This window comes from Pelophylax lessonae, assembly GCF_965119305.1.
Source record: "Pelophylax lessonae genome assembly, chromosome: 2".
NCBI lineage: Eukaryota > Metazoa > Chordata > Amphibia > Anura > Ranidae > Pelophylax > Pelophylax lessonae.
Window position 1 is genome coordinate 463596705 of NC_138769.1, and position 144179 is coordinate 463740883.

At 39.4% G+C, this 144179-nt stretch overlaps 1 protein-coding gene across 2 annotated transcripts; it reads left to right on the forward strand.

Moving 5' to 3' along the window:
• Window positions 1-8983: 8983 nt before the first annotated feature.
• Window positions 8984-68747, forward strand: LOC309546113 (short stature homeobox protein). 2 transcript variants are annotated; one of them, XM_082245638.1, is made up of 5 exons: window positions 8984-9452; window positions 13794-14002; window positions 38441-38507; window positions 40418-40506; window positions 66404-68747. In XM_082245638.1, exons 1-5 carry the CDS (start codon window positions 9185-9187, stop codon window positions 66647-66649), a joined length of 879 nt encoding a protein of 292 aa, XP_082101764.1. In that variant the 5' UTR covers window positions 8984-9184; the 3' UTR covers window positions 66650-68747. The 2 variants fall into 2 exon arrangements, with proteins under 2 accessions (XP_082101764.1, XP_082101765.1); XM_082245639.1 differs by having other exon boundaries at window positions 8985-9452; window positions 38441-38498.
• The last annotated feature ends 75432 nt before the right edge of the window (window positions 68748-144179 follow it).

The following is a 144179-nucleotide window of genomic DNA, read 5'->3' on the forward strand; positions in this document are numbered from 1 at the left end:
GGGCCAGGAAAATGAAGGTGCTTGAAGTGCAGTTTATTTATGAGGGAGATACACTATGGCTTGTGTATGTGAAGGGGGTTGTGTTTTTGTCTGCTGGTAGCAGGGCCTTGCTGCTTTGTGGCTACTCTGCAGCTTGTTGCTTCAATATGCTTTGCTATGATTTCAGGAACAATTAAGCCTTTTTTTAAATTAAATTATTATTTCCTCGTGGAGTCTCTTCCCCTTTCCACCGAAAAAAAAAGCTTCAGCCTATTTATCAACATGTAGGGTCTAAGCCCTAGATGACTTTGATGGTTAGATATGACAGCATCCATTAAGTTGAACTCCAGACAAGCAGCTATGTATAAATAACAATTGTCTTAAGGAATTTGTTCTTTTATCCATATAGACCTGAGATTTACACTACACTGATAGCCATCATAACCACTTTCCTTTCCTGCCCATGCTCTGTGATTGGACAGTAAAGGAGCAGCAGCAGGCTGATGAAGCCATCTCTTTGTTAAGCTTATCTGTTCTTTTCAGATGTCAATATATGACACCTGATTGGCTTAAACTGTTAAACTGTTGACCCTACCTATCCTAATGTAAATGCTGCTGTGCAGGATGGTAGAAATAGCATCAAGATCAGGTATATAATATAAATATATATTATTTTATTTATATATATATATATATATATATATATATATATATATATAATTTTATATTATATATCATTTATTTGCGTTTTTTAATAACTAACTGGAGTTCAGCTTTATCTGTTGGGATCTTAAGGAAACCACTGATTTTCTCCAGTTTTTTGGCTAGGAAGGGCTATTATAGAGAAACTGTGATGTTTTCTTGGATGGTCTATGCCTAATTAGAAAAAGCAAATCCAATGATATACAGACTGCTCCAGTCAGAACCATCCATTTGACAAAGGCTTTAGTTTGCTTACAAGGCCATTTAAAGCAATAATAAATCCAAAAATAAAAATTGAATACATTGCAACCTAACAATACTTTGATGTGATGGCTACATTATTAGTATTATTATTATTACTATTTTTTTTTTTTGGGGGGGGGTTCCTTTTATTTTCACCTGGTGATCCTGACAGTAAGGGCTGATTTACTAAAATTGGAGAGTGCAGAATCTGATGCAGCTGTGCATGTTAGCCAATGAGTTTCTAACTTCACCTTGTTCAATTAAGCTTTGGCAAAAAAAAAACAAAAAAACAAACAAACTGGAGGCTGATTGGTTTCTATGCAGAACTGCACCAGATTTTGCACTCTCCAGTTTTAGTAAATAAACCCCTTTATATCAGGGAGTTTCCAGCCTTGATGGAAAAGCAATGAAGTCATCTTTGGACAGCAGCATTGCCAATCAGGGTAGAGGGCAGTGTTAGATACATTAGCAGAGATGGACTTGACTTAAAAATTAAAGTTTAACTCCAGATAACACATTTTAAGCAGTTACATCAAAGGTTTTTTTTTTTTCCCTTTTGGCATAAAGCTTTCAAATAAATGAATAAAAGCTGATCCTTGTAAGCACCTCTGTCAGTGGTAATTGGTTTATCTCATCCCTCTAACTGCCACTTTTGCTGGTCAGCCTAATCTGTTGAAAAAAAGTTGAAAAATAACAGACTTACTGGCAGGATCACCAAGTTAAAAAAAAAGGGAAAAATCATAAAAAAAGTAATCTAATGCAGCCAATACATCTAGCTATTGCTAAGCTGCAATATACTAATTTTTTTTTAATAATAAGGAATAAGTACAGCTGTTTTATCAGTGGTTCTTCTTGATGCTTATTAAGACAAGGTAAATTAAGCAGAGTCCTAGGACAGAGCCCAGACATGCAATGTAGGCACAGGAGACCAGAGATTCTAGGAGTTCTGTTACTATGGAAACGCTGGAAGTGAAATAAATCTCCATACCAAGCATGATACAACCTCCATCGAACGTAACTGGGATGTAACAGTCTTGCTATGTGAACCTGATCACTGCCACCCTCACTTTTTGAAGGGCTGCAGTGCAATGTCAACCCCAGCACGTGGCTTGGCTTCATTACTGCTTTGATGTTGCAAACCTCCCTGTCCTAAACCCAGCATTTAATTAGCCTAATCAAGTGTTTATTTTATCCCTGTTCATTTATTTTGAATGCTAGAAAATGTTTGTGATATGGTGTTAAGCTTCCGAGAAAAAAAAGTAGCAAAAAAAAAAGTGGTATTATATATATATATATATATATATATATATATATATATATATATATATATATGGATCTAGATAGATCTATAGGTCTATCCATGTATCTATGTGTATATATATATATATATATATATATATATATATATATATATATATATATATATATATATATATAATCTTTAGCTCTGATACATGTAACAAGCTCTTTTACATAAAGACTAATAGGATTTAAGTGGTAGTGCATAGGGAGCCTTCCTCTGAGCCAGGGTGGAGTTTAATAGGCGATGGATGAGAGATGAAGCTTCTACTTTAGTAGAGACACACACTTGCCTGATGCTTATCAATGTCAATTGCAAGCTGCCATATTGCTCAGTCTCCTGGGAAAGTGGAGCGCTACTTGTGGCTTTTGACAAGGCTCTGGGTATTTTTAGAACCTTTGCCCTCGTTCTGTCTTCAGCACCATTGGTAATACAGAATGGTACCAGATTTTATATTCTCGGTAGATATGATAGGAGTTTCTGTCTATTTTTTCTGATTATTTAGGAGGTCGGTGATCACACTGACCTTCCAATACCCGGTATAGCTTCACTCTCAGCTTTTCATTCTTAGCAGAGGTTAATACATCCCTGCAGCAGGGTCATGTCAAACCCAACACTCTAATGTATACATGTGATGTTCTAGGCATTGCTCAGACGTGGGCGCTTTCCAATAAAAAATGTATAGAAATAATCATTACAGCTATTCCTCTGATCACTGGAAATAATTAAAGCTAGGCGTGCACTTGGCATTCACATCTTCCAATCCCACTGATTAAAAGTCAACTTCTATTTAATATTTGTTTCTGTGCATGTTCTCTGGAGCTGATGGCTGAAATATGGAGATTAGACTTTAAAGGGTATCAAAAATCTAGAGTATTAATAGCAGCTTACCTATGCTTACATGTGGTGGCTGCATTCTGCACTTTTGTCCTTTATTGTAACCTGGCATTAACTCACTTTCTATCCTAGGTGTACGTTTAGTAAACTGAGAAGTTTTCTCTCAGTTCAATTCTCGGCAGTTCTCAGAGAAAAAATATCTCCTCTGGCACCCAGTTTAGAAGGGTGAGAACTTCACTTCTCACAGGGTGATCAGAGGAGAAGTTTTTTCTCTGAGAACTGCCGTGATCTCTGTATAACTGGGTGGACTGCCTGTAATCTCGCGAGATTTTGTGAGATTACAGGCACTGCTAAATTTAAAAAGTGAAACTAAAGTTTAAAAGAACTCGTAATGACATGTTCTGATACATGAAAACATATATATACACACACACACATGCACGGTATATATACATACAGTATATAAATATATATATATACACATACACACACACACACATATATATATATATATATATATATATATACACACACATACATACAGTACATACATACATACATGCCAATCTGTATGCAATTGCACTGTATGTTGGCAGATTGCATGCAGATTGTACACCAGACCACAGGCTATCGTTTGTGGTGTGTGGGTGTGGGGACAGTGGGAAGAGTGATCAACACAGGGGTTCTGGCTTGTAGGATAGCTGGAGGAATCCTAGTAGTGTGTGGTAATTGCTAGACTGCTCCCCAACCCTTAGAGTGCATCAGATTGTATGTAAGATTTGTATCTGCCTGTGTGTGGTCAGCCAGCTGGATTGGACTGGAGTCTCCCTCTAGTGGTGACCGAAGGCAGTGCAGGCTGTGAAAGTATTGCAACCAATCTAATTACTTAAGCCCCGTACACACGTACCGATCGTCGGCCGAACGATCGGCTGTCTTTTGTCCCCGGGCTGTCATGTCCGCTGAAAAGTGCAAAAGACTGCACACGAATTTTGTCCGCCGACTGCAGAAGTGATGTCATGTGATGGTTAACTTTCCCTGTGTTTTTTCTTTTATGATCATGCCCAGTCTTGCAAATCTGCTGTCTGTCGGCCGAATTCTGTACTGACTGGCGAACAATCGGCCGTTCTGGTGTCGGCATACAAACATTTTAATGCTTGCACGACAGATTCTGTTCGGCCGAAAGTGCGCTGTCGGCTGTTGGAAGCATCATACTAACAAGCCTACATTTGGCCGATCGGTCGTCTGCCGAATCTTTTCTGCGACAATCGGTACGTGTGTACGAGCCTTTAGTAGGAATTTTCTTTATTTCCGTTATCCCGTTATACTGCCCAGTCACGATTCATCACGTCTCGTTTAGCTAGTCGCCGTGGGCGTGGTTGAATCGTGACAGATTGGTTTCCTCCCACACTCCAAAGACATGCTGGTAGGTTAATTGGATCCTGTATAAAAAATTGGCCCTGCTGTGTATGTATGTGAGTGATGCCTCGTACACACGTACCGATCGTCGGCCGTAAATATTCGGCCGACGACCGATCGGCCGATTGTATGCTTGTTAGTATGATGCTTTCGACAGCCGACAGCGCATTTTCGGCCGAACAGAATCTGTCCTGCAGGCATTAAAATTTTTGTTGGCCAACACCAGAACGGCTGATTGTTCGCCAGTCAGTACAGAATTCGGCCGACAAACAGCAGATTAGCAAGACTGGGCATGCTCAGAAAAGAAAAAACACACGGAAAGTTATTCATCACATGACATCACTTCTGCAGTCGGCTGTTGTTGGCCGACAAAATTCATGTGCAGTCTTTTGCAGTTTTCAGCGGACAGGACAGCCCTGGACAAAAGACGGCCGATCGGTACATGTGTACGAGGCATTAGGGACCTTAGATTGTAAGCTCCTTGAGGGCAGGGACTGATGTGAATGTGCAATGTATATGTAAAGCGCTGCGTAAATTGACTGTGCTATATAAGTACCTGAAATAAAAAAAAAAAATATATATATATATATATACATACATACACACCAGTACATACAGTATATATATATATATATATATATATATATATATATATATACACACACAGATATATATGTGATTGTATAGTTAATGTGTTTCTAACCTGCTGTTGATGTATATTTCACTGCAGTAGGGAGAGTTTTTACTTTCACTTTTGGGCACTGGGACATTCACAGCAGAGATCTCCTATTTCTTCCTGCTATCTCCACCTCTGAGCTGGAGAAGTAGGAAGAGGAGATCTTCAAAGAGAAGCACAGTGATCAGGTGACATCATGTGTTTCTAAACTGGCCGTTTCTATTGGAGTGAATGCAAGCTGTTTGTGTACTGAGATGAGAAGAGAAGACTATGTTCTCCACTACTCTTCTCAGTATTTTAAACCTGCAATGCTCTGAGACAAGCCGTGATCATCCAGATCTCGGCTTATCTCAGTTTACTAAACGTACACCCTAGGGTGACAACCAGTTAGGACAGGGAGTGAGTTAGGACTACATACCACTCCAGGGCCATATAACACCTCTCACTTCTCCAAAGGGAGTGTTTTGTAGTCCACAGATAGCAAGGAATAATATTCAGAGGGGGCAGAGGGGCAGAGTTACCAAAGGCACTTTGCAAGGAAAGTTGCACTTTGCAAGGAAATTTGCCCCAGAGCCTAGTGAATGAGCTGACTTTCATCATACTATTATATGAAAACATAAATGCTGTTTTTTTTCTCTCTCTCTTGCGAGTGATTGGATACTTTATGCAAAGTGAAGAGTCACCATATTCACTAAGCTCTGGGGCAAATACCCTTGCAAAGTGAACAGCCTGTTTGCCTTTTGTAAAAATCAAACCAAGGGAGAACAGGAAAATATCAGCTCACAAGACCACTTGATGAACAAACAGCTATTTTTTTTTTTTTTTGTATTTCAATGGCAAATTTAGCAAACCAAAAGGGAGCAAAGAAGAGAAATTTATTGTTAAGGCTTCCATTCACTTTAAATATATAGTAATATTTATTTTAGAAATAACCTGTGGGCACATATAACATTACATTAGTCACGCACACGCTATAAAGAAAGCAGCTAATAGAGGGACCTAAAGCTGAATATTTTAGCAGCGACTATAATATTATATAGCCATATGCTATGAGATCACTATGGTAATAAATACAGCTAAATAATGCATTTTCGGGGATTTAAAGAAAGCATGTAGAGACTTTTCTAAAAAAAAAAAAAAAAATTATATTATATATATATATATATATATATATATATATAGTTTATAGGTAAATCAGGTAGCAATAAGAAGGAGAGAAACGTCTGCCTGTATGCTGCAATCATTAGGGCTATCTAGTGTCACCTTAGTGGGTGACCTTGTCCCATGGACTTGAGACCAGACCCTGGACAGACACGACCAGCACTCAATCCTAGCACAAATTGACTGAACAGAAGAGATCAATGGCCACAATGACACTTGAGTCGGTCTATTCCCAGTCCTCCTTGTACCTTACCTTGTTCAGCCGAGCAAAGCAACACTACAAGGGGAAATATTGTTTGCAAGTGCAGATGTTGCGGTCACATAGCATTCATTGAATCCATCATGTCCTTTGAAATATGGATAAAGCAGGATGTGAAGCTATTCCCCCAGCCAGGCCCCTGATCACATTAGACACCATTCTAGCAATCCATCAGTACACAGTAAACTTAATGCTATTTAGAGTTAATGCTCGCTGTAATTATTTTTGCCTTGTAAATATGTTAATTCGCTTTAATATTGACGATAAACTGACATTTACAGTAGACATTCATTTATAATCTATATTACCACCGCATAATTTAATAGAGCAGGTTTAGCTGATACGTCTCTTGATATTTGGCGGAGAGAGGTTTCGCAGATCAGGAATTTTAAAAACAAAAAATGGTCACTGATCACGTTAAATGGACTTAAATCAGGACTAATATAGATTTACATTGTGGCGTGTTGAGTAGGCATGTGGCTACATCCAGGAGCTGTGTAGTTGTCCAGCAACCCATCCTCTAGTAAAATCAATAAGTGAGGCCCTGGCATTCCTATAAACTTGGTGTGAGCCTCTTTTTTCCAGGATCTGCCTAATTGAACACGTTCTCCAAGTATATTGTTAGGAGCACTGCAATTAGACACTTCCCCTGGAAAGGAAACAATTGCATCTAGTGCATGGGCAAGCATCTCATTGACAGCGATCTCACGCAGGCTTTGGGTGGAATTAATTATGTAATGTGATTAAATAATGAAGGCGAAGATGAAATCATGGAAATATTACCCGCTATGAAATTACATGCAACGCTGCAGACACTTGTAGGGGATCATTTACAGTTTTTATTTTTTTTTATTTTAACTTTTATTTTAGATTCATCAATATGTCTGCAAACTCAATGTCAGGAAATTAGCGTATTTTGATGAATTTAGTAGAGAGAGAGATCGTCTGATTTACTAAAGGAGCTGGGCACATTCATATTTACATAAATTAATGTACTAAGGGACGGGGACATTGATATTTGCACAAATTGTTTCCCTCAAAGAGCTGGGGACATTCATATTCCTACAAATTGTTTCCCTAAAGGAGCTGGGGGGCATTCATATTCGCACAAATTGTTTCCATAAAGGAACTGGGGACATTAATATTCGCACAAATTGTTTCCATAAAGGAGCTAGGGACATTCATATTCGCACAGATTGTTTCCATAGAGGAGATGGGTACATTCATATTCGCACAAATTGTTCCCCCTTAAAGGAGTTGGGAACATTCATATTCGCTAAAATTGTTTCGCTCTAAAGGAGCTGGGGACATTCATGTTTGCACAAATTGTTTCCCTAAAGGAGTTGGGAACATTCATATTCGCTTAAATTGTTTCCCCTGAAGGACCTGGGGACATTCATGTTCGCACAAATTGTTTCCCTAAAATGAGCTGGGGACATTCATATTCGCAGAAATTGTTTCCCTAAAGGAGCTGAGAACATTCATATTCACATAAATTGATTTACTAAAGGAGCTGGGAACATTAATATTCACACAAAAAGGAGCTGGGAACAAAAGGAGCTGGAAACATTCATATTCACACAAGTAGTGCGAATATTCACTTTATTACCCAATGGTGTGTAGATGAAATAGAGATTTGTTTTTCACGTGGGTGAATAATGTTAGTGAATCTTCACATACTTGTGTGAGCATTTAGTAAATCAGCCTCCACACTTTCCCAAAAGGAAGGTTGTCTGGTAGCCTAAAATGGGAGAATCCTTGCCCCTAACAGCCTCTTTACTACACATGTCCAAAAACTGAAACGAAACTGGTATTGGCTCTGGCTGGAATGTCCAATCAAAGAATTTATTAATTCATTGAAGAGCAGTGGTCATAATACTGCCCAAGTTCATGATGAGTATCCTAAAATATGAGTAAAACATTGCTTTTCTGATGAGTCAAGAATCTGTTACCTAGACACCAGCCAAGTCTAAAAAATCTGACAATAATGAAGCCTTTCAGTGGTTATTTACTAACAAACAAATGACACAAGGCGATCACGAAGATCTCCAGTATCCTGTAGCTCAGTGTTCCCTGACAATGACAAAATAGTCTTTTCTTGCACTTTGTTTTGCCTATTGTACGTTCAGCTAGCTTGCCTTAGCCCTGTTTCCATATTTGTCTTCTTTTTTTTTTTATAGGAATAATTTTGATTCTTTTTGGTTGTGTGTTGCTGGTTTCCATACAAAAGTCAAGGTGCACTGATGCCAAGCAGTGATGAAATAAGAAGAAAGCCAATTGCTGGACTGAGGTGGGGGGGATAGCTGCTAGGAATCCGCCTGCAACTGTGGAGAAGTCAGTAATTGCTGGAGACAGGGAGAGCTGGGAGAAGGGGGGGTTGGGCTGAACTATCCATGTATAAATAGTGTGATCTCAAATTGAAAGGCATAAATAACAGCAGGAGTGATCTAACCCTATGCAGTTCATCCTCGTCGTGAAAAAAAAAAGAAAAAAAAAAAAAGGGAAGGAGAAACAATAAAAAGCTTCCAGGGGACGTGTAGATCTCCTACTGAAAAAAAAAAACCCCGAGTGGATCTCTGTGGGTAGGTGCTACAAGATCACAGGGCCAGCCATGGAAGAACTTACAGCTTTTGTATCGAAATCGTTTGACCAAAAAAGCAAGGAGAGCAGCGGCAGTGGCAGCGGTAAGAAGGAGACCATCACCTACAGGGAAGTTTTGGAGACGGGCTTGGCTCGGGCCAGGGAGCTGGGGAACTCTGACAGCAACCTCCAGGACATTACAGAGAACAGCAATCACTGCCCGATCCATCTCTACAAAGAGCATACAGACATTGACAAGGACAAGCTCAAAGACTACAGCACCAGCAGGATCTCTGAAGGTAAGTATGTGCATGGGGGACAAGGCTTGCTTGCCTGCCTGCCTACCTGCCTGCTTGCTTGGGCTGGATCAGTGCTATGGTTGAGGTCAGCAAAACTTGCAGCCATATCCACATTGATCTGTATTGCTCAGCTTCTAACAGCTGTATTGTTGCATGCCTGTTCTTCTCACTTCTATCCCTCCTATACATGGGTTAATTCTTCCTGGCTGCTCATGAATTCCATCCGATCATTGAGTTTTAAAGAACATCTGGTTTTTGTGTAATGCATGTTGTCTGTTAGCCTATTGCTTTTTTTTTTTTTTTTTACTATTTGAAATATTTTGGATTTTTTTTAAAAAGAATCCTGCCCTATGCTGGTGTTCTTTTGTTATGTAGAAAAGGGATATGGTTGTATTCTAGGCTGAGCTGTGTAATAAAGTTTGTAGAAGTTACATGATTGTGATTGTTAGGGAGTGGGGTTTTTTTGGGCTTTTTTTGTTTTCTCAAATGGGGCCCAGCGACAACCCATTCTGCACTCACTCACATCAAACAACCACGTTGTCCCTCTATCTCAATCAAAGCCATCAAGTGGCCGGACACAGGGGCCACGTTGGTTAAATCGTTTCTGACCCGGGCAAACAGGTGTCCTTTCTTTCAAACAGGACTATTCCATTGGAAAGAAAAAAAAAAAGACATATTGCAACCAGCCTGCAAAACATGTGGCTCAACTAGGGGGTGGGGGGAAGCCCAAAACGTTTTCATCTGGTGTGACTCAAGGTGAAACTAAATTAAAAACAAGACAAGTGAGAGAGCAGGATAAGAGGACATGAGTGATTTTCTATTTTACTCTGAGCTGGGTGACACAAACAGGAATATCCCTATAGATTGCATTGAGCCTGATTTACTAAAGGAATTGAGAATCTTTACACAATAAATTCATTTAAAAAAAATAAAATAATAACATACAATGATCCAATCATGTTAAAATCAAATTATGTTGACTTATGCCATCTGCACATGATTGGATAATGAAAGTGAATATTCCGCTAATTTATTAGGCGCTCATTTTCAACTCCTTTAGTAAAAACAGCCTTAATGCTGTCTGCATGATCCCCTTCTTTGCCTGCTGCTATTATAAACCACTATTTTCCTCCATCACATGCAGGCTTAACATTGATCGAACAAGTGTTTATTGTCTTGCCAGCAACAAGCACACGACACAAATAAATATCCTGTTACCATTTGCAACATGCAAAAAAAACTGCAGATCCCCTAAATATTTAATATTTAATACCCTGTCATATGTCAACACGTGGGCCTTTCAGAAATCCGTGGGATCCTCTAACAATAATTAAAAGTCACTATTGTGCCTAAAAAAAAAAAAAAAAAAAAAGAAAGAAAAAAAAAAAAGAAAGAAAAAAAGGCAGCTGTGGCCTTCTAACACTGGCAGCCCCAACAGCAAATGTAATAAAAGTTTAAGTGGACCGCAAGAACAAAAAAGGATTATAAGATGATTAAAACTGCGTACAAGGACTCTATAAACACGTGGAAACAATTACACGCCCATTTTCTTTACAACCTTTGCAAAGTTAATTTTATATAATGGATTACACCAAACTGAGAGAAGTTTTGGCAGGAGGTTCCAATAAAGAGCAATTTTGCAATTTAGAAATTAGCTGCCCATCTAACATTCTGTAATATCTATCTATCTATCTATCTATCTATCTATCTATCTATCTATCTATCTATCTATCTATCTATCTATCTATCTATCTATCTATCTATCTATCTATCTATAAAACATTATATTTTTTAAAATATCTAACTTCATGTTAAAAGCTGCCTAAATGCTGTTTTGTACTGCAACAGCATGAGTGTTTATAGATAAATTATAAGGGAAAGCCTTGACACTTGACTATCATATTTCTAATTGAGGCTCCATTAACCACCTCCAGAGCCACTTTCTTGCCTTGTTGATTGAAGAATCATTGATAAAAGCTACTCTGACTGTTCCCTGCATTCTGTACAGAACAGTTCTGTGTTAATGACAGACGAGCCTACTGAGAGGCATTTTATCCTCAAACTACCGTATACATGATTGCTACATGTTCTATCAAATATACTATAACTATATATACACTTCATGTCAGCTAAAGTGGTTGCTGCATGTGCTGTGAAATACACTAGAACTAAATGTCAGCTAATTTACCTCTGACTGCTATATGTGCAAAGGAATACACTATAATCTATAACTACATTTTAATGTCAGTTAATTTATATGTGGCCTCTTTATATGCTGTGGACACCACTATAACTTTTTATACATTTGAATGTCAACCCATTTATCTATGGCTGCTATATGTGCTGTAGAATACACTATAACCTTTTATACATTTAAATGTCAACTAATTTATCTATGGCTGCTATATGTGCTGTAGAATACACTTTAGCTTTTTATACATTTATATGTCAACTAATTTATCTATGGCTGCTATGTGCTGTAGAATACATTTTAGCTTTTTATACATTTATATGTCAACTATTTTATCTATGGCTGCTGTAGAATACACTTTAGCTTTTTATACATTTAAATGTCAACTAATTTATCTATGGCTGCTATATGTGCTGTAGAATACACTTTAGCTTTTTTATACATTTTTATGTCAACTAATTTATCTATGGCTGCTAGCTGTGCTGTAGAATACACTTTAGCTTTTTATACATTTATACGTCAACTAATTTATCTATGGATGCTATATGTGTTGTAGAATACACATTTAGCTTTTAAAACATTTATATGTCAACTAATTTATCTATGGCTGCTATATGTGCTGTAGAATACACTATAACTTTTTATACATTCAAATTTCAACTCATTTATCAATGGCTGCTATATGTGCTGTAGAATACACTTTAGCTTTTTATACAGTTATATGTCAACTAATTTATCTATGGCTGCTATATATGCTGTAGAATACACTATTACTTTTTATACATTTAAATGTCAACTAATTTATCTATGGCTGCTATATGTGCTGTAGAATACACTTATGCCATTTATATGTCAACTCATTTATATATGGTTGCTATAAGTGCTGTAGAATACACTATAACTCGTTATACATTTAAATATCAACTAAATGATCTGTGGCTGCTATATGTGCAAAGGACATTTACTTATGTAAAATGTCAACAACATTGCTACTATATGTGTAATGGGATGCTCTAAAACCATAATATGTCATCCAAATGACCTTTTGCTGCCATATGTGCAAAGGAATTCACTATAACCATATATAAATATCAGCTAATTTTTCTCTGGCTGCCATATGTACAAATATTTAACTATATATGCATTTCTTGTGAACTAATTTATTATGGGTGCTAAATGTGCACTATATACATGTTAATGTCAGCTAATTTATCTATGGCTGCTACATAGGATATGGAGACCACTAATGTTTTTTGTTTTTGTTTTTATAACTTTTTTTTTATATTCTTCTCTGTTCTGTTTTTTATTATTATTCTATTCTATTCTGTTTTATTTTCTGTTCCATTCTATTCTTCTTGTTTTTTTTTTTTGTTTATTCTTTTCCATTCTCTGTACATCTGTGTCTACCTATTGATTTTCTGCATGCACGTCTGTCATTAATATACTTTGTAAAGGAATGCATGTTGTAGGTGTCTAGGAATTGTAGGTGTGTTAGGTGTAAGCCCTGGCTGTACAGTGACTCCAGTGTTCTTCTATAAACCCAAGAGAGTGGGTAGTGTAACATTTGCTGATAATCTATTTATTGTGTGTAATGAAGCAACAGAGCCGAGTGTGCAGGGCCACTGACTGGATTCATTATCATTATTAAATGATATTAAATAGATACAAATCCTTGGTCCCATTGTATTTGCATTCGATGTGTCTCCAATTGATTTCTGTGCCTGTGTTCTCTACACCGCTTTTGGACTAATATAAATCGATTGAGAATACATTAGAAGGTATCTGCTAGAGCGGGTTAGTTCATGAAATACATGGCGGATAAAGAGTAATTATTAAGATTACTGGCTTCTTCCTACTGAAGGGAAATCAAATTGCATCGATTTTTTTTTTTTTTTTTTTTTTTAGCTAGGGCAAAAGAATAAAAAATGAGAATACACACAATTGTTAATTGACGATCATGTATGAGGTCATTTATCAAAAGAGGGTTCGCTAGTTATTGTGAACACAAATGGGGGGAGGGGTGCAGAGATATCAAAGAACAGGCCGTTTGAAGTATTAGGGGGATTTAAGTCCATCTAACTGTTGCTGAAGCTCAGAGGCCCCAGCCAGGCTTTGATAACTGCTGACACCTTCTACTTACTTTCTGGCAGGCATCTATGAGTGCAAAGACAAGAGGGACGATGTGAAATCCGAGGATGAGGATGGGCAAACCAAGCTGAAACAGAGGAGAAGCAGGACGAATTTTACATTGGAGCAGTTAAATGAACTTGAAAGACTGTTTGATGAGACTCACTACCCTGATGCTTTTATGAGGGAAGAGCTGAGCCAAAGGCTGGGACTCTCTGAGGCCAGGGTGCAGGTAGGTGCTAACGCTTCTATAGGTGCTGGAAAAAAAAAATGGTAGATCCAAAGATAAATGCAGTGGAACTGTTACTGTAAATCTCAGCTAGTATTATGTAAAAAAAAAAAAACAGCAGAAAATAATAATACAAAGCATTTTTACTAATATTATTATTACTATTATTATTTCTATTGATGATGATAATAATAATATTAATGAAGCAATTATTAATAATAATTATAATAATAGGAATAATAATATTAATATTGAAGATGATGATTACAGTGATGATGATTATAATAATAATAATAATAATAATAATAATAATAATAGTAAGAAGAAGAAGAAGAATAGTAATATTAATATTGAAGATGATAATTACAATGGTGATGATTATAATAATAATAATAATAATAATAATAATAATAATAATAATAATAATAATAATAAAATAAAACAATGATAAGTATGATGATAAAAGACAAATATATTAATATTATCATTAAAATCATCAAAATATTATTGTTCCTATTATTAATGTTATTATAATCATCACCATTATTGTCATCATTATTATTATTATCATCCTAATTGTTATATTGTTATTAAAAAAAGATGATAATAATGCAATTTTTATTATCATCATCATTAAGATTATTATTAATATTATCAACATAAATAATATTATTATTATAATCATCATTAATATTATAATATTATTTATCGTCATTTATAATATTATTGTTATTATTATTCAGAACTGACATATATATAGAATAGTGGAGCTAAACGCTTATTTTACATCCAATCAGCATGGCCACGTTGGCTACATACATGTAGCTGTATCCAGGCACAATTTGGTACCACATGCACATCTAACCCTATTAGTTTTCAGCCCAATTTTCCACCTTATGTCGTTGCCACCACCGAATAAAATAGGCCTCTTTAAAGGTTATTTGGCTGCTTTGGGGCTGGATTATCATGAGCCGGGGGGTAAGGGTGCCCCAGCTGACCTACTTGACAGGCATATGGATTTATGACATCCAAGTCTACCCCATCTGCTCACTCGATGCTTTGAAAGCGCTGGAAACACAATCCTGAAAATGATTATTTAGTCAGTAAAACGTATTTACGAGCTTTTAGCCGAGCGTTCAACGTTTATGACAGGACGCATTGAATTAAATCTCTATTTAGACATAAGTTTTCCTGTCCCAGCAGCAATCGATAAATAGAAAATAAGTCAAAGCTTAGAAATAATTGCGATTAAAACCGAAGTGCAAATTCAAGCATGTGTGGTTGTATGCAGAAATGCCAGAGCCACAATTAGAGATGTACAATGGAGATGGGGATACATCTTCTACAGTCCTTTGCTTCAACTCATTTATTCATTCGGACTGGAGAAGTAAATAGGATTGCTTAAAAGTGGCGACGGTATATGTTTTGAGCAGTAAAAAAAAAAAAAAAAAAAAAAGGCTGAATATCTATGTTTTGTGAATTTTTTTTTTAATTATTATTATTTATTTTATTTTATTTTTTATTGCTTGTTTGCATTGGTTATTGTATTGCTTATTGTATAGTAGTGATAGACTATAACCCTCTTATTGTAAGATTTTAGTGTCACATATATAGTGCTAACTTATCCTCAATGTTGCTTATATCTCTCCTTGACAATGTGACCACACAATCCCTCAGTGTTGATTATATTATTTCCCTACAAAGTAACCATACAGTCTACTTTGCTACCTAACTTATATACCTGACTTGCCCAGTGACCGCACAGTCCTCGGTGCTGCTTATATTGCTGCCTTATAAAGATACCACCTCACAGTCCCCATTGATTCTCATACTGTTATAAAGGGACCGCACCGTCCTCACTACTGGATGCTTATATTGCTCCCTTACACGGTGACCACACAGTCCCCCAGTAATTGCTGCTTATGTTCTGCCTTACAAAATGAGCGAGCGGTCCCTATTGCTGATTAGATTACTGTCTTGTACAGTGACCAGTGTTATTTTTTTGTTGTTGCATATACTGTTGTCTTACTCAGTGACCACACAGTCCCTACTTGCTATATACATTGTCTTACACAGTGACCCCAGTAATTGCTGTTTATGTTCTGCCTTACAAAATGAGCGAGCGGTCCCTATTGCTGATTAGATTACTGTCTTGTACAGTGACCAGTGTTATTTTTTTGTTGTTGCATAAACTGTTGTCTTACTCAGTGACCACACAGTCCCTACTTGCTATATACATTGTCTTACACAGTGACCACACAGTCCCAATTGCCTATTTTACTGCTTACAGTGACCGCACAGTTCTCAGTACTTGATGCTTATATTGTCGTCTTACATAGTAACCACACAGTCCCCAGTACTTGCTACTTGTATTGTTGTCGTACACACTGACCACACAATACCCAGTACCCTCTGCATATATTGTCATACAGTGACCACACAGTCCTAATTGCCCATATTACTGGTTTGCATAGTGACTACACAGTCCCAATGGCCCATATTACACAGTGACTGCACAGTTCTCAGTACTAGATGCTTATATTGTCCTACATGGTGACCAGACAGTCCACAGTACTTGTTGCTTATATTGTTGTCATGCAAAGTGACCACACAATCCCCAGTGCTTGATGATTAAATTATTGTCCTATAGTGACCACACAGTCCCCATTACTAGCTGCATATACTGTATTGTTGTCCTACACAGTGACCACACAATCCCCAATCCTTGATGCTTAAAATATTGTCCTACATAGTGGCAACACAGTCCCCAGTACTTTATGCTTATATTATTGTCCTAAACAGTGAACACACAGTCCTCAGTACTTAATGGGAATATTGTTGTCCTACACAGTGACCACACAGTCCCCAGTACTTGATCTTTATATTGTCATCCTAGTCCTACACAGTGACCACACAGTCCTCAGTACTTAATGGTTATATTGTTGTCCTACACAGTGACCATACAGTCCCCAGTACTTAATGATTTTATTCCTGTCCTACACAATGGTCACAAAGTCTTTAGCGCTTAATAGTTATATTGTTGTCCTACACACTGACCACACAGTCCCCAGCACTTGATGTTATATTGTCGTTCTAGTCCTACACAATGGTCACAAAGTCTTTAGTACTTAATGGTTATATTGTTATCCTTTACAGTGACCACACAGTCCCCAGTACTTAATGCTTTTATTGCTGTCCTACACAATGGTCACAAAGACTTTAGTACTTAATGGTTATATTGTTGTCCTACACAGTGACCACACAGTCCATAGTACTTGATTAGTGCTGTCCTACAAAATGGTCACACAGTCCTCAGTACTTGAGTATTGTTGTCCTACACACTGACCACACAGTTCTCAGCGCTTGCTTTATCGTTGTCCTATACACAGTGACCACACAGTCCTCATCACTTGTTTTATAGTTGTCCTGCACAGTGACCACACAGTCCTCAGCACTTGCTTTATCGTTGTCCTACACAGTGACCACACAGTCCTCAGTTCTTTCTTTATAGTTGCCCTACACAGTGACCACACAGTCCATAGTACTTGATTAGTGCTGTCCTACAAAATGGTCACACAGTCCTCAGTACTTGAGTATTGTTGTCCTACACACTGACCACACAGTTCTCAGCGCTTGCTTTATCGTTGTCCTATACACAGTGACCACACAGTCCTCATCACTTGTTTTATAGTTGTCCTGCACAGTGACCACACAGTCCTCAGCACTTGCTTTATTGTTGTCCTACACAGTGACCACACAGTCCTCAGTTCTTGCTGCTTATACTGTTACTGAGCATGCATCTTATTCCCGGCAGTTTGTTTCTTCTTTCCCCATTCCTGAGAACAAAGTAATTATAATAAGTGTTTTCTACTTAAAGTATTCCCATACTAAACACTTCCTTTCTCCCTGTCCTAACTAAAGTGGGATTACAGGGTCCCAGCACAGTTCAGAGGCAGAGCATGCTTGTGCTAGGCTCAGTTCACGTGAAGGATTGATCTGACTGTCCTAACCCAATGAATACAGAGAAAAAATAAAACTCTTTTTTTATTTAGCTAAAGGGGATATCAACTTTTATGTCATTGCCAGTTCTCACGGTTTAGAGCTGTAATATCTCCCTGTACCTTGATGTACTGTTTCTATAAAAACAAATGACTTGTAATGGAATTCTGCACTGCCTCCTTTTAGTACTTTATTAGAGAGCAGCACCTTAACAGGATGTTCAAAGCTACAGAAAATCATATTCTCAGCCAAAAAAATGTCTATATTGATTCAGGTGGAGGGAACGCCAAAAAAAAAAAAAAAAAAAAAAAAGAAAGAAACAAAAGTGATTTCTTTGAAAATAGCTGGAAATCTAAAAAAAAAAAAAAAAGAAAATAATGTTTTTTTTTTTTTTTTAAGAAAAAAAAAGGAATAAAAAAAAAATAATAATGGTTATAAATGAAATTAAAGGAGGGGTGTTTAGATACAGGAGTAGAAGTCACAGGGGCATTTTAATACTTGCTGGCTTGTAGTAAAAGCCATTCTATCAGCACACCCTGTCCTTGTTGTTAGAAGATCCAGTTTCAATTTAGAGTGGAAATTTGCTGTAAATAAATTGATGCTCCTATGTCTTGCTGGTCCTTATTAACCTTTTATTTTTAGCGTGTCCTGGAACCCCATACCACCCAGCTGTCAGGGTTATAATTGAAAGTTATGAGACCATGGTGAGGAGCAGGCAGTAATTCAATTACAAGGAATATCTCTTGGTTTATGGTGCACAGCTAAATTAAATGTCATTATTCACTGTCTCTAATGGAAATCAAAAGGAAATCAGATTAGGGTATTTGTGAAAGGAATCATTGAGTGATGCTTAATGAAGAAATAACTGTCTAAAACAGTATGCTAAGCTTTACTTAGAGTATTCCTGTCTAATTGGAACTGGTTGCAAATCGCCACACACTGATTCGTTATTGCTTAACCTACTGGCTAATTTATCACTTTTATTTATCATAAGCTGTTTTTTCCCCTTCATTTGATGTCTCCCATGGAGAAAATCTCCTTATTTCTGCAGCCTCCCTATTTGCAGAGGTCCCTAGCTAATGCGCCAGGAGCTATCCAAGAGATGACACCAGCTCAAATCACATTACACACTGATTGCACATATGCACTTCTCTTTGTTCACAACAACTACATCCACAATACACAGCTTTTTCAGGATCAGCAGCCTTCAAAAATATTCCTTGGATTAAAATGTAGTGGGGTGAAGGGTGGGGGTAGTAGTTTGTTATGATGAACAATCTTCAAATCCCATTTCCATGTCAAATGTGCTGAATCAGCCTAAAATGACACATTTACTATATTCATTTTATCTATCTATCTATCTATCTATCTATCTATCTATCTATCTATCTATCTATCTATCTATCTATCTATCTATCTATCTATCTATCTATCTATCTATCTATCTATCTATCTATCTATCTATCTATCTATCTATCTATCTATCTATCTATCTATCTATCTATCTATCTATCTATCTATCTATCTATCTATCTATCTATCTATCTATCTATCTATCTATCTATCTATCACATTAAAAGTACATTACAAACAGTATATTATCCATCCTATTAATATACGGTATATGTATATGTGTATGTATATATATATATATATATATATATATATATATATATATATATATATATATATATATATATATATATATATATATATATATGTATATATATATACATACACACGAACACACAGTACATTAACAGTACATTACACACTGCACATTGCACACAGTACATTACTCTGTTCATCTCTGTTAATATAATGATATAATGTGTATATATACATATATATATATATATATATATATATATATATATATATATATATATTATATATATATATTTATTTATTTTTTTCATTTAAATTCATTATTAAGGCTACTTGACACCTAAGGCCAGTGACAGATTGTAAGGGGAATGTGTTTTTTTAGACTGTAGCAGCTTAGCAGAAATAAATATTCCTAACCTGAGATTGTCCTTTAAAATAAATGACAGCTGGCAATAATTATGTCATCTACACTGAGCCTCTTTTTACACTGAGGTTCCAGCACCATGTAAAGTAAGAGTAGAATGTGTAGGACATGCAGACACATCCAGAGAGCACAGTGTGACATTACTGAGCACCGTGATAAATGTCTCCCGACTCTCTTCTCACTAATTACTGCCTTGTAAATGACCGTCATTAAGGCAATTGAATAAAGCTTGAAGGGAAATGCAATGTAGAAAGTGCAGCTAGTAATAATTAAACAGGGAGTCATTTGACAGGCAATTGCACAGCCCATGTTTACATTACTGCACTTTATAATGGCTGTAGGAACTTTTCTAAGTGCACAGTGAAGTGGATTGCACCTTTGCTGCTCAATGATCCCCCATATTCCTCCTAATATAGAAAATATAGGAATGGCTTAACAAGGGAGAAACAAAAAAGAAATAAAAATAAAATGTTGCCACCTTACAGTATACCAGATTGTAGGAATATATGTTTTAGTGCTGGTAAGCATTAGCAATGGTGGCAATAATAAATACCACCTTGTACATGATATTGAAAATCAGAATTAAATGAATAGAATTTTGGTGTTGCACACTTATTATTGGAGAACTTTGGATCCATGGGTAGTTGCTGAACGTTCCTGACAGCGGGGATGACTTTTGTTACCCTGCACTCTGGAAAAGGCTGATATAAAGACTTCTTAGGATAACATTGAGCTGCTTCTGACAAGAGGAGTTGCAGATCAGAGCACCAGTGCACACTTCTGATACCTAGAAGGGTTCCCTCCAACTTATTCAGCTTTTGAAGAGAATGTAATAAAGTCACACTGTACTAAATAGCCTTCCTCTCTAAAAAAAAAAAAATAGACTATACCATCTACCACTGCTAGGTAAAGCAGTAAAAAAAAAAAAAAAAAAAAAATATATATATATATATATATATATATATATATATATATATATATATATATATACACACACACTGTAAAGAACTTTAGCACAAAGGAGTACAGAAGTGAAGCAAATTAGAGAATTGAGTTTTATATATATATATATATATATATATATATATATATATATATATATATATATATATATATATATATATATATATATACACACACACATTATATTAACAGAGATGAACAGAATAATGTACTGTGTGTAATGTGCTGTGTGTAATGTGTACTATTAATATATGTATATATATATATATATATATATATATATATATATATACAGTATATTAATAGGATAATATGTGTAATGTACTTTAATGTAATATAGATAGATAGATAGATAGATAGATAGATAGATAGATAGATAGATAGATAGATAGATAGATAGACAGATAGATAGAGATATGTATATATACATTTCTTTTTTTACTCATTTCTATAATGTGCTATATTTCTTTACTCCTTTGTGCTTAAGCTCTTTACAGTCTCAGTACACTATGTCTATTAGTTAGTAACAGCTATGTAATGATAGGGTCCACATGATTGGAATACCCTCCCTCTTAAGCTGGCCATACATTATACAATGTTCTTATTCAATTCCTATAAATTTACCTTCAACTATGTAATGCAAGGGCCTTCCTAATTGCATACACACTGAAAGTGTTTGACCTCATATTATATGACTTTGGTAAATCTAAATTAATAGAAGTAGTAATTGTATAATGTATGGCCAGCCTTAGATTGTAGGCTCTAACAAGCAGGGCCCTCTGATTCCTCCTGTATTGAACTGTATTGTAGCTGTACTGTCTGCCCTCATGTTGTAAAGTGTGCACAAACTGTTGGTGCTATATAAATCTTGTATAATAATAATACAATATTTTGTTAGGCCCTTGCACTACATAGTTGTTGGCAAATATCTATTATATATACAAAAAAAAAAAAAAAAAATATATATATATATATATATATATATATATATATATATATATATATATATATATATATAAATATAATGTCAAATGTAAGGCAGGATCATGGTATTGTAGTGCATATTCATACACTTCACAAATGACTCTTGGTATAAACTCATGCTGCCATTGCTAGCTAGTCAGCAGTGGAAATGTAATAGTTTGAATGCCCATAATTTATTTAAATCTCTGTAACTATCAGCCCCAAAAGACCTGCATGGCATTGCATCTCTAGATTCAGTTCTAAGTCTGGGTGCTGCAGATATTTATTCAACGTGGCTGCTCCTAGACTACATTTTATATTGCACTGTAGCATGAATTTGGGAACTGGCAAACTCAGGGAAAATATCCAACTATGTATGGATATGTTTTTTTTTTTTTTTTTCTTTTTGCACCTGTTATTCAAATATAAGGCTCTATGGCAGAACTTGGGAGGACAGATAATTGCTCTGTGTCTAGACCCTGCAGATAACTCAAGATAGCTGCATTCAAAAATTCAAATTATTTGTATGGTGACAAACACCACGGAAATGTACTACTTTGTCTAATTAGAGAACCATTGCATGTTTAAGCTCCCTTGGTGATTGACTACCTTAAAATATTATATGTTTTTTTGAATGTAGATCTCAAACGGTTTTGTAGCAGTATGTTTACAAGTGCAGAGTTTTCTGAAGGTAATGCAAGAGGTAACACTGGCATCATTAGTGTTATATTTTCACTGTAAATGTTTGCCTTTATTTATTTAGAATTTATTGGAAAAGTATAATGTATTCGATAATATATAGACATTTCCAGGTTAACCACTAGAGGGAGTTCTGCATTTCATGGCAATCACTGCCTTCTTGAAATTTTTGAAATCAGATATCAGCCAGTTAGGGAGTGCATTCATTTGTAAAGCTCAGCAGGCCTGTTCTTGATTTACTAAAATATTATGGAATGTTTACTTAGCAAAGTAAATGTTTATTGAGCTTATTGAGTAAGGGGAATCAATTTTTACTTTAATCACCCAGTTTTACAAGCAAAATTCTTTTTTTTGTATTTCTTTTGCAAATTATTATGTATAAAAAGTGAACATACTGAAGGTTCACATTATTTGCTACACTAAGTGAACAATCTTTACTGTTTTAAAAAGTAAACCCTGTTGACTTCCATTGTGAGAACAAGCTGTAAAGCACAACAGTTGCACATCACTGAAAAGCAGGACAAGAGGTTGGTGTTAATGCTGCAGAGTGCCCATTTACTCACTATACTGAGATGCAGCACAAACCCCTTAAACTCCTTTTTTTTCCAAAACTCCCTATCTTGGAAATACTAAGGGAGAAAAAGTTCCTCAACTTCCCTCCTTCAGCGGCTCAGAGAAGACATGCCTAATGAGGCCGGGGAAGCTGAGTAAATTATTTGCAGCCACGTGCCCTCCGTTGTCATAACAGGCATGTGGCCAACTGTCCAACTACTGTGGAGAGCACCCCCCTAATTTCTACTAGAGTATTCCAGTTCCAATGGGGTAGTCCTTTGTACCAGGGTCTTGGATCCCTGCAGCTTGTTGGCAGGTGTAGTTCCTACGCCATCCAGCAGGTGGCGTCTTGCTGCTATTTTGAAGTGAGAGTGGAGAGCAGCTCTCTGATTGGACACTGTGATCCCTGGTGACCTTCCCCGGCCATCTTTGTTGGAGCAGCACTTTTATCTAGAGGGACTGGCTGAGGTTTGGTGTGCATTTTGTGAGTGGTTAGTGGAGGGGCAAGACTCTGTTAGGGAGGGAGAAAGGTTCCAGTGCGAGGATATTGCTATACACCCTCAAGACACCAGTCTCTAGGTTTGCCACTGCAGACCTTCCAATCTCCTCTATGTGCAGCCAGTGCATTCTGGCCTGCCAGTCAGCCAGCCACTCCTCTAGCAGATGCTGTTCTGGTAAACTAGGCTTCGTCTGTGCTGTAATATATATTGTACCTGAAGATATATGACTGCCTAGGTGTGCTCTAGTGCTTTGACATTCTGGTTCAAGCCAGCTTACCTGCACCACTTATCTTCAGCTGTGCCATTAGGAACTGTACAAGCAGTCTAATGGGAACCATTATTGTGCCTGTTACTGGAAATGTATTGCACCTGTTACTGAAAGAGTTACTGTACCTATTGCAGCAAGTTTTATTGTAAGTGTTGTTGTTCCTGTGCTGCAAGTGTTCTCTACATGTTGCCATCAGTGATTATATTAGTGCTAACTACTGTGTTCTACAAGCATCCTTGTTAGTCTTCAGCCTGCTTACTTCGAAATACAAAAACCATTGACTCTTCATAGACTCTGTGTGCCGCTGCTTCCTTACATTGGATAACTTACTCCTGGCCCTGACCACAAGTTGTGTGTCTGTGTTACCAGAGCTACCCAAAACTTCAGTGAGAGGGGACACTGTTTATGAGGATAACCGCAAGTAGCTGTGTTCTAAGCTGTTTAACTGAATGAGTGATTTTCAGTTTGACTCTCTTTTGTTATATAGTCTTAAAGAAAATATGCCATGCAGCCACACGGCACCCTGATTGAGACTTTCCTGTGAAACATCCATGTTTGTGCAGCTTTCATTATTCTGCAGTGTATAAATGTTCTTTGCCATCTTGAGCCTGTTTTGTATTATAGCCTCTAACTATGCACCTGTTTAGCAAATTGCATGTTACAGTTAGGCTCAGTTCATATATATGCGAACCCAAATCCAATTCGCAGAACATGTGAACTGGACCAGCTTTCAATTTAGCACAGTAAGGAAAAAGAGAGATGTGAGTAAGTAGGGAGGAGGGGGAGGGATTAAAAGTGATTGGGTTGTCTGTTTTTTTTTTTTATAAATTTCTTACCTTTTGGAATGTTTACGTATTTAGAAATATGTATCAAAAACCAAATAAAGTTTAAAAAAATGTATAAAAAGCTTTCAATGGAGCCAGTTCACACATGTCCAAGGCGGCTGCGGTCCGTATTTTGTTCTGGTTTAGGTGCGAATTCAAGTAAAGAAGAACAAAACTGCAGTGGCCTCTGGACTTCAAATCACAGCCAGACATGTGTGAACCTACTTTCTTTCCATTCAACCCAGTGGGTTGAACAAAAAAAAAAAAAACATGTCACCTCCGATCAAACGTTAGTACAGCGATCTCCCCGGTTGAGCTCTTGTGTTCTGACAGAAGAGACACCGCCCCCCCCCCTGCCATTGGCTGAGAGCGCTGATTGGGAGCCAGTATGTTGCTGGTTTTCCAGCATGCTCGCCTGACAGAACCTGGCCAGACGATTGGCTTCTATCGGACTGGCCAGTGGAGTCAGGAGGGGGGCTGACCCAGGCTAAAGCCCCGAGTGGGCCCCCAAAAAGCTCCGGGTCTCGTGGTGCTGGTTTATAATTATTAGGACTGAGTAAGTCCACCCCAGGGCTGATCCGATCCTCCGCTCCGCTGGGCCTCTACTGCCCAGCCCGCCGCACTGGTTGCTAGTATTGCCTGACTCCTGGTGTTTAGCAACCAGTGACGTCACTATCGTCACGTAACAGCCAGGAGAGAGCCAGGCTCCAGCATTTAGAGCGGAGGAGGATTTTAATTCCTCCTCGGCGCCTAGAATTTGCTCCACCCACCTCCCTCCAATGCGTCCATTTTCTCTGGCAGCGCGGCTAAGATAGCAGAAGGGAGCATACACGGAGTGTCGAGCACCCACCGCAAGTCTGAGGAGCTGTCCACCTGGCCTGCCGCACGCACCTGCCTGAACCATGAGAGGTAAGGTGACTCAGGCCGCTTGTCACTGTTAATGCTACTTTGCTTAGTGTATGGAAACGTGGAACAGTAATATTTCAAAATGGTGTCACTACATCAGTATTGCGGTCGAATTGCATCGATATGGAAAACACAGCCACACACACTTGTAATAATAAGTCATATCCTGCTTTAGTTCCTGTCATTAAGGGTGTGTAATAAGCTACAAGTCTGTTCACGTCAATTTGAGTCTGCATTGATAAATTAAACATAAACGCGTCAAAACTTTTTTTTTTTAATTATTATTTTATAGCCGTGGGTACACAAGACAACCAACAGGGTCATATATTTTACATTTATGTACAGTGATTATGGTATCGACTAGCTAGATTTCATATACCGTTTTTCTATTAAAGGTATGAAAAATAAATTAAAGAATTAGCTGACTTTTATCAATAAGTCAACTGTTTTCCTGTTTGCTAAATTAATTATTGACCTTACAAAAAAGCTATCTTTATAGCCAGAGTATAGGTGTTTCTATAGATTATTAGGGGGCATTGGGTGGAGCTTGGGAGGGACTTACTTTAAAATGTGGGGGGGGTTATCAAATTTACCTTCGGGCTGAAGCCCCTGGACTTTTTCCCACCTAGCAACGCCCCTGGGACTGGCTGCCACACACATGGGCCAAATGTCGGCCGGTTTTTATTGAATCGCCGCTGTTGTCCGGCATTCAGCCCATGTATGGGGCTTTACGGCCTGTCTGATCATTCAAGTGATTACTGATTCTAGTAAATGTGCAGTATACTGAGCCAATTAGGCTGCCCCTCTGCCCCTCACATATAACAGCAAGGTTTTTAAAACATTATTAGGTAATGATAAGAATATTTTCCAGCAAGCCAGACTCTTTCACATGTAATATTAAACAAGACCATACATTGCCTTTGAAGACACAATTCACACCCCCAATGTGGGATAACTGTGGGATCACACATTGTGTGAATCAGAAATCTGGCCATTTGTGATGACCTACATCCAACATTGAAAGACTTAGTGACAGTGGTGTACATCCACACATTAGAGGGTTGCAGTGGAGGGTGATTTCAATTTTGCAGATATACATGTACAAAAGATCGGTTTGATGTATACAGGTTTATTAATGTAAGTTAGTATTAAGAAAAAAAACATTGCTTTTAATTAACCATTTTTAATTTCATACAAATGCAGAAACAGCTTCCCGTTTTGCAGTGCTGAGGGATTGATTGTGCTTCACTGCAGTTGGCCCGCTCACTGAAAACAGTACACTGTTGAGGCCATTGCCGCTGGCACAGTAAATGAGTTAGGTAGGGTAGCCATAGTAGCTAACCTATCTGCCTCTTGTGACTAATCTACAGATCTCTGTATTTAAAGCCAAACTCCAGGATATGCAAATATTGTCTACATTTTTGAGGATTGTGTATTCTTACTTGAATCTTGGTGTCCTTAATATATTACTTCCAGATCTGTGTAGTTATCCAGATTAAAACCTTACCTATGTTCAGGAGCGTCCTGTAAAAAAGACCAGTACCTGCTGCTCTATCTCCTTGTACAGGGTGACTGATCTTATATCTCCCCCCCTCCTGTAGTTTCCTGCAAACAGGTTGTAGTGAGTGGAGTGTGCTGGGTACTCCCATTGCTATGTTCTCTGGCTCTGCACATGCTCTGTAGCAGGGCTGCCATCAGGGAGAAACAGCCCATGCACATGTAGGGGGCCAGGGCGTCTCGAGGGGCCTGGGCCCCAGGGGCTCTGTCACCTCTTACCCCTTACTTGCTGCTCACTGCTGTCACCTGTAAATGTGGGAGAGACAGCGCTGCTCTCCCATTGGCACATACAGAACTCTACCTGTCCAGCAAATCCCCATAACAGCAGAGGAGGGGGCAGGCAGTGGCGTTTGTACATCAATCTAGGAGGTGCTGGCATGGCCACAGTTTCTTCTGACCTCTTTTGACCCTGGAATGTTGGGGGGGGGGGTAGGCCTAAAGCTGTGTAAGGGGCCCCAAGATTTCTGATGGTTGCCCTGCTCTGTAGCACAGTGATGGTGTCACTGCTACTTTGAAAATATAATGACTGGGATTTTAAGGCATCTGGTGCACACAAAGTGAATTTATATCCTTTGTGGTTATCGAAGAGAATATTTAAATTAATGCTTTTGTGCCAGAAGTTCAGAAGTTTAAAGCTGCAGGGTAAACACATCTAAAAGCAGAGTTCTGGCTGAATTTTTTTTTTTTTTTAAACACCCCTAGTATCGTTAGGACTCCTGCATTTATAATAAGTAATCCTGTAAACTGTCTCCTGTTTTGTTTTTGTGCAGCATGTCTCACTTACTTTATTCTTCTCCTGTACAGCGCGGCCATCTGCAGTCTGGGCATCTGAAGCCGCTCTGTTCTTCTTCAGGGATTCCGCGCATGCTGGCTACCCAGCATGAAACTCCCGTTATCGCGCATGCGCAGTGCATTACAGTGAGTCCCGCAGCTTGATACGAGCCGGCAATGCCCATTTTACAAGGTGGTTGTTTATAATCACTAAGTAATAAGAAATCTCTCCAAAGTGAGAGATGGCAAGCACCAGAACAAGCATCCCCATTGTAAACGTTCCCCTCCATTTCTGTTCTGGTGACAAATTTAAAATCTTGATAGGGAATATAGGAACTAAATCTCCCTTATGAAACTATAGACAACAATAAAAACCTGACAGGTTCTAACCCCACGCTACACTTTCACAAAAAAGCAAAAAAAAAAGCCCCCTGAGAATACAGTATACTTTTCCCTTAAGATATTTTCACAAATGTGGTTCAGCAGCTGTTCAGTATTGTTCAGTGCCACTAGAAGTAAGCATTTACAGAATCATGAGAAGTGCAATTGGCACAGAGACCATCAGTTTCTAGGATAAATGTTGCTGACTGTTCACTTACCAACGTAATACGTAACCAATGTCAGTTGTTACATGAAAAAGTGAAAAGACACATTTTGAGGCCGTCAGCAAATATCCAGTTTTACATTTTCGCTTAACTATCTATATTATATTTTTAATAACCATAAACGACATTTTCTTGATTTTATACTCTTGCGGCATTTTAATGACTTTTGCTTTCCAGATTTACTGTAGCTTTCAGGAGCATATACAGTATATTTTTACTGTACCCTGCCCGTATCCAGATTCAATTTAAAATGTAATGCCAAAGTCAATGTCAACATAGCCATTTTTGTATTTGTTTTTCTTTGGCCCAGGTACAACGTAATGTGAAAAGCAAGACTCCAGGCAGATTTCTAGAATGGAGTTTGAAGTGCTCTGCACCTGAAGAGGGTGTTTCTTTCCCCTAAGACCTACTCTCTGGCTGCCTACGAAGCGGATGCATATGGTCGGTGTACAGATATAGAGAATAATGACTGTTCTGAGCACAATCAAGTATGACCATTATTCTCTACACCTGTGCAATACTTCCCTGCTGCCACTTCACATTACTGTCTTTATTAGAGGTCTGTATAATATTTACCAAGTTTGATTAGGACAGTAGGCCAGATAGAACATTTGTTTTAAAGTTACATTCATTCTTTCAAATGCTGTTGAAATTCAGTAATACATAGTATACATTGGAGGTGATTGTTCATTAATGTAGAGAAAATGAATTTAGCATCATGCACAGGCAAGGTAGTGTGTTGATTAAATACAGCTACAATAAGGTGACCAGATTTTTTTTTTTTTATTGGCAAATGGTAAACCGTTTTATAAGCAAATTTTCCTCAAATGATATATGCAGTGTAGGTGGTATGTGTTTATGGAATTATTGTATGATATATGCGTTATTTCTTACTTTTTGTCCATGAGATAAAAAAAAAAAAAAATACTTCTTCGAATTTTTGGGGATAGGACTACCAAAGGTTAAGAAGATAGAGAAAAAACTTTTCAATGTATATTTTGTATATTATTCTTTCCAAAGAATTTTGGTTCATCAATAACAATATAAATTAACAATTCAGAACAGTAAAAGATTGCATGATAACAACATGTAGGATACCTTCGAACATAAATAATCAAATATTAATAGTTAACTGGTATAAGACTACAGTCAGGCTGAAAAGGGAGGTATGGAAGAATGGGGGTGGCAAAATTCAAATCCAATCTTTCAAATCTGGGGACAAAACCGAGAACAGACTTGGTCCAGGGACTGTCCCCAGAAACTGGGGACATCTGGTCACCCTACCCTACAAATGACTTGGGTATTCAAAGTGAACATAGCTTCACTTTGCTAACTTCAAGCAGGGTTCCACCCAAAAGTGAAATGTCCGCTCATTACCTTCCTCCCCCCTTCCGGTACCACATTTGGCACCTTTCAGGGAGGGGGGGGGGACAGGTACCTGTTTTTGACAGGTACCCTCCCTCACTTCTGGGAGACAGTGCCGCAGCACCGTCCACCGAAGTTCTGTCCTCCTTCTCCTTCCCCGCCTATGAGCAGTGAGCTTCATGCATGCACAGTAGGGAACCGGCTGGGAAGCTGAAAGGCTTCATTACCGGTTTCCCTTAGAAAGAATGGTGGCGGCAGATCCGAAAATCGTCTGGGGTGCTGACATTGTGGGCTCCCTGGACAGGTAATTGTTTATAGATTAAAAGTCAGCAGCTACAGTATTTGTAGCTGCTGACTTTTAATTTTTTTTCTCCAGGCGGAACCCCTCTTTAACATTCCGTTAGTAAATCAACCCCATTGTTTCAAGATGTTTAACACCACTAACCTCCATAACCTGTGCAATATTTGCATTGCATGAATAGGTGGTTATACTGGGATGATGGTTGCAGTTGCATCCATCATCCTGGTACTGTTAATTAGTGCCAGTGGTCAACTTGATCATTTTTATAGTGCTACAGGACCCCCACCCACCTCTACCACTGTTTTCAGACTCACCCATTTCACCAGCAATAAATTTAAATAAAAAAAGAAATGTAAAAAAATTAATTTAAATTAAATAAATAAAAATAATAAAAAAGGAAAGCACCCTCACCCAGCTGTGCTCATGCGAAAATTCAAACACGCATTTGTAAACAGTGATTTCACCACACATGTGAAATATCGCTGTGAAAATCAGAATGAGAGGATTAATTCTAGTGCCATAGCTCTAAAGTAGCTTTTAAAGTGTCACCTGTGGACAATTTTAGGTACCGTAGTTTGTAGCACAGGTGTGTACAATCTTAAGTCTTGACGTGTGGTATCTATTTACTTGATTCATCATATATATATATATATATATATATATATATATTTATATATATATATTTTTTTTTTAATGGGCATTATATTGTGTTTACTTGCACTAAATTTTCTTTAAGTGCACTTTTCACTGAAAATTTGAGCTTGCTAAATGGCTGTGCAAATATCACGTGACATAAAAAACAATTATGCAGCAGCCACCATTTTATTCTAAAAGGCGTCTGCTTTGTTTTTTTGTTTTGTTTTATTTTGTTTTGTTTAGGGGTTCTAGGTCATTTTGTAACAAAAAATGCTGATTTTTAACATGTATGTGAAAAATATCCAAATTTCCCTAGTAGGCAAGAAGTAAAATAAAAAAGTTTAAAATCTGACATGGCAGTTAAATCATACAAGCTGCACCGTTTAGTCTAGTAGAATTCTGAGGTCTTCCAAACCTCCCTGTGCATGTCCCATACTATAGTAAACATGCCATATCCATATGCTCGTTCCATGACTTAACCCTGATGCTTTTTGCTTTACCTCTCACATTTGTGTTTCCATTATTTACATAAAGCACACAAGGCTTTCTAATTCTACATTAGAGTATTGTTGGTGATACAGGTTTTCACTTAAATAGCATAGCTGCTTATATGTAAAACTAGGAGGGACACATTGAAGGGGCTGAGAGGAAAAATGGGGCATGTGGAGCTACCCAGACACATGGGTATAGCAAAAGGTGGGCATGGCCAATAAAGTGGGTGTGGCTTCATGGCATATGACTTATAGTTCTGGACCTATACCTTAGGGTTTGCTAGGCACATTAGGCAATGCTATTGTAGGAAATGTTGTTATAATTTACAATTGCTCCTTTTACTTTGTACCTAGGGCTTCACATATATTTTCCTGTATAACAGGTATGACACGCATCCCCCAATCAGAATTTTATTATTTATTGTTTCCTATATTGAGGTGTAGTGATGCAGTATTTTTCAATCTACTTCCTATTTTGGGGGGTGATTTTGCCCACTTTTAGCTATATCACATAATAATCACATTTTTGGATTGCAAAATACCCATGAAGTTCATGCACTATATTTATCCATAGGACCGAATCAAAGAGATACCCTCAATATTACTGATACTTAAAATGTACTGTTTACATATTATGTCTCCTAAATTTTATATGCCATATATCACATATCGGATAATTCATTCATAGGACATTCATAGGGGGGATGTTTGTTATACCTTTATGCTGAAAAGTGCAGGTAATTCTAGAGATAATACATGCCGATGAGCGCTGACCCCCAGGGATACATGCACTTATCAGACTAAAACCAATCTGGAGGCCCTGGGCCCTGGCCCCTTCCCCGGCCGCTACTTGTAAATGTATGTTTACTTATATGAGTTATCAGAAGTAAAGGATATTTGGAACAATAATTGGATTGCATTTTCTATTATGTGATGGATACTTTGTGGTAAGAAGGGAGTGCCAACATAGATGTATTCTTTGCGCAAAGAGATTTACACAGCAGAGGTGTCCCATCTTCAAATTGTATATATATATATATATATATATATAAATATATATATATATATATATATATATATATATATATATATATAAATATATATATATTTATACTATATTGTCAAATGTTTTGAGATAATTGCCTTTACACGCACATGAACTTTAATGACATCCCAGTCTTAGTCCATAGGGTTCAATATTGAGTTGGTCCAGCCTTTGCAGCTATAACAGCTTTAACTCTTATGGGAAGGCTGTCCACAAGGTTTAGGATTGTGCCTTTGGGAATGTTTAACCATTCTTCCAGAAGCACATTTGTGAGGTTGGGCACTGATGTTGGACAAGAAGGACTGGCTCGTAGTTGCCGCTCTAATTCATCCCAAAGGTGTTTTATTGGGTTGAGGCCAGTCCAATATAATTGGTGTCACTGAAATAAAAAACTGCCATCACTGCTGGTGTCTGTGGGATACAATTAGCTCAGTTGTTGTGTAACTTGGAAAAAATAAACCCAATATCGTTGATACCACTGGTGTCATTGGGATAAAATGTCTCATATTGTTGGTGTCAGTGAGATAAAAAAAAGCCCCATATGATTGGCGCAACTGGGATAAAATAAGACCCATATTGTTGGTGTTAGACTGAGCAGAGAGTTCTATGTTTGCATTGATGTTCCTTCGTTACTAACCTCAAGACATGCTCCCTTGCTGGTACTCCTTCTGTCATGCCAGTACTATGCTGTCATTGTTGGGCATTGTGCCTGAAAGTGCCAGCGTAACCACAGTGTTAAAACACAGAAAACAGTCAGTAGGTATTCTTAACAATAATTATTAAATTAAATTGTCTAATTTGACCCCTATAATAGATGGAAATATTACTTCATGTGTCAAAATACCTCATGGTAAGCAGGGTTTAGGGATTTAAATGAAAGCACATAATAGAGGCTTCAGTCAAAATATATTGTCTTTTTGGCAATATTCCTGTCTCCACCATGAAGGGCACAATCACCCTGTTCTGCAAGAACGTTGTATACTAAATGCTACATTTTCCCTCTTTCACTGCCAAGTCCTGTACTTCACATTTAACCTCCAGTTAAATGTGAAGTTCAGCACTGCATTGGTGTGTGTTGCAATAAACTGATGCAGGCATATACTGTATTTGCACACCAACACCATAAACCTGTGCCACATAGAGTTTAACCAATGCTGTTTAAAAATAAATAAAAAAAAGAAAAAAAAAAAGCACTGTGGTGCACACAATGTACACCACTATGCACATGATATGTGCACCATAATGTGAGCCTACTAGTCTGAATGGGCCCACAGTGCACCAACACCTGTAACATGCATAATGACAATGTGTGTAGTACTCGTGTACTTAATGTGTGTGTGTGTGTGTGAGTGGGAGGGTGGGATGTAACAGAAACATTTAAAGGGCTGAAGAGGTTAGAGTAAAATAAAAACAAATACAGAGGTTGCCATTGCTATGCTCCTTTTGAAAATTCTAGTTGCCAGGTCCCAGGAGTCATTTGGATGATTTACTAATGTAATACAGACTGTTCATTTTGAAAAGTGGATTTTCACATTGTATGTTCCTTTTGCTTTCTGAATAAGATAAAGCTGTGTTCAATTCAGTCATCCAGTTATGTACAAATAAAAATCCTGTTTTTTCCCTTGCACATCTTTTGGGTATTTAAAAGGAACATAGCTTCCCCTTATTTACTAATCTATGTGAAAATACACTTTGCAAAGTAAACTATCTCCTAATCTTTTTATGAGTTATCTGCATTGACTCAACAAAGTTGTAAAAGAAATCAGAGGAAAGTTAGAAAATCAGTATCTGTATACTCATTCTAGGTCAATGACTTAGGAAGTATTAACATTTTTGGAAGCCCCTGATGACATCATCTGTAATGAAATGCATAGGGCGGATCCAGATGTTTTGATGTCATCATGCGCACAGAAGCATACCGATCAGGTCCTGATTCATTGTGGATATATAGCACTATTACCTTTTAACTATGTGAGTGTTTTAAACTTTTTTTTTTTAATTCTTATTTTGGAGCGCTATACCCAAAGTCATCCGCTCTGAGTATAAAAACGTCAAATATAAAACAAAATGCACAGGACCATCATATGAATGTAAGTGTCCAATACATAGAGCAGTCTCTCTCTCTCTCTCTCTCTCTCTCTCTCTCTCTCTCTCTCTCTATATATATATATATATATATATATATATATATTGGACACTTACATCCATATGATGGTCCTGTGCATTTTGTTTTATATTTGACGTTTTTATACTCAGAGCGGATGACTTTGGGTATAGCACTGCTGAGTGTGATTGATTTTGTGTATTGACACGTTATTAACTGCACTTTATTTATAGTACTGTTTATTTACAGCGGCTGCTAATCAGATATATATATATATATATATATATATATATATTTATTGATTTATTTATATTTATTGTTGCACCAGTTCAGTGTTACATGCTAATACTTGGAGTTACATCAGTATTGTGTTGCATGTCAATACTTTGTGTTATCATCTAGTATTTCGTAGGGACTACTAGCGCTGGGCGTGTGTTTGATTGGTTTTTATCATCAACCACAATTTTTTAAATTCTTATTTTGGATTTACACTATTGGAAGCTCTTGGCTCCCCCCTTTCGTTTCCCCATACATATGATTTTTTGTGGAGATCTAAATGAAATGTGGTAGAACTATTCATATAAATCCCAAGGCAGTTATGATGTGCTATTTGACCACTCATTAAATGGTTGTCATGGCTCTCTGGTAAGCCTTTAGGTTTTGCACAGTAGTGAAGTGGAGCTTGGATTGCTGGGCATAGATCACTGATTTTTGCATTTTCACACAGGAAGATTTTGTGAATATTTCACAGACTGTTCTTTCACATTTTTATTGGCAGGGATATTCACTAATTATTCATGCACTTGACTATATATGTGCTTAGATTAGTGCTGCAGTTGTCTTTTGATTTATTGTTTATTGATATGATATATAAAATAATATGTAAGCAGCTATTCTTTTATTAGCATGGTTGCATTTTTGTTTTCAAAGCGTTTGGTTTAACACAACAGCTGGTCAACCACCATATTCAAAAGGAGAATTCAGCAATTGCATCCTGCATATTTTCTCAACATACATTTCCTTTTAACAAATGTTTAACATTTTTGGCTAAAAAAATAGATATAACGTTATGAGATACCATCAGGCACTACTTTCCAAGTATTGTTTGTAGGATAAATGATTGGCCATTTTAGAAAACCTTGATCACTTTTCCTTTTTTGTGGACCTTCCTTTTAATATTGCTAATCTAAACTTGAATGAAATAAATCTCACACCTTCCTAACTCTTTTGATTCCTCCACCCTTTGACTGTGATAATTTGTAACTACTTCCTACTTACATTTTTTCTTAGAATAAATACAGCATGTGGCTTTCCAACTCCAATATTTTGTGCTTATCTAGCTAAGTAAAAGCTATACCACTCATTATGAATGTCTTCCTGCAGACTTGTATTACAGAAGAATAGAAGGGCATGTCTGACCAGATCTGGTACTAGTGCCGATAACTGAGTGCATTGGGTCTAGCTCTGGTGGCTATTATAATGCACAGACGTGTTAAACGCTCTGAATAACAGGAGTAACAGAAAAGTGGAGGTACAATTATAAAAATTAAGGTTGTTACTAAAATTTGCATCTAAATGCATAATGATTTCTGTTTCGGTTGTGCTTTAAAAGATACCATTCAAGTAAATGAATTGTATCTTTTAAAGCATGTGCAAATGACCTAGCCCTGAGGATGGTGGATTGTGTCTGTATGTACTACTTTACTTTAATGTCTTTCAGGATAGGTACTCCCTTTCTATATACAATGCTAGGTCAAGGTAGATTGCCTTAGATAGTCAGTTCAAATGAAGCTAGAAGCAATTATGTGGAGCTTGGAACCAAGGACTTGGACACACAAAAATGTTATGGTGAATTTCTACCCTCCCCCTTATATTTTATTTATAACCACTGCTTACATGGTGTTGTGCTAGCCTATTTAAGATACTCACACACCCAGTTGATCCAGTAATGTCTAGCTGAAATCCTCGTCTTTTCTGGCAGTGCTCGGTCCTGGGCCGCTATGTTTTGCTGTGATATCATTGAGAGGCTGCCAACCCTGAAGGGTTCAGCCAGTGCACCTCTCGATGATGCCCTGCTAGGCCTGTCACCTCCATCTTTACTGAATGAAAGGCTTTGCCTCCTGGGATATGTGACAAAGGGGGGAGCAAGGCACATCATTAACCTAGGTAAATGATATGCAGGGAGGGCGGGTGGACAATTTCATTAAAAAAGGGTAAAAAAATATATAAATAAGATGCTATCTATGCACAGGACCAGAAGAAGGGTGGAGAAAAGGGATCATGCTGCAGAGGGCGACGATCTGGTTTAAGCAGATCTTCACACTCTGGGATATGTGGCAAAGGGGGAGCAAGGAACATCATTCACCTAGGTAAATGATGTGCAGGGAGGGCGGGTTGTACAATTTTCTTAAAAAAAGGGTAAAAAATAAATAAATAAGACGGCTATCCATGCACAGGACCAGAGGGGAGGGGGGTGGAGAGGAAGGATCATACTGCAGAGGGTAAAGATCTGCTTTAAGCAGATCTTCACACTCTGGGATATGTGGCAAAAGGGGGAGCAAGGTACATCATTCACCTAGGTAAATGATGTGCAGGGAGAGCAGGTGGACAATTTTCTTAAAAAACGGGTAAAAAAATAAATAAATAAGACGACTATCCATGCACAGGACCAGAGGAGGGGTGGGGAGGAGGGATCATGCTGCAGAGGGTAAAGATCTTCTTTAAGCAGATCTTTACCCTCTGGGATATGTGGCAAAGGGGGGAGCAAGGTACATCCTTCACCTAGGAAAATGATGTGCAGGGAGGGCTGGTGGACAATTTTCTTAAAAAAACTGGTAAAAAAATAAATAAATAAGATGGCTATCCATGCACAGGACCAGAGAAGGGGTGGAGAGGAGGGATCATGCTGCAGAGGGTGAAGATCTGCTTTAAGCACAATTTTTGGACCTGTGCCCTGTAGAACAGAAAATATTTCATTATTGGTTAAGGATTGCTTGATCTGCTTCAATCACAGCTTTCCCCATTTAATTCACATAGCTTCAGTTTGTTGGGAGGAGGTTTGCTGTGATTGATTGCAGCAATCCACAACCCAGTGTTTGTTTGTGGTCACATGCCTTAAAAACATACCCAAAAATAAAAATCTTTACAAGCTTGGGAATACCAGTATTAGAATTACACTCAGAGCATTCTTTGTTTCATATGTTGACAGATATACTCTTTATTGTAACTGAATAAACACTTTTTGTTCCCCATTGCAATACACCGAATGAATGTGTTCTATTATTGCCATATGCACTGTCTGATACTTTGTTAAGTATGCCTTTTTTGAACTTGGAAATCACAGCCTGCTTATTTTGTAGCAGTGTTTCTCAGTTCTGATCATCGGTAGACATCAACAAGTCATGTTTTCCAGATCTCTCTTCAGAATCGACTGTAAAAGCATCTATGTGCTTCCTGTAAGCTGCTACCAATCTACATAGCTGAGGTTGAGAAGCTGAGAAGCAAGGAAACATGATTTGTTAGCATTTATTGAGGCCCGGTGCTCAGAACAATAATCAGTATAGAAATAAAGCAGTAGTCAACAAGCAAAAGCAGGACTTTAAAGATACACATTTCACATTTGCCACTTTGTAAATGGTCTGTAATTTTTTTTTTTTACTGATGATAACAGGACTATTCATACCTTGACAAATACTGATATAATTATAAAAGACAGCAGTGTTATTTTTGAAATTATTGTTTCTTAAGATATACAGTACATTCTTACTGATGGTTGAAGATCTGTAACCTACTTTTGTTTAATTGATTCCTGGATATATTTATGATAGATGCAGAACACTAATCCTCTATGTGTTTTGCAGGTATGGTTTCAGAACCGAAGAGCAAAATGCAGAAAACAAGAAAACCAAATGCATAAAGGTGGGTATGGTGAGTAAAATGATCAAATTTTTCTCTTTCTAAGATGCACACACACAATCAGCCATCTCTTTCTAAACATTAGCTCAAAAGCAGCCTTCTGCCATTTTTCCATTAGGTATAGTAACATTTTCTGCAAGTGGTAACAACTACCATACCTGCACAGCTGATACTTAACCAACTGTTAACTGTACAATTTACAGAAACCAGAGAAGATGAAAAACGTTGGCTTCACTACACACTAAGGCAGAGTAGTACTCAGCTGTCACTCTGGTTTTGGGGCATTGACAAGCCCCACTACTTTTCCCACAATCAGTGCAATGAGCATGAGCAGCCTATCACTGGGCCTAAGTATTGTCTTGCAAAGCAATTGAAAACTGAAAATGCTCAGCACTAAAAATAAACTTATGCTAAAAACCTTAATTACTTTAACACAACAATAAACTAAGATTATGCCCATATATTCTAATAATTTCTAAATTCTAATTTGTATCATGCACAATAATACTTAAAGTGTATGTGTGGGCAAAAATCCTTACTAGCAAAGCACCACCAATACAAGCACTTTCCCCATACAGTGTCTCTTTAAAAGCACTGCAAGTAATGAAAATATCTGTCAGAAATGTGGTAATTTCCTAACTTCTTGTATAGGGTTGTCAGCATTGCCCCTGCTACACAGAGATAGAGTAGTTCAGCAGAGAAGAACTTTGACAGGGCTGACAGCACTCCTGGGAATTTCAGTGCAGCAGTGCCAGTGCTGGCAGCCCACTGCAGAAAGCTAGGAGCTCGCTGCATTCCTAGCAAGATTATCAGGTATTTTTCAGTACTTGCAATGTTTTTAAATATACATAACACTGGGAAATATGCATAAATTGCACATTAATCAGTAGTGTAACAAAGATTTTGATAAATATCTAGCCCTAATTTTGAGTATGTTTATACTACGTATGCACATTTGGTAATGTGTCTATGAGGTCTTCGATTTTTGTTTTTCATTATTTTATTACTTTACTTATGTTATTTGTCTCAAATGGGAGATGGCACTGTCACAGTGCCTTGGCTCTTTGAATGATCAAGGAAGTGACCAGATGACCATATTTTCACTCTCTGCAGGGATATTTACTGCTTGTGAGCTAGTATATGTTCAAGCTTGGTCTCTTGAACAAGATCTTTGGGGATAGGTCCATTTTAGGAGACCACTGAATAGACCACGTTGAATACCTTAAATATGGTCTGAGAATGCTCATTTACTCCTCATCTGGCTCTTGATGCTAGGAGTTTGATCTTGAGCATGCAAGTGTGCAGTCCTGAGCACTTTGGGGTCATTCAACACAGGAACTACTTGTCACAGCTCCTGCACTATTCAGAGAACCCATAATCCTCGATCTAGAAAAGTACAACAAGTAAGTAATGAAATGAGATATGTAACTGGCTGCTAAAGGTAGCACTTTGCGCCAGTTGTTTACAATCAGCCTTACACATTTTACCTCTTGGGCTTTGTCAAGTCAAACCTAACATGAGGAGACTCCACAGAGCAACATGTGTAATCCAATTACCAAGTATAAAATAGTGAAGCCACAATATAGACATTCACTTTTTTTTTGCTATTTTGCTGACTTAACACTTACAGTTCAGTAGTAATTTGCGCAAAGGGTGAATTGTCCTATTTAGGCTTTATATTATTATGAAAGTGAACCAGAAACATCATGCTCAAGATAAGGTGGTGAGGTGCCTGCTATTATAATTGATAGTTAGAAAAGACTCTTCTGTGCTTTTCTTTGATCCCAGATTTTCTGGGCAGGCATGGCTTGCTGATTACCTATTCTTAAAAGATTGTAACCTGTCCTTTTAGTTTAGAGAAGGGATTACATCTATTAGTCCAATACAAATGTATGCAGCACTGATCTATATTCCTTTTTCAGGTGTGATTCTGGGAACAGCGAGTCATTTAGAAACATGTAGGGTTGCACCATACGTGAACATGGGAGCGTTGAGGATGCCTTTCCAACAGGTAGCACATTTATTATTTGCATTTGCTGGGCAAAAATATATGAATGTGAATATAAAACCCAATACCTAGAAATGTAAATCTTTCAATTTTTTAGACAACAATCATAATCATTATAGGTTAAAAAAAGAGATGCTACCTAAAGCTATCAGTCAAATTGTCTGGTACTAACAATAATATGAAAGCTAACTTGTGATTGATATGGGCATCTGGACTGCATTTTCTTGGAGAGCTATTTTTGTTTTATAAATGTTGGACATAGAGTACATGTTTTCCAACTGCCAGGTCCTCATGTAAGGTAATTACAGCTTAACACTGTTGTAACATTGGTAACAGTCTTAGGCCAGCACAGTTGTTCATACAGAAGAATGAAAATCTGATCTATCTATGCATTACATTGTAAATTGTTTTCAGGCATTGTCCTCCAGATAATTTCATAGTTACTGATAATGCCAATTAGCAATTGCAAGGTAATGTTGATTTTTGTTGGCTATGTGGGCGAAGCTAAAAACTAAATACATGGCACCAACATCCCGTTGTACTGGAAACAAAAGAAAACGAGACGCGGGACTTTTAAGGTGCTGTTATTTGCTAAATAATGTCATTTGCTAACACTGTTATAAATATTGATATTTATTAATCAAAACACAAATCTATTAAATCATTGGCACATCAAAGTGTCACCTTGCAAACCTGTAGCATTTTGAAGTTGTTTAGATCTTTCCGCTCTTTTATTTTGACATGTTTCCTCATACAGGCTTCTTCAGCAAAATGCGCAGTACATTTTAAATTGTAAAATGTATATATTCTCTTCTGTTTAGAAGTTTAAATGTGCCGCGCATTTTCCTGAAGAAGCCTGTATGGCGAAACATGTCGAAATAAAAGTTGTGGAAGCATCTAAATAACTTCAAAATACTACAGCTTTGTATGGTGACAATTTGATGTGCCAATGATTTTATAGATTTGTGTTTCGATTATTAAAAATCAATACTTTTAACAGTGTTGTAAAAAGACATTATTTAGCAAAAAACAGCACCGTTAAAGTCTGCATCTCGCTTTATTTTGCATTGTAATGTTGGTTAACTTTAGAATGCTCACTAAATGCTAGTTGGATTACTTTGCAACTCATATTAGGTGAAAAAAATATTGAACATTAAAAGGACAAGGCACCCTTTTCATTTGCCCTCTTTTATTTAGAAAATATATTTTTAACTACTTCAGTATTAGAGTGATTTCCCCTTTTCACTATTAGGTGCCAGTGTGGTTTATTTTTAGCATTTGAGATGTTTCAGTTTTGCCCCATATAATGTTTAGCTTTCCTAGTCTACCCTAAGATATACATCTTTTAATTTAGTGCAGGCTTTCATTTGGTGGTGGATATAAATTTTATCCTCCTATGTTTTAATTAGGAAGAAATATGACAGTGAAAGCCTTTCAACTAAAATGATATCACATGCATGTGATTTTTTATGACTTAAATAAAAGTTTTTTAATTTAGGAGCATTTTTTACTCCTTTCAGCACTATATTGCAAAATGCACAGGAGCAAGCAATACAAAAGTGCTTGTCGAAATTTGGACAGAAATTATTATGGCGGCAACATTTTCATAAGTTTATGAGCTTTAAAATTCCGATTGACACTTATGCTCTCTTATGTCAGTGTTTGACACACACAGACACACAATAATGTAAAATGTCATCCAGTGCTTCCATTCTGAAGATTAATGGGGAGAGGATTTTCGTTTTTTTTTTTTTTTTTTTTTGTTATTCATTTATTTATTTGTCTTATTGGATTTTAATTTATACATTTATTTATTTATTTTTTTATACTTTTTTTCTTCAGGGAGCTGAGGGAAGACTTTATCCAGCCCCTCCCCCATGCTCCTTTTCAGCAAATGATCACTTACAATAGTGATCTATTTGATCACTTTGGTTGTGGTGATTTGTTGCTGTAGGGGTAGGCAGGGCAAACTGGGTCAATTCTGCCCTGTTCAAAGATTACTGTGAGAACACAGGAAGTCCTGTTCATACCACAAATTACTTCGCAGGGCAAACAAATGGCACCTGTGGCTTGAAGTGGTTCTAAAGGCAGAAGTTTTTTCATAAAGTGTGCTGGAGCCCCCTAAGCCCCCCTAATACTTACTTGAGCCCCATCTCGATCTAGTAATGTTGCATGAGAGACTTGGCTGTCTTGGACTCTCCCTTCCCATTGGCTGAGACAACAGTGGGTGCCATTGGCTCCTTCTGCTGTCAATAAAAGTAAGTGAACCATTGAGGAGAGAGAGGGCACAGGGCTGGGCCGCGGTTCCATGTCTGAATGGACACACAGAGCAGCAGCTTGGCTCGGTGCTGTGGGGGCACTGGGTAGGAGGGAGGGGCCAGGAGTGCCAACGAGGGACCTGAGAAGAGGAGGAACTGGGCTGCTCTGTGCAAAACCACTGCACACAGCAGGTAAGTAAACAATGTTTGGTATTTAAAAAAAAAAAAAAAACAAGACTCATATAAAAAAAATATATATATAGCTATACATTTTGAATTTTAAGATAAAAATAGAGCACACATTTAACTGCTTTTAGCAATGTATGCAATACTGTCTTATGGTTTTCAATATCAATGTCTTACTCTCTAGAAGATACCCAGAATGTCGTTTTTGATGCATCCCGTTTTTATTGGAAACGAAATTGAAAAAGATAGAGCAGAAGGTAGTAGCATTTCTATATCTAATCAGTAGTATCTTAGTATTTGACATAAATTACAAAAAAAGGCAAATGTAAAAAAGATAGGTGTGAGCAATACGTATAAAGTTAGTTTAGAAATATACCCCATATTTGTTACATTTTTTCTTTATATCATGCTCTGGTTCTGTAACAGAGTTACCCATGTGATCTTCTTAATCAATTTAGCAACAAATACCGTAGCCTTTTTTCTATTATTTCATAGCAGCCCTAAAGTTATCTCTTATCATAGAACCATGGTATTATAAGGTTTTGTGTACTGTCACATGCTTAGATGCTTAGAAAGGTAAACCAGTTAGCATAGATTTTTTTTATTAAAAGGGACACAGACATATTTTAAACTTGCCTTCATGGTGTGTTCATTAAAAATGAACATTTTATTTATAATTGTAGGGTTCACATACATGTAAAATCTATATCTGTTTCCCTTCCTTTAAACATTTTAATGAATAGATAGTACTGCCATTACTATGCAGGCCTGTTAACAATTCTATCCAAAAAAGTAAACAGATCTGAAACTAGGAAACTCGGGGCATCCATGTTCACTTTTTCAATTCAAACAAGTCACTTGTGGGGTATTAAAAAAGGTTCCTTGCATGTAGCTGAATGAAAGCAGAAGGACAATTCACTAAGCTAGTAATAGCAAGTATAAAATAGGATTTGTACATTTTAATTCTAAAGATAAAAATGTAGTATAGAACATTTGTCATCATAAAGCGCATTAATAAGCTATTTTACATATTGTTCCAATGAAGCCATATTACAGTTTATTTGAACTTGCAGAAGGAAAAGCATCTGTTCTAAAAATGAAACATGAGAAATTACTAGTTAGTATTGGAATTTATCCTTGTCTGTAAATGTATATTGGAAAACAAATAAATGATTACTGTATTTTTTGGCGTATAAGACTACTTTTGAACCTCAAAAAAATCCCCCAAAAATGGGGGGTCGTCTTATACGCCGAGTATAATATCTCCAAGGTAACCTAAGTAGAAGTATTACCAGTAGATGTAATCTCTCAAGACGCTGGCTGTGTAGGAATCCTGTACCGGTATACCGTATGTACCGTAGCTTCGACTACATACAGTATACCGCGCTGAGCTAATCAGGGAGAGCGATGTATTCTATTATTGAATGCAAAACCTGCTCGGATTGGCGGGGTAACATCAGCCCGCCTCTCTGACTCTGCCAATCCGAGCAGGCTTTGCATTCAATAATAGAAAACATCGCTCACTGTGATTGGCTCAGAGGGGTATACAGTATGTAGCCAAAGCTACGGTACATATGGTATACCGGTACAGGATTCCCGCAAAGACAGCATCTTGATATTACATCTACTGGTAATACTTAGGGTACCTTGGAGATATCATGAGAAATCTGATGTTTTTCAATGGTGTTGCCTTGCTTCGGGAAGGGGGGTAGTCTTATACGGCGAGTATAGCCCAAAACCTATGTTTTAACTTGAAAATTAGGGGGGTCGTCTTATACGCCCAGTCGTCTTATACGCCGGAAAATACGGTAATCAAAATCAAATGTATTAGCCTTCAACTTGTAATACTCATTGAGACCCTCTGACTATACTGTAGTGTAGACTATGGGTAATAAATACATTTGTTTTGACCGGTGGCTACATTATCACTTTTTCTATCATCTTTGCCACTATAATTCTCCATCTGAGTTTTTATTTACATCTGACTTGTCATTACACTTTTCAAGACACCCCATATGGGTGTTAATTTGTTCCTACAGTTTGAGAACAATTTGATATTGTGTGTTTTTTGTGGCAAGACTGCAGTCCAACTTATGTAAATTTCCAGGTGTGAGTTTTCAAATTTTTTTTGATGATGTGGGGAAAAAGCATGTGTAAGTGCTACTGTGTGGTAACCAAGTGCTTCTTAAAAATGGCTCATATTTATTAATGAACTTTTCAGAAAAACAAAAATGGCAAATACTGCATGTCTGTAACTTATGAAAGCTGTTTTTGACTTTCTGTGAAACAGATAAGTACTGTCGCTCATTTTTACAATACAGTGGGGACTTTATGAGATGGCTGGCCACCTAAAGTTGTATTGACTAACTTATGTTTGTATGGAGAAAGTGGCAAACTTCGAGCATACATGTGGTTGCTGGACAGATGTCCAAAACAAACGTTTTCAGTCAAATTCATTTTTTGTTGGCCATTTCAGCTAGATTTTTATGGTAGAAAATGAAGACAAACATGAGTACCTTATAACAAATTTACACTGTGCCACACAGAACCTTAGAAAGAGTTGAAAGTATATTTCATTTTCTTTGCTGGTGATGATAGGCAGTCTTCTAGTGGCATGAATTTATTAGTGATATTGGTGGGCTAGAGGAAAGATATGTTACATTCATTTTTTGCTTTGGTTTCTCTATTCAGCTACTGCAAATGTGTAATTTACTCACAAGTTAGTTAAAATTTAAATAATTATTTGAATCCACCATATATATGCCAAATAATCTATAAAACAGTAAAAAAAAAAAAAGTAAAATAAAAGAAATTATCCACTTCTGTTATACTCTCATGTCTCTATTTAATATTAAATTTTGTTTCAGAAAGGTACAGGACCAAGAGAAATTTAAAAAAAGAAGGTTATACCAATGGTAGTTAATGCGATCTTTAGGAATTTTTTACTTAGCTCAGAGGAGCTGTAGCCTACTCTATGCAGCTCTGCAGTATCCAGTCTTTTTCTTGGTATTATTAATATAGTGCCAGCCTGTATACCATAGTAGCTTATTCACTTACAGCATCTGAATTATTAAACTCAAAGGTTCTCTAGCATGTAACTGGGTTGATTTTCTAAAATAAAATTGAGAATCTTCACTCAAAAAGGGTGTGGATATTCACTTTTATTATCGTTTTGATATGATTTGAATAATTGAAATGAATATTCACACACTTTTTTTTTCCTTGAATAAATCAGCCTCGCCATGTTAGGCAGCTCCAATGGCTTGTTTGTGTGATGTATTGCACACATTCATATAGCTTGTTTATTTTGCGCAGAATGATCCAGCTCTATTACCTACTTTTTTTTCTTGAGTTCAACTGTGGATTGCTTTAGTTAGCTTCCGGTGGCTTATATATGACATATTTTGTGTTATGTGCAAGTGTTTACAGAGAATGTCATGAGGAATACTAATGAGGTTTGAGTTCATTATAACTTTTACACTTTCATTAGAGTTTGCTACAATTATAGCAAATATAGCATATAGAAGAGAATATACATATAATACATTGCTCCCTGATCCCATCAATAGCATAGTTTTAGGTTTAAAAAAGAGGGAGGATATTATGTCTATATTGTATGTCATAGTATGTCGTATCTTTAAAGGGTATTTTATTACAAGAACGGCTGGAGAAGCCAACTACATATAAAGGATCATTTACCCCTCCTCACACTACGCTGCAAGCCAAGGATTTTTTTTTAATGTGTTGAGATACGTTGTGGCATTTTTAAATTAATGGGCTGCAATGCATGAAAATGTTGTGGTTTTTCAGTGCACCACATTGGGGGGAATTCAATAAGGCATTTGTAACACATTTCTGGAGGTGTGCATGTAGTTAAAAGCTTTGCACCAAATTCAGGAAAACTCCTTTTAACAAATTTATAAAGAAATCCCACCATATTGTTTGTAAGTAAAGTGGAGGCAAATAAGATCTCTTCCATGCTGGATGTAAATTGTTGAATGTGCCACACATTAAGTTACTGTGTTTAATTCTGAAACAAAATGTATCTTTAAGTTCTATGTAACTGATATTTGATATATTCAATTACTCTCACAACTTTTCCAAATAGCTTTTCTGCCTGAAAAACTCCACTACTATGCAGAAAGATGCTTGTGACAATTCTAAGAGTTGTACGAGATTTATATATACCTTAAAGCAGAGCTCCACCAAAAAGGGGAAGCTCCGCTTGTCTGCTTCCTCCCCCACTCTGCTGCCACAATTGGGGTGGGCACCTTTTGGGGGGGGGGGGGTACCTGGTTTTGACAGGTACCCCCTCCCACTTCCAGCCCCTCTCCTCCTTTCCCCGCAGCCGGGCCAATCAGAGAGCGCATGCGCAGTATGAACCGGCTTTGAAGCCACAAGGCCAATTTCCCTTAGTCGGGATGGCAGCGGCAGCACCCGATAGCTGATTGAAAAATTGGCTCTTGTAAAGACATCCCTGGATTCCTGGACAGGTAAGTGCCCTAATATTAAAAGTCAGCACCTACAGTATTTTGTAACTGCTGAATTTTTTCTGCAGGAGCCCGGAGTTCCTCTTTAAGGACACATATATGAATCTGATGCATGCTCTGTCATTTTCTGCATTACCACAACACATATTTCCAAACAGTATCTATGACACTCTTTATGAATTCAAGAATTGTGTGTTGTGGTGCTTTGTGGTACATTGCAGTGCATAGAGTTGCCGTATGTCAGGGTGCTGTTCAAAATCAATGGGAATGCAACACACTAATGCATGTATGGTGTGCTACATATACCAACATTAGTGTGTGCTGTAAATTGCCTCCAGAATTGCTCCTGTTTCTTCTTGCTGGAGGCTGCCATTTTGCTTAAGCCCAGAGCCCCTGCATAGCAGTAAATCATAAAGCGGAACTAAATTAATTGATTTAGCAGTTTCAAAAAACAGTTACATTCCTGGAATGCTGGGATTGCTAAGTGTTCTCAAACAAACTGTCAAACCATCAAATGGCTGGTGCCATAAATAATCACATGTGCAGCACATGGCAGTTGCAGATTAAATAGGAGCAGCTTCCTTGGCTGTGAAGGATAGGAGGATTTAATTCTGCTTTAAGGCTGTCAGCATATCAGCCTCTACAATTTCGGCAGTGCCTAAAAGTACCTAAAAATGTAAAAATGGAGAGCAACTGTGCATGTGCAGAGCAGAGAGAGACAGTGTATTAGTGGATTTTAAACAGTATAGGCACTTATTTGTAATGTCTTACATAGCTATACCTGCAAAAGGGGCCAGCCTTAAGTGATCAAGCAGGACTTTATTTTCTGACTAAAGTTCCACTCTACCTTTTTGAGTATAGATATATGTTTGTCCCAAGCATGTTTAAATCTACTTAATGTTGACTGACTCACTGCCTCTGCTGGAAGTCTATTCCCAGAACTAATTACTCTTTTGCTAAAAAAAATACTATCTAAGATTAGTGTTGAACTTTCCTCCTGATAGTTTTAGGTCATGAGGATGAATGTCCTTAGCTATGATACAACTGTTTGACAGAAGGTCTAACCCTTTCACATTCTATTCAAAACTAGAAAAAAATGTTTTGGCTTTAGGTATGCTCTTTAATAGCCTGGAAAAATATCTTCTGGTAGGAAAGGGGAAAGTTGCGCATTCTTCCAATGCCTAGAAGATCACATTTTCAAGATGCTCTGTGATAGAAGTGGCAAACTAAAAGTAAACAAAATTGCACCTTCTTTGGAAAATTACCTAATTTTGTAATTTTTTGCCAATTACAATTTTTCTTTAAGTCTGATTATAAACAGCTTAAATTTGCTAAGGGTGAATATTTCTTGATTGCCAGTCTGATTATAAACAGCTTAAATTTGCTAAGGGTGAATATTTCTTGATTGCCAAGAGCATGTACGAAAACCTTTATTTTAGGATTTTTAGGATTTTTTATTGTTTCTTAGGATCAGTCAGTTCAGAATCTTAAGTGAAGAATTAAATTAATACCCAAAGTGATTATTTGCTAAGATCTGCCAAGTTTTGCACAAGTTTTTACTTTAAAAAGCTGACTATATTAAAGGGGTTTTCCATTTTCTTCTGTAAAGTTCAAAAGTCCTACATCTGTTGGATGTTGAGGGATGATAGGTGTTACTTTGAATCATTTGTTCCCTGTGTGAAAATAGCAATCTCAGGGCTGCTAGAATACTTAAAGCTCCCTGACCCTTTTCAGTGCAAAGCAGTTCTAGCCTGGAAAACTAAATGAAAGACTGGAGCACCATCACTCTAAAAAATGGCATTGCCTAATATAAAAACAGCAGAGCCTTTCTATTTTGCATGAACAAAGGGGTTTCCAGTTAATCACTGAAAACCCTTTTCAGGAATACTATACTGTACTTTTTTAGTTAATATATATTTTAGGGTTAATCTATTTAATGAGTAAATGTAACATAATACATTCCTTTAGGAAATCACCTCTATAGTGACATACATATGAAAGCAGATTTGACTGTTTTATTATCTTTGTTACAGACCCAGTTTGTTTTAGAGACATGCAGAGTCTATTTTATTCATTTAGTCTAACCTGACCTGTTGACTTGCATTATAAGAGCAAAGCAGTGAAGTACAGACACTGTGCAGTAGAAATAAGTATGAAGGAGAGTCAGTTATTTTCTCAGGTTTGACAGTTAAAGTGTTGAAACTAATGGAACACTTGAAATGAGCTTGGAGTTTAGCAAATGAGCAAACAAATTGGCTATATTTGGCAGGTTTGCCTTCCCAAGCCCACGGCTGATGTTTGTGTCATGTCATTGTTTTGTACCTACACTACATTTGGCCAATGATGTTGCCCAGGATCTCCACTGGCTTGTCATCATATAGAAGCTGACGAAGATCTGTCATTTGCTACAGGAATAGCAAGTAACATGGCAGGTCGTTATGATTGACTTTGATCAACATTTCTTGTTATTGACATTGGATTTACATCAGGGAACATTGTTTATTTTTTATTTCTTATAAAGATTCCGATAAGTCCCCTCAGCAGAACTCAACATCCCTTTTGGGAGGCAGGATGTGGGGAAGAGGCCCTTCTCCCTATAGACTTGAGGACATGGTGCCTTGGAAGGCAGAAGAGCGTCACCCCTTGCAAGGTACCTTCCCATTATTGAGGGCAGATGGTCTGTTATGGTTCAGGATAGGGGTGTGCACTCACTGCCCCCCTTTTCTGGAAACCCAAGGTTCATGTTTGATTAAAGAACTTTTATGCAATATCAGGGGGATACCATGCCCTTTTTTTGGAAGTGAGAGTACATTACACATTTTTGTAAACAGTGTGTATTGTCCCCTTAAAGAAAAAGCTTTCAAAGTAGCCTTGAAAAAGACCAGAAAAAGTGAAGATATTCAACTCCCATAGACTTCAATATGATTCGAAATCTAGGCTTTTTACAACATTAAAATATTGCAACACAGTTCTTACTTAAGTAAAAAAATAGAAATTCTAAGGGCTTTTCAAATCGAATCAGCTAACAATATATCAATGGTGTAAAATCAACCTCAGTTTAATAAATTATTATTTTCAGTCTTTTCAATATTATTTTTCCTCACATGCTCTTTCCTTTGTAGCTAAACAATCTACTAAATGACACAGAAATGACTGTTCTAATAAATCATTCTCCCAAATTGAGATATGAACATCCTGATTTGCTAAAGGAGTAGTGAATGTGAAGAAGTGGTGCTAACTTCAGTCACTCAATCATGTGCAAGCTAAATAGCCTGTTTTATTTCCTTTGATGTGATTGGGCATTTCATGCAAAGTTAACTTTCTCCGCATTCACTAAATGAAGTGACTATTCCTTTGCAAAGTGAACACTTTCTAACCCTTTAAGAAATCAGGGTCATGGTGTACCAGTTGAGGGCCCTGTGTTTTATTACCATTTTAGAAACCTGTAAAATAATTTGTAGGCAGCTTTATCTAGATCAATGTTGGTGTCGAAGAAAATTTAAGCTATCTCATTTATTTTTTAGGAACATTTACATTTTCATAGTGTATATACTAAACTTATGGATTTCCTGTTCTGCATATAGGATGTGGTCTCTGGGCTTTCTTAGTGCTAATTTATGTCCTTGCTTTCTAAAATTTGCACTCAGCTGCCTTCTGCTCCATGAAATTGTTTGAGTTATAAAAGCCGGATATATTAGTATGAAATCCACAACTGTACAAATGGTTCATTCATGTCTCATATATGCTTCCAATTATATTTATAAATCACTTCTCAAACTGTATACACAGCATATTCAGAGAATAAAATTTGTTTAGTATGTACAGTAAAAAAAAATTCACTCAGCTGTGGCACCATATTTCTATTTATATAGTTATTCATAAAATGTTGTACAGGGCAGATTGTAGAGAAGTAAATTGGGCAATAATAATCTTACAAAAATGACAGCAAGTATAACGTACTCAAGATTAGTTTCAAAACTTAATTTGGATGATTTTCATGTTTCTAGACATTACCATATTGCTAATAGAGGGTCACAATTTTAACACCAAACTTTCTCAGCATAGCAGTTTCATATCAATATTACAGATTCCTAAAATAGTATTTGCCAAAGAAATACCCACAATGTTATTTATTCTTTATTGTCAATGTTTTTAATGGTAATATTGTTTGAAACTGCAGTGTTGATTTACTAAAGCAGTAGAGAGTATTTACTTTATAAGGAAATTGTTACTTAGCTTAGACTACCAAGTCACATGCAGGGAAATTTTTTTAAAAAAAATAACCATTATAAAAAAACAGGATTTTTGTTTGTACATGGGTGATTGAAGTCAACACACCTTCGCCTCATTCAGCTAATTGAAATTACCCTGAAAAACAATATATATATATTCTTTAGCTGCCATAGCTTTTATCAGTTGATGCCAAAAATCTTATTCTTTTAACAATATACCTTCATATGTTTTTGCCATTTTGTATCTGCTTTTGTATCTCTAAGTCTAAAAATTAAATTTTATTATGACTTTAAAATTTGGTTTTAATGCAACCATGCTTAATTTGCACATTTATTTAATATAGATTAATTAATATAAGATAAGATTAATTATAAAGTATACTAAAACTTTGAAGGAAAAATAAAAATAAAACTGTCATGTGCATTTAGGCATTATAATACAGTATACCTATGTAATACTAAAAACACTAATTATATATACTTTAAAACACTCATTATCTATACGTCAAGGTCAACAGCAGTGACAGAAATAATTTTAGTTGATGTATTTACCTGATCTAGCTAAATCGTAAAAGATTAAAGTAACACTTTTTTTTTTTTTTTTTAATGGTATGATGATTTGAGAAGTGAGAAACTATGATATAGTGATGGAATTCAAGTCAGTTTTCTCACTGGCAGCAAACAACATACACATAGAGAGGCTGCTAAAGAAGAAATTTTTACCTACATGCTGTCTTTATTTCAAACGCCCAATAAAGCTTTTAGAAAATGTCTTTTGTTTAAATTACCCATGGCTATGATTAGGTATTTAGGCTGAAAGCAGGCCTCTGCTTTATTTGTAAAACAGCCATATAATCCTATGAAACATTTTTTTTATTTACCAGCTTCACTAATTAGTAGTTCTACAAAAGCCAGTAGTTTAATACCTACAAATGTCTATAGCCTTGCATTTTGACAAATTACATATTGACCTACATCATATATATATTTAAAGTTATGTTTCGTGCTACTTTTAGTATTTCTCTCACTTTTACATCAAAAAGCAAAACCTGAAAATGGGAAAAGTTTTACATATAACGTTTCACCTTTATCATTTTTTCTTTTTTACAACCTATCAATACAAGCGGCTCTAATGAGTATTAGACTAGAATGTATTTACCAAGTTCAGACTGATGAATTTGGTTATCTTCTATGGGAGGTTTTTGCTAGATCCAAAAATGTTTTTTTTTGCTCATTTTCACTAGGAAACTCATAAATGGTGTGGTTAACTCCCTGTCATCACTGAAATAATAATCTGGCTTCCCTTAATTTTAATGTTCAAATTCAGTAATGCTTTTTGCTACTATTTCTTTAAAAATAAGGAGACATTTCAATTTAAACTGGTTCATAGTTAAAAGAGACAAGTTTATTTCTGAGAAATGGCCATGTATTGTTTAGAGGTAATCGGTCGCATACAAGACAACAGTTGGACATAAAGTATTATGTTTCTTTCTGTGAGTGCTTGAAATATTACATATACAGTATAACATTTATTCAGAGTTTAGCCATATGGGATAATTTACTGAAGTGTGCAGGCTCAAAACAATGTTGAGAAGTTTAACCTTATCTGTAAAAAGCTATCTATAGAAATACTATAGAATTAAATAAAATGTTAAAAATCTGCCACTGCTAATTGCTCAGCAGTGGCAGCATGAGCTTCAATATAAGATATTTTTGTAACATTTACTCCTCTCTACTGTCTTGCTTTCTAATTACCCTTTTAAAAGCTTGATTTACTAAGTTCATAAAGATGATCACTAAGTCATCAGCCTCAGGCAATGCAGCATAAATTCCTTTTTCTGATTTACTAAGACTCAATGTACATGTCTATATGTGTGAAATGCATGCAACAAGACAAATTGGGATTTTAGATTAAATAAAATTACTTTTACAATGCTCTAGTAAAGTTTTAGTATTTTCTACAAACTATTGTAATTTATTTAATCTTGAGAATTTACAGGGAATTGCTAAAGAAAAAAAAATTACCATCTTATATTTTATTTAAATTAATCTCTGTTATCATTTTAACGATTAAAACAATACATAAGCCCAATTTTTTATTATTGTTGCTTTAAATATCTGGAAGAAAGCATTTATGCTATGCCATTTACATATATATCGCTAGAGATTTAAAGAGCAATATATTTCTTAATTTATATTTTTTTAATTTTAATGGTGAAGCATAAAATTACATTAGATGATTTATTGTGAATAATACAGAGAGAGTCTCACACAGCCCAAGGTGTGCACATGAAGATACACATAGGCGATCTCTCAGCCCACATCAAAGTCAATGCACATAAAAACACCCAACCTATGTATTCCCTATTTCTTGGATGCATTAGTGGAAAAATGTGGAGGATGGGTTGGAAATGTGTGCAGATGTACTTTCAAACACCTTGATTGATTAAAATCAAAGGAGATTGCAGCAGCTGAGCAGACAATCAAATCAATGACAAATGTTATTATTAGTTTACAGTTAGTTAGTGTACTCATCCAAATTCTTTCCATTCCCACCCATTCAAACAATATGTATATTTATTACTGACTATGCAGCATTAAAAAAATAAATACATAAATATGTACCACATAAGGCAAAAGTGAAAATACAGATTATGCCTTCTGTTGGCTAACTGAAAATAATTATAATAATAACAAATATATGTCGATTTATGTTATTAGATTTATTCACAAAAGTAGCTGTTTACAATGTTATTTAATGTTCTATATATGTTCTGGTATTGTACATTCTTTGTGCTGGAGAATATTTAGAATGAAAACTGTTTCATTATGTTTTATTATTATACAGTTTTTATCATGAATAGTTTTAATCAGTTATAGTCAGCTATAGTACATCCTAGATGTTGAGTATGTTCTTCTCATGTGCGCATTTACAGGGCTGTGTTAGCAAGTGAACATTTATTTCCCAGTGAGGAAAAGTGAACACTGCTCCCTGACGGTGTGAGCTGAATTTAGCAATTCAGGCCCTGACTCTGTGCGGTGCAAACACATCAATCTGGATAACAGGCAGAACAATCAAGGTTAAAATGTTACAAGGTGGAGCATGATGTTTTTATGCTTTTACCTGACATTTAGATCATAAACTTCCTCTGATTTCTTAGATAAATAAAAAATATATATAGTTTATCAATTAAATAGTATTAATAAAATTTTGCTTTAAATCATACTCTTTTTTAATGTTTTGTCTTAGTTTGTATAAATATAAATGCAAGTTAAATATTTACATTATATGAGACCCAAAAGCCTAATTTTGATTTAAAAAAAGATACTAGCAGGCCGGCCCACCATTCCTTTTATACATGCTAGCATACATGAAAATGCTTTCCTGTACAATAAACATGCATTGCTCATATATAATTGTCCCAACTGTACTGTAGTATGAATACTACATGTGAAATGAGTACATTTTGTTCTGTGATTTATGTAAATCTCTGCATCGTATGACACATCTTTGTTACTGCTACATCAAAATACATTTGTTAACTTAGAACTCTTTATACTTTTGCCCTGCTAGGTTGTTTTAAACACTGGGGATGATTTACAAAAGGAGTAATATTTGCTCTTCTGATAGAGAACATACTTTCTATCGAGCAATCAATTATGTGTGGGAATGTAAGAAAATGGGAATTTAAATGGATATTTTCAGCAAATGTAGATTTCATGTGTAAAGTAAAAAGCACCCCTTAATAAATGGCTGCTACGTCTTTATGCGAGTAGGACATATTTATAATGGATAACTACATGTCTATGTATCAATTGCCAAAAGTTGTATATTTAAAATAATTACAGCAACTTCAGCAGTCAGTCATCTCAAATGTCATGCTTTCTTTCTAATAAACAGCTTTGATAACAGTTACAGTTTTAGAAATGAAAGATCTTGCTAAGGTACTATATAGTGTTAAAATGTAACTTTTTGAATTTAACATTTTTAATATGTTAATAATTATGGAAAAGACACCAATGGACCCAGCTTAAAGGTTCAACACACCAGATATTTTCTGTGTTTCAAATACTCAAGCATGCTAAGAAACTTAGTATTAAATCTAAATTTGTTGTAGCTTTTTCATATATTTTGTGAATTTTCTTTATATTCCCACAAATGAACACAGCTAGCTCACCTGACATAAACAAATAATCCTCTATATATGTAGTTATTACTTTTCACAATTACATTTCACAGTAAAACAGAAAAGACTGCTGTAGCAATAAATATGACATCACTTTTATATGCTGAATATTTGTTAAAAGGTGTAACTATGCAGGTTATTTCTATAAGCACAGGCAAATCTTTACTTATGAATTAATTGCTATGATACATGTCAGAAAAGGTATATCAGTCAAATTTCCATTTTTTAGACTGTGAAAAAGTTCTATACCACATTCATACAGGAAAATATTCCCAATTTGGGAATATTGGGATTTTCTAATTTAATAATGATATAGCGGCACTTTACACTGTTATTCAAGATTCACACATTTTTCATTTTTAATATAATGAATTATTAAAAGGATCATTACAGTTCGTGGGATACTTCTCAGTAAATTCTGCAGACATTTGCCATCAACTGGGCTTTTTTGTTTAGTCTTTGGCACATTACTTTGCTGGCATACTGATGCCTTCCAATATACTTTAAGATGCTTTAAATGTTCCAACAGAAATATAAACCACTTGTGTTTTATGAAAAGTTATGAAGTTAGAAATTTAAGAAAGCAATAAAGGAAGCAAACAAATTCACCAGCAGTATAGAAATTTGTGGGTATGTATAGACCCATTCTTCTACATCTCAAAAAAAAAGAAATTATATTTTACAGCTCATAATTATAGTACTGTTAAATTTAAAGTATTTTTCATTGTCATTATGCATCCCTTCACTGTAAACTTTAAAATAACTGATTAAAAATATGTAGATATACCTGGTCTTTCATCTTTAAATATATACTATATATTTATATACATGTGTCCTTATGTATGAATGTACAGACAGAGACTTATTTTAGAAGCTCTGTTTAAATAAGAATATGGCAATGTAATACGGCTACTACCTCTAATTATTATTATATTTACTACTACCACTACAGTATCCTTTTATAAGCAATACAATTACATTTTCAAATATTCTATAATATGTAGTAGTACTATGTACTGTATGTAGCGTCATTTTTAACATGGTTTTTTTTAACATGGTTCTTTTATCTAACTAAATATATTGTTACAGGTAATTTCTATGTTATGTATATTTTTTTTATCCGTGTTGATATTTGTGAGTAGGAGATCTAAACTACTGTAATCTAATTTAGTTATACAAATGGCAGGGTTGTCATATGCAGAAACCTTGCAGTGAGTTTACATTCTGGGTAAAAGAAAGGTGGAAATAAGGATGGGAGCTACACAGGTGTAGTATGGTTTAGGTCTAAATGATTAACATTTCAGAAAGCACAATTTTAAAATATCATTCTGATATGGTAAAACCAGCCTTTTGTTTTATATACTGTATTGCGTAGCATGACATATGTTGGATGTGTAAACTGATCTCATGATTACAAAACGAAATAGTTCCAATACATGGGACCTGATTTAGTAAGAACTTGTCCCTACTCACAAAATTGTGTGGATACTCATTTCAATTATACAATCATGTAATCATCCCGCCATGTCGTCACCCCTAGCCGATTCGTCAATCGGCTTTTGGTGCAGGCATCAGCATCTTCACTAAGGGAAACAGGAAGTGAAGCCTTGCGGCTTCACAGCCCATTTTCTACTGCACATGTGCAAATCATGCTGCACTTTGTGAATGGTCCTGTTGTGTTCTGGGACCTGTGTGTCTCCCAGAAGGCAGGAGTGGGAGGGGCCAGAAATTCCATGGATCGCCGCGATCTCCGTGTGTCGATCTTACCAGATAGCTGATTTTGACAGGTATGCACTCCCCCCAAAAAAGTGCTAAATGTGGAAGTGTGTGTGTGGGGGGGGGGGGGGGATTGTTAGAACAAGCGGAGCTTCCCCTTTTGGGTGGAGCTCTGCTTTAAAGTAAATATTTACACAGTTTTTCTCAGCATCTTTAGTAAATCAGTTCAATCATTTGTACAGTCTAATTATATTATATTATAATATGTGTGCTGTGCTATTTTTCACACATTAAGTTCATTATTGCATGCTTTATTATAGTAATAATTCAGAGTTATGCAAGTAATTTTTCCATTAAAGCAGAGCTTACTTTTAAAATTATTTTTAAAGGACCAGGCTCCAGGGCTGTTATACTGATCCTGGCTTCTCTGTCCATTGAGTCGTGGACCTAAAATAAGTATGCGACCACTGAATCCTGAACTTCTATACAGCAAACTTTCCTTGCAATATAGTGATGTCTGGACCACACTGGTAACCTGAAGCCTGTGGCCTTAAAACCAAGTCTATTGATATGATAAGTGATTTGATATTCAGATTAATAAACTAGGCCAGCCTCCTTTGGCTAAGAACTCACATACTGTTTACATTGTGATATCTTCATTAAAATGAAGATCCTCAATTTCCCACGCATGCAAACATAGTAGCAACTTTGTAATCCGCTGCATTGACTTTCCTCCATAATCATTACTGCTACTGATATGCAAACGACATAGTTACATAATCAGATTAACAGTTAATCCAAAAGAAAACATACATAAATAAATAGAAAATCTCCATATACAAAACCATGTAACCACAGTTGACCCAGAGGAAGGCAATAATAAAACCCCTTATGAAGCATGATCCAGTTTGTTCCAGCAGGGGAACAATTATTTCCTGATTCCCTGGGAGGTGATTGGATACTCTTTGGATCAACAATCTCTGGTGCTATTACTTATAAATGTTAATATCAAATTATATTGTGTGCATTTAGGAATGCCTCCAGATCTACTGATCTGGCAAGAACTAATCCTTGATTGAGTCTTTTCCACATTTCTAGAACTCCTACTGTAAAGAAGCTTTTTCATATATAGACGTTAAATCTCTCTCCATCCCCCCCAGATGTAAAGAGTGCCCCCTTGTCCTATGTAATGACCTGAAAGTGAATAACTAGTGCACATTATGGTTCCTCTATGTATTTATACATGTGAGTATATACCCGCTTAATCGCCTCATCTCAAGAGAGAATACGTTTACTTCAGCTATAATTTATTCATAGCTAAGCTCCTCCATAGCTCTTATCAGTTTGGTTGCTCTTCCCTGCACTTTCTGTAGTTCTCCAAAAACGTATTTGTAAACTGGTGCCCGAAGTGCATTATCCAGATGAGGTCTTACTAATGATTTGTACAAAATTATGTACCTCTCTTCCCTGGAGTCTATTCCTCTTCTAATATAAGAAAGACTTTTGATAACTTTATAAACTGCAGCTTGTCATTGCATGCTATTATTAAGTCCTTGACCTATCAGAATACCCAGGTCCTTCTCTACCACTGAATCCTCCAGTTATTCTCCTCCAAGAATGCATGATGAATGTCCCCAAATGCATAACTTTACATTTATCAACATTAAACCTCAATTGCTATATATTTGCCCAATTAAATAGTACATTGAGGCTGGCTTATAAATTGGAGACATCCTGAAAGAAAATTATTCCATTACATATCTTGGGTCATCTGTAAACACTGAAATGGTACTTTTAATTCTTAAACACTATATCATTTCTAAATATGTGTAAAAAGTAAGATAAATATGGTAAAACGTAAGGGTCCCAACATCAAACCTTGGCATATACCACGTACCATTCAGAGTATAAATTATTAATCCCTACTAATTGAATATGGTCTTTTAACCAAATCCACATATACTATATCCACAGCCACTCCTTTGTTTGCTCACTTCCTCCTAAAAAAGAAATCAGATTTGTTTGACAACTTTGTGAATCCATGCTGACTGTTGCTTAAAATATTGTTTTATAGCAAAAAAAAATCTTCTATATGGTCTTTTATTAAACTCTCAAGTATCTTCCCAAATACAGAAGTTAAACTAACCAGTCTGTAGTTTCTTGTGAATATTTTGTTCCAAAGTCAGCTGCAAAGCCCTCATTTTTATATGTAAATACACACCGTGGGCATTAATTAGAGCAGGGACACATGACTTTTTCTCTGAATGACAACCTTGCTTTACTTTCTCCATGGTAAGAATAAAAATGGCAGGAATGAGTATAGGAACAATTGGGTGTCTTGGAACAGACTGCAGCAAAGTACTTACTCACATATTCATTTATGGAAAAATACTGTGGACTTCTAGGTTGATGGTATCATAAAAAATGTACCCTGAGACCACTACTATAACTAATGAGTTAATTTCTCTAATTAATTCATATGTGGGTTGATTTGCCTAATAGCATTTATGTCTATAATATTTTCACATGGTTTTGTTTATCTGGTCTTCACAACAGATTTCTGTTGAGTTCATTGTGGCCCTGCCAAAGGGGGAGTTCATAGTGGATGAGTTTTTAATGCCTTTAAGACTGGAAATGGCTTTGAATAGATTTAAAATATTCAAGTGTCCATTGGCAAAGCACATATTGTATATCTCCTTGTATTTTGGCATTTAACAAAAATCCATACACTGGCATTCCGTGCAGCCCTCAAACAGGTGTTAGAGAAGATGCCAGTTCATGCTCTTTAGGCATTTCACGAAATAATCTTGTTGCATATGATACCGGTGAGTCAACACTTTAAAAAAAATATGTTTCTGTGAACTAACAACAGATAAAACTATAGCCCTCCAAAAAAATTTCAGTTTCAGTTTTGCTGAAAACCACCCTAAATTTTACTCAGGGTATAAGGTTCTATATACAGATGACTCATATGTTAAACTTTTTGGTAAAAGCATACAGCATTGCATTTGAAGAAAGAAAACAATTGCATAGCAACTGAGCCTTGTTCCATTTTTTAAAGCATAGTGAAAAGTGTTTGGTTGTCTCTGGGCCTGGGAGGTTGGAGTCACTGAGCCACCAATGACTCAGTGACTTGATAACGTCAGCATACTCAAAAAAAGGTTATGCAAACCGATGATGATCCAAGATAAATCACCATACACAGTGTCTCAGACAGAAGGTGTTTTGTATAGAAAAATGGGTCAAATATCTCAAAATTACAACACAACTAAACAAACTTTTGGTTGAAGTTATTTTAATAATGGAGACTCCACCAGTTACCAGATATCCAGGTTTATGTATTTCCTATCAATCAGCTTGATTGTTCAAAGCAGATAGGGTAATGTAAAATGTGTGTTGTCTGATAAATAGAACAACAGTGAATCCACTCAAACTGATTTATCAGGTTTTCATGATGTTAAAAATGTTATTTTATCTTTTGGGTTTTGTTGTGGCCATGCAGTAATACTGAATTATGCAAAATTGTAAGGCAACACCCAAAACATCCAGGTGGACGGTAAAATAATTATGAATTAAAGTGACCCTAAAATCTGGTTTAAAAAAAAAAATATTCTATGCAAGCATGTATTCCTAATTCAGAATAGTACATTCTATTGTCTTTACCTCCTTCAAATATCAGGCCTTGATTACATTCATCCTTCATGGTCCCACTGCATATAGGAATATAGCCACTCTCTCTTGCTCACTTCCAAGATGTACTAGGGACTGTGGACTATGTACAATGGAATGTGAAGTGTTCATAGAGCAGTGAACATGACCGCAAATAATATGCACTGCTCATTCAAGTCAAATGAAAGCGAAAGGGAAAGAAACAGTAGGATGTTTATGGAGGGCATTACAATGAGGCACAAACATAAAAACATAGTAAGTAACTATTTCATGAAAAATAGATTACAGGGCCATTAGGTGTATGAATTATTTTTGGAGAATAAGAATAAGAATAACAATATTTTAGTGTCACTTTAAGCCAAGGAGATCGCAATGTTGCAGGGCATATAATTTACCCTGGGCTGAGTCAGGTCACCAATCTTTACCTACAGTATAACTAAAATATCATATCTTAGATAGAACTGACCCTGTGTTTTGACTTAGATATTGATTAGAGAACATTTGAACCTTTCACGAAGAAACTCCCAAGACAGACTAATTTATAACAATATGTAAAATCTAAATTTTTTGTTTCTAATTACCTGGAGTTGGTAGCATACCTTTGATAAAGTAAGCACTATTATATGTTGCTCTCTACCTCTTCATGGTTCTGTCTCACATGTGACCTTGTTTGTCAGATGTTTAGAATCACTCTCTAAGTGTTTATCACCCATAGATTCATACATTTTTAACATCCTTACAACCACTTTAGATTTATTACAGGACATAATGTTCATAGCACTGTCCAGATGTAAGTGTAAACTGGGTTAGCTGTGACTGCCTGTGGGGCAGTGCATAATACTCAACACATTGTTTTGAAACAAGTTAATTTTTTTTGGAGGGGAGGTGGTCATTTATTAAAGTGGTAGAGCATGTTCATTCAGTGTTGAAATGTGTTCAATGTTGAAAAATTATTTTAATCATTCAAATCAGATGCATACAAAAAATCCTGTCTTTTTTTCCCGTTGTACATTTGGGCATTTAGAGTGAAAATAGCTTCACTTTATTAAATAAGCTAAGAAAACATTCTTTAGCCTTTTAGTAAGGTAAATCCAATATTGGCACTGCCAGAAAACATGATCATGTCATCATATTATCACCATGAATTTCCTTGATTTTTTTTCAGGACAATAGAAGTGCAAGTGAATCTCTGGTTGGCTAGCCCATACCAATACAATGATCAGACAGATACAATGCTGATGTAAAAGAAAGTGACAGCAAAATCATATTAGATATTTGAGTAACCATCTCATAATTTCATCAAGCAGAGGCAACTCACCAATAAAACTGTGTGTGTGTGTGTGTGTGTGTATATGTGTGTGGATATGTGTGTGTGTGTATGTGTGTGTCAATGGGATATTATAAAACATGTTACATTTGGAAATGTACACTGCAGATAATATTGCCTTAAAAGTGGTTGTAAAGGTAGAATGTGTTTTACCCTAATGCATTGTATGCATTAAAGTAAAAAAAAAAAAACCTACTGTGTTTAGCTCCCCCCACCCATCCCCCCTTATACTTACCCGAGTCCGATCTTAATCCAGCACTGTGCCCGAGAGCAGCAACTCTCTCCACTCTCTCCCTCCTCACAGGCCATTGGCTCTAGCTGCTGTCAATCAAATCCTGTGATGAGAGAGCAGGTGACAGGGTAAGCCTCACTGTCTGTGTCAATAGATGCACACTGCACAGCTAAGGATCGAGCCTGGAGGTATGCCACAATAGCAATTGGCTTCTTATGGTGGCACACCAAGAAGAGAAGGACACCAGGCTTGTCCTTGAATCATTCACTTGAAAAGTGAATGATTGTGGCTGCTCTGTGCAAAACCATTGCACAAGGCAGATAAGTATAACGGTTTATTTTATATTTTTTTATTTTTATAAGTTAGGTTTACAATCACTTTAACTATTAAACATTTTAAGTAAACAAAAGTGTTAAATATGTACTTAATTAAGACTATTATTTTTAAGTAAATATCTAGGACTCTGAGTACTTAGCTGCATATAAAAATAAATAATAGTTCATTCTAATATTGCTGCACAGCTTTCAGCACTTTTTCCTTATGATATTATTTTTTCTGCGTGTATTAAATAATTCATCAAACTTGTAGTATTTTTGCCATATACAGTTTTACAGAGATTTATAGTTGTTAAGGGTTAGGTTTCAGTTAAGGTTTAGGTTCTTTAGTTAGGTTTAGCTTTATGGTAGGTTTGGGCTACGGGTTAAGTTTAGGGATTAATTGTAGGTTAAGTTTAAATGTATGTGCTAAAAACACATAATTTTCAGAAGCCAATGACTGTACTGTAAAATAATTATGGCAGAAATCAGGGAACTTCCCTGTACAATGAAGAAAAATGTATTGATTTACATGTACTGCAAAAAACCCCAAAAACTAGGGTATACCAAAAGGTTGAAGTGTTAGCCTTTATTCACATCTGTACAGTAGGTGTGTTGAATTACATAGAGTTCCAAGCTAAGAAGCATAAAGCGTATATAAAACATGTTACATGCATACAATGTAACACACTTCACAGAAGATTAACCAAAAGGAATATGGAATGCTCTAAATAAATAGCTTGCTAAGTAAAAGAGTAATATTAAAAAAGGTTTTTAGAGAATGCCTGTTTATATTTAGTTTGTGATCCTGGGGTGTCACCAGGGTGACCAGAACTAGTATCCCCATTTGGGTTTTTGTCAACCCAAGATGTGGGATTTTCTTTTACTTTCTCTTTCTATGATAATAATAAACTCAACAAATATAGAGTTTGAATCTCCTTAACATGAGCACAGACAGCAATAAAACCCGAAAAGGATTCTAATCCCTCCCCACGCTATCCAAAACTGAAAAAAAAAAAAAGTTTTGCCTTTAGTTACACTTTAAAATATATGGCAAGGTGAAGAATTTGATAACAATAAAATGTGGATAATTCCTTAGGGCTGAAACACACCTTTGTGATAAGGTATTCAGTAACGTATGCGTTATCACAACACATGGTAATGCATGACACAGGCATTAGCGCATTACACTGCTATTATTTTGAATTGCAGCTACACTTACTAAGGCTGTGCAGATCTGACCCAGACGCATTGGATGGCTCTAATGTAATGCCCTACCATGCATTGTGGTACACTGCATTGGGAACAATTTAACATGTTCTGTTCTTATGTGTTGCTGGCCCATTCAAAATGAATAGGCTGCCTAATGCCATGTACATTATGTACAACAAAACACATGTTTGTGTATGTGCAATAATGCTACATAAAACAGAAAAGTGTAAATCCAGCCCTAATAGAATCCTGGATATTTATATTCACACCACTGGTGATCATAACTTCTTTACCAAACTCCTCCAGTCATCGCTGGTAAGAATGCTGCATATCCCTATGGTGAGTGGTCTGCAGCTGCCATTCCTTTTTAAAAACCATCATAAGTAATTTTTCATTATATTTTAAATCATTGCTGGCTTGTTGTAGCCCTGCCTTTTGGGAAAAGATGGAATCCACATAAAATGTTTTAATAGTTAATGTAAGGAATTATGTTTTAAATTCAGGGGCCCAGTTTTGCAAAGGCACACCAGCACAGTGAACTTTTTTCAAGGTGAGAGGAACTCACATAAGTAGAACCTTTTGCTTAAGTTGATCAGCTTTTTGAAACAAAAGCAAAATTATTAAATAAGCCCCATATCATTTTGGAAGTGGAATATTTAAATGGTAATTGCTAGAGCATGAGTTTAGGCATTAGACGTGTAGTAACATGTAGTCGGCTAATCTATATGCAAATTATACAAATATGTCTGATTCTTTGTTGTTTGCTTTGTAAGAAAAGGCAGCATTAACATGCAGAATCTACGGCCATGGTCAAAATGATGACTCCCAAAGGATGCAACAGCTGTCTTTTGAATTAATTCAATGGCTTTGTTGATCTTCTGCCAGTCCTAGGTTTTCTAAGGCTAAATAATGAAGCTTCAAACTCAGACCGATTCACAAAAAAACCTTTATGTATAGCAGGCTGTGGCACTTGAAAACAGCTATTTGAAAATGGTTTTGTTTGTGATAGAACAATTATGATAAAACAGTTATAAGATAATTTAAATTTATGTACCCTAACTAATTTTGAGAAACCATACCAAATTTAGTATGGTTAATTACAGGGAACACATTACTAGTTAGTCATTTAGCATATTTGACTTATATCTTATATGCAATACCCCCAAAAGGAGTGTTGCAAATAATATATAAAACATGCTTAAATCCATATATAGTGTATCAATCTGATAGCGCAACTATTGTAAACACTGAGAAAGAACACCAAAGATCAAAAATGCTTTTAAGTAAAGTTATATTGAACATAGAGCTACTGCTTGTGAACTAATTTTTTCTCACTGAGTTATACAGTATATCCTATATTACTGTTGTACATATCTTGATGTGACAATTGCATTGTCATAAACTCTCTTTATAAGGCCTTTTTCACATGGACGGACTTATAGGGTCCGTCTGTTAATTTTTTAGGTTGACCAGATTGGACCATTCATTGCCCTCTATGGAGCAGCAAACAGATGGATGGGGAATCTGCTCCCCTCCATCTGGCAGATCGGATCAGATGACAGTCAGATGTAAACGCACAGGTGGAGTCCGTCCATTTGAAAGGATCCTAAGTTAAATATATCTTAACTTAAATACATTGATACCCAGCCCCAAAAACATAGGATTTTTTTCAATTTCCCAGAAGGACAAAAGCTCAGTTTTCTTTTCTTTTTTAATAAACGTTTTTTTTAATTAATAGTTTTTAAACAGATTCTTAAAAGTAAAAACTGATTTGCTTGCTTAAGAGAAAAATATCCTTCAAAATTGTAGTAGCTAGTTTTAAAAGGTTTCAATATCTCCCAATTGTAGTATTTAGGTTGCAATACACTTTAAAAGCTGTAGAGTTAAATGTAGCTAGGTACAATTTTTGACTGTTTGTATAAGAAGCTTATGGGATGACATTTTCTTAATGTTGGATTACAGGTGATGTTATCTTGGGGACTGGCCTAAATCCCCAGTGTGCAATAACTATGTAGTGTTCATGAATACATCCCTTGTAAAAACCACTTGATGTGACCTGTTTTTTTCTTTTTTCTAGGTCCAAGCTCAGTTACAGTTAGAAGGTGTAGCTCACGCACATCCCCATCTTCATCCACATTTGGCTGCCCACGCTCCCTATCTGATGTTTCCTCCTCCACCCTTTGGACTTCCAATTGCATCATTGGCAGACTCAGCTTCTGCTGCAGCTGTGGTTGCAGCAGCTGCTAAAAGCAACAGCAAAAACTCTAGTATTGCTGACTTGCGACTCAAAGCCAGGAAACATGCAGAGGCTTTGGGACTTTGACATTTTTAGCCATTGGTTAAACATTAACTGACTTCTTGATTCTCTTCTCTGCCATTATATGACTCTTCAGACGCCAAATGGGTTGGTAAAAATACTTTGCAAGTGTACTAGAACAATTAAAGGGCCTATACCTGCCTCTATAGAAGATCAACAAGGATTATTTATCAAAGGCATCATTTGGTTAAGTTAATTAAACTCACAATAAGCTTGAATGAAATATCATGAAATTTGAACAATGTTTGCAACCACAGAGATTCTGAATCTGGAGACAGATGGAGACGGATAAGAACATAGCCTTACATAATTTGGACAATTGTGGAATTTTGAAGAGGAATGGAAAACAAAGATTTTTTTTCTTTACCCTTTGCAAAAAAAGGAACTTGAGCATTGCACCATTGGCTGCTTTCAGTTTCTCTTCTGCATGTTTCTAAGGAAAACAACATGGAAAATTCATATACATAGATCAATATATTGTAGATAACAAATCACTGGGGCTGGTCTCCATTACAAAATGGCTTATCTTTGTTGCCAATGATATTACTCACTTCCATAAAATTCTTCCTTTGTAGACACAGTCTCCTGAATATACATGGAGTTTTGGATATAGAGAAAGCAAGAATCACCATTCATTATGTGCAGCAGCCTGCTCACAAAAATAGGCAGCAATAATTTATTTTCTTTTTTTTCCAAAGATCACATTTGGAAAAAAATATATACAATACACCAATTATTGGTGCTTTCAATACCTGAAAATAAAAATACCTAATATTTACCACAAAGACATTATACTTTTTAATAAAATGCAGTATCATGTGCTCTGTGCCATTTACCTGTAAACAGTCACCATGTCCAAAATTCAGAAGTCATTCGATTTGGAAATCCCGGAGTTATTTATTGTAAGAAGGAAGAAGATGGAATGGCGGTGTCAGAAAGTAATATTCATACAGAATTAATGTTAGTAAGATGCAATTAAAGTGCAGTAAAGTGCAATACTGTAAATAGTATAGGTTTACAAAATGAAATCTTGAGATATCAATAATTAAATTTGCATTCACCTATGCAAAGCCTTTTGGGCTCAACTTGGGTGTTGCAGTTAATTTGCCAAATGAGTGTATGAGAATGAAAAAATAATAATATTGTCCTCTTCCTTGAATGAAGAAAGTCGTTATGGTTGTTAATAGTCCATGTGCCATATTTAATGAAATCCGCTGAAAATCTGGCATGGTGGTTTTAGTATTGATTTGCCATTTTTAATACACAATTTGAATCGGACACATCTATGATCAGGGCATTGTCGACTGGTTGACGTATACATCAAAAAAAGTAAATATTCATATTAAAATAGATACCAAAGTGTTCGCTTTTTTATTTTAATGCAAATTCCTTCTGCCTAAGCAACTTGGATAACATGCATACAATTTCCTGTTTACCTCTACAAAAAAACATAAATATTTCATTATTTTAGTTTGGCATTTGTGTTAGGTACATCCAAGACAGGCAAACCTTTCTGTTTCTTTGTAAAGATGTAAGTGGATGTTTTATTTATTATTTTGTTTGAAATTTTATAAATGTGTAATATTTTAAATATGTTGAGTGTAAATTTGACAATGCTTTGCATTTATTTTTATATTTTGGAATTTTGTTGCTTTTGCAAAATGTTGTAGGCATTTAGCCTAAAGTTTTTTTGGCATTGGCTTTACCCACACAAATGTAGCCCTTTTGATTGTAGCCTGGAGACATAGCCATGTGTGATAAATAAAGCACTTTCGTATAGGGCATGTTACATTCTGGCATGATCTGCAAAATCCTCTCTTGCTAAAAATTCCTTAGCATCATGTCAACTAGTACAATTAGTTGGGCTGCATATATACATTTTGTATGTCTGGATTATCAGACATTTCAGGGATTGTAGATAGGAAGATTTCAAGCCTGTCAAAAAGCAAACTGGTCTTAAAATCTGTCATACTGCATCATTTTACATTTCCATATCCAAGCTTCCATACCAGCATGCTTCAACACCGATTCACTAAATCATGTTATGTTCAGTTTGAGAGTGTATTTTAGTAAATCACAAGGTATGAATGTACATCTCAAACAAGTGGAATATTAATAAACTTATAAATATTTGCATTTGTGAGTTTATATGACTTAAACACAGTTTTATAATAGTTTGTAATTTGTTACCAAGGCCCAAGTTAACAAAAGCAGAGTGGACTTTAAACTTGTAGGATAGAGAGGAAGAACATTACCGGAATTTTACATATGCAAAACTGATTTTTTTTCTTTCTAGGAAACATAGACATTAAAAAAGGCTTTAATTATAGATCATTCCTTACAAATAGAATTCACATTTTTTGATTCCATATAGCAGCCCTCAAATTTTTCACTCGCCTGGTCTCATTTTGCGAGTGAAAAATCATTGAATGCGAGCAAGGAGAGGAAGAAACAGAACATTGTCTGGACGTGCAGGGGTGGGCAGTGTCCATATCTGTGATGAGGGCGGGAGAGGGCGCACTAGGAGCTTCTGCCTTCATCTGCCTGACAGGAGTGAATGTCATTCTCCCTCCTGTTATTGCAGCAGCACAATGCATGATTTCTGGACTCCTCCGTTCCAGCCACTTATCTCTCCTGCAGCCATTAATCACTTCTCTCCTTCCAAGCTCCCCTCCCCTGTTGGTTTGTTCTACTCGCTAGGTTACTTTCACTTTCTCCTGGCACTTGTCTTTATCTTCCCTGCACATCGTAAGTCAGCAGCGATTCTTGTACTCCTCTCTCCTGTTCACATTAACCCTTCATCTACTTCTATCTTTCAGCTGTCCCCTCCATAAATCTGTACTGTATGCCCTGCAGCCTCTGGTCCCAGCTCTGAGCATTCCAAGCAGCCATTTAGCTGACCCTGTCCTGTCCCAAAATACAGCCTTAGCGCTTTCTCTACAGCCCTTCACTCTGCTCTTCATTAATATGTATTATTACAACCCAGACCCCCCCCCCCCCTATTCACTCTCTTAGCCCTAATAACTGATGAACTGTGGTTTGGCCAGTGTAATTGTATGTGCGTTTTACCTGGATTTTAGGTGCATTTCTATTGAATTTCTATTACAAAGTGCGTTTTCATGAAAGCACTTTAAAGTCCTGCATGCTGCATCTTTGATGCGGCTTCAGAAAATGCACTGTGTAATAGAATTCAATAGAAATGCACCTAAAATCCAGGTAAAACGCACATACAATCACACTGTTGTTATTAATATTTATTTGTGCAACTTCTGCAGTCATGCAAAAACATTTAACAGTGTAATTTTATAAAATAATTTTTTGAGGGCGCATTTAGGGGCGGGGCAGGGTATGGGTTAGGTGGGGCAAGTAGTGGCGAGTAACCCTTAAGGCCTGGCTAGTAGCTCAGGACTTGAAATTTTGAGCCCTGCCATATAGAGTGAAAAATAAGCACTGGACCAGATTAGATGCCTTAGCCCAGTAGCATAACTGTCTATAAATAAAGTTAGTAAATAACGAGTAAGTAGCAGTAAAGGTACTAATAGTCCCTTACAAGTGCTTTATGTGCTTTTTTGTTTTGTTTTACACCTTTTTGCATTTTGGTATATTTTAATGCACATGTTCTTCAACACATGTATAATAATACCTAAACATTCCAAAATGCAAATAAAATGTTTTAAAACAGACTCACAAAGCCATGGTAGAACACATGCATTTTTAAAACATAAACTATCAGTTGACATCAATCTATATTAGACTATAAAATTCAAAGGCTGTACAGGTTCCCAAACATGGTTTGAATGCCACATAGCTTAAAACGGAGCTTGCAGCCAAACTTCTAAATAAACAGATGATGTGCATACAATGTGACCTGTATTGTTTACCAGCCAAAATATGTGTCATAGCCAAAACAAAAATGACAAGCTCCAATCATCTTTTTAAAACTGGCTTTTTTAAAGTAAGGTGTACATGGAATGGACATTTCACAGAAAAACAATTAGGACCAAAATGGAGTCTGTTACATGTCTTTGGTAAAGAAAATCCCAATAAGTATATTTATTGGTTTGCGTGAAAGTTATAGCATCTACAAACTTTGGTATATATACATATATATAATTTCCATACTAGTAATGGCGTGATAAGCGATCTATAGTGGGGCTGTGATAGTGTGGTGGACAATTTGGCACTAACTGACACTGGATGGGAACTGACTGACAATGACATTGTCGGTGACACAAATACAGTGATCAGTGATAATACTATACACTGTCACTGTACTAATGACACTGGCTGGGAAGGGGTTAACATCTTGGGTAATCAAGGGGTTAAGTCAAGTCTGTGCCTAACAAGTGTAATGTGTATGTTATGTGCTGCTTTTACTAAAAATCTCTTTGTTCCTACTTCCTGAGAAGAAACAAGAAGATTGTTCCCTCTGTACAGAGCCCTGTGTTGTTTGTCAACACAGGGCTCTGGGCTGTGATTGGACACAGCCAATCAGCAATGATTCGTGTCTGGGACCTGCTGACAAAATCTTGCTGTGATTAGTCGGTGGAGGGGGTGGGGGAGGAGACAGGGACGTGCCCTGTACCTGGAAGAGGCCAGCGATGTACAGGTAAGTTGCTGTGCCTGTAGAAGCCATCCGTCGATGGAACACAAACATGTTGCCTCAGCTTCAGGGGATTGTACCAAGGTGATGCCTGCAGCTAGAGGCATCACCCCAGTACCGTTGTTTAGAGCCGACGGTCGGCTTTCTTGTAATAACAACCTATATGGCTAAGCAGCCGCTCAGTCCTTATTACAAGGAGCAGGAGGGGAAATCCCCCCTCCTGCCTCCTTCCGTGGCTTGCCCGGGTCTCCCACCCCACCGGAAGACACAAACAACCAACTGGAACATCCGCCGCTGGCCTAAGACCCAAAAAAGCTGGATTCAGCTTTGATCAGGTCTCCAATGTAAAAACCCGGAAGTGATGTCATGACATCACTTTCGGTTACAGGAGCCTTGAAGGCACAAGATTAAAAAAAAAATTACAGTATTCCAGATAGCCAAACTTGCCATTTTGAATGCTTTTAAGTGCAAAGGAGGGATTTGGGGTCTATCACTGCCTATTACTGTCACAAGGGATGTTTAAATTCCTTGTGACAGCAATAAAAGTGATCAAAAAAATTATTTTTAAGGGACAGTGTATAAATAAAAAAATAAAATAAATAAGAAACATTTTTTTAAAACGCCCTGTCTCTTCATGCTCGCAAGCAGAAGCAAACACCTACGTAAGTTGTGCCCGCATATGTACACGATGTTCAAACCACACATGTGAATTATTGTCATCATTGTTAGAGCAAGAGCAATAGTTCTATCACAAGGTCTCCCCTGTAACTCTAAACAGGTAACTGTTAAAACGTACAGAGATTTTGAAGTACCGTAGTTTGTCGCCATTCCACAAGTGTGCGTAATTTTAAAGCATGACATGTTAGCTGTCTATTTACTCATCGTAACATCATATTTAACATTATACAAAAAAATTGGGCTAACTTTACTTTTTTTTTTTAATTCATTAAAGTGTATTTCTTTAACCACTTAAGCCCCAGAAGATTTTACCCCCTTCCTGACCAGGGGGTTTTTTGCGATTTTTTACTGCGTGACTTTAACGGACAATTGCGCGGTCGTGCGACGCTGTACCTAAACGAATTTCACGTCCTTTTTTTCCCACAAACAGAGCTTTCTTTTGGTGGTATTTGATCACCTGTGCAATTTTTTGATCATGTGCTATAAACAAAAAACAAAAACAAAAAAAGAGCGTAATTTTTGCAAAAATAACAATATTTTTCACTTTTTTTTATATGAAATTCCCCCCCAAAAAAATGTAAAAATCAAAATTTTTTTAACATTTTCGGCCAAATTGTTTTACGCTACATATGTTTGGTAAAAAAAATCGCAAAAAGCGTATTTTGATTGGTTTGCGCAAAAGTTATCGCGTTTACTAACAAAGGGAAAGATTTTTGTCATTTTTGGTGTTTTTTTTTTTAACGAGTAATGGCGGCGATCTGCGATTTTTTTTGCGGTACTGCGACATTGCGGCGGACAGATCAGACCCTAGACTGACATTTTTGACACTTTTGGGGGTACCAGTGACATTACTGCAGTAATCAGTGCTATATATATGCACTGTTACTGCAAAAATGACACTGGCAGGGAAGGGGTTAACTGTATTGGAGAGGGAGGGGTTAAGTGTGTCCTAGGGGCGTGATTCCCCTAGTACATAGTAGAACCGTCTGATCTTCATTTTTACACAGGGGAGAATGACAGGCGGCTTGTTTACATAAGCCGCTCTGTCTTTCTCCCGCTGTACCGGCGATCGTAGTGTGACCGGCGGACATCGGGTCCGCCAGTCACACTCCCGCACTCCTCTGTGAACGAGCCGAGGCGGGCGCTTGCCTCAGCGGGCGTGCGCTCGCCCGCTATTGGCTCCAAAAGGAGTGACAGGCGAGTGACGTTAAAAAACGTCACTCTGCCTGGCCGGGGCTGACCGCCGCAGTAAATTTACTTGCGGCGGTCGGCAAGTAGTTAAAAAAATTGCATTTGAAAGACTGCTGCGCAAATACTGTGTGACATAAAATATTGCAACAATCGCCATTTTATTCTCTAGGGTCTCTGCTAAAAATATATATATCATGCTTGGGGTGTTCTAAGTAATTTTCTAGCAAAAAATACTGATTTTACCTTGTAAGCAACACATGTCTGAAAAAGGCTTAGGCATGAAGGAGTTAAAGGAGGAACAGGCAGGCTCCAGGCAGACTTGTCCTCAAATTATTCATTGCTATAGTTATTTCAAAATAGAGGCTTTCATAGATTCAGAGACTGCACTTTACAGAGGGGACTTGTCAGGCAGTGTGGCTTCCATATATATTTGCAAATGTATACAGCTACAGTAAAACTTCTGCTTTTTTTCAGGCAAGCTGGTAAGTATGCTGGGAATTTTTTTATTTTGTTTTTACTTACTCAATTTTGTGGTTCGTGTATGCCTTCTACATTACAAAGTGATTAATTGTACCTGCTTTATGGGACTCTAAGGGAAGCTCCTAACTGTGCTGCCTGAAAGATATGAGTGTCTCTGAACTTTCTCCTGGCTGGTGAGCCCCTATTTCTTGTATGGGACTACAGAAATGTTGGATTTAAGGAAATAACTCCATTATTTTTCATCTGCCATGGAAAGGAAGAGAAAAGCTGATGTGGTCATCTCCTTGCTTCTATTATTTGTGTTAGAGGAACTGTGATCCTTCCTTTTTTTTGTCTGCATTTTGGTGACCAGGGGATTGGAGAAAGCTGATATACATTGTAAAAGAAAAAGTGGTAAAATATATTGACTTTTTAAGATACAATTTATACCTTCTAATGAACACATACATTAATTTAAAGGTTTCATTTATATGTATCTGGAGTTTGGTTTTAAATATTATTAACAGGATGAAGAACTAAAAATAAGTGGTACTATTGCTCGATGCATTAGAGACTGAGATTGGGCTAAGCTGATCCTGTAGTGTCCATTTTTTAAATGCAACCTAGTAAGAAGGCATGTTTTTGCCACAATGCAACATATAGCTTTCTGACCACTTGCACCAAATTGTATTGCAGGCTTACACTAAACAAACTTGTAAAAGTGGAAAAATCCACACCACAGAAATCAACATATACTGTGTGTGTATACAGGGCTTTGAAAAAGTATTCACACCCCTTGACATTTTCCACATTTTGTCATGTTACAACCAAAAATGTAAATGTATTTTAATGGGATTTCATGTGATAGACCAACACATAGTGGCACATAATTGTGAAGTTGAAGCAAAATGATAAATGGTTTTCAATTTTTTGCAAATAAATATGTGAAAAGTGTGGCCTGCATTGGTTTTAAGCCCTCCTGAGTCAATACTTTGAAGAACCACCTTTCACTGCAATTACACCTACAAGTCTTTTTGGGGATGTCTCTACCAGCTTTGCACATCAAGAGAGTGACATTTGTGCCCATTCTTCTTTGAAAAATAGCTAAAGCTCTGTCATATTGGATAGGGAGTGTCTGTGAACAGCAATTTTCAAGTCTTGCCACAGATTATCATTTGGATTTAGGTTTGACTAGGCCATTCTAACACATGAATATGCTTTGATCTAAACCATTTCATTGTAGCTCTGGCTGTAGGTTTAGGGTCATTGTCCTGCTGGAAGGTGAACCTCCGCCCAGGTCTCAAGTCTTTTGCAAACTCTAACAGGTTTTTTTTCTAAGATTTCCCTGTATTTCACTCCATCCATCTTCCCATCAACTCTGACCAGCTTACCTGTCCCTGCTGAAGAAAAGCATCCCCACAACATGATGTTGCCACCACCATGTTTACCGGTGGGGATGGTGTGCTCAGGGTGATGTGCAGTGTTAGTTTTCCACCATACCTAGAGTTTTGCTTTAAGGCCAAAAAGTTCAATTTTGTTCTCATCTTACCAGAGCACTTTCTTCCACATTCTCTGTGTCCCCCCCACATGGTTTCTCACAAACTGCAAACGGGACTTCTTATGGCTTTCTTTCAACCATGGCTTTCTTCTTGCCACTCTTTCAAACCAGATTTGTGGAGTGCACAACTAAGAGTTGTGCTGTGGACAGATTCTCCCATCTGAGCTGTGAATTTCTGCAGCTCCTCCAGAGTTACCATGGACTTCTAGTTACCATGGGCCCCTTGGTTGCTTCTTTGATTAATGCTCTCCTTGCCCGGCTTGTCAGTTTAGGGGGATGGCCATGTCTTGGTAGGTTTGCAATTGTGCCACACTCTTTCCACGATTGGATGATGGATTGAACAGTGCTCCATGAGATGTTTAAAGTTTAAAGTTTGGGATATTTTTTTATAACCTAACCCTGCTTTAAACTTTACCACGTCATTATCCCTGACCTGTCTGGTGTGTTCCTTGGCCTTCATGGTTCTGTTTGTTCACTATGGTTATCTAACAAACCTCTGGGGGCTTCACAGAACAGCTGTATTTATACTGAGATGAAATGAAATGCAGGAGGACTCTATTTACCAATTCAGTGACTTGGTTCCACTAGATTTTAGTTAGGGGTATCAGAGAAAAGGGGGCTGAATGCAAATGCACACCACACTTTTCAGATATTTTTAAATATAAAAAAATATTTTCCTTCCACTTTAAAATTATGTGTCACTTTGTTACAACCATTTTTGGTTGTAACATGACAAAATTGGAAATTTTCAAGGGGTATTTCAAGGCATTGTATATATATATATATATATATATATATATATATATATATATATATTGTATATATGAAATTCCACGCCTACCCTTAAAGTGTGAAAAATTGTGATAATTTTGCCATCAATTTAAGTGTGTGCTTAAATAGAAATGTGGTATAGTGCGGCGCTATTACCCTTACTTTGTGATGGTTGTTATATAAATTGTTTAGTTAAAAACCCAGAGTTGAAAAAAACAATTTCCAGTGTTAAAGTGCAATCGTGCCTTTACCAAGTGCAATCAATATTTTTGCTATATCTTGTTGTAGGATGCAGTGTACCACTACTATCCTGTGTAGACACAAGTTTGGTTTATGTTTGACTCTGAATATAAAAATGATTTAAATTATTTGAAAGTGCAATTATGCAGTTTCAAGTGCAATCAAACAAATGTGCAAACCAATGCTAGATGTGCAACAATGCATAAATATGCATCAAAACAATTTTTCCATAATAAATGTTTTAATAAATTCAAAAGTGCGATTCCCAGTGCAATCAAGAAAAATGTGCAATTATTGCAATGTGTGTATATCCTACTACAAGATATAGAAAAAATATTGATTGCACTTGGTAAAGGCACAATCACACTTTAACACTGGAAATTGTTTTTTTCAACTCTGAGTTTTTTACTAAAGGATTTATATAACAACCATCACTCAGTAAGGGTAATAGCGCCTCACTATACCACATTATATATATATATATATATATATACAGTGGGTACGGAAAGTATTCAGACCCCCTTAAATTTTTCACTCTTTGTTATATTGCAGCCATTTGCTAAAATCATTTAAGTTAATTCTTCTTCCTCATGAATGTACACATAGCACCCCATACTGACAGAAAAACACAGAATTGTTGACATTGTTGCAGATTTATTAAAAAAGAAAAACTGAAATATCACATGGTCCTAAGTATTCAGACCCTTTGCTCAGTATTTAGTAGAAGCCCCCTTTTGATCTAATACAGCCAGGAGTCTTTTTGGGAAAGATGCAACAAGTCTTTCACACCTGGATTTGGGGATCCTCTGCCATTCCTCCTTGCAGATCCTCTCCAGTTCTGTCAGGTTGGATGGTAAACGTTGGTGGACAGCCATTTTTAGGTCTCTCCAGAGATGCTCAATTGGGTTTAAGACAGGGCTCTGGCTGGGCCATTCAAGAACAGTCACGGAGTTGTTGTGAAGCCACTCCTTCGTTATTTTAGCTGTGTGCTTAGGGTCATTGTCTTGTTGGAAGGTAAACCTTCGGCCCAGTCTGAGGTCCAGAGCACTCTGGAGAAGGTTTTTGTCCAGGATATCCCTGTACTTGGCCGCATTCATCTTTCCCTCGATTGCAACCAGTCGTCCTGTCCCTGCAGCTGAAAAACACCCCCACGGCATGATGCTGCCACCACCATGCTTCACTGTTGGGACTGTATTAGACAGGTGATGAGCAGTGCCTGGTTTTCTCCACACATACCGCTTAGAATTAAGGCCAAAAAGTTCTATTTTGGTCTCATCAGACCAGAGAATCTTATTTCTCACCATCTTGGAGTCCTTCAGGTGTTTTTTAGCAAACTCCATGCGGGCTTTCATGTGTCTTACACTGAGGAGAGGCTTCCGTCGGGCCACTCTGCCATAAAGCACCGAATGGTGGAGGGCTGCAGTGATGGTTGACTTTCTACAACTTTCTCCCATCTCCTGACTGCATCTCTGGAGCTCAGCCACAGTGATCTTTGGGTTCTTCTTTACCTCTCTCACCAAGGCTCTTCTCCCCCGATAGCTCAGTTTGGCCGGACGGCCAGCTCTAGGAAGGGTTCTGGTCGTACCAAACGTCTTCCATTTGAGGATTATGGAGGCCACTGTGCTCTTAGGAACCTTAAGTGCAGCAGAAATCTTTTTGTAACCTTGGCCAGATCTGTGCCTTGCCACAATTCTGTCTCTGAGCTCTTCAGACAGTTCCTTTCACCTCATGATTCTCATTTGCTCTGACATGCATTGTGATCTGGAAGGTCTTATATAGACAGGTGTGTGACTTTCCTAATCAAGTCCAATCAGTATAATCAAACACAGCTGGACTCAAATGAAGGTGTAGAACCATCTCAAGGATGATCAGAAGAAATGGAAAGCACCTGAGTTAAATATATGAGTGTCACAGCAAAGGGTCTGAATACTTAGGACCATGTGATATTTCAGTTTTTCTTTTTTAATAAATCTGCAACAATGTCAACAATTCTGTATTTTTCTGTCAGTATGGGGTGCTATGTGTACATTCATGAGGAAGAAGAATGAACTTAAATGATTTTAGCAAATGGCTGCAATATAACAAAGAGTGAAAAATTTAAGGGGGTCTGAATACTTTCCGTACCCACTGTATATATATATATATATATATATATATATATACATATACATATACATATATATATACTTCATATATACAGTACTTTGCAAAGGTTTTAGGCCAGTGTGAAGAAATTTGTAGCGTAAGAACAAAAATAAAAAATAAAAAAGAGGTTAACTGTTTATTTTTTTTTATCAATTTACAAAATGCAAAGTGAGCAATCAAAAGAAAAATCTAAATCAAATCAATATTTGGTGTGACTACCCTTTGACTTTAAACCACAAAGTCAAGCATTTTCTACGATTAGAGTCAGGTGTATGATTAACCAATTATACCAGGCAGGTGCTAATGACCATCAATTTCACATGTAGATGGAAAAACTGGGGTTGATTGGAATGGAGAGTGCAAAATCTGTTGCAGCTCTGCATAGAAACCAATCAGCTTCCAGTTTTTTTTAGACAAGCTGACCTGAGAAGCTGATTGGCTACCATGCACAACTGCACCAGATTTTGCACTCTCCAGTTTTAGTAAATCAACCCCACAGTCATTAACTGAAACAGAAACAGCTGTGTAGGAGCCTTAAACCTGAGTGAGGAACAGCCTACTAAAGTGAGGTTGTGGAAGACACCATAGCAAGACTGAGCACAGCAACAAGACACAAGATATTTATACTGCATCAGCAAAGTCTCTCCCAGGCAAAGAGTTCAAAGCAGACTGGGGTTTCAAGATGTGCTGTTCAATTTCTCTTGAAGAAGCACAAAGAAAAAAGCAACGTTGAGGACTGTTGACACTGTGGTCCATCAAGGAACCTTAATGAAGGAGATGAAATGCTTACTTCCCTTCATCTTCAGAAGATGTCCAGTAGGGTCATCAGCTCAGAACTGGCAGAAACCAGTGGGACCCAGGTACATTCATCTACTGTCCAGAGAAGTCTGGCCAATGTGGTCGTCATGGACCTCAAACATACAATCAATGGTATTAAAAACTATCTTCAGCATAAAGAAGAAAAATTAGTCCTGGAAGTTATGATTTGGCCCCCCACAGAACTCTGCTTTCAACAGCATGGGGTCTATGTGGGATTACATGAAGGATTTGAGAAAGCCTACATCCACAGAAGATGTGTGGTTGGTTCTCCAAGATGTCTGGACCAACCTAGCTGCCGAGTTCCTTCAAAAACTGTGTGCAAGTGTACCTAGAAGAATTGAAGAATTGATGCTGTGTTGAAGGCAAAGGTTGGCCACACCAAATACTGACTTGATTTAGACTTCTCTTCTGTTTATTTACTTTCCATTTTGCTAAATGATAAAAATAAACTAATAACCGTTTTATTTCTGAATGCATTCCTAATTATTTTGCACAGTGATATATATATATATATATATATATATATATATATATATTTATATCATTTTTTTTAACATTTCAAGAAAAAGGTTGTGTATGTGTGTGAGTATATGTTTTATATTTCCAGGACTGCATTATTAGATAAGCACTTAAAGCACATAACATGTTAAAGTATTTTATATGGAACTTTGTTTTAGCAAATACAGAGCATTCTATGATTTTACCTTTTTTTGGTAAAATATTTTTTTAATCACTGGATGTTGATATTGTTACAGTGATTGCATATAATGGCACAGTAAAACTATTATAATTCCTATGTCCCTAAGCTTTCTAAACATCTGTGACACATTTAGTTTCTCTAAACCAGAGAAGATGAAATTCTAGCCCATCCGGTAACCTATTAATCCTCCAAGGTGCTTCTCTTGGGTAAGGCAAATAGGTGTTTGCATTACTGTAATCTAGCCCCCCCCCCCCCCAAAACCACCCTTTACTAGCTTTCAAGTCTGTGTCACATTAGCAATAGTTTTCTTTCAGTATAGGAAGTGACGGAATATCTTTTTAGTGTGGACACAAACTTTTACCTAGTAAAATGGAGAAGGGTTAGAACTGTCAGGTAAGAGTCTTCATTTTCCAGTGAGATCTGCTTTCCTTATTTTTGTCCTTCTTATATAGACAGGAAGTATATTGAAATCTCCCCATTAGGGTCACAAAAAACAACAAAACTGAAATGTTTACTGCTTTCAAGTCTTTAAAAACAAAAATATCCTCAAATATGCAGAAAGATTCAAGGAGGATTGTTTTCCTAAAGGGCTGTACACATGAGTTGAATATCGGACGGCATTGGCTGCTTCAATAGAGGCCAGCCGACATTTGGCCTGTGCGCATGGCAGCGGTCCGACAGAAGGGGCATGACAGAAAAAGGGCATGATCAGCACTTGATCAGCACTTTCAGCGTTGGGTTAAACTAAAAAAAAAACAACTACTAGTGTGTGCCAGAAAAAGAAAATAATTTTTACTTTGCAAAGTAAATGTTTTTTAGATAAGTGAAAAGTGTAAGGAAAAGTCCTCTTCTTGGATTTCTCCATATATGTGTGGGTAGTTAAAGCGAAGAGAGCTTTACTTTGCTAAGTAAAGCTACTCATTTAGTAAATCACCCCAAGATACAAAATATAAAAAGTGTTTTTATCATCCTGTCATTATGAAAGCTGAAACTTCATTTACGCCAGGTGCGGTGCAACAAACATGTGCAAAATTGTGAATTTGCCCACACCGCACAAAAATGCACTGCCCCTTTGCAGACATGCGCTGGTACCATTAATTCATAATTATTACATCTAGCAAATGTGTGCATGTTCGTACCCACCAAAATGCATGATACCGCAGTACCATGCATCTTGGTGCTGAGCAATTTTAAAAATCATGCCAGCACATTTTTTTACACATTTCTTGCACATAGGGCAATCCATTGAAGATAAAAGCTAAGTTCACCTTTTCAGGCAGCGTCTCTCCTTCAGATCTATCATCAACTATGTAGCACAGGGACCTGCTTGCTTTGATACAAATTGAATGGATTGTTCAGGTGGGTTCTCCACTGTACTAATAATTCAACATTAGTACAGTGATCTCCCCTGCTGAGCTGTTGTGTCCTGACAGGGGGGAGGCCCCCACTAGAACACTCTGGTCAGTGCTCTCAGCCATTGTCTGAGAGTGCTGTTTTGGGAATCGGACGGCTCCTGATTTTCGGGAAAATGGGCAGGCTTCTGTTGGACTGGCTGGCATACACACAGGACGACTGTCGGATGTTTTTAATTAACCGCCAATGTCCCCCGGTATTCAGCCTGTGAGTACAGGGCTTTAGATTGCATTAATGATTGCTAGCCACTCATGTGTTACTTTTATGTAATTTTCTTTATTTGTATATGTCCATTACCCTTACATTATATCACTTTCAAAAATGTAATTTAATACACAACAAATTAGTCACTTTAGTTTAACCACTTGCCTACAGAGCACTTAAACCCCCTCTTGCCCAGGCCAATTCTCAGCTTTCAGCGCTGTTGCGCTTTGAATGACATTTGCGCGGTCATGCAACACTGTACCCAAATGAAATTTTTTTAACCACTTAAGCCCAAACCCTATTTCGGACACTTTTTGTTTACAAGTTAAAACCAGTATTTTTTCCTAGAAAACTACTTAGAACCCCCAAACATTATACATATTTTTTTTAGCAAAGACTCTGGAGAATAAAATGTCGGTCATTGCAATATTTTTTTGTCACGCGGTATTTGCACAGCGGTCTTTAAAACGCCATTTTTTTGGAAAAATTTTGAAAAATCACATTTCACTGCATTTAAAAAATACTAAACAGTAAAGTTAGCCCATTTTTTTGTATATTGTGAAAGATGATGTCACGCTGAGTAAATAGAAACCCAACATGTTACGGTTTAAAATTGCGCCCCCCGTGGGATGGCGACAAACTACGATCAATAGAGATCTCAATAGGCGACGCTTTAAAATTATTTAACAGTTACCAGTTTAGAGTTAGAGTGTAGCTCTTTTTTTAAATTATTGCCCACACTCTGGCGATCGCGGCGATACGTCACATGTGTGGTTTGAACAGCGATTTAATTCGCGGCTCGACTTCCGTATACGTTTTTTTTGTGCGCGAGCTAACGGTGACGGGGCGGCTAACATTTTTATTTTTTTTCCTATTTTTTTTATTATTTTTTAACTTTATTACAGGTTTTTCTAAAAAAAAAAATCTGATCACTTTTATTGCTGTCACAAGCAATGTAAACATCCCTTGTGACAGCAATATGCAGTGACAGGTACTCTTTATGGAGGGATCGAGGGTCTAAAAGACCCTAGACCCCTCCACTACACTTCCATGTATGCAAAACCCCGAAAACGGGTTTTTTGCATATAGCCGTTTTTTAAATTTGCCTCCTTTTGCAGCACAGTAACCCGGAAGTGACGTCATGGACGCCGCCTCCGTGTTACGTCATCGGAGACCCGATCAAAGCCGTTTCTGGCATTGATCGTGACTCCATCCAGCCGGCGGACGTAAAGTCACAGAAGGTGGCGGGAGGGGGGGACGTCCCCTCCCGCTCACCCGGGTAACGATCGAGCGGCTCCCGAATGGATGGAAAGTTGACCGTTGGCTGTAAACCACGGTACCGGGATGATGCCTCTAGCTAGAGGCATCATCCCGGTATACCCCCGCAAAGTCTACCAACGTAAATATACATATGTCTACCAACGTAAATATATGCGGTAAGTGGTTAAACAAATAGAGCTTTCTTTTGGTAGTATTTAATCACTACTGGGGTTTTTATTTTTTGCTGAACAAACAAAAAAAGACAGAAAATTTTGAAAAAACCCAAACAGTTTGCAAACAGGTAATTTTTCTCTTTCATTGATGTGCACTGATGAGGCGGCACTGTTGGGCCCTGATAGGCAGTGATAGGTGACACTGATGAACACTGATAAGGCTGCACTAATGGACACTGATAAGGTGGCACTGGTAAGGCGGTACTGATAAGGCAGCACGGATAGGTGGCACTGATGGGTGGTACCGATGGGCACTGATGGGTGGCATTGAAGGGCACTGATAGGTCGCACTGAAGGGCACTAATAGGCAGCACTCATGGGCACTGATGGGCACTAATAGGTGCAACTGATGGGTGGCACTGATGGGCAATGATAGGCACTGGTAGGTGACACTTATGATGGGGCACTGATTGGCACTGATATGTGGCACTGGTGAGCACTGATAGGTGGCACTGGTAGGTTTATGTAAACCCTAGCAATGAACCTTCTCTGTGTTCTCCCTTTTTCGCTGTTAAATTGACCAATGGCTCCTGCTGCTCTCAGACAAGCCCGTGAATGCAAAAAGAGGAAGAGCTGAGTGGAGCTGCTGGCTGGGACAGCGCTGGATCGAGTGTAGTGTCAAGTAAGTATTTAGGTAGAGGATGGAGGCACAGCGTATAAGTTTTTTTTTAACTTAATGCAAAGAAGGCATTTAGAACCACTTTAAGGCTGGGTTCACACTTAGAACGACTCACAGCAGAGGTCCGGGGAGTCCATGTTCCCTGTTTCAGTGATGAATCAGGCCCGAATTTTTGCCTGAATTTGAGCTAAAATGGAGCCAAAGATGCACAAGACCCCTGTGCAATCTGCTTTGCAGCCACCACGTAGATGTGTGAACTGACTCCATTGAGAGCCGTTTACAATCTTCTGTCGTGAATTGGATGTGGGGATATTGGTTTGAAAAGTGCACTAATCCAATTTGGAATTTTAGGACAGGTTCAACTGTAACTGATGGTAGTAAAGAGGTACCTAGCTCTCAAACATTAATAAATCAGGACTGGCAGTTTAAAGATAGGCAGGAAATGAGCTGTAATTAGTAACTAGCATCCCACAGTAGATCTTACTATAAAAGTTTTTATTTAACCACTTCTGGACTGGTAGGATTTAACCCCTTAATGACCAGGCCATTTTTTGCAATTTGGCACTGTGTGACTTTAACTGACAATTGCGTGGTCATGCAATGCTGTACCCAAACCAAATTCATGTCCTTTTTTTCTTTTGGTGGTATTTAATCACCTCTGCAGTTGTTATTTTTTGTGATACAAATGAAAAAAGACCGAAAATTATGAGAAACTTTTTTTTTCTACTTTAATATCCAATAAACTAAATTTTTGTTACACATTTAGGCCAAAATGTATTTAGCTATGTGCTGGAATTTACCCAGCTTTTACTTTCTGCTTGCAGTGCTAAAATGGTAGCGCAGTACAATCCCCCCCCCCACCAAAACGACCCCTTCTTAGAAAGTAGACACCCCAAGTAATTTCCTGAGAGGCATGTTGAGCCAATTGAATATTTCATTTTTTTGTCACAGGTGTTTGAAAAGTGATCAAAAAAACATTTTTTTTACACAAAATTGTCATTGAAATTATATATTGCTCACACATGCCATGGGTATTTGCAGAATTACATACCAAAATACATTATGATACTTCTCCTGAGTATGGGGATACCTCATGTGTGAAACTTTCTGGCAGCCTAGCCGCATACAGGACCCCGAAAACCAATCACTGCCTTCAGGCTTTTAAGGGCATAAATTGTTGATGTCACTCCTCACTACCTATCACAGTTTTGGAGGCCATGAATTGCCAAGATAGCACAACCCCCCCTCAAATTACCCCTTTTAAAAAAGTAGACACTATATATATATATATATATATATATATATATATATATTTTTTTTTTTTTTTTACGCAAAGTTGTCACTTAAATTCTATATTGCTCACACCTTCCATGGATATAAGTGAAATGACACACCAAAATACATTCTGCTGCTTCTCTTGAGTAGACGGATACCCCATGTTCGAGACTTTTTTGCAGTCTATTCACATACAGAACCCCAAAAACCAATCACCGCCTCCAGGCTTTCTAAGGACGTAAATTGTTGGTTTCACAGTTTAGTAAGCCATGAAATGCCAAGACAGCACAACCCCCCCCCCCCCAAATGACCTCTTTTTGGAAAGTAGACACCCTAAGCTATTTGCTGAGAGGCATTTTGAGTATTTTGCAGATTTCACTTTTTGCAAAGGTAAGTGTGGGTATTTGAGGTGGATACCCAAAAGGAATAAATAACCGTGCTTGTTATAAATGAATAGATAGTAAAAGAAATGCAATGCCACGTCGCATATGTGTCGAGAGAGGTGAATATTCCCAAAATTTGCAAAAAAAGAATATAATAACAATAGTAAAGTGAGGTGAAATCTTCAAAGGAGTATGTTCTGATAATAGTCCCATGCACAAAAAAGTGCTTAAGTGCAGGTTTATAGCTAGGTGCAGTTTATATTGGTTTGTTAGCCCAACTGACAAAGTAAAGTGCTCCAGTGCAGATTTTCATTCAGTGCCGATTCCAAACATGGGTGACTGGTGTGACCTCAGTGGTTCCTCGAGTGTGGTCAGTGTGGTGGGTCAAGGTGCTTCCCACACTCCCAGGACCGCACTTACCGGAAGGGGGTACCCCTACAGGGGTAATAAGCCTATACTCCAACTTGGATGTGGCTCCTATATCCCTCACAGGTCCTTATTGGGTTCCTCTGATTCTGGTATCGGTAGAAGTCATATCACCCTGGTTTCTTTGGAAATATCACTCATAGTCTTTAAGGTGGATGCTCTCAAAAGGCCAGGTATGTCCAGGGTATGTGTAAGGAAAGAAACGCGCGCACGCCTATGGCTGGTAGTGATCCTTCCTGGAGCTTGCAAGCTCCAGGAAGGATCACTACCAGCCATAAGCGTGCACAAACTCCAGGAAGGATCACTACCAGCCATAGGCATGCGCACATCTCTTTCCTTACACATACCCTGGACATACCTGGCCTTTTGAGAGCATCCACCTTAAAGACCCCCAGTGATACTGCCAACCAAACCAGGGGGATATGACTTCTACCGATACCAGAATCAGAGGAACCCAATAAGGACCTGTGAGGGGTATAGGAGCCACATCCAAGTTGGAGTATAAACTTATTACCCCTGTAGGGGTACCCCCTTCTGGTAAGTGCGGTCCTGGGAATGTGGGGAGCACCTTGACCCACCACACCGACCACAATCGAGGAAGCACTGAGGTCACACCAGTCACCCATGTTTGGAATCTGCACTGAATGCAAATCTGCACTGGAGCACTTTACTTTGTCAGTTGGACTAACAAACCAATATAAACTGCACCTAGCTATAACCCTGCACTTAAGCACTTTTTTGTGCATGGAACTATTATCAGAACATACTCCTTTGAGGATTTCACCTCACTTTACTATTGTTATTATATTATTTTTTTGCAAATTTTGGGAATATTCACCTCTCTCGCCACATATGCGACGTGGCATTGCATTTCTTTCACTATCTATTCATTTATAACAAGCACGGTTATTTATTCATTTTGGGTATCCACCTCAGATACCCACACTTACCTTTGCACTGATATCTAATATTTTGGGTATTGCTTTCTATATACCCCCACGTATGCAATTTGGTATCGTATTTTATTCATTTACATTCAGCACTATTATTAATTTCCCTTGGGTATTTATTTTATATACCCGCACTTGCTCCTGCACTGCTATTTACTCTCTTTGATTTTTATATACCCACACCTGCTTCATTCTTTTGTGTGGTTTGCTCTGCACAAAGCTTATGCACATAGAGTCACTGTAGCACTTTATAATTACACGTTTTTTTGCACTTTTAATGGTACACCAATTATATTGGGTTTAATAATTATTCTACCACTGAGATTTCTAGTCACTTTATTTATATGCACTTTATATTACCAGTATAATTGCTTTTTATCAGTTATTTATTCTGCATAATATGTACTGACTATTTGATTATGTATGCCACCTGAAGGTCATTTTAATATTTGCACGCATACTTGGAATTGGTTCTCTACACTGTGGACACTTTAGTACTTCTTTTGTCCCTGTTGTTTAGTTTTGGCAGCGCCACTTACCTCCTTTTATTTTTTTGTTTTATTATAATTTTTATTGTTATCAAAGGGATTCTAAATATCCCCTATGATAGCAATAAGTAGTGGCAGGTACTCTTTTTTCCAAAAACTTGGGGTCTATTGGACTCTAGATCTCTCCTCTGCCCTCAAAGCATCTGACCACACCAAGATTGGTGTGATAAGATGCATTCCCAATTTCCCAGTGGCGCTGTTTATATCTGGCGAAACCAAAGTCATGAAATGCTCATAGCTTTCTGTATCTTAGGCCATAGAGATGATTGGAGCCATTCTGGTCTCCCATAAGTTCTATGGTCAGCTGACAGAACCATGGGTGGTACAGGAGAGCCTGAGAAAATTGTGGAAGGCAGTGGGAGGAGGGGGGATTACATGAAAGCTGACCACTGGCTGTAAAAAAACAATACCAGGAAGTGTGTGATATGTCCACCATTAGACCTCCCAGCATCCACCCACTTCTAATGATGGGCATACATGCAATGTTCTTTTTTTTCCTTCAGCCCATGGGCTGAAGGAAAAAAGAACATAGCAGATTCCTCCATAGGGGAGATCCACCCTCTGTGTCCACCCTATTCCCTATGTTTCGCCATATATGCTCTTTTTTTTTAACTGTGGTGGTGAAATCACCTCCTACAGCGCTGCAATCATTGATTACGTATATGGTGAGAGCAAACACTGTTGCTGTCAGAATAAACAAATCAGTGCTGCAGCTGATGGGCATACCTGCAAAGCAAACAATGGTGAGCAATAAAACACAGTAACAAATAAACATTACAGTATAACAGTATGTTATAACGTACAGTAAAAGTAAAAAGAGTAGAAAAGAAGAGTAAGAACAGAAAATTAATGCAATAAAATGACAACTGTTTTTGCCTTTTTATTTTTAATTTTTTTAAATTTTTTAAATTGTTATGTAACTTTTTTTTTACATTTTTTTTGTAACTGTAAAAAAACTGTTCCAGGCTAGGGTCTCTCAAAATGTGATATCCAACATCTTTTAAAGCCCTGTGTGAAAAAGTGTGCCCTAGACTGTGCTGTTCTGTACCCTATATTAACATTCTACTAGTGGGTGGTAGCGAAGGAAACAGTCCCCGATGCAGAGACCAGATTGGCTAGGACGGGAGGGAAAAACATTGCGGGTGTCAAGCCTATATCTGCGTTTCCTACAGACAGGACATCTTCATTGGGTTGTTCTTTGGATAGGGGTACTATGGAGGACATATGTAAAATGCCTCTCATGCAGCTGACTCACTGCATCTTGATTGTGAATTTGGGCCAAAGCACCATCTGGATACAGAAGGGCTGTGATGATCTCTTCCTGGAATTTTAGGAAGGATTCACTTCTTCCTGACGCTTCGTATAGCACATCAGCATTCAGCAGAGCCAATTCAAATAAGTATACAGACACCTTTTTGTACCAGCGTCTGGCCTTACAGGCAATTAAGTACGGTGCCATCATCTGGTCGTTGAAGTCCACCCTCCCATCTTAAGGTCATATTCATGGACACAGAGGGGCTTCTCAACAACACCAGGCGCCGTTGCAATTTGGACTGACGTATCTGTGTGAATGGAGGACAGGAATCCGTGTGTCCCTCCACTTCACTGCAAGCAGTTTATTACACTTCAAGCAGGCTCTCTCTCCCCCTGTCTAAGTCTGAAATCTACAAGCTGTTGTGAGAAGCCCCGGTGATTAGGTCGCACGGTGTCAAGTGCGCCAATTTCAAAATAAAAAAGGTGACAAAAAAGTTGCACGCTTGTGTAATAATTGTCCACACATAATTATTACCCCTTTCCGAGTAGGTTTGACACCAAGTCCCAAACAATCTTGCCACTGCTCCCCATGTAGTCTGGGCAGTTGGGGGACTTCACATTGCTATCTTTTCCCTCATAAATCCGGAAACTACATGTACTTATACATATTGACCCCATATCTTTGGGAAGCAAGACGGCCAGAAAATTTAATCAGGGACTCATCAACACAGACAGTTTGTTGGGGCCTATACAAGGCTGCAAACTTTTGGTTGAAGTTGTTTATGAGGGGCCAAATTTTGTGGAGCTGATAATATCCAGGGTCACCCCGAGGACGACAGAGTTCATTGTCACTGAAGTGCATGAACCACAAGATTTGCTCGTATCTAGTCCTGGCCATGGCAGCAGAGAACACGGGCATATAGTGAACTGGGTCAGTGGACCAATATGGCCGCAACTCACTCTTTTTAGTAATGCCCATGAGGAGGGATAGGCCCAGAAAGGTTTTACATTTGGAAACATTGATACCTTTCCATGTAAATTCTCTGGCAAGGGTCGAATTTGGATTTGCGGCAATTAATTGTTCGGCTTATAAATTGTTTTGGTCCACAAAAGATCTGTAAAGATCTTCCATGAAAAACAGCTCATAAAAACCAAAGGGAGTAAAATCGGCTGTCCACACCTGAATTCTGGTTTGGCCAGTGAATGGGGGAAGTACAGGTGCTGCAGATGAGGTGGGCTCCCAATCAGGATTTGCAAGTGCATCAGGAAGGACACTATGGGCTCTACTGGCCTGTCTTTGAATTCTTGGTGGCTGCAGGACACTACTTGTGCTAGCCACCGCACCAGCTTGAACTGCACTTATGGGACTCACAACATCACCAAGTGTTACTGGAGTGCTGGTTTGACTATGACCAGGATGTACTAGGCCGCTGGTGCTTGCCAGTTCACCAGAAGGTTGAGCGGCACTAGTACCGACACTCTGCTGCATACGAGAACCCTGCGATTGTTTCACCTCAGCAACAGAATAACGGGGTCCTGTATGCCTGACCTTAGCAGGGACCACTACTCCATCATCAGAGCTATCTGTCAGGGTGCCACTAATCTCTATAGATTCAAATACTGAGCCTGATTCTGACAGTGAGGCTTCCCCATCATTCTCATCTGTCATGCTCAGCATTGTGTAGGCCTCTTCACTAGTGTACCTCTGTTTGGATATTTTGGTCAATAAATTTATAGGTACCTAGTGTGACTCACAGGTACTCACAGGTAAAAAAGCACCTGGTTGTCAAGTACTGTTTGAACTGCTACCAAAGCATGTAACTGCTAGTGCTAGCAGAGATCAGGCCTGACTCTGCTAATGCTGCTTGTGCTGTGTATTTGAAGTGACAGTAATCTGCTGATTCTGCACTTCTTGGGGGGGTGGAGGTGCTAGCAGGTGTCGGGCTGTTCCTGCTAACGCTGCATTTTGGGAACGCTATATTAAACTATTGGGGACGCTAGTATGGTTCTAAACAGACCAAAGATATTGATCCTTTCAGACACTATACTAGTAATGGAGGTGTTTAGTGTGTGTCACTGGCAATCAAAGGGTTAAAATGTATTACTAAATAAGTGCCAGGCAATCTGACACTGTCCTAAATTGAAGTTATCTAATGTTAATGCTAACTGATGTCACCTGTGACACTAATACATTGATCAGAAAAAAGATCTGTACACTATAATTGTGACACTGTGACAGGGCAATGAAGGGGTTAACTTGGGGTTATCCGGGGGTTAAATCTTTATTAGGGGATATATGGCAGGTACCCTAAACCCCTAGCCCTGTGCGTGACCGACGTATGGGTACGGTGATTCGTGAAGCTGAGCCAGCTTGCCGCAGTATATCTGCGGCAGGTGGTTGGCAACTGGTTAAACTGAAGTTATCTTATTTTTTAAAACATAAGTCAGAATAACCATAAAACTATAGCACTCACATTTATCTCAATCACAAGCTAACAACTATAAATAAAAATGTATAAATGCTCTGTTACCAGCTTAACACACACTAGCAACTATTGTTCTCTATATCAGTTTAAAGATATTTTAAACATATCAAAATATTTCTATTTTTATCTACTGGTGTCATCTTTTTATACTGAAGTTTTAACCTATATAACTGCAGAAGATGAGTGCACACAACTGCAAGAAAATTATAAGCTAAATTTGCCCTTTCCCTGAACTCACAACACTTGTTTCAGGGATCACAGGAAGATAAGAGAAGTTAAAGTTACAATGGAAATTGTGAACAAAGACCATTTTAATGATATTACAAATGATAAGGATTGATGTTTATCCTAAAATGATCTAGTTATATGTATTTATTTAAAAAAAAAAAACATAAATACTCTGTAATTACATATTAGAGGACAACGTCACTGAGATTAAAATAAAATTTAAAAAGTAAAATACAGTCCCTAGAATTCATAAAGACTGGTACAGTTAGATTTTGCAAAAGAGTCCCACATGTGTTTTAGAGGTGGCGCAGCATGTACCTGTCTAGAACTTGTACTTGAATTTGGCACATGCTGTGCCACATTTAGAATACATGTGAGGTACTTTCGCAAAATGTGTCTCTGTACGCCAAAAGAAAGTTGGTCTTAATTTGCTTCACTTTCCTAAGATACAAAAGGGGATTTTAATAAAGATTCTTCACCACTTTTCTGGCGCTAACTGCTCTTGTTAATGTGTTAAACCAAATTCAAAAACCATCTGCAACAGTTTTGGTTTTGACAGCGACTATGTGTCATATTCAGGTACTTCTAATTTGTTCCACTTCTACACTGTGGTGCAACACTTGCACCAAATTCAAAATAAAATACTAATGGTTTGTATCTTACGAAAGTGGAGATAACTAGGACCAACTTTCTTTTGGTGTATACAGAGATTTAGCAAAAATGTCTCACAAGCATTCTAAAAGTCCAATTCAAGTACAAATTCTAGTTTGGTACATAATTGTGGCAAATGCCGCACCACTTTTAGAATGCATGTGAGACAGTTTTGCAAAATTTGTCTCCAGGGAAAGTTTCAGTATTTTATTTGGAATTTTATGCAGGTGTTGTGTCAAAATATAGAAGTGGAGCAAATTAGAATTGCCTGAATTTGCTGTCAAAATAAAAGCAGTTTCAGATGTTTTTATAGTTTGAAGCAACAAATTAACAAGAGCAAATAATGACAGAAAAGGGGTGCAGCAGCTTTACTTAATTCCCCCAATATGTACACACATGTTCTTCTCTCTTGTATTTACTACCATTGATGTGCTGTCCAATTAAAGTGATTATAAAATATTTTTTTAAAATAAAAAGCATGTTATGCTTACCTGCCCTGTGCAATGGTTTTGCACAGGGTGGCCACAAATTCTCCTCTCTCCAGGCCCCCTGCTGGTGCTCTAGGCTCCTCTTCTTCTCCATGTGGCAGATGTGAGGGCTCGGTTCCAAACCGTATACTGGCATGCACAGTGTGGCTCAGCTCCACCCTCTGCTCCCTCCTCACTGGATTTGACTGATATTGGCAGGGGACAATGGTTCCTGCTGCTGCCTCCGTGTCCTGTTAGGAGAGAGAGAGAGAGAAACGTCACGGCTCTTTGGCACAGTGCTGGATTGAGATTAGGCCCAGGTAAGTAATTAGGGGGTCTGGGGGGAAGCTGAACATAACCTTAAGAGTCGGTTCACACTGAGGCGGCACGACTCTGTCCTACTTCGGGGGCGACTTGTGCATTCCCATGCACCACGACTTCGGAGCGACTTGCATGGACTTCACATAATGGAAGTCTATGCAAGTCGCTCCGAGGTCACCCCGAAGTAGTACAGGACCCTTTTTCTAAGTCGGAGCGACTTGTGTCGCTCCTATTAGAACGGGTCCTGTAGCGGTCAATGGACCACGAGGGAGCGCGACTTGTCAGGCTGACAAGTCGACTGACAAGTTGCGCTAGTGTGAATCGAGACTAAGCCTTTAAAACCACTTTGGGACTTTGAAATTAGTCTCATCTGCTGGGCGAGTGACTAAAGTAAAGAAATAATTGACAGTTTTTGAGTATTCAAGTGTAATGCTTACATAAAATATTAATAGTTCCCTTTAAGGTTTAGTCAACCCAAAATCAAAAGTCCAAACAATGCACAAAAAATTCAGATTACAATTATGTACACACGTTGGTATATAATATCTGATTTTTTTTGTTTGAGTATTCTCTGTCCTTATTTATTACCATTCATGGGCTGTCCAATTAAAGATTAAAGATTCCTCATGTTTTGCATCGAGTCTGAATACATTTTTATTACCTATGAAGAACCTTTTTACCTAAAATATTTTCACTTATATTCATCACACAGATCATTCATGGGATAGTTTTTACTGACATTCAGCACATACAGTACATCTGAGAAATCTGTCTATGACTACTCTTGTAAGAAGTATAAAAACAGCGCTACCAGGCGTATATAAAGTGATAAATATGAATAATTCCCAAATTATAAAATATAAATAGTAAAGTGCACTAGTGACAACATCTAAAAAAATATTCAATCCTAATAACAATAAAATGTGAATAGTAAATCAATAAATATACAACAGTGCAGTTAAATTCATATATAGTGCATAAGTGCCAAAGTGCTGAATCTTGTGCAGTCCAAGAAAATATATATATAGTCCACTCAAAATTAAGGCGCTGGATAAGGTGCTTCAAGTGCTCCACACAGGTGCCAAAGTGCTTTCAAAAAGACCCTTTTGGGGATCCACTCACCAGATTTCAGATATATTAGAGCCTCAAATATGTAGTGGTTAATCAACCAACTGGCCAATAGAGATGGATGGGTCAGCAGAGCCTCTTTCACACAGACCACCAGCCTCTATGTACAGGTCCCCCCTCGATCAAGTGCTCAAAAGGAAGAGAAGGAGCCAATAATAGTGAAGCCCGTAGAGCAGGGGTGTCAAACTCAATTTCATCACGGGCCGAATCAGGATTATGGTTGCCCTCAAAGGGCCAGTTGTATCTGTAAGACTGGATGCCCAGAGCACCCCCCCCTCTCTCCACCATTAGAAGTCAAGAGTCCCTCACCCTCCCTTACATGACAGTGCGCCCCTGAGTCTAGAGGAGGACCAGAGGAGGGCTGGAGACCACTAAATGCTAAGACCAGGGGAAGTGGAGAGGAGAGGGTGCTACGGCTGCAAAGAGAGGCGCAGGATCTCTAGGGGGAGATCTGTCTTCATCTCTGTTGCGGACTGCTGAGAAGGTGAAGGGGGGGGGTAGATTCAAGCCTCTCTTTGGCTGTAGGACCTTGTGTTTGACACGTGTGCCATAGAGCATTCATTAAATGTAAAATATATAAATTCTACTCACATAGGTAAGTCATAAGATTGCATGTAAATATCAGCAGTAACACATCGAATTTGTACACTTCCGGTTACGCTACCGGCGTGCGTTCCACGGAGTGTAGGAAGTGATATCGTGTGATTTCTCGTCTGCCAGGAAGTACGTCGATACGTTTCGCCCGCCTACAATGGCCGCTATCAAAGACATCACTTCCTGTGCATGGCAGAACCTATTTATAGCAAACTGACGGTACATACAGCCAAAAAGAGGTGGGTGCCAATTATCACTTCCTGTTTATATCTTTACACAATGGGTGTCCCCATAGCGATCAGGAAGTTGGATTAACACAATCTCACGATTCATTTCCAAACGAATCATTGGATGTTTTATATGGCAAAATAGAGTTTTAATATAAAAATTTATTATAAAAATTAGAACATATGTTAAAAACACCACCTCACTTCCTATTTACAATACATAATACATAAAAACTATTTATTAAGACATATTATTTAAAATTAATTAAGACCATTTTAAAAAAAATACTTTATGCATTAAGGAAAAGCTATTGTATATGTTAGAAAGATCATCTACTACATGAGGTAAAATATATATATATATATATATATATATATATATATATATATTTTACCTCATGTAGTAGATGATCTTTCTAACATATACAATAGCTTTTCCTTAATGCATAAAGTATTTTTTTTAAAATGGTCTTAATTAATTTTAAAAGATCATCTACTGCATGAGGTAAAAAAATATATACATAAAAATATATAATAAATATTCATTTCTTTAAATTGGAAAATGGCGTTGTGTATTATAGATCACCTGGTATAAAATATAAATCGACAAAATTAATGAGTATTAAAATTCACTTCTAAAAAAAATAAATTTAAAAAATATATAAAATTAGATAAAACAAAAATAAAAATAAAAAATAAAAAATAAAATAAAAAAATAAAAAATATAATAGAAATAAAAATAACAAATAAAATAAAATAAAAATAAAAAATAAAAATGAAAAAATAAAAATAAAAAATAATAAAATAAAAAATAAAAATTAATAAAAATAAAAAATAAATAAATAAAATTGAAAATGAAAATAGAAAATAAAAATATATAAAATTTAAAAATAAAAATAGATAGAAAAAATGAAAATAATAAAAAATAAATAATAAATAAAAAATAAATATAATAAAAATAACCAAAGCCTTAGAGAATTATTTTAAATTACCAATTGGAAAGAAAACAGTTGAGATCCAGTTCGATATTGAGCCCCCCGAGGATGAAGGGTCCCTAGACGGTGTATCCACTGAGTCTCGTTTTGTGAGATAGCTCTCTTTAGGTTCCCTCCCCTCCAATGGGGCTCCACCCTATCTATGCCACAAAAGGTGAGACTACTAGGGTCACAGTCATGAACCAATCTAAAGTGTTTGGACAAGCTGTATTGACGGAATCCTTTCTTTATATTGGTGAGGTGTTCCCGTAGTCTAACTCTTAGTTCCCTAGTGGTTCTACCCACGTATTGGAATCTGCATGGACATGACAATAAATAGGTGACATGGGTGGATGCACATGTAATAAATTTGTTAATGGTGTTTTGTTTACCATATACCGTGTTTCCCCGAAAATAAGACCGGGTCTTATATTAATTTTGGCTGCAAAAAACACACTAGGGCTTATTTTCAGGGGATGTCTTATTTATTTACGGTATGTACAATGACGATCTTAAAGTGATTGTAACCCTAAAATAAATAAATATCCAGATCCTTTAAAGCATGATAGACAGCACAGTGCTTGTGCTGTGTCATTTAGCCCTCTCTATGTTCTAAAAAACTGGAATAAAACAATAGAATGATAAAAAAAAAAACTTATCTCCCCCTCTCTCCCTGTCAGCTCAGGAGTCAGCATTATGACAATCTGTAATCTCAAAAATAAACCTTGGATAAAGTTATTGTTAAATGATGTAATCGATTTTGTAAAAAGATTATTTAATGTGCAGGGTGTCTCCTTTTTGTAACTTTATTGTGGAAAATACCTTCTTTACAGCGCCGCTAGGCACTCATGTGACCCTCCAGAGCTCTACTTTCCCTCTCCAAATACTGCAGAGGGAGGGACTGAGATTAAGGATTTTACTAGGGCTTATTTTCGGGGTAGGGCTTATATTGCATTGCAGCCATTCCTGAAAATCATACTCGGTCTTATTTTAGGGGTAGGGCTTATTTTCAGGGAAACAGGGTACATGTGAATTAAAATCGGTAGTTTTCCTCTTCCGATGTTTTGAGGTCTTACACATCATACATTTTCCACAACTAAAAAAACCAGTCTGATCTAAAAACGTACATGTTTTGACCGGGGGATTTACTACATTGTGTGCCAGTTTCAGTCTGAGCGTTTTAGGTTTGGTATAAATGAACTTAGGTCTGGCAGGTAAAAAAGTCTTTAAAACATCATCTTTGAAAAGTAATGGTCAATGTTTTCTTATTATTTGTTCCAATTGTTTGTACTGTCTCGTGAACCCTGTCATGAAGGCCAAGGCATAATCATTAGGAGTACTGGGATTTCCTTCTTTCTCTTTGAGCATATTTTTTCTATCCATTCTTCTTATACTCTCTTTAGTATTGGTAAGTTCCTTGGATTTGTATCCCTTCTCTTTAAAACGTTCAATCAGCATGTCGGCTTGTTAATTAAAATCTTCTTCTAGGTTGCAGTTTCTTCTTACCCTTAGCATCTGGCTCTTGGGAACAGAGCTCAACCATTTAGGATGATGGCAACTCCGCGTCGGGATGTACCCATTTCTGTCCACATCTTTAAAATGGGTAAGCAGCAACCCATTAGCTACCTTGTGAGCAGCATCTGCAGGTGACCCCATTTTATCCTTATTTAGTGCGGGTTTTAAAATATACTTTTTACACTATGACTACTCTTGCCAAAACAAGAAAAGGAAGTATAGACTTTAATATACTTTAATGATAACAACAAAATGGCCACTCACATACCAAGGAATAAAAGCTCATCAGTAATGTGCCCAGGACGCAAGAGATACCATCTGCAACCAAAATGCCAAGGTCTGGTGTCACTGTGGGTGAGTATACAGGAAAGTTGGCTGGAGTATCCCAAGATGATGCATGGAGCACAGTGTGGACCACAGCGCCTGCAGGGTGACATCATTGGGAATTTGGCTGGTGGCTGGTTTCTAAGCAACAGGTGCACTAGTTGGGCAACAATGACACAACCTCCAAAACAGAAATGGCTTTACAGGTGGAGGCCACTGACATTTTTTCCCTACTCATCTTTTATGACTGTTTTTCATTAGTTTTGAATTTGGCTAGGGTCAGTGTCACTACTGGTAGCATGAGGCAATACCTGGACCCTATAGAGGTTGCACAGGCAGTCCAACTCTTGCAGTACAGCACATCAATATGTGCCATTGCCAGAAGGTTTGCTGTGTCTCCCTGCACAGTCTCAAGAGCATAAAGAAGATTCCAGGAGACAGGCAATTACTCTAGAAGAGCTGGACAGGGTCGTAGAAGGTACTTAACCCATTAGCAGGAGCAGTATTTGCTCCTTTGTGCAAGGAGGAACTTGATGAGTGCCGACAGAGCCCTTCAAAATTACTTCCAGCAGGCCACTGTTGTGAATATCTTTGACCAAACAATCAGAAAAATATTTCATGAGGGTGGCCTGAGGGCCTTACATCCTCTAGTGGGCCATGTGCTTACTGCCTGGCCCTGTGGAGCTTGATTGGCATTTGCCATTGAACACTAAAATTGGCAGGTCCGCCACTGGTACCCTGTGCTTTTCAAAGATGAGAGCAGGTTCACCCTAAGCACATGTGACAGACGTGAAAGGGTCTGGAGAAGCCATAGAGAATGTGATGCTGCCCGTAACTTTGTTTAGCATGACCGGTTTGGTGGTGGGTCAGGAATGATCTGGGGAGGCATATCCATGGAGCGAGGCACAGACCTCTACAGGCTAAACAGTAGCACCATGACTGCCATTGGGTATCAGGATGAAATCCTCTGACTCATTGTCAGACCCTGCACTGGTGCAGTGGGTCCTGGGTTCCTCCTGGTGCACGACAATGCCCTGCCTCATGAGAGTATGAAGCCAGTTCCTGGAGGAGGAAGTAATTGATACCATTGAATGACCTTCAGGAACTGGCTTCATACTCTTGCCACATGAGGCCAGGCATTGTTGTGCACCAGGAGGAACCCAGACCCACTGCACCAGCGTAGGGTCTGACAACAGGTCAGAGGATTTCATCCTGATACCTAATGGCAGTCAGGGTGCAATTTGCTAGCCTGTAGAAGTTATTGAGGATATGCCCAGTGGTCTCCCTGAGGTAGAGCGCTTTCACAGGCTTGGCTAACGGGAGACTTTCTGGATATAGGGCCTCTCCCCAGGTGGTCTATTTGAGGAGTTGGAGGTTGCCACCATCCTCTAATATGTACATATAAATAGATTATTATATCTTCATTATAGTATTGAATTTATGACTAATTTATGATGGCATTTTCCCTTTATTAAAATATAAAATATGTAAAAAAAACAGTTCATCCAATAATATGAAATAAAAGGAGTAATCATACTGATAGTGTGGATCTTGATAAACTCTTAGTAGTGGGTTTTTATATATTGTGACAGGAAGTCAGGTAAATCTGTGGATGTAGTCACAGGCAGGAGATACATTTCCATCTGGTTTAGAAAATTCACCAATTACTATAGGGTGTCGGCTGCAAAGGCAGCAGGAAGGTGTAAAGAAGTTGAAAACCATTCAGCTGTTCGGAATGAGGAAGTTAAGGCCTCTATAATTTGTCCAAAGTAAGTCTAAGGATTGCTGCCTCCTGACACCGTGTGGGGAGAGGAGGACAGTCGGATGTGTGCCTCCCGACCCTGTGTGGGCATGGGAGAAGGGATGCCCCCTGAAGCTGTGTGAGCATGGGGAAGACCTCCTGAAGCGATGTGCGCTGAGGAGGGTAACAAGTGTGAAGACTACTCAAGGTGAGGTCTTGGATCGTTTCTATGTGAAAAGAAACCAATGGACATTTCCTGTGTGAAGGGGAAATTAATTAAGACTGAAGACTACTCAAGGTGAGGTCTTGGACTATTTCTATGTGGAAAGAAATAAATGCACTGTTTGCTATGTGAAGAGACAAACAAAGGAATTGGTTCTATGTGAAGAGAAAAGCAAAGGGCCATGTTCAATGTGAAGAGGAAAAGGGACATGATCAATTGACATTTGTTGTGTGAAGAAAAAACATGGACTATTGAGTGTCTGCTGTAGGATCAGCAAAGTTTGCCCAACAGTAGGTTGGAGACAGACTCCGTAGGTAGGTTCCTGTATGTGATAAGGTAGCCGCTCACAGTGGCAAGGATTTATTTTGTGTTTTATTTTTATTTTGATGTTTTGACGCTTGCACTTGTGTGAAGAAAATTGCATGAATAAACCAAACTGTTGTTTGCAACCACTTCTCGGCTATCTTCATGTGTAAACGCACCCCCCCAAGGGGTCATCCATACCCGCCACCGAGCTAATCTCCCACATATGGTGGAGGTATGCATTGGGCAGAAGCAGAGATCCCTGCAAAGAAGTGCATATGTTCTATGAACTTTGTCTGGTGAGTGAGATTGCACAAACTGTGTGTGCAGGAAAGGAGATCCTGCAAGAGAGAGAAAAGCTACTGGCTTTAAAGAGACAGTGGTCTCAACATTTTTTGCTGAACTGTGAAAAATTTATTGTGGAGTTATTGAAGATGGGGCGGTCAAAACGCCTGAAAGATGCAAAGATAGCTGAAATGAGAGACCGGATTCTATGGATGGAACGGATGCTACCGCCTGAACGAGCCCCATCCATGCCTGAACAGAATCTGCTAAAGAGAAAGGTTGTTGTCCCTAGCAACACTGAGGCAAATGCGGATTTTCAGCGGAGCTTTGCAGCTCAACAAAAGGCTCACCAAGAGAGCATGGCAGGCTGGAAACAGAGACGCCAGCAGCCAATGGAGGCCATCGGTTTGGAGGAAACCGAGTATGTGTGCAGGGCTGAGATGGATGCCTTGCAACGGAAAATGGAAGAAAAGGAACACGCCCTGGAGTTGCTTAGTATGGAGCATAGAAACTTGCAGGCTCAGGTGTTACAGTGGGAAGAATCCACTGCTCTTCTTTTGCAGAGTTACAAAAACGTGGAGAGACTATAATGGAGAAAGATACCATCCTCATGGAAAAGGAAATTGAAATTCAGGCTTTGTAGAAGCAAAGTATGTGTGATATGTTGGAGTTGCGTAATCAGCTGGAAAAAAGTCTTCAGTCTTTGGAAGCTACAAAAATAGGTGCAGGAACAGAATGTCGCTCTGAAAACGACATTGTCTCTCAGTGACAAGGAGAAAAATGAGAGAGAGGCTAAATTACTGAGTACTGTGTATGAGCTCACCACTTTGAGCAATGTGGTAGATGAATTACGTGCGGACTGTGAAAGTTGGAAAGATGAAGCCCAACGTGCCCAGCAGCAGTTAAAGGAGAAAGAAGCCTGTGTGGCAGAATTACATTCTCATTCCCAGGAACTAGCCAATGAGGTGAAGGCTCTTATGCAGGGAAAAGGAGATTCTGAACACAAGAGAAAAAAAGTAGAGGCACAGCTGCAGAAATCGCAAGTCAATGTGTCAGAAGGTGACCGATTGTGTGCTAAGCTGTCAGAGAAGGCAAACCGACTGCAGGTTGAGTTGGACAATGTCACAAATCAGCTTTCTCAAGCAGACAGCAAATCTAGAGAAATTGCGAAAGATTTTTCTATCTTGGAATCGCAGCTGCAAGACACGCAGGAACTCTTACAGTAAGAGAGGTGTCAAAGGCTGAGTTTTAGCACAAAGCTCAAACAAATGTAAGATGTGAAAAATGGCTTCCTGGAACAATTAACAGAGGAGGAGGAAGCAAAGAAAAACCTATCAGAGCAAATCGCAACACTGCAAGCTCAGATAGCGGATATGAAAAACCGCATGGAAGAAAGCGTTGGTTCATTAGAGAGTGTTGAAGATGTGAAAAAGAAGTTTGATCAGATGCTTGGTGAGGAGAAGACTGTGTCTGCAAAATATGCAGAAGAACGCGACCGTGCAGAAGCGGAGGTGCGTGATAAAGAGAGCAAAGCCCTGTTCTTGGCTCGCTCTTTGGAGGAAGCTCTAGAGTGTAAGGTTGAACTAGAAAGAGTTAACAAACAGCTGTGTACAGAAATGATTTGGTCAGCTCCAAGGATGATGTTGGGAAAAGCGTTCAGGAGCTAGAAAAGTCTAAGCAAGCCTTAGAACAGCAAGTAGAAGAGATGAAGATTCAGTTGGAAGAACTTGAAGAGGAATTACAGGCAACAGAGGATCTGTCCCAAAGAGGGGATAGTGTGCCTGATGCAGTTTATAAAAGGATCAGTGTTTTGGGGTCTTTCCTGAGTGAGCATCAGAAATGTGATGACATGTTGCTTGAATCACCCCTTTGGAATAAACAGTTCCTTCAAAAACTTCAAGCACTGGAAAATGCATCATTAGAACTTCAGCAAGCAAAGGAGCTGGGTAAGAAATGTGATGATTTCTCAGTTCAGGCTGAAAGTCTAGTGGAGAAAACTAAGGCAGGTGATATAAAGCTTGGAGAAAAAAGCAAACACCACCTAGTGGAGAAAACTAAGGCTGTTGGTGAAAATGTGAAGCAAATGAATAAGTGCCTTTCAGGGAATATTTCCAAAATGGAACTGGTGAAAGACAGGTGGCAGAAGTTTGATCGTGATCTTGAGATACATTCCATGTGGAGTTCAGATAAAAAAAGGAACCAGGTGACCTTGAGCGGTCAAATAGTTCAGCAGAAAGTGCATTGAAGAAACCTGTAATAGACTGTGTTGTTGCCTTTGACCCATGTGTTGGTGGAAGGAAAGTTGATGATGTCTCTGGAAAAAGGAACAGGGGTCACTTTGAAGAAATGTGTGACCGCCTGTTGTCGCAAATGGAAGGCCCTCTGCACAGCATCTTAGAGCAAGCTAGGCTCAAGAAAGAAGATCATTCCCTTTTACAACAAAGAGTCAATAATTGTGTACAGCTGTATGGAGAGGCAACTCAAGTCACAGAGGGACGTCAAGAGTCCCTACTTGGAACAAAGCTAAGTGAAGCAGAGGTTCTCAAAGCTTTGTGGAAAACATTTATTGATTGCAGAGAGAGGTGGCTCAAGAATGTTGAAGACATTAAGACTAGCAAAATTGAGTTGCCTATGGATCACGGTCCTCCATGGCGGATAGGACAGACGGTTATGCGGACAAACTTGAGAAGGAGCGAAATGATGCCAAAAATGCAGTTGTTAATGAACTGGGGAGGGAAGATATTAGGAGACTTATCAGTGAGAGTCAAGAGCGGTGCCTGACACATGCGTGCCTGGAAAACTGTGTACCAACCCTAGGGTTGAAACAAGAGGGGAGGGTATGTGACAGGAAGTCAGGTAAATCTGTCACAAACAGGAGATACATTTCCACCTGGTTTAGAAAATTCACCAATTACTATAGGGTGTCGGCTGCAAAGGCAGCAGGAAGGTGTAAAGAAGTTGAAAACCATTCAGCTGTTCGGAATGAGGAAGTTAAGGCCTCTAAAATTTGTCCAAAGGAAGTCTAAGGATTGCTGCCTCCTGACACCGTGTGGGGAGAGGAGGATAGTCAGATGTGTGCCTCCCGACCCTGTGTGGGCATGGGAGAAGGGATGCCCCCTGAAGCTGTGTGAGCATGGGGAAGACCTCCTGAAGCAATGTGCACTGAGGAGGGTAACAATTGTGAAGACTAATCAAGGTGAGGTCTTGGATCGTTTCTATGTGAAAAGAAACCAATGGACATTTCCTGTGTGAAGGGGAAATTAATTAAGACTGAAGACTACTCAAGGTGAGGTCTTGGACTATTTCTATGTGGAAAGAAATAAATGCACTGTTTGCTATGTGAAGAGACAAACAAAGGAATTGGTTCTATGTGAAGAGAAAAGCAAAGGGACATTTTCAACGTGAAGAGGAAAAGGGACATGATCAATTGAAATTTGTTGTGTGAAGAAAAAACATGGACTATTGAGTGTCTGCTGTAGGATCAGCAAAGTTTGCCCAACAGTAGGTTGGAGACAGACTCCGTAGGTAGGTTCCTGTATGTGAGAAGGTAGCCGCCACAGTGGCAAGGATTTATTTTGTGTTTTATTTTTATTTTGATGTTTTGACGCTTGCACTTGTGTGAAGAAAATTGCATGAATAAACCAAACTGTTGTTTGCAACCACTTCTCGGCTATCTCCCTGTGTAAACGCACCCCCCCAAGGGGTCATCCATACCCGCCACCGAGCTAATCTCCCACAATATATATATATATATTTTTTATACATTACTTTTATATATTTATTTTACATTTTTATGTAGTAGCTTATTGACCATAATTATTACTTCTATATGTATTGTTTTCATGAAATTTACGAATTATTGTAATGAGAATCTTTTTTAATGGCCATACTTTAGATAGAATTGTTGACAATAGGATTTGATACATTAATTTCATTCCGCTGGGTTTTGTAGCCTTCTGATCCCTTCCTGAGCTAGAAGAAGAATCTAACTCTGCATAGCGAATGCTTGGAAATGCGTCGCTCTCCAGCCCCCTTCCTGTTCCAGTTCATCCAATAATAAGAAATAAAAGGAGTAATCATATTGCTAATTTGGATCTTTATAAACCCTTAGTAGTGGGTAACTGATGAATCAAAAAATGCATGTATACCTCTACTACATGTAATGGTATTGTACTTATTATAGATGTTCTTTTTTTGGGAAAAAAAAATATTATAGATGTTCTAATGATATTAAACCACAATATTGTATATAAGAGATAGTACCTGTAAATAATTATATAAGAAAATTTGTCATGAATTCAATACTATAATAATGATATACTAATCTATTGATATGTGAAACTTTATTCTTTGCCCATACCATGTTTAGGCATATGCCTACCTTGCGTAATGATAAATCCTGTGCTACTTTTTACATAATGTCCAAAGTCTTTATCTTACATGCACCCATAGTGAACATACAAGCATGTCTTTAGAGTGTGGGACCTAAAACTGAGATAGGTTATAAAGCATTTTGGATACCCACAGAACATAACATAGTTGTTCCTTATTATATGGAAAAAAACAACATGTTGATTAAATGAGCTTTGACTTTGAGCGGTGTTACATAATGGGTTTATGTGAAATCTCCATTAACAGCTGTAAATAATATTGTAATTAGAAATATATTTCAGTTAGAAGGAAATGTATTCAAAGTATTGAGTGTTGTGTTGACGCTACTGCAATTAGTTCCACTTCAAAGGTTGGCCTTTTGTTTTCCCTGATACCACCTCACCTGTGTAGTAAACAGTAGCCTTCTTTGACTCATCCAATCAAGCTGTGGCCAATATACATTTGCTAGGTACAATGACCAAATAGGAATAATTAGCCACAGTACAGAAAGGCGAGGGGAATATAAGGATTTGTCTCCAAGGTATGGGTTTCTTTTGTGTGGGGACACACGGGCAGTCACCATGCCCCGACTTGAAATATAAAGGTAAACAAATTCCATACTTGTACATTGTATTGTAAATATGGTGTTGTGGGTAATCTGTAGATATCATATAAGCCAGGGGACTTATACTGTACATTGTGTTGTAAATACTGTTTAGTGTGTAATTTGTATATATTTTTTTAACGCTATCAATAAATGTGTATTGCGGATAGAACTACTTCTTTTGTGTAAGATCTCTCAGATCTAGATGTGTATAGGTACATACTACTACAATGATTGAGGTGTATGCACATTTACACATAACCTAGGCAACAAATGGCAACCACGACTTGGACACAACTTTGGTGGTCTCTTTCAGCAATATCTCAAGGGGTTGCAATATCTTCAAAAGGCACACTAGAAGGGTTTTTGTTTGAATGCTAAAAATGAACATTGGGTGCTCTATACAGTATGCTTAATAAAGGGTTTATAAGAAATAGCTGTATTGTACAGTTTGTAATCAATAGGAAGCCTACTGTTAATATACCGAGGAACACATAACTTTTGTGGTGTATGTCAAAAGCTAAATATAATATAGAATTTGTACATGAAGAGTCCAGATGCATGAGAATGAGATGAAAAGAGTTGTTACCCAATGTTTCTATGCATTAAGATTCAGTCTATTTAAATATAAAAAAAAAATATATGTTTCTTGAATCTAAGGAAGTGCAGGTATGCATATCAACAGGAGTGGAGAGCACAGCACAAAAGACAGATAGGGAAGACAAACAGCCTTTAGAAAACATGCCACTTGTAGCTACTAATATTGGCAAACTATTGCCGGGAGTGCACATAACACTTTATGCAGACAATGTCTTGCAACAATGTAAATTGTTGGGGATTGCCAACTCCAAAGATCAGGTGAAAGTTTTACTATTAACTTAGACACATGGTCTTCCTTACCAGACCATGTTAAAGAAGGAAGAGCAGATTACAATGAAACTGTAGATGAATTGCTAAAAATATTACATCCCTTTGACCTAGGCTTAGTAGCAGGGTATAAAACAAAACAGTAAAATAATGAGAATACACTTCTTTATGCAAACAGGCTATGGTCAGCCTACTATTTAGACGGAGAAACGGACACAGAGAGGACCCAGAGTACAAAACCCTCCTAATATATAATGACCATCCAAAATGTAAAATGAAATGTGGATTTTTTATGAATCCCCTAAAAGATTCACATCAATACATCATGGACTGTATGCACAAGTATTTCCATGTATTCAGAAAGTCTAAGTCCTCAAAATCAAAGATATATCACCAGAGTACAAACAACAATACCTGTTTAGCAAGAGGCACCATTACAATTGCAATACCTCCAAAGATAACATAAATAGACATGGGCCCGTAATTACTGGTCAGAGGCAAACCACCTCATGTCCCCATTTGGATGTAAATGCCACTTAAAGCGATCTCACATTACAACACAGTAAATCAGTTCTGAAGGTACCTGGGTTACATACAAAAATTACCTCTCTTCAAAATGAGATTGAACTCCTGAAGTCTCATATTCGTGATTGGGAAAACACCAGTAAAATGATGGAACTATTACAACATGCTCTCAATGTAAAATATGAAGAATGTCAGTCAGATGGTGCACAGTGCAGGAAAGAACTGAATGAAATAAAACAATCTTTTGATACAATTATTAAGGTTCCACAGAAAACAGTCTGTTCCATTCAAACAGAAAATACAGTGGGGGAAGCCCAACCTATCTATGTTATCTGATATAACTCCTTACTGGGAACAAAACCTGAACATAAGTAATAGAGAAACAGTGGAGGAAATACCAGATCTCTGTGATTTTATTTTCACAAGATTCAAGTGTGAATGTCAGTGACTAGGGTTGAGCGGACACCTAGATGTCCGTGTTCGACGGGTTCGGCCGAACTTTAAAAAAAAGTCCGGGTCCGTGTCCCGGACTTTTACCGAACTTTTCCCGGACACCGAACCCCATTGAAGTCAATGGGGACCCGAACTTTAAGGCACTAAAATGGCTCTAAAACACCAATGGAAAGGGCTAGAGTGCTGCAAATGGCAGCAAAACGTAGTTAAGAGCATGGCAAGTGCTCTGCAAACAAATGTGGATAGGGAAATAACTTAAAACAACAAAAAAAAAACAGAAAAATAAAACAATGTTCTTCATCTCTGAAGGACGAGGCCCATAAGGAGTAGGAGGGAGGTTGAGGTGGTGGTGGATGTGGCGGTGTCATAGGCGTGCGCACAGGGTGTGCCTGGTGTACCTGGGCACACCCTAATCACCTAGGGCACATAGCATTATCGCTCTGTTTGCCAGTGAGGAGATGGGAAAGATCTCCCTCGCACCTGCTCTGCTCTATTTCTCTTTGCCAGCAGGGAGAGTAATGTATCGGGGCCATGTACATGTAGGCAAACACATGCATGTGTATTTCAACTTTGGGGTGCACACCCTAATGCAATAGGCTGCGCACACCTATGGGCGGTGTAGGTGGAAGCGGCGGTGGAGGAGGACCAGGGCCGGATTAAGAGCATCATGGTCTTGGTGCTGAGGATTTTGAAGGGCCTTAAGGGCCGTGCCTTGGCATGCACCCAGAGGAGGAAGGGTGCAGCCATGCATGCCTAATTCAACATGGGATGCTGTCTCTGAAGCCCATAAACACATCCATGCATCGGCAACTGTCCCTCCTTGTCCGGCCTTCGCGCTGTGTGGGGAGGTTCTGAGGGTGCTGCCTGGGGAAGCGAGCATAGAAGCCAGACTTCTGTGTTTACAAGTGACAGAAGAGCGGTCACAGTGAATATGGCCAACCCGGGGCCTATATAAAAGGTAGGGGCCTGCATGGAGCTGCAGCTCCAATAGCCCCTACGTTAATCTGGCCCTGAGGAGGAGGAGGAGGACGAGGTAGCCAACACTGCTTCTTTTCACAAATTTTAAATGAGGGTACACCCCAAAATAGTGAGAAAGAGCAAAAATGGAACAATGGCTGGGTAAGGTCGGTATCCATTGCTATTCTGCACAAGGTACGGAAAAGTCCCGTGGGATCCATGCCTGGTTCATTTTAATGAACGTGAGCTTGTCCACATTGTCTCTGGACAGGCGGCTGCGCTTGTCTGTTATAACACCCCCAGCCGTGCTAAATACCCGTTCAGATAATACACTGGCTGCAGGGCACGCCAGCACCTCCAAGGCGTAAAGGGCAAGCTCAGGCCATGTGCCCAATTTGGAGACCCAGAAGTTGAAGGGGGCAGACCCCTCATTCACTACATGTAGGCGTGTGCACACATACTGCTCCACCATGTTGGTAAAATGCTGCCTCCTGCTAAGACGTTCCATCTGAGCTGCTGGTGCTGCTGTTTGTTGTGGCGTGCTGACAAAGCTTTTCCACATTTCGGCCATGCTAACCCTGCCTTCTGAGGTGCTGGCGGTGCCCTGGTTGAGTTGGCGACCTCCTCCTCCTCCTCCTCTGCCTTGTGCTTCCACTGTGGCCCCGCTGTCAGATGGGAATGCCAGCAGCATCGCGTCTACCAGCGTGCGCTTGTACTCGCGCATCTTGCGATCGCGCTCCAGTGAGTGAATTAAGGATGGTACGTTGTCCTTGTAACGGGGATCCAGCAGCGTGGCCACCCAGTAATCAGCACAAGTTAAAATGTGGGCAACTCGGCGGTCGTTGTGGAGACACTGCAGCATGTAATCGCTCATGTGTGCCAGGCTGCCCAGAGGCGACGAAAGGCTGTCCTCTGTGGGAGGTGTATCGTCCGTGTCCTCTGTATCCCCCCAGCCACGCACCAGTGATGGCCATGAGCTGGCCTGGGTGCCACCCTGCTGTGAACATGGTTCCATCTCCTCCTCCAGCTCCTCCTCCTCCTCATCCTCCTCATCCTCCAGAACTGTGCCCCTGCTGGACAATTGTGTCCCTGGCGTTTGTTTGTGCAGGAACCCACCCTCGGAGCCCCTTGCGAATGACTGCCCTGAAAGCCTTTGAAATGTTACCTCTTCATCCTCCTCCTCCTCATCCTGTGCCACATCCTCTTCCATCATCGCCCGAATTGTTTTTTCAAGGAGGCATAGAAGTGGGATAGTTAAGCTGAGAACGGCGTCATTGCCACTGGCCATGTTGGTGGAGTACTCAAAACAGCGCAACAAGGCACACAGGTCTCGCATGGAGGCCCAGTTATTGGTGGTGAAGTGGTGCTGTTCCGCAGAGCGACTCACGCGTGCGTGCTGCAGCTGAAACTCCACTATGGCCTGCTGCTGCTCGCACAGTCTTTCCAGCATGTGCAAGGTGGAGTTCCACCTTGTGGGCACGTCACATATGAGGCGGTGAGCGGGAAGGCCGAAGTTACGCTGCAGCGCTGCCAGGCGAGCAGCAGCAGGGTGAGAACGCCGAAAGTGCGCACAAACGGCCCGCACTTTCTGCAGCAGCTCTGACATATCGGGGTAGTTTTTAAGGAACCTCTGCACCACCAAATTCAGCACATGCGCCAGGCAAGGGATGTGCGTCAAACCGGCTAGGCCCAGAGCTGCTATGAGATTTCTCCCGTTATCGCACACCACCAGGCCGTGCTTGAGGCTCTCTGGCAGCAACCACTCATTTGTTTGCTGTTCCATGCTCCTCCACAACTCCTGCGCGGTGTGTGGTTTGTCCCCCAAACAGGCAAGTTGTAAAACTGCCTGCTGTCGTTTACCCCTGGCCGTGCTGAAGTTGGTGGTGAAGGTGTTACGCTGTCCGGATGAGGAGGCGGTAGAGGATGAGGAAGCGGAGTAGGAGGAGTTAGGAACAGGAGGCAAACTGAAGCGCCCTGCAATCCTCGGTGGTGGAAGGACATGCGCCAAATTGCTATCCGCCTCAGGCCCATCCGCCACTGCATTTACCCAGTGTGCCGTTAGGGAGATATAACGCCCCTGACCGTGCTTACTGGTCCACGTATCGGTAGTTAGGTGGACCTTGGCACAGATGGCGTTGCGCAGTGCACACCTGATTTTTTCCCCCACTTGGTTGTGTAGGGAAGGGATGGCTTGCCTGGAAAAGTAGTGGCGGCTGGGCACGACGTACTGTGGGACAGCCACCGACATAAGGTTTTTAAAACTGTGCGTCTCCACCAGACGGAATGACAGCATTTCAAAGGCCAATAATTTTGAAATGCTGGCATTCAGGGCCAGGGATCGCGGGTGGGTAGGGGGGTACTTCCTCTTCCTCTCAAGTGTTTGGGAGATGGAAATCTGAACGCTTCCACGGGACATTGTGGAGATGGTTGTTGGTGACCCAGGTGGTGGTGTTGCTGACAGATCGTCTGTTTGCGGGGTGGCAGGTATCACTACAGATGTGGCTGGAGCGGCCGAGACTGCAGCAGAAGAGGAAGCAGGATGAGCCAGAGACGTTTCTTGGTTTTGAAGGTGTGTACTCCACTGCAGCTCGTGCTTTGCACTTAGATGCCTGATCATGCAGGTTGTGCTCAGGTTGAGAAGGTTTATACCTCGCTTCAAGCTCTGATTGCACAGGGTGCAAACCACTCGTGTCCTGTCATCAACACATTTTCTAAAGAACTTCCACGCTAGAGAACTCCTTTGAGCTGACTTTGGTGCGCTCGTTCCCTTGCTGCGTTGGGCAGTAGCGGGCGTAGTGTCTAGGGCACGGCCGCTCCGCTTCTGCACCCTGCTCCCTCTTCTGCTGTGCTGGTGGCTCTGTGCGACCACCGCCGCTTCCTCCAAACTACTCAGGTCATCTGCATGATGTTCATTCCATGTGGGGTCGAGGACCTCATCGTCCTCCACATCATCTTCCACCCAGTCTTCACCCCTGCCCTCCTTGTCGGTCTCCACAATGCTGAACGCCGCAGCAGTTGGCACCTGCATTTCGTCATCATCGGAGACGTGCTGCGATGATCCTTGCATGTACTCATCTTGAGAAATAAGTGGTTGGGCATCGCTGCACTCAATCTCTTCCACTTCTGGGGCAGGGCTAGGTGGATGGCCCTGGGAAACCCTGCTGACAGAGTCATCAAAAAGAAGAAGAGACTGCTGTATGGCTTGGGGCTCAGACTGCTTGCCTGATTTGCAAGGGGGTGAGGTGAAAGACGGTTGGACATCGGCTGCAGGTGCCAACTGTGACCTTTCTGCAGTAGACTGGGTGGGAGACAATGTGAAGGAACTGGAGGCACTGTCAGCAGCAAACCAATCTACTATCGCCTCCACTTGTTCTGGCCTCATCACTTCTAGGGGCGTATGATGCCCTACCAAATACTGATGCAGGTTCTGTCGCCTACTCACACTTGAGGAAGGTGTTTCACTTGTGCGTGTAGCTGGCACAGATCGACCACGTCCTCTCCTTGCAACAGGAGCTCTAGCAGCAGCACCACCACGACCCAGGCCACGGCCCCTATTTGACGCTCTCCTCATATTTCTGAAATTTAAGATCTTGCCCTAGAAAGGTCTTTATTGAATAGCGGAACAAAAGAACAACAGTATCGCACGGGTGTATCTCACAGTCAAATATGCAAACTATGCCGCAATTTAATGTTTTTTACACCAAAAGGGTGTGTATTGAATAGCGGAATAGGATAAAAAACTGTGTATCTCACACGTACAAACACAGACTAGGCCCGATTAAATTTTTTCCTACCCTAAAGGGAGGATGAGGAAGAGGAGTATGGAACAGGCAGCACCCTCAAATCTTCAGAAGTATGAGATGAACCCCAAAAACTTGGAAAGGTGGATCTCACACGTACCGACACAGACTATTCCGCAATTTAATTGAGCCCCAAAGGTTTTAATTGAATAGCGGAATAGGAAATATGATAAAAAAAAAGTGTATGTTTTTCACACGTACAGAAGCACACTGGGCCCCAATTACTATTGTTTGTACACCTAAAAGGATGGATGAGGAGGAGGAGGAGGAGGAGTATAGAACAGGCAGCACCCTCAAAGCTTCAGAAGTATGAGATGAACCCCAAAAACTTGGAAAGGTGGATCTCACACGTACCGACACAGACTATTCCGCAATTTAATTGAGCCCCAAAGGTTTTTATTGAATAGCGGAATAGGAAATATGATCAAAAAAAAGTGTATGTTTTTCACACGTACAGAAGCACACTAGGCCCCAATTACTATTGTTTGTACACCTAAAAGGATGGATGAGGAGGAGGAGGAGGAGGAGTATAGAACAGGCAGCACCCTCAAAGCTTCAGAAGTATGAGATGAACCCCAAAAACTTGGAAAGGTGGATCTCACACGTACCGACACAGACTATTCCGCAATTTAATTGAGCCCCAAAGGTTTTTATTGAATAGCGGAATAGGAAATATGATCAAAAAAAAGTGTATGTTTTTCACACGTACAGAAGCACACTAGGCCCCAATTACTATTGTTTGTACACCTAAAAGGATGGATGAGGAGGAGGAGGAGGAGGAGTATAGAACAGGCAGCACCCTCAAAGCTTCAGAAGTATGAGATGAACCCCAAAAACTTGGAAAGGTGGATCTCACACGTACCGACACAGACTATTCCGCAATTTAATTGAGCCCCAAAGGTTTTTATAGAATAGCGGAATAGGAAATATGATAAAAAAAAAGTGTATGTTTTTCACACGTACAGAAGCACACTAGGCCCCAATTACTATTGTTTGTACACCTAAAAGGATGGATGAGGAGGAGGAGGAGGAGGAGTATAGAACAGGCAGCACCCTCAAAGCTTCAGAAGTATGAGATGAACCCCAAAAACTTGGAAAGGTGGATCTCACACGTACCGACACAGACTATTCCGCAATTTAATTGAGCCCCAAAGGTTTTTATAGAATAGCGGAATAGGAAATATGATCAAAAAAAAGTGTATGTTTTTCACACGTACAGAAGCACACTAGGCCCCAATTACTATTGTTTGTACACCTAAAAGGATGGATGAGGAGGAGGAGGAGGAGGAGGAGGAGTATAGAACAGGCAGCACCCTCAAAGCTTCAGAAGTATGAGATGAACCCCAAAAACTTGGAAAGGTGGATCTCACACGTACCGACACAGACTATTCCGCAATTTAATTGAGCCCCAAAGGTTTTTATTGAATAGCGGAATAGGAAATATGATCAAAAAAAAGTGTATGTTTTTCACACGTACAGAAGCACACTAGGCCCCAATTACTATTGTTTGTACACCTAAAAGGATGGATGAGGAGGAGGAGGAGGAGGAGGAGGAGTATAGAACAGGCAGCACCCTCAAAGCTTCAGAAGTATGAGATGAACCCCAAAAACTTGGAAAGGTGGATCTCACATGTACCGACACAGACTATTCCGCAATTTAATTGAGCCCCAAAGGTTTTTATTGAATAGCGGAATAGGAAATATGATCAAAAAAAAGTGTATGTTTTTCACACGTACAGAAGCACACTAGGCCCCAATTACTATTGTTTGTACACCTAAAAGGATGGATGAGGAGGAGGAGGAGGAGGAGTATAGAACAGGCAGCACCCTCAAAGCTTCAGAAGTATGAGATGAACCCCAAAAACTTGGAAAGGTGGATCTCACACGTACCGACACAGACTATTCCGCAATTTAATTGAGCCCCAAAGGTTTTTATAGAATAGCGGAATAGGAAATATGATCAAAAAAAAGTGTATGTTTTTCACACGTACAGAAGCACACTAGGCCCCAATTACTATTGTTTGTACACCTAAAAGGATGGATGAGGAGGAGGAGGAGGAGGAGTATAGAACAGGCAGCACCCTCAAAGCTTCAGAAGTATGAGATTGTATTCACTGTACCCCACAAAGCTTGTCTTCACTGCACCCCACAAGGATTGTCTTCACTGCACCCCACAAGGATTGTCTTCACTGCACCCCACAAAGATTGTGTTCACTGTACCCCACAAAGATTTTGTTCACTGCACTCCAAAAGGATTGTCTTCACTGCACCCCACAAAGATTGTGTTCACTGTACCCCACAAAGGTTTTGTTCACTGCACCCCACAAAGATTGTGTTCACTGTACCCCACAAAGGTTTTGTTCACTGCACCCCACAAAAATTGTGTTCACTGTACCCCCCAAAGATTTTGTTCACTGCACCCCACAAGGATTGTCTTCACTGCACCCCACAAGGATTGTCTTCACTGCACCTCACAAAGATTGTGTTCACTGTACCCCACAAAGGTTGTGTTCACTGCACCCCACAAAGGTTTTGTTCACTGCACCCCACAAAGATTGTGTTCACTGCACCCCACAAAGGTTTCGTTCACTGCACCCCACAAAGATTGTGTTCACTGTACCCCACAAAGATTGTGTTCACTGTACCCCACAAAGGTTTTGTTCACTGCACCCCACAAAGATTGTGTTCACTGTACCCCACAAAGGTTGTGTTCACTGCACCCCACAAAGGTTTTGTTCACTGCACCCCACAAAGATTGTGTTCACTGCACCCCACAAAGGTTTTGTTCACTGCACCCCACAAAGATTGTGTTCACTGTACCCCACAAAGATTGTGTTCACTGTACCCCACAAAGGTTTTGTTCACTGCACCCCACAAAGATTGTGTTCACTGTACCCCACAAAGGTTGTGTTCACTGCACCCCACAAAGGTTTTGTTCACTGCACCCCACAAAGATTGTGTTCACTGCACCCCACAAAGATTGTGTTCACTGTACCCCACAAAGGTTTTGTTCACTGCACCCCACAAAGATTGTGTTCACTGTACCCCACAAAGATTGTGTTCACTGCACTCCAAAAGGATTGTCTTCACTGCACCCCACAAAGATTGTGTTCACTGTACCCCACAAAGATTTTGCTCACTGCAACCCACAAAGATTGTGTTCACTGTACCCCACAAAGATTTTGTTCACTGCACTCCAAAAGGATTGTCTTCACTGCACCCCACAAAGATTGTGTTCACTGTACCTCACAAAGGTTTTGTTCACTGCACCCCACAAAGATTGTGTTCACTGTACCCCACAAAGGTTTTGTTCACTGCACCCCACAAAGATTGTGTTCACTGTACCCCACAAAGATTGTGTTCACTGTACCCCACAAAGGTTTTGTTCACTGCACCCCACAAAGATTGTGTTCACTGTACCCCAAAAAGGTTGTGTTCACTGCACCCCACAAAGGTTTTGTTCACTGCACCCCACAAAGGTTTTGTTCACTGTACCCCACAAAGGTTTTGTTCACTGCACCCACAAAGATTGTGTTCACTGTACCCCACAAAGGTTTTGTTCACTGCACCCCACAAAGATTGTGTTCACTGTACCCCCCAAAGATTTTGTTCACTGCACCCCACAAGGATTGTCTTCACTGCACCCCACAAAGATTGTGTTCACTGTACCCCACAAAGATTTTGTTCACTGCACCCCACAAAGATTGTGTTCACTGTACCCCACAAAGATTTTGTTCACTGCACTCCAAAAGGATTGTCTTCACTGCACCCCACAAAGATTGTCTTCACTGTACCCCATAAAGGTTTTGTTCACTGCACCCCACAAAGATTGTGTTCACTGTACCCCACAAAGGTTTTGTTCACTGCACCCCACAAAGATTGTGTTCACTGTACCCCACAAAGATTGTGTTCACTGTACCCCACAAAGGTTTTGTTCACTGCACCCCACAAGGATTGTCTTCACTGCACCCCACAAGGATTGTCTTCACTGCACCCCACAAAGATTGTGTTCACTGTACCCCACAAAGATTTTGTTCACTGCACCCCACAAAGATTGTGTTCACTGTACCCCACAAAGATTTTGTTCACTGCACTCCAAAAGGATTGTCTTCACTGCACCCCACAAAGATTGTGTTCACTGTACCCCACAAAGGTTTTGTTCACTGCACCCCACAAAGATTGTGTTCACTGTACCCCACAAAGGTTTTGTTCACTGCACCCCACAAAGATTGTGTTCACTGTACCCCACAAAGATTGTGTTCACTGTACCCCACAAAGGTTTTGTTCACTGCACCCCACAAAGATTGTGTTCACTGTACCCTACAAAGGTTGTGTTCACTGCACCCCACAAAGGTTTTGTTCACTGCACCCCACAAAGATTGTGTTCACTGCACCCCACAAAGATTGTGTTCACTGTACCCCACAAAGGTTTTGTTCACTGCACCCCACAAAGATTGTGTTCACTGTACCCCACAAAGATTGTGTTCACTGTACCTCACAAAGGTTTTGTTCACTGCACCCCACAAAGATTGTGTTCACTGTACCCCACAAAGGTTGTGTTCACTGCACCCCACAAAGGTTTTGTTCACTGCACCCCACAAAGATTGTGTTCACTGCACCCCACAAAGATTGTGTTCACTGTACCCCACAAAGGTTTTGTTCACTGCACCCCACAAAGATTGTGTTCACTGTACCCCACAAAGATTGTGTTCACTGCACTCCAAAAGGATTGTCTTCACTGCACCCCACAAAGATTGTGTTCACTGTACCCCACAAAGGTTTTGTTCACTGCACCCCACAAAGATTGTGTTCACTGTACCCCACAAAGGTTTTGTTCACTGCACCCCACAAAGATTGTGTTCACTGTACCCCCCAAAGATTTTGTTCACTGCACCCCACAAGGATTGTCTTCACTGCACCCCACAAGGATTGTCTTCACTGCACCCCACAAAGATTGTGTTCACTGCACCCCACAAAGGTTTTGTTCACTGCACCCCACAAAGATTGTGTTCACTGTACCCCCCCAAAGATTTTGTTCACTGCACCCCACAAGGATTGTCTTCTCTGCACCCCACAAAGATTGTGTTCACTGTACCCCCCAAAGATTTTGTTCACTGCACCCCACAAGGATTGTCTTCACTGCACCCCACAAGGATTGTCTTCACTGCACCTCACAAAGATTGTGTTCACTGTACCCCCACAAAGGTTTTGTTCACTGCACCCCACAAAGATTTTGTTCACTGCACTCCAAAAGGATTGTGTTCACTGCACCCCAAAAAGATTGTGTTCACTGCAGCCCACACACAGAAAAATGGATGTGGATCACTGACACCTGCCTATCTCCTATCCCACACCACACAGCAATATCGATTGTAGTTTGTAGAACACAGTTTCCCTAAAATTCAGCAGACTCTGTCCCTAACAGGATTGAGAAGAGATCGTAGATCAGGAGAACTAAGTGCAGACCCCACCCCACACAGCAATATTGATTGTAGTTTGTAGAACACTCTGACCCTAAAATTCAGCAGCAGCCTCTCCCTAACAGGATTGAGAAGAGATCGTAGATCAGGATTGAGTGCAGACCCCACCCCCCACACAGCAATATCGATTGTAGTTTGCAGAAGACACTGACCCTATAATTCAGCAGACTCTATCCCTAAAATGCCTACAACTCGCCCTGCCTAAACACTCCGACCTGTCCCTCAATTCTATCCGGACACAAATAGTTTTTTCCTGCCTATCTTTCCCTAATCAGCAGCCAGCACGTTGATGTGTGCTCTGTCCCTGATCTAAGCAGCATAATGACGCCGCTGCGGCTGCCTCGAACTTATAAATACTTGGTCACATGCTTCAGACGGCCAATCACAGCTACTGAGACATTTGCAGGCATGGCTGGGATGGCTTAAGGCACACCAGTTAAACGATTGTTGATTGGCTGTTGAAAGCCCGCCATGAAAAGAGCGCCAAAGCATGCAAAACCCGGAAATAAAACGACCGAACACAGATTTTTACCCGAATATACAGTAAAGTGTCCGTGTTCGTGTTCGGGTAACAAAAATCCAATTATTCGATACGAACACGAATAATACAGTCCGTGTTCGCTCAACACTATCAGTGACCATATACCAATGTAAATGTAACAATGTGGTATTGTTTTCTTTCTCTGTGTGTTAAAGAGAAGGAAAAGAGTAATAACTTGTGTCTATAAGTTATATCTTTCAGGTTCAGTAAGGTCATGAAAAAGTAATTACATATAAAGCAGGTGTATGTACATAGATGTATATATACATAAATACACACACCTAACAAAGATAATGTATATTAGGCTAGGTAATTATTAATGCAGGCTTTAAGTTTATCTTCCACAAAGGATTGAAAGACTGCCATCAATATACAAAGATATATGGTACAAGTAGTACTTAGGACAGAAGCTTACTCTGGTTTCCTTGTTTAGTTGTCTTTTTTTTTTTTCTTTTCTCTTTCAGAGTAGTAAGATCTGGTAAAACAACAGCTTGACAAAGGAGCGCATATTGTCTTTTCACATTTACTGCGCATGCTCTGAAACGCTCTCCGTCGTGTGTCTCAGCCCTCGTTCCCAGCTGTGGTCTCCATTCTATTCGATTTCCAGCTGGATTCAGCGGGACCCGAGAGAGAGACACAGTACCAGCATGGGCATCACCGCCCCTACCCCTCAGGACGTCCTATTGGACACCACATTCCATATGCTTCTTCTTGTACACCTCCATGTGAGTCTTACTATTATTTGGAATACATTTTAACGTACAGTCTACACTCAGAGGCGCCTTTTCTCTTTGTTTTTTGTTCACATGTTTTGGGAAGCAACTTCTACTCTGCCCCTTCTGAAGGCCAGCCCTGTAGAGTGGACTTATATCTCCTTTTACAAGGACATTTATATGGACTATTTACATGTAAATTAGTGCCTTACTATTTATGTTATTGTTGTCTCTGGTAAAACAACAAACTGCCAGTGTCTGCTTTGGTTTATGACATAGGGGCGTGAACACATAATTGTTTGATGGCCATCAATAAGAAATGTGATCACATTTACACGCATGCATTTATTTATGTATTTTCCTTTTGTAATGAGCTCAGTACTGGTACCAAAAAGTTTTCTAAATTTTAAATAATCCGTGCACAGATATGAGATCACCATTACCATAAATCACAGAAACTGTAGGAATTTTTTTTTGTCTTTCCCTGGGGTCAGACTGAAGTTTTCATTCACTCTGACATCTCGGAAAGTACATAATAATACTTTATTTTGCACCTTATGGCATCTTATAGATTTAGTATGCTTTGTGTTTTGTTTTTCCTTCCAAATTGACTTATGTCCTTTTAATGTGGGTGAAAGTTATACACTACTCAACAAAAATTAAAGGAATACTTTTTAATCAGAGTATAGCATTAAGTCAGTTAAACTCCTGGACTATTCATCTGGTCAGTTAAGTAGTAGAGAGGGATGTTAAACAGGTCAAGATACTTTGGTGGTAATGAAATTAACAACAGGCGCACTAGATGGTCAGCAATGAGATGACCTCCAAAACAGGAATGGTTTTACAGGTGGAAGCTGCCAACTTTTTTTCCCTATTCATCTTTTCTGACTGTTTTTCACTAGTTTTGCATTTGGCTAGGGCCAGTGTCACTACTGGTAGCATGAGGCAATACCTGAACCCTATACAGGTTGCATGGGCAGGCCAACTCCTCCAGGTTGGCACATCAATACTTGCCATTGCCAGAAGGTTTGCTGTGTCTCCCAGCACAGTCTCAAGAGCTTGGAGGAGGAGACTGGCAGCTACTCTAGAAGACCTGGACCGGGCTGTAGAAGGTTCTTACACATCAGCAGGAGCAGTATCTGCTCCTTTTGTGCAAGGAGAAACAGGATGAGTACTGCCAGACTTCATGAGGATGGCCTGAGGGCCAGTCATCCTCTAGTGTGCTCTGTGCTCAATTGGCATTTGCCATTGAACACCAGAATTGGTAGGTCTGTGCCCTGTACTTTTCACAGATGAGAGCAGGTTCATCCTGGGCATATGTGGCAGTCATGAAAGGGTCTGGAGAAGCCATGGAGAACATTATGCTGCCTGTAACATCGTTCAGCATGACCAGTTTGGTGGTGGGTTAATGATGGTCTGGGTAGGCATATCCATAAAGGAAACTCTGCAGGCTAGACAATGGCACCCTGACTGTCATTACGTTTTAGGATGAAATCCTTGGACCCACTGTTGCCTTATGAGGAGTTTATGTGTAATCTCCATTAGCAATTGTAAATAGATTTGTGTGTGTATATATATATATATATATATATATATATATATATGTATTTATGAGATATTGGGTTTTGGTTTTACTAATAGTTTGATATTAGTTAAATGTACCCATTTGTGTGAACACAGTTTGCAGGTATTAGTATAAGAAATAATTGATTTATCAATTCCTTTTTGAAGTGCAGGAATGTTAGGTTGGGCGGTGTCCCTAAAGATGTTCTGCTATTTACCCATCGTAAACTTGTATGCGAGAAAGAACAACACCTTAATTAAGTTATTTTTCGCAGACTTTACGGGACCAAGGTAATAATTTAGACCAGACCGTTTTACTTCCTTCATTATCTCTGCCTTCACTTCAAAGACACTTTCTTTAGTTATGCAACGAAGGTGGCTATCTGTTAGGAAATTGACAATTTGCCCAGGGTACAATTAATTCCCCCCCCCCCCCAGAGAGGAGGTGCTAGCGAGGGGCTGAGTTATGCTAAAGCTAGGGAAGGAGGAAATTGTCCAATCCAGGATGAGATACGCCCGGAGGGAGGAGAGGGGTAAAATGGCTCCACCAGTCGGAATGGCCCTATGCAAGTCTATGAGATATAGGTGTATATTAGTTTAGGTTTTAAACAGAGAAGGCAGAAGGAGACATTGACCTAAAAGGGGACCCCATATCATATTATACCACTGGTAAATATCAGGACATTTCCTAGCACTTACAGTGCAGTGCAAAAGTATTCGGCTCCCTTGAACTTTTCGACCTTTTGCCACATGTCAGGCTTCAAACATAAAGATTTAAAACTGTATTTTTTTGTGAAGAACCAACAAGTGGGACACAATCATGAAGTGGAAGGAAATTTATTGGATATTTCAAACTTTTTTAACAAATAAAAAACTGAAAAATTGGGCGTGCAAAATTATTCAGCCCCCTAATACTTTGTAGCGCCACCTTTTGCTGCGATTACAGCTGTAAGTCGCTTGGGGTATGTCTCTATCAGTTTTGCACATTGAGAGACTGAAATTTTTGCCAATTTCTCCTTGTAAAACAGCTCGAGCTCAGTGAGGTTGGATGGAGAGCGTTTGTGAACAGCAGGTTTTCAGTTCTTTCCACAGATTCTCGATTGGATTCAGGTCTGGACTTTGACTTGGCCATTCTAACACCTGGATATGTTTATTTGTGAACCATTCCATTGTAGATTTTGCTTTATGTTTTGGATCATTGTCTTGTTGGAAGACAAATCTCCATCCCAGTCTCAGGTCTTTTGCAGACTCCATCAGGTTTTCTTCCAGAATGGTCCTGTATTTGGCTCCATCCATCTTCCCATCAATTTTAACCATCTTCCCCGTCCCTGCTGAAGAAAAGCAGGCCCAAACCATGATGCTGCTAGCACCATGTTTGACAGTGGGGATGGTGTGTTCAGGGTGATGAGCTGTGTTGCTTTTACACAAAACATAATGTTTTGTATTGTTGCCAAAAAGTTTGATTTTGGTTTCATCTGACCAGAGCACCTTCTTCCACATGTTTGGTGTGTCTCCCAGGTGGCTTGTGGCAAACTTTAAACAACACTTTTTATGGATATCTTTAAGAAATGGCTTTCTTCTTGCCACTCTTCCATAAAGACCAGATTTGTGCAGTATACGATTGATTGTTGTTCTATGGATAGAGTCTCCCACCTCAGCTTTATATCTCTGCAGTTCATCCAGAGTGATCATGAGCCTTTTGGCTGCATCTCTGATCAGTCTTCTCCTCGTATGAGCTGAAAGTTTAGAGGGACGGCCAGGTCTTCGTAGATTTGCAGTGGTCTGATACTTCTTCCATTTCAATATTATCGCTTGCACAGTGCTCCTTGGAATGTTTAAAGCTTGGGAAATCTTTTTGTATCCAAATCCAGCTTTAAACTTCTCCACAACACTGGCTCGGACCTGCCTGGTGTGTTCCTTGTTCTTCATGATGCTCTCTGCGCTTTAAACTGACCTCTGAGACTATCACAGTGCAGGTGCATTTATACGGAGACTTGATTACACACAGGTGCATTCTATTTATCATCATTAGTCATTTAGGTCAACATTGGATCATTCAGAGATCCTCACTGAACTTCCGGAGAGAGTTTGCTGCACTGAAAGTAAAGGGGCTGCATAATTTTGCACGCCCAAATTTTCAGTTTTTTATTTTTAACAAAGTTTGAAATATCCAATAAATTTTGTTCCACTTCATGATTGTGTCCCACTTGTTGTTGATTCTTCACAAAAAATTACAGTTTTATATCTTTATATTTGAAGCCTGAAATGTGGCAATAGGTCGCAAAGTTCAAGGGGGCCGAATACTTTCGCAAGGCACTGTATATGTATACATGCTTGTCCTATGTGTTGTCTGTCTTGCTGTTCGTATCTTAATGTTTTGAATATCATGCTCTGTATTCATTATTTTTTCCTATTTTTTTTTAACCTTTTCTGTATTATAGATAGATGTCTGTGTATTAGTATAGGTCTTCTTGCTATTTACCAATAAATTTATGTTGTTGTGTTAAAGCTTTTACTCATGGTCAAAGAAGCCTTATTAACCCAAATCATGTAGGAGATATATACAGGGGTAACAGACCCTACGCTGGTGCAGTGGGTCCTGGGTTGCTTGAGAAGGCCCGGCCTTATGTGGGGAGAGTATGCAGCCAGTTCCTGGAAGATGAAGGAATTAATACCATTGAACGGCCCCCACACTCTCCTGACCTAACTCCAATAGAACACCTCTGGGACATTATGTTTTGGTCCATCTGACGCCGCCAGGTTGCACCTCAGTCTGTTCAGGAGCTCAGTGATGCCCTGGTCCAGATATGAGAGGAAATACCCCAGGATACCATCCATCCTCTCATTAGGAGCATGCCCCAACATTGGGGCCATACAAACTACTGAGTACCATTTTGAATTGCTGCAATGAAATTTCAGCAAAATGGAATAGCCTGCGGTATAGTTTTTTCACTTTGATTTTTGGGGTTTCTTTGAATTCAGCCCTCTGTAGGTTGTTAATTTTCATTTTCATCAAACAATGTGATATCCTTTCGTTCCTAACACATGACCCAGTCCATATCAATATAGATATCCGGAATTATATTTTTCCCCATTGAGATCTGATGTGTTTTCAAAGTGTTCCTTTAATTTTTTTGAGCAGTGTATGTTTACATATTATTGTTCTAGACTTCAAATACTTAAAAACCCACCAAGTTTTTCTATAACCTTTTTTGTCTGAGTATAGACATGTGGGTGTGTCTTTACATTTTTGAATGTACTTACTGTTGACTGACTCATTACCTCTGCTGGTAGTCTGTTAAAAGCATCCACTACTAGTTTAGTACATTAGGAACCTCTCAGAGAGGTAGAGTGAGGTGTTATTAATGGTTTCTTAGTTTTGTGTTTTAGGAAAAATACACAAACAAACATCGGTGTATAAGGCAGATATGATCCAGACTTGGTAATATACTTTAGAGGAAAAAACACAGAGGACCTTAACCTCCCTGGTGGTATTCCCGAGTGTGGCTTGGGGTTAGTATACAGTACCAAAAGCGGTAACCCCGAGCCACACTCAGGATTACCCCATAATAAAACTCACCTTCCCCTGCGATCCCCGTTATCCTCCCCACCGACCTCCAGCCATCCTCCCGCTGTCCTCCCGCTGTGTGCTCGGCCGATGCCGGCACCTGGCTTCCGGTTCCCTTCCCTGCGAGCGTTGCGACACAGGGGGGTGGAACCGGGGGCAAATTCAAAAATGTAAATACACCAAATGACATTATACAAAGTTGTGATCCTAACTGATTACACTGTATCATGCCATTTCACAACAGAATTTCACCTGGCGGGTTTTCCAGTGCCCTACCTGTGCTTTTCCAGTTCTTTGTGCCTGGAAAATTGAGAAGGACCATGGTGTCCAAAAAGGGTTCTTTTTGCACAAAAGTGCTTTTAGACGAACTGGAAAACAGCGACAGCGAAACTGAGTTACTTGAAGAAGTGAGCGATAGCGATTCGTGGGAAAATTTGTCATCAGGTACGGAAAGTGACTACAGCGATGATTCTGATGTCTCTTTCTGGCACATAGCTTCCCTGCGAGCGTTGCGACACAGGGGGGTGGAACCGGGGGCAAATTCAAAAATGTAAATACACCAAATGACATTATACAAAGTTGTGATCCTAACTGATTACACTGTATCATGCCATTTCACAACAGAATTTCACCTGGCGGGTTTTCCAGTGCCCTACCTGTGCTTTTCCAGTTCTTTGTGCCTGGAAAATTGAGAAGGACCATGGTGTCCAAAAAGGGTTCTTTTTGCACAAAAGTGCTTTTAGACGAACTGGGAAACAGCGACAGCGAAACTGAGTTACTTGAAGAAGTGAGCGATAGCGATTCGTGGGAAAATTTGTCATCAGGTACGGAAAGTGACTACAGCGATGATTCTGATGTCTCTTTCTGGCACATAGCTTTGTTGGAAATTGTGAAGAATCATTTGATATACTTCCCACATTTTTTTTAGATTTGGTGCAGAATGAGTAGTTTGAAAAAATTAAAAATTTGATGAAACTACTCATTTTGCACCAAAACTAAAAAAAATTGGGAAGTATTTTAAATGATTCTTCAGAATTTCCAACAAAGCTATGTGCCAGAAAGAGACATCAGAATCGTCACTGTCGTCCCTTTCCATACCTGATGACTAATTTTCCCACGAATTGCTATCGCTCAGTTCTTCAAGTAACTGTTTCGCTGTTTTCCAGTTCGTTTAAAAGCACTTTTGCGCTCTCAGGGAAGAGAACCAGAAGACAGGTGCTGGCATCGGACAAGCACACAGCGGGAGGACAGCGGGAGGATGGCTGGAGGATGGCGGGGGATCGCAGGGTAAGGTCGGTTTTATTGTGGGGTAATCCTGAGTGTGGCTTGGGGTTACCGCTTTTGGTACTGTATATTAATGCCAAGCCACACTCGGGAATACCGCTAGGGAGGTTATTATTTTTTATGATTTCATGTTTCAAACTTTATCGTACTCGGGATGTCTACTAGACTCTTGTTTGGACAGATTTAAGTGGGTTATTTCTAAGAATTACAGGCCTAATATATAAAACAACATATTTCCAAGCAAAGCAATGTACCGCTTTTAGCACAAAAATTCTGACATAATCAGACCGCCAGGGAGGTTAAAGCATACTTTTTTATGTTTGTTTTAACCACTTAAGCCCCGGAAGATTTTACCCCTTTCCTGACCAGGGGGTATTTTGCGATTCGGCACTGCGTGACTTTAACGGACAATTGCGTGGTCGTGCGACGCTGTACCTAAACGAATTTGAGGTCCTTTTTTTTCCCACAAACAGAGCTTTCTTTTGGTTGTATTTGATCACCTGTGCGATTTTTTGATCATGCGCTATAATCAAAAAAATAGCGACAATTTTGCAAAAATAACAATATTTTTCACATTTTTTTATATGAAATTCCCCAAAAAATGTAAAAATCTAAATTTTTAAAATTTTTGGCCAATTTGTTTTCTGCTACCTATGGTTGGTAAAAAAAATCACAATAAGCGTATTTTGATTGGTTTGCGCAAAAGTTATTGCGTTTACTAACTAAGGGAAAGATTGTTGTCATTTTTGTTGTTTTTTTTTTTAACGAGTAATGGCGGCAATCTGCGTTTTTTTTGCGGGAATGCGACATTGCGGCGGACAGATCGGACCCTTGACTGACATTTTTGACACTTTTGGGAATACCAGTGACATTACTACAGTAATCTGTGCTATACATTTGCACTGTCACTGTAAAAATTACACTGGCAGGGAAGGGGTTAACTTTATTGGAGAGGGAGGGGTTAAGTGTGTCCCTAGGGGCATGCTTCTAACTGTGCAGGGATGTGGCTGTGTGTGTAACAGCACAGATCAACAGTCCTACATAGCAGGACCGTTAGATCAGTGCTTTTACACAGGGAAGAATGACAGGCAGCTTTGTATACATTAGCCGCCTGCCTTTCTCCCTTCACAGCGGACGATCGCGAGTGACCGGCGGACATCCGGTCTGCTGGTCACACGCACGGAGGTGTCCGTGAACGAGCCGAGGCGGGAGCGCGCCTCCGGTGGCGCTCGCTCACCGCTATAGGCTCCCAGGCTAGTGATGTACCGGTACGTCACTTTGCCTGGCCGGGGCTGACCACCGCAATATATGTACTTGCGGCGGTCGGCAACCGGTTAAGGAGAAGCCTCTGAATTGGAATAATTGCAGTCAGGTCTACCTAAATTCTAATATATATATATATATATATATATATATATATATATATATATATATATATTATGTCTCTTTTTTTAACCAGAGTTTATATTTCTGGAGTAGTTTTTTTAAACTAAATACAGATTCAATGCTCTTTAACAATTTAAAGAGAAAGGTGTAGGGCAAATGTCATGTTGAGGCAGCATTACATCTCTACTTTTTTAATTTAATTAAATTTATTTATTTATTTTAACTATTTCTCTTTCTTTACTTTATCACCTTTATTTTTGGGTGATTCTTAAGTTTGATTTTGCTATGGTAAAAAAAAAAAAAAAAAAGAGTAGGGGGAACAAAATTTTGAGAACATTTAATAACTTTAAAAATGTTGATATAGAATATTAAAGCTTCCATATAGCATTTTGTGTTTGGACCAATTTCCAACAGTTTTTTCCCTTCCAACATTGGATAATTGTTTTTATATAAATTTATTGAAGCTCCCTTATGTAATTTAGCTATTACAAACTATGATGACAATAACATTAACACCAGGTTTTAGCAACAGTCATGTGACTATTTTCTTTGTACATGTTACACTCAGTCATCTCTACAGTCCTAATATGTGGCAGTCATCATATGTGGTCATTGGTCAATTTTTTTTGTGCCATAACTAATTTGAAAGAGCATGGCTTGAATATCATATAGATATGCTGGGAATTATGAGACTCATGGTGATTGGCAAAAAGCAGGTATAGTATAGTACAATTGTACTTAAGAGTAATTTTGTTTTATTATTCCTGACGCCACGAGTAACTGGTGACATCACACTTATACACATTCTGAAATCAAGTTATTTTGTCTGCTTGGTTGACACTGCCTACTCTTTTCTGGGCCTGCTAAAAGGTATGACCTCTTCCTCAGCCTGCTGACTCCTACAGTAGCTACACATGATACCAAAGAACTACTTGCACAAATGTGTGGCACCAGCAAAGGTTTTAGCCCATCAGGGTTTGTATAACTGAACACAGTTTCAGTAAAATTAGTTAGTGGTGAGATGTGATGGCAACAAGATCCCCCCAGGAGACTTGAAGGGTCACACACACACACAGTGGTAACCAGCAGAAGGCATGGCAGAGTTATTATTATGTATGAAAATGGATGAATAAGGAGGGGTGATGAAAATCAGACAACCTTGCTGAAGGGGGTAATCATTCAAATTGTTATATATGTCAATGGGAAAGGATCTCAATATTGTGTTGCAGTAAATCTATAGCAATGCTAAACAAAGGTCCTTACTACTCAGAATTACAGAATAAGCATTCATTCAAATGCATATGTCTTAGAAGTACTCATGTTTTTCTTTCCTTACCTTTGTCCAGATTAATAAAGTATAATCACAGAAAGCCAGGAAAGCTGGTCCAAAGGCAGTTACTGAATATGCTGTATACAATTGGAATCACTATGGAAGGCGGTCCCAGAAGCAAGGGCAACCTGACCAGATTTGCATCATGGATTTTCATACTATTATTATTGGACGGTTGCAAACTAAGATCCTAATTTTTTTATTCCTTTTTTTTGTCTAATTATTATTATTATTATTATTATTATTATTATTATTATGGACTAATTACAGCCGAACAATAGATGAACCACAGATACAGAGATCTAGGAATGTGGACTGTAGAGATGGAGAGTTTATAGAGTCTTTTCAACTATTTTTTTATTTCAGAAAGCGATGACAAAAGCTCCAAATATTAAAGGAGATTACACGTAAACCATTATTTTATGTGTGGCCTTAGTTTTCTCTCGCCACAAAGGGCCAACTGTTACATAATGGGTTTATGTGAAATCTACATTAATAGCTGTAAATAATATTGTAATTAGAAATATATTTCAGTTAGAAGGAAATGTATTCAAAGTATTAAAGGGTAACTCCACTTTCGTGGGGTAAAAATGTCAAATAAAGAAAAAACAATATGGCAGTTACAATTGCGACACAAATCATATTGTAATTGAATGTTATTAAAAATGACCTTTCCTTTTCAGTCTGCAGCTGTTGTAATTTTCTGAAAATGCAATGCATTATGGCTACCTGGAGGTGTTCTGTACACAGAATATGTACTGACCACACCCCAGAAACATCATTTCCTGCTTGTGTAATTGGCTCACTGATTTTCCTAGAAGTCTGACTAAGATACAAGTCAAATTTCTGGCATCCCCTGCAACAAAAATTTCATTTTTGGTGAGATGCTCCCAATAGGAACACGTCTAAAAGGATGCAAGCCCAGCAGTTTTCCTCATTAGTGCTCTGCAACTGCCACAGCTGGTTGATAATTATGATACCACTCCCATTAGCCCCACAACACAGAGGCACAGAGGAACAAACATGAATTTCTTCAAAATAACAAAAGGTCGGAATCTGCAACAAAGTTTGTTAAAATCCTTGTAATGTACATAGATCACCCAGAGGGGAATGTTTTTTTCTCAACAAAAGTGGAGTTACGCTTTAAGTGTTGTGTTGGTGTTACTAGTTTCACTTCAAAGGTCTGCCTTTTGTTTTCCCTGATACCACATCACCTGTATAGTAAACAGTAGCCTTCTTTGGCTCATTCAATCATGCTGTGCCCAATATACATTTGCTAGATACAGTTACCAGTTATGGATAATTATATTAGCCACAGTACATAAAGGAGAGGGGGATACAGGCTTTGCCTCCAAGTTTTGAGTCTCTTTTGTGTGGGGACACACGGCAGTCCCCATGCCCCGACTTGAAGTGGAAAGGTAAACTAACTCCATACTTGTACATTGTATTGTAAACATAGTTGTTGTGGGTAATCTGTAAATATCATATAAACCAGGGGACTTATACTGTACATTGTGTTGTAAATACTGTTTAGTGTGTAATTTGTATATATTATGTAACCCTATCAATAAATGTGTATTGCGGATGGAACTACCTCTTTTGTGTAAGATCTCTTTAGATCTAGATGTGTATAGGTACATACTACTACAATGAATGAAAGATGGGTGTTGGCGCTGCCTTAAGTAAATTAGGGATCTGTGTGCAATAAAAACATATGAAATAGTAACGCAATAAAGTGACTAGTGCAAATATCACAATTTATAAAGTGCACACTCAAAATAGTATATTCATCAAATAAAGTGCTGATCAAAAAGAAGTGCAATCAGATAAAGTGCTATAGTGCACGTGCAAAAAAATTCTCCAACTGTATCAAGCAATATAATATACGTGCTATAAGTGCTGGTGAAAAAAGCCAATTAACTCTAGGATATAAAAAGTGTGGCAATATAGTCCAGATTGTCACTGATACGCAGCAAAAAGTACAGCAGTACAATATGATAGAGTCTCTGGAGTCCAATGGCTATATATAATGTGAAAAAATAAAAGACAAGCAAAGGTAGAAGATCAGGTGGAAATCACACTACTAAACTTAAAGGAGTGACCCTGTGTTGGGAGGTGAGGTGCTAGGTGATCTCTTCTGGTAGAAAAACTCACTCACCAGAAGCACCCACCCCACACAGGGGTATAGGGCGGGTGTATAACGGTCAAAGGATCTCCTTATTGCCCCTCTTTCTGGATCGATGAGTCCTGGAAATAATCTAATAGACAACAAATAGACAGGACACATAGCGTAATAACGTCTCAACAAGTTTATTTAGTGCATATAGTGGAGAGGTACTCACATAAAGGGCAGGTGTACAAGCATAAATACGAGTGTGGAGCGTGATGCGGTCCAAGCCTCGTTCTCGATTCCACAACCGGAAGTGACGCGACACGCTGTACGCATTTCGTAATCAATACGTCCTCAGCAGCGTCGCTACACTTCCGCTGTAGTCCCTTATAACTACATGCGGTAGCTAGGCAACGGATTGTACACAGGTCGGGGGCAGTGACGTAGCCCGGAAAGAGGCTCCGGGTAGTAGGCTACATTAGTATGGCGATCTCTATGGATGTCTTGCTTAATTTATAAATATGTCTGCAATAATGCCAATACATAGTATTTAATAGTCAAATGCCTCTATACTAAACCGAACCTGTATCTAGGATCAAGACATGGGATATATTATATCCCCCGCTGTTCGCATGTAGGTACTCTGGGAGGAGACATATATGATATAAATTATAGACAATGAATATGTCGTTTAGTTACTAACAAGACATGTATAAACTTTAATCAGAGTGCGGATTAAAAACAAGCATATAAAAAATATGGCCTCTCAGCGCCCCTCTCTTCCATATTTTATACACGTTTTCCCTTTGCTATATACACATCCTTTTTTCATACACATCTATTATTTTTTATATGCTTTATCACCTTGATAAACACCCTCCATCTATTAAAGCTAATTGATGCAAATGGATAAGGCAGAGGGGCTAATTTACTAAAAGAGCAGATAATTTTAACTTAGCAAAGGACGTAAAGCTCACTTCAGTCAACTGATCATGTTGAAGGTATAATTATATATATTTTTTTAGTTCTCTTGCCTATTATTGGGTGTTCAATGTTAGCACAGCTTTACTGGGATCAGCAGTCTGTTTCTGCTTATTCAACAGAGGATCATTCCCTTTTCTTTGGAGAAAGGGGAAATATTTATATCTCAGAAGCATTGCATTATGTTCTAAAATCTGTGCGTTTGAAAACATGATCCTTCAAGTTTGTTTAAAAATACAAGTAGCTTGAAATTTGATTTCTGTATTTGATTTCTGTACAACCCAATATTAACAAGTAATGCTCAATTTTTTTTTACATTTCTTTAAAATAGTCATGTTATGTATAGCTAGTAGTGTTGAGCGAACACGGACTGTATTATTCGTGTTCGTACCGAATAATTGGATTTTTTGTACCCGAACACGGACACGGACACTTTACTGTATGTTCGGGTAAAAATCCGTGTTCGGTCGTTTTATTTCCGGGTTTTGCATGCTTTGGCGCTCTTTTCATGGCGGGCTTTCAACAGCCAATCAACAATCGTTTAACTGGTGTGCCTTAAGCCATCCCAGCCATGCCTGCAAATGTCTCAGTAGCTGTGATTGGCCGTCTGAAGCATGTGACCAAGTCTTTATAAGTTCGAGGCAGCCGCAGCGGCGTCATTATGCTGCTTAGATTCAGGGACAGAGAGCACACATCAACGTGCTGGCTGCTGATTAGGGAAAGATAGGCAGGAAAAAACCATTTGTGTCCGGATAGAATTGAGGGACAGGTCGGAGTGTTTAGGCAGGGCGAGTTGTAGGCATTTTAGGGATAGAGTCTGCTGAATTATATAGGGTCAGTGTCTTCTACAAACTACAATCGATATTGCTGTGTGGGGGATGGGGTGAATCTGCACTCAATCCTGATCTACGATCTCTTCTCAATCCTGTTAGGGACAGAGTCTGCTGAATTTTAGGGAAACTGTGTTCTACAAACTACAATCGATATTGCTGTGTGGGGGGTGGGGTGAATCTGCACTCAATCCTGATCTACGATCTCTTCTCAATCCTGTTAGGGACAGAGTCTGCTGAATTTTAGGGAAACTGTGTTCTACAAACTACAATCGATATTGCTGTGTGGGGGGTGGGGTGAATCTGCACTCAATCCTGATCTACGATCTCTTCTCAATCCTGTTAGGGACAGAGTCTGCTGAATTTTAGGGAAACTGTGTTCTACAAACTACAATCGATATTGCTGTGTGGTGTGGGATTGGAGATAGGCAGGTGTCAGTGATCCACATCCATTTTTCTGTGTGTGAGCTGCAGTGAACACAATCTTTTTGGGCTGCAGTGAACACAATCTTTTTGGGCTGCAGTGAACACAATCTTTTTGGGCTGCAGTGAACACAATCTTTTTGGGCTGCAGTGAACACAATCTTTTTGGGCTGCAGTGAACACAATCTTTTTGGGGTGCAGTGAACAAAATCTTTTTGGGGTGCAGTGAACACAATCCTTTTTGGTGTGCAGTGAACACAATCTTTGTGGGGTGCAGTGAACAAAATCCTTTGTGGGGTGCAGTGAACACAATCTTTTTGGGGTGCAGTGAACAAAATCCTTTTTGGGGTGCAGTGAACAACATCCTTTTTGGGGTGCAGTGAACACAATCTTTTTGGGGTGCAGTGAACAAAATCCTTTGTGGGGTGCAGTGAACACAATCTTTTTGGGGTGCAGTGAACACAATCTTTTTGGGGTGGAGTGAACAACATCCTTTTTGGGGTGCAGTGAACAAAATCCTTTTTGGGGTGCAGTGAACAAAATCATTTTTGGGGTGCAGTGAACACAATCTTTTTGGGGTGCAGTGAACACAATCTTTGTGGGGTGCAGTGAACACAATCTTTTTGGGGTGGAGTGAACAACATCCTTTTTGGGGTGCAGTGAACAACATCCTTTTTGGGGTGCAGTGAACACAATCTTTTTGGGGTGCAGTGAACACAATCTTTGTGGGGTACAGTGAACAGAATCTTTGTGGGGTGCAGTGAACAAAATCTTTGGGGGGTACAGTGAACACAATCTTTGTGAGGTGCAGTGAACACAATCTTTGTGGGGTGCAGTGAACACAATCATTGTGGGGTGCAGTGAACTCAATCTTTGTGGGGTACAGTGAACACAATCTCATACTGAAGGTTTGAGGGTGCTGCCTGTTCCATACTCCCCCTACTCCTCATCTAGCCTTTTAGGGGTACAAACAATAGTAATTGGGGCCTAGTGTGGTTGTGTACGTGTGATATACATACACTTTTTTGGGATCATATTTTCTATTCCGCTATTTAATCAAAAACCTTTGGGGATCAGTTAAATTGGGGGATAGTCTGTGTTGGTACGTGTGAGAGAGATCCACCTTTCCAAGTTGTTGGGGTTCATCTCATACTTCTGAAGGTTTGAGGGTGCTGCCTGTTCCATACTCCCCCCTACTCCTAGCCTTTTAGGGGTACAAACAATAGTAATTGGGGCCTAGTGTGGTTGTGTACGTGTGATATACATACACTTTTTTGGGATCATATTTTCTATTCCGCTATTTAATCAAAAACCTCTGGGGATCAGTTAAATTGGGGGATAGTCTGTGTTGGTACGTGTGAGAGAGATCCACCTTTCCAAGTTGTTGGGGTTCATCTCATACTTCTGAAGGTTTGAGGGTGCTGCCTGTTCCATACTCCCCCTACTCCTAGCCTTTTAGGGGTACAAACAATAGTAATTGGGGCCTAGTGTGGTTGTGTACGTGTGATATACATACACTTTTTTGGGATCATATTTTCTATTCCGCTATTTAATCAAAAACCTCTGGGGATCAGTTAAATTGGGGGATAGTCTGTGTTGGTACGTGTGAGAGAGATCCACCTTTCCAAGTTGTTGGGGTTCATCTCATACTTCTGAAGGTTTGAGGGTGCTGCCTGTTCCATACTCCCCCCTACTCCTAGCCTTTTAGGGGTACAAACAATAGTAATTGGGGCCTAGTGTGGTTGTGTACGTGTGATATACATACACTTTTTTGGGATCATATTTTCTATTCCGCTATTTAATCAAAAACCTCTGGGGATCAGTTAAATTGGGGGATAGTCTGTGTTGGTACGTGTGAGAGAGATCCACCTTTCCAAGTTGTTGGGGTTCATCTCATACTTCTGAAGGTTTGAGGGTGCTGCCTGTTCCATACTCCCCCTACTCCTAGCCTTTTAGGGGTACAAACAATAGTAATTGGGGCCTAGTGTGGTTGTGTACGTGTGATATACATACACTTTTTTGGGATCATATTTTCTATTCCGCTATTTAATCAAAAACCTCTGGGGATCAGTTAAATTGGGGGATAGTCTGTGTTGGTACGTGTGAGAGAGATCCACCTTTCCAAGTTGTTGGGGTTCATCTCATACTTCTGAAGGTTTGAGGGTGCTGCCTGTTCCATACTCCCCCTACTCCTAGCCTTTTAGGGGTACAAACAATAGTAATTGGGGCCTAGTGTGGTTGTGTACGTGTGATATACATACACTTTTTTGGGATCATATTTTCTATTCCGCTATTTAATCAAAAACCTTTGGGGATCAGTTAAATTGGGGGATAGTCTGTGTTGGTACGTGTGAGAGAGATCCACCTTTCCAAGTTGTTGGGGTTCATCTCATACTTCTGAAGGTTTGAGGGTGCTGCCTGTTCCATACTCCCCCTACTCCTAGCCTTTTAGGGGTACAAACAATAGTAATTGGGGCCTAGTGTGGTTGTGTACGTGTGATATACATACACTTTTTTTGGATCATATTTTCTATTCCGCTATTTAATCAAAAACCTTTGGGGATCAGTTAAATTGGGGGATAGTCTGTGTTGGTACGTGTGAGAGAGATCCACCTTTCCAAGTTGTTGGGGTTCATCTCATACTTCTGAAGGTTTGAGGGTGCTGCCTGTTCCATACCCCCCCTACTCCTCATCTAGCCTTTTAGGGGTACAAACAATAGTAATTGGGGCCTAGTGTGGTTGTGTACGTGCGAGATACATACACTTTTTTTGATCATATTTCCTATTCCGCTATTCAATAAAAACCTTTGAGGATCAATTGAATTGCGGGATAGTCTGTGTCGGTACGTGTGAGAGAGATCCACCTTTCCAAGTTGTTGGGGTTCATCTCATACTTCTGAAGGTTTGAGGGTGCTGCCTGTTCCATACCCCCCCTACTCCTCATCTAGCCTTTTAGGGGTACAAACAATAGTAATTGGGGCCTAGTGTGGTTGTGTACGTGCGAGATACATACACTTTTTTTGATCATATTTCCTATTCCGCTATTCAATAAAAACCTTTGGGGATCAATTAAATTGCGGGATAGTCTGTGTCGGTACGTGTGAGATCCACCTTTCCAAGTTTTTGGGGTTCATCTCATACTTCTGAAGCTTTGAGGGTGCTGCCTGTTCCATACTCCTCCTCCTCCTCATCCATCCTTTTAGGTGTACAAACAATAGTAATTGGGGCCTAGTGTGCTTCTGTACGTGTGAGATACATACACATTTTTTGATCATATTTCCTATTCCGCTATTCAATAAAAACCTTTGGGGATCAATTAAATTGCGGAATAGTCTGTGTCGGTACGTGTGAGATCCACCTTTCCAAGTTTTTGGGGTTCATCTCATACTTCTGAAGCTTTGAGGGTGCTGCCTGTTCCATACTCCTCCTCCTCCTCATCCATCCTTTTAGGTGTACAAACAATAGTAATTGGGGCCTAGTGTGCTTCTGTACGTGTGAGATACATACACATTTTTTGATCATATTTCCTATTCCGCTATTCAATAAAAACCTTTGGGGATCAATTAAATTGCGGAATAGTCTGTGTCGGTACGTGTGAGATCCACCTTTCCAAGTTTTTGGGGTTCATCTCATACTTCTGAAGCTTTGAGGGTGCTGCCTGTTCCATACTCCTCCTCCTCCTCATCCATCCTTTTAGGTGTACAAACAATAGTAATTGGGGCCTAGTGTGTTTCTGTACGTGCGAGATACATACACTTTTTTTGATCATATTTCCTATTCCGCTATTCAATAAAAACCTTTGGGGATCAATTAAATTGCGGGATAGTCTGTGTCGGTACGTGTGAGATCCACCTTTCCAAGTTTTTGGGGTTCATCTCATACTTCTGAAGCTTTGAGGGTGCTGCCTGTTCCATACTCCTCCTCCTCCTCATCCATCCTTTTAGGTGTACAAACAATAGTAATTGGGGCCTAGTGTGCTTCTGTACGTGTGAGATACATACACATTTTTTGATCATATTTCCTATTCCGCTATTCAATAAAAACCTTTGGGGATCAATTAAATTGCGGGATAGTCTGTGTCGGTACGTGTGAGATCCACCTTTCCAAGTTTTTGGGGTTCATCTCATACTTCTGAAGCTTTGAGGGTGCTGCCTGTTCCATACTCCTCCTCCTCCTCATCCATCCTTTTAGGTGTACAAACAATAGTAATTGGGGCCTAGTGTGCTTCTGTACGTGTGAGATACATACACATTTTTTGATCATATTTCCTATTCCGCTATTCAATAAAAACCTTTGGGGATCAATTAAAATGCGGAATAGTCTGTGTCGGTACGTGTGAGATCCACCTTTCCAAGTTTTTGGGGTTCATCTCATACTTCTGAAGCTTTGAGGGTGCTGCCTGTTCCATACTCCTCCTCCTCCTCATCCATCCTTTTAGGTGTACAAACAATAGTAATTGGGGCCTAGTGTGTTTCTGTACGTGTGAGATACATACACTTTTTTTGATCATATTTCCTATTCCGCTATTCAATAAAAACCTTTGGGGATCAATTGAATTGCGGGATAGTCTGTGTCGGTACGTGTGAGAGAGATCCACCTTTCCAAGTTGTTGGGGTTCATCTCATACTTCTGAAGGTTTGAGGGTGCTGCCTGTTCCATACCCCCCTACTCCTCATCTAGCCTTTTAGGGGTACAAACAATAGTAATTGGGGCCTAGTGTGGTTGTGTACGTGCGAGATACATACACTTTTTTTGATCATATTTCCTATTCCGCTATTCAATAAAAACCTTTGAGGATCAATTGAATTGCGGGATAGTCTGTGTCGGTACGTGTGAGAGAGATCCACCTTTCCAAGTTGTTGGGGTTCATCTCATACTTCTGAAGGTTTGAGGGTGCTGCCTGTTCCATACTCCCCCTACTCCTCATCTAGCCTTTTAGGGGTACAAACAATAGTAATTGGGGCCTAGTGTGGTTGTGTACGTGTGATATACATACACTTTTTTTGGATCATATTTTCTATTCCGCTATTCAATAAAAACCTTTCTAGGGCAAGATCTTAAATTACAGAAATATGAGGAGACCGTCAAATAAGGGCCGTGGCCTGGGTCGTGGTGCTGCTGGTAGAGCTCCTGTTGCAAGGAGAGGACATGGTCGATCTGTGCCAGCTACACGCACAAGTGAAACACCTTCCTCAAGTGTGAGTAGGCGACAGAACCTGCATCAGTATTTGGTAGGGCATCAAACGCCCCTAGAAGTGATGAGGCCAGAACAAGTTGAGGCGATAGTAGATTGGTTTGCTGCTGACAGTGCCTCCAGTTCCTTCACATTGTCTCCCACCCAGTCTACTGCAGAAAGGTCAGAGTTGGCACCTGCAGCCAATGTCCAACCGTCTTTCACCTCACCCCCTTGCAAATCAGGCCAGCAGTCTGAGCCCCAAGCCATACAGCAGTCTCTTATTCTTTTTGAGGACTCTGTCAGCAGGGTTTCCCAGGGCCATCCACCTAGCCCTGCCCCAGAAGTGGAAGAGATTGAGTGCAGCGATGCCCAACCACTTATTCCTCAAGATGAGTACATGCAAGGATCATCGCAGCACGTCTCCGATGATGACGAAACGCAGGTGCCAACTGCTGCGGCGTTCAGCATTGTGGAGACCGACAAGGAGGGCAGGGGTGAAGACTGGGTGGAAGATGATGTGGAGGACGATGAGGTCCTCGACCCCACATGGAATGAACGTCATGCAGGTGAACTGAGTAGTTTGGAGGAAGAGGCGGTGGTCGCACAGAGCCACCAGCACAGCAGAAGAGGGAGCAGGGTGCAGAAGCGGAGCGGCCGTGCCCTAGACACTACGCCCGCTACTGCCCAACGCAGCAAGGGAACGAGCGCACCAAAGTCAGCTCAAAGGAGTTCTCTAGCGTGGAAGTTCTTTAGAAAATGTGCTGATGACAGGACACGAGTGGTTTGCACCCTGTGCAATCAGAGCTTGAAGCGAGGCATGAACCTTCTCAACCTGAGCACAACCTGCATGATCAGGCATCTAAGTGCAAAGCACGAGCTGCAGTGGAGTACACACCTTCAAAACCAAGAAACGTCTCTGGCTCATCCTGCTTCCTCTTCTGCTGCAGTCTCGGCCGCTCCAGCCACATCTGTAGTGATACCGGCACCTGCCACCCCGCAAACAGACGATCTGTCAGCAACACCACCACCTGGGTCACCAACAACCATCTCCACAATGTCCCGTGGAAGCGTTCAGCTTTCCATCTCCCAAACACTTGAGAGGAAGAGGAAGTACCCCCCTACCCACCCGCGATCCCTGGCCCTGAATGCCAGCATTTCAAAATTATTGGCCTTTGAAATGCTGTCATTCCGTCTGGTGGAGACGCACAGTTTTAAAAACCTTATGTCGGTGGCTGTCCCACAGTACGTCGTGCCCAGCCGCCACTACTTTTCCAGGCAAGCCATCCCTTCCCTGCACAACCAAGTGGGGGAAAAAATCAGGTGTGCACTGCGCAACGCCATCTGTGCCAAGGTCCACCTAACTACGGATACGTGGACCAGTAAGCACGGTCAGGGGCGTTATATCTCCCTAACGGCACACTGGGTAAATGCAGTGGCGGATGGGCCTGAGGCGGATAGCAATTTGGCGCATGTCCTTCCACCACCGAGGATTGCAGGGCGCTTCAGTTTGCCTCCTGTTCCTAACTCCTCCTACTCCGCTTCCTCATCCTCTACCGCCTCCTCATCCGGACAGCGTAACACCTTCACCACCAACTTCAGCACGGCCAGGGGTAAACGACAGCAGGCAGTTTTACAACTTGCCTGTTTGGGGGACAAACCACACACCGCGCAGGAGTTGTGGAGGAGCATGGAACAGCAGACAAATGAGTGGTTGCTGCCAGCGAGCCTCAAGCCCGGCCTGGTGGTGTGCGATAACGGGAGAAATCTCATAGCAGCTCTGGGCCTAGCCGGTTTGACGCACATCCCTTGCCTGGCGCATGTGCTGAATTTGGTGGTGCAGAGGTTCCTTAAAAACTACCCCGATATGTCAGAGCTGCTGCAGAAAGTGCGGGCCGTTTGTGCGCACTTTCGGCGTTCTCACCCTGCTGCTGCTCGCCTGGCAGCGCTGCAGCGTAACTTCGGCCTTCCCGCTCACCGCCTCATATGTGACGTGCCCACAAGGTGGAACTCCACCTTGCACATGCTGGAAAGACTGTGCGAGCAGCAGCAGGCCATAGTGGAGTTTCAGCTGCAGCACGCACGCGTGAGTCGCTCTGCGGAACAGCACCACTTCACCACCAATAACTGGGCCTCCATGCGAGACCTGTGTGCCTTGTTGCGCTGTTTTGAGTACTCCACCAACATGGCCAGTGGCAATGACGCCGTTCTCAGCTTAACTATCCCACTTCTATGCCTCCTTGAAAAAACAATTCGGGCGATGATGGAAGAGGATGTGGCACAGGATGAGGAGGAGGAGGAGGATGAAGAGGTAACATTTCCAAGGCTTTCAGGGCAGTCATTCGCAAGGGGCTCCGAGGGTGGGTTCCTGCACACGCAAACGCCAGGGACGCAATTGTCCAGCAGGGGCACAGTTCTGGAGGATGAGGAGGATGAGGAGGAGGAGGAGCTGGAGGAGGAGATGGAACCATGTTCACAGCAGGGTGGCACCCAGGCCAGCTCATGGCCTTCACTGGTGCGTGGCTGGGGGGATACAGAGGACACGGACCATACACCTCCCACAGAGGACAGCCTTTCGTTGCCTCTGGGCAGCCTGGCACACATGAGCGATTACATGCTGCAGTGTCTCCACAACGACCGCCGAGTTGCCCACATTCTAACTTGTGCTGATTACTGGGTGGCCACGCTGCTGGATCCCCGTTACAAGGACAACGTACCGTCCTTAATTCACTCACTGGAGCGCGATCGCAAGATGCGCGAGTACAAGCGCACGCTGGTAGACGCCATGCTGCTGGCATTCCCATCTGACAGCGGGGCCACAGTGGAAGCACAAGGCAGAGGAGGAGGAGGAGGAGGTCGCCAACGCAACCAGGGCACCGCCAGCACCTCAGAAGGCAGGGTTAGCATGGCCGAAATGTGGAAAAGCTTTGTCAGCACGCCACAACAAACAGCAGCACCAGCAGCTCAGATGGAACGTCTTAGCAGGGGGCAGCATTTTACCAACATGGTGGAGCAGTATGTGTGCACACGCCTACATGTAGTGAATGACGGGTCTGCCCCCTTCAACTTCTGGGTCTCCAAATTGGGCACATGGCCTGAGCTTGCCCTTTACGCCTTGGAGGTGCTGGCGTGCCCTGCAGCCAGTGTATTATCTGAACGGGTATTTAGCACGGCTGGGGGCGTTATAACAGACAAGCGCAGCCGCCTGTCCAGAGACAATGTGGACAAGCTCACGTTCATTAAAATGAACCAGGCATGGATCCCACGGGACTTTTCCGTACCTTATGCAGAATAGCAATGGATACCGACCTTACCCACCCATTGTTCCATTTTTGCTCTTTCTCACTCTTTTGGGGTGTACCCTCATTTAAAATTTGTGAAAAGAAGCAGTGTTGGCTACCTCGTCCTCCTCCTCAGGGCCAGATTAATGTAGGGTCTATTGGAGCTGCAGCTCCAGGCCCCTACCTTTTATATAGGCCCCGGGTTGGCCATATTCACTGTTACCGCTCTTCTGTCACTTGTAAACACAGAAGTCTGGCTTCTATGCTCGCTTCCCCAGGCAGCACCCTCAGAACCTCCCCACACAGCGTGAAGGCCGGACAAGGAGGGACAGTTGGCGATGCATGGATGTGTTTATGGGCTTCAGAGACAGCATCCCATGTTGAATTAGGCATGCATGGCTGCACCCTTCCTCCTCTGGGTGCATGGCAAGGCACGGCCCTAAGGCCCTTCAAAATCCTCAGCACCAAGCCCATGATGCTGTTAATCCGGCCCTGGTCCTCCTCCACCGCCGCTTCCACCTACACCGCCCATAGGTGTGCGCAGCCTATTGCATTAAGGTGTGCACCCCAAAGTTGAAATACACATGCATGTGTTTGCCAGCAGGGAGAGTAATGTATCGGGGCCATGTACCTGTAGGCAAGGAGAAATAGAGCAGAGCAGGTCCCAGGGAGATCTTTCCCATCTCCTCACTGGCAATGCTATGTGCCCTAGGTGATTAGGGTGTGCCCAGGCACACCCAGCACACCCTGTGCGCACGCCTATGTCACCGCCACATCCACCACCACCTCAACCTCCCTCCTACTCCATATGGGCCTCGTCCTTCAGAGATGAAGAAGAACATTGTTTTATTTTTCTGTTTTTTTTTGTTGTTTTAAGTTATTTCCCTATCCACATTTGTTTGCAGAGCACTTGCCATGCTCTTAATTACGTTTTGCTGCCATTTGCAGCACTCTAGCCCTTTCCTTTGGTGTTTTAGAGCCATTTTAGTGCCTTAAAGTTCGGGTCCCCATTGACTTCAATGGGGTTCGGTGTCCGGGAAAAGTTCGGTAAAAGTCCGGGACACGGACCCGGACTTTTTTTTAAAGTTCGGCCGAACCCGTCGAACACGGACATCTAGGTGTCCGCTCAACCCTAATAGCTAGCTTTTAGGCCTTACCACATTTTGCTGGCTGGAAGCTTAAAAGTGGGAAATTTGAGTGGAGAGTGAAAAACAGTTATGATTTTGACTGCTTGTGATTGCTTGTGGTTTCAATTGTTTTAGTTACTTCTTTTGGATCTTTGCTACCATCTTTTAATCCACTTCCTGGCCGCCCACCGCAGTTTTACATCGGTACTTTGACAATAAATACCTGTGTTTTGTCAGCAGATAGCTGCCAAAACCCAAGTATTTTCTTACAGGGCAGGCGGTCCTCTTTCACATAAAAGGGGTCCCAGCAGCGGATTCGCCATGGGATCCTTTTTTTTGGGCAGTGGTAGAGTTGCCTCCCCCCTCTTGCCACTTCCCATTTTCCCCGCTTGCTGGAGCCGTCGGTAGCGGGGAAAGCGATCCGGTCCGTCCATGTTCCAGGCAGGAAGTCGAGTGAGGTCAAGATGGCCCGCACTTGACTTTATGGCCTTGGAGGACTGGAGCAACGTCATACGTTGCTTTCTTCCAATGGCTTTAAAGGGCCTTTCTTTTTTCAAGCTAAAAAAAATGAAATTTTTTTTGCTTTTAAGTGTAGATGTGAAATCTGAGGTCTTTTTGACCCCAGATCTCACATTAAAAGAGGATCTGTCCTGCTTATATCTATTACAAGGGATGTTTACATTCTTTGTAATAGGAATAAAAGTGATCAAAAAAAGTTTGTAAAAATAAAAAATAAAAGGTAGAAGAAAAAAGAAATAAAGAAAATTTAAAGCGCCCCTCCGAGCTCGGGTGCAGAAGCGAACTCATAAACAAGTCCTGCCTACATATGTAAACTGTGTTAAAACAACACATGTGAGGCATCGCTGTGATCGTTAAAGCAAGAGCAATAATTCTAGCCCTAGATCTCCTTTGTAACTCTAAACTGGTAACCTGTAGAAATTTTTAAACCGTCGCCTATGGAGATTTTTAAGTAGCAATGTTTGTCACCATTCCACGAGCGTGCGCAATTTTGAAGCATGACATGTTGGGTATCTATTTGCTCGGTGTAACAATATCTTTCACATTATAGAAAAAGATTGAGCTAACTTTACTGTTTTCTTATTTTTTTTAAAAATAATTGCACTTGTAAGAACGCTGCGCAAATACAGTGTGACATAAAGTATTGCAATGATCTCCATTTTATTCTCTAGGGTCCCTGATAAAAAAAATATAATGTTTGGGGATTCTAAGTAATTTTCTAGCGAAAAATACAGATTTTAACTTGTAAACAACAAATGTCAGAAATAGGCCTGGTCCTTAAGTGGTTAAACACCTTTTCTGTCACCTTTTAAATAGCATTTTTTTTCTTTCCTTCCTTCAGTTTGATAATTAGGGGAATGGTTAATTGGTTACAGGTGCTACAGGTATTTTCTGTAGAAACTCACTCTGAACTTCCCCATCTTTTGCTTGTTGGAATTTTGACACATTGAGAAATTTGACTAAGAGTTAAAAACTGGAGTTTAAAACAGGAGATGAAAACAGGAGTCTTCTAACCTGTAAATACCATCTTAAATTTCCTGCTAGTTATATTATTTTTGCAACTGGGATAATGAGTGCTTGCAATGCTGACGGTTTTGTGCTGTGCACAGTGTGCTGCATGTATACACCAATGGAGCAGCAGCTCCTGGATGGATACCGCTGTGAAAGATGTGAGTAGGTTTCCCTTCTGCAAGCTCACATTAGAAATCTGGAGGAGCAAATTGCAACACTGGGCAGAACTGACAACCTTGAAAGGGGTCCTCTGCTCACTGAGAAGGTGGTTAATGGGGTTTATGTAGAGGGTAGAGGAGTAAGTCAGGATTATCAGGTAGAAAGATGGGTTACTGTAGTCAAAGGGAGTGTTATGGCACTTTTCCACTGCGAGTACCAGCTCGGCACCACTCGGCACTGCTTGGCCCTGCTCGGTTTGGTTTTCTTTTCCACTGTGTGGTATGAGTCGGCACCTTTCGGCACTGTATAGGCTCTACTCGGCTCAGTTTGCTTTTCCACGAAAGTAGTAAGTGGGTGGGATTACAACGATTCTCTGACCAATCAGTGGCTAGTAGTGACAAACAATCAAGGTTGCATGCAAAGGATTGTGGGATATGGTATAGGTATGGCCCGTTTGGAAACCCCAACCAAGGTGGTACTGTTTAAGCGAGCTGTACCGAGCTGTACCATGTAGTGGAAAAGCGCCGCTGTACCAAACCGTACCAAACCGTTCAAACACGTACCATGCGGTACCATGCAGTGGAAAAGCGCCAAAGTGAGCCACACCGAGCTGTACCATTCGGTGGAAAAGCCCCATTAGAGGTTCACAAAAAAGGAAGGCCAGCCCTGGCTTTGAGCATCCAAAAAGATTTGAAAAGTTGGGTGAAGATGTTGGGGTGGCAAACTCAGAGGTGGCAGCCCTAGATGTCACTGCTACCCCTAACAGCCAGGAGAGCAGCTCATCTAGTAGAGGTGGTAAGTGGTGTGCAGGAAGACCTAGACAGTCAGTGGTAATAGGGGATTCTATAATTGTAAGGACTGATAGAATAGTTTGTTACCAGGATCGTCTTAACCAAATGGTGCCAGGGTTTGGCATGTGGTTGGCTGGGTTGATAAATTACTAAAAGGATCTGGGCATGACTCACCTATCTTGGTCCATGTTGAAACCAATTACAAAATACATGGAAGGTGGAGGCTCCTTAGGAATTAATTTAAAGATCTAGGCTGCAAGTGGAAGAGAAGGACCTCCACGGTGAAATTCTATGAAATATTGCCTGTGCCATGCACAACACAGGAAAGACAGAGAAATATTAGAGAACTGAATGCATGTCTAAAGATCTGGTTTAATAGGGAAGGATTTGGGTTTCTAATTCATTGGGGTACAACCTATATGCTAATGGTGGTTTGCACCTAAATGGAAGGGGGTCTGCTGTGTTGGGGGGGGGGGGGGGGTTATGGGAAGGC

Excerpts from the sequence above, each read along its gene's own strand:
- LOC309546113 (XM_082245638.1), top strand. The coding sequence starts at position 9,185 with ATGGAAGAACTTACAGCTTTTGTATCGAAATCGTTTGACCAAAAAAGC. Across the intron at positions 9,453-13,793 it reads CACCAGCAGGATCTCTGAAG|GCATCTATGAGTGCAAAGAC; the intron begins GTAAGTATGTGC and ends ACTTTCTGGCAG. Across the intron at positions 14,003-38,440 it reads TCTCTGAGGCCAGGGTGCAG|GTATGGTTTCAGAACCGAAG; the intron begins GTAGGTGCTAAC and ends TGTGTTTTGCAG.